We start from the raw sequence: 111,258 nt of genomic DNA, 5'->3' as shown, positions 1-111,258 counted from the left end.
TCTCCTGTTGGTAATAGCTTTTGTAGTGGTAAACACCCATTTTTTTCATGGTTTGTGTGTATAAAAAGATCTTCTGTACTTTCCACAGTATGCATCCGATGAAGTGAGCTGTAGCTCACGAAAGCTTATGCTCAAATAAATTGATTAGTCTCTAAGGTGCCACAAGTACTCCTTTTCTTTTTGCGAATACAGACTAACACGGCTGTTACTCTGAAACACACACTATTGTAATTTCATCTTCACACACTATTGTAATTTCATCTTCAGGCACAGACAGGCCCAGCCCTTGTTTTAAAATGTTTAAAGCTTGGGAGGAGCCCAGGGGTAGAACAGAGAGAGGAAACTTAACTGCTGCTGGGCCTTCATGAACAGGGAAACCCAGGATACTGTTGCTTAGTGTCTCTGTCACAGACAAGAAGGAAACAAGGGGGGGGGAAAGCTCTAGTGTTTATGGTACAGAAACTCTAAGCAATTCGTGCAGTCCTTTGTTGGGAGAATTATTTCTAGCCTTCTTTTTAGAGCTTTATCAGATCAATGGAGAGCCATATAGCAGTATATTATAAGGTTCTGGTGGTTTAACTTGAATCCAGCCTTGCCTCATACATTTAGAATCCCATGAATTCAGATCCTGCTCATGCTCTGGACTGCATACACATAAAATTTCTGTATAAAATATATAGATATAAAAATAATATTTCATGCAATACTAAAACTTCTCTCTCAGCATGATAGCATATTCGTGAATGAGTATCCTCCTTATCAACAGTGTTCCAGGAATTGTCAGTTTGATGGCAGTTACACTGGTAGGTGATGGTCTCTGTAGTCTCTTTCATTTTGATCGGGGATCGGTGCTGTTATTCCCTTTTTCTGCACTACTATGATAAATAGTTGAAAAAAGCAGATAGAATTTTAAAGAGCAGAATCACTCCTCTCATGGCGACGTTTCATAATTTCTTGGAGCTCTGAATCCCCTCCACATTTCTGGAATGGCAACAAAACATAAAGAGTTTGAACTTCAAAACTGCTTACAGCTTAACCTAAATAAGCTATATAGAATGCTGTCAAGGTGGAGCTGCTTTCAAGGAGATAGGGAATAAGTTAATAGGCCAGATCTTTCCATTAAACTAGGTTGATTTGCACCAGCTGAGGATCTGGCCCAATGTTTCTAAATTGTAGTTTTCACAAGATTTCTATTAGTTTTCATGCTAAAACAAGTGTTCAGCAGGACTCTTATCATGGTTAATATAAGTGTGTTTCTTAAAATGCCTGTTCAATAGAGCTTGCTAGTATTTTGTGCTACTGGCTTCCATACTAATAGGATTTTGTGAAAACTTCTTACCTCCAGGAGAGATTTTTGCACTGTAATTTTACTGTATACCCTGGCTCCTTCGTTACACACTTTCTTCAATTCCTCCTTATTCAGAGAGAAAAGCTGGGCCCCTGTAAGTATGCCAAGATGTTCCACGGTCCTAGAAAAACACAAGTAATGAAAGGCATGTGATACAAATGGGTCAGAAGAAGGAGAAAAATGGAGTGAGAAGTCTATGAAGGTTTGCCCTCTTATGGCAGTGTCCACTCAATGAGCAGTCAACATATGAGATTAGGCTCTGTCTCCATATATATTTAATATTATTAAGAAAAGTTAGCAGCCCATATTTAGTTATTATACTTAATTATAATCTCTAGGTAAGAGGTGTTTAGGAATTACAGCCCAGACATGGGATCCAGTTCTAACCCTAATTCTCATATTGACTCTCTCTGCAGTCTTGAGCAAGTCACTTAGGGCCAGATTTTTAAAGGTACTTAGGTGCCTAAAGATATAGATAGGATTTAGTGAGATTTTCAAGAAGTGCCTAAGCTACCAACTCCTATTGATATTAAACAGAGTTAGGCACCTGAACTTTTTCAGTATCCCACCAGGTGCCTCACTATCTCTAGGCATCTAAACACCTCTAAAAATCTGGCCCTTAGCCTTTCGGTGCCCCAGTGAAATAACTACTTTTGCAAAGTGCTTTGGGATTCTCAGCAGTAAGGTGTTTTTCTGTGAATTAACCCTGTCATCCAGGGTTGATCCTACTGGGAGATGCTAACTGGGTTCTGCTGACCACTGGGTCCTGCTTGCTCGTTCCATCTTGGATATAAGGGAGGTGGGAGTGCTCCCCTGAAGAGGTGGTGTAGAGATTGAACAGTCCTCAGGGAGGAACTGTAGGAGTAGCCACAGCTAGAGAGAAGACACCGGCTGGTATTTGTGTTACATTGATTGTCTCTTTGTCAGTAAACCAAAAGCCCTAGGAGTAGTTTGGACTCTGTACTTGCTGTGCATACTGTGTTAAGAGCAGGGTAGAAATGTCACCTGCTCACAGGTTTTATAAATTAAACAAATATAAACATCCTGTAATCCAATAAAAATGTCAAAAGCTGCCTCCTTTTCAATGAAAGTTCAGCATCTCACGTAGCAGCTGTGTAGATTTACCCTTTGCTGAAGGAATTTGCTTCCAGCCATGCTTTGACCTCTTCAGCGCTTGATTCAAACATCAGGGGCACAGCAACTTGCTGAGTCTTCTCCACCTTAAAGTTTCTCTGGGGGAGCTGAACTTTACTATTAGTGATCTTCTTCAGCAGCTCATCGTTCACCTCATCCATATGATGGATAAGTTCTGGAAAATGGAGCACACTTTCAGGTGACAAATTAGAGACCGGAGATGAAATTCTGTCTTAAGTCACAACCAGTGAAAATCAGTGAGGTTGCATAAGGTGTAAGTAAAGGCAGAATTTGACTCTGCAGCTCTATTAACTCTGTAAAAAAACACACTCAAGAGAGGAAATCAAGGAAGCTTAATCATGTGGTTAACTTTAAAGACGGTGCTTAAGTGCTTTGCGGGATGGGTGAGACATGACATTTTGACCATGAAACCTGCTTCAGGAACAAAGTGTAAAGGAAACATATAATGTGCCATCACCTTAGTAGCAACATGCTGAACAAACTGTAGGATTCTCTCATGTCCCACAGGCCCCAAAGCTAGCGCCCATCTTTTCAAATTCCTTTTTCAGCTTTTGAGGTCTGAAAACCTCCTTTCATGCTTTAAATGCTGTATTTCCACAATACCTCTTCCGATGGAGGGAATGCAAAATAACAGCTAGACACAAGTCCCTGTAGCAGAGTTTTAGGCTGATTTTAGTTTTCAAAAAGCTAGGTGAGAATCAGTCCTGGGGTGACTTGCTCCTAGGATGAGTGAGTGGTTGGGTGCAGGTATTGTGTCCCTGAGTCCTGCAATGCAAGATCCTAGCTTAAGTTCTAAAGCAACTCCTGCAGGGCTAATTGGAGAATCTTGGAATAGTTGTTGGTGATCCTGAGAGCAAGGAGACAGATAGCAGAGACGGCATTGTGTTATGTAGTTACTAGCCACCATATCAGGACTGGACAGTACTGACATATGGACACAGGGTAAATCCCTCCTCCTGTGTCTTACCTCTCTAACTAATACCTGAGGGATCTGTCTCTCTCTTTTTTTTTTTTTAACATGGTGGTAATGATTGAATGGTTGTGTATTCAGTTCTCAGTTAAATGAATTGTTGCAATGGGATTTCTAGTTCACAAGATGATTATAACTATTAAAGCTGTATAATTTCCAGTTGGTAAAGAAACCCTTCTCTATCATGGTGCACAATGGCAAACTTTATGGGGCATGATTAAATTTCATTTAATAAACGTGTATTCTAAGGGGCACTATTAACCAAACCATGATTTGTAAGGTGTGAGAAAAATGAACACATACCTATAGACCGCCTTACTTTTAGCTGGCTGGATCTTTACTAAAGTCAGAGCTGGTTGGGAAACTATTACTGAAAAGTGCTTGGTGACCCAAAGAGCTGGGTGATTTCTTTTGGAGCCAGAAGTCTAGCACACTTTTAAAGTGAAGACATTATAAATATATGACAATTAAAAAAGATAAGGGGTTGTTTATTTTGCAATAACCATCCACACAATGCATTGGAGTGTGCGGAGTACTACAGGTTTTGTACAGTAGAGAATAGGTAAAAGAAAAAATAAAGAAAAAATTGTGGGGGAAGACATGGTTGCTGCAACATATAGTAGTAGGTGCCTGAATAGCCACTTAGTAGGCGGCTAAACACAGGGGGAGTGAGATTGGTGCAGCACACACCTTGCAGCTCATGGGGAGGAGAGGTTAAGGTGTTTTTAAGCTGCTCCTGATTCTGGGCTGCTGTGGGGCCTACAATGCAGTTTGCGCAGCCCTGCGGGCCGTGTAAGTTGCAGCAGCTTCCTCAGGGCTGCTCTGTGGAGCACAGCCCAGAATCTTAACAGTGCTGCAACCCTGCCTCATTGTGCCTCTTATGGCCCCAGCCCTGGCATGCCCCCTAGACCAGGCTTTGCACAGGGAGTCTCGGAAAGCAGCTTCCTGGCTGTCTTCCATAGTGACTGCACTGGGGGAATCCTCCCCTGGCCAGAACCACAGTTCTTACAGCCCCTGTGTGCTGCACTGGCCCTTTTATATGGCATAAAGAGGCCTGAGTGGGGGGTGAAGATCTTTCCCCATTTTCTGCTGCCTATGTCATATTTAGGTACTTAAATATGGATTTAGGTACATAGATTTAGGCCCATATACACAGTGACTAAGGAAACTAACAGATGAACAGTTTTTAGAAAAGGAAATAAAGAAGAAATCCACTAGCACCCAATACAAACAAAGGAAAGAACACTCTGGTGGAAGCTTCTCAGTTTAAATCTAGGTTCCAGAACTGCAGTGCCAAGTTGTTTGGACTGTGTATTGTGAAACAATATCGCATGTCTGAGTTGTGGTAAACGGTAAGAACCCTGGTACTATGCACCTACGTTCTTTGGCATTGTGAGGAGAGTTCCCGGCTAACATTTCACTTCCCCATTTATCACCAGCATAGCTACCAGGAATCCTGTGAGTAGGGCTGGCAGGGCCAATTCCTCTCGGACTCAAGTCTCCTTTGTACTTCTGGTTAGAATAAAAAATAAAAGGGATTTTATTAAGTAAAATATTTTTTCAGCATTATTAAATATTTGTCCCCCCACAACCATAGTAGATTAGAGCGCAGTGGGCCACGTCCTCAGCTGTTCTGTAAACTGGTCTAGCTCTATTGAAGTTAACATGTAATGATGAGAAACTGTACTTGACCAGCTGCCATTTAATTCTGTGTTTTACACCATCCATGAAATTGAATCAAGGGTCTCCATTAGCTGAGGCATGAATATTCACACGCTGTTGCCACCTGCTATCTCAGGTTGCATGAAGGCCTCACTGTTGTGTTGTTGAAATCATGCCAAGCTAAATGTGATCATACACAGTTGGCCCTGCAAAGTCCAAAGCTCATTGCTTAATGACTTGCCACAGGGCTTTTTAAAAGGTACTAATTTACAGCGCTGCCAGCTCCCAGGATTTTATCAGGAACTTTGCAGTAATGAGGGATTTTCTGAAAGTCCCCACTCCAGCTGTCAAGTGGTTTTGTGAGGATCTCAGTTTTTTTAAATGAAAGGTTAGCCTCCTGCACTTATGACTGTTGAAAAGCCAGAAAATGTGACATGAGTGGCCCCTAAGGCTCAGAATCCATACGGCAAAGGAATTGTATGATATCTTTAATGGTTCGTGCTTTTTAAATCAATCTCACTCCACTCCAGTCTATCTCCTCTTGCACTCCAGGGTTTTTGAATACCTGGGGCTGACAATACTGAATTTGTCTTCTGCCTATCTGCCTGTAGGTGACGTTTCACTGCCATTTTAGATCAATAATTCATCATTTACACTAGCTTGGCAAGAGCCTTTCATCAGTACATGAAGTTTTCAATGGCTTGGCCATATAATCACAGAACAAAAAATCATTATGCTTAAAATTGTGAAATTCGACTGCCACCCACTTGTAAGAGATGCGATTAGATGAGGTAGGCAGGTGGCAATTTGTGACTACTGACTGGCTAAGAATTGCGTGTCTCCTATTCTCTTTATTATCCTATTTCCATCAACCCTGACTCGCTTGCTTGTGTCACCCACCTGTTCAATCTTGTAAACTCTTTGGGACAGGGACTGTCATTTTACTATGTATTTATACAGTGCCTAGCACAACGGAGCCCTGACATGGTTGCTTTCTAGTGGTTACCACAGTATAAAAGTTAATTAATAATTAGTAATAACAGAAAAGAGAACAGATGACCATGAGGCTATCTTGACGGGGGGTGATGTAATCTCATGGTTAAGCCATAGGACTAGGACGTTGGAGAGCTAGATTTTATTCGCAGCTCTGTCACTGACTTGGTGAGTGACTTCTTCCTTTCCATGGGACTACTCACAGTAGTAAAGTTAAGCACCTGCGTAAGTGTTTGCAGGATTGGGGCCTTAAGACCTGATTCTCAGAAGTGCTGAGCACCCACCACTCCATGTCAAATCAATGGGAGCTGCAGGGGCTTAGTCCCCATGACATCAGACCCTTAATCACCTTGGCCCAGATCCTTAATGGTATTTAGGCACCTAACTCCCACCAATTTCAATGAGAGTTGGGTGCCTAAATCCCTCTGTGAATCTGGAGTTTTGTGCCTGTTTCCTCATATGTCATTATGCCTATGGTGATCATGATAATGACCCACCCTCCCAGCAATGCTACAAGGGCTAGTTCATTAACAGCTCTACATTACTTTGAGATCCTTGAATGGAAGGCTAGAGATGTGCCAAATGCCTGCAAGCTGGTGGAGGGGGCTAGCTGGCTCAGGAACAAAACCAAAGGCCTGATTTCTATTGCCCTGCAGCTTGCACAGGGATTTCAACCAGTGCACAGTGGTTGTGAAATGCCAATGAGTCAGAGCTGGTAGTATTTACTCCCGCATTGCAATGGAGTCAGTGACAACATAGTGCAGAGCAATGATGACTCAGGCCTTTTGGTAAGCGAGTATGGCTTCTCTGAGGTCTTTCTTGGTGGTGTGGGGCAGTGGTTCTCAACTAGGGACCTGGGGTTTATGGGGGGCCTCCAAGCAGGGCCAGCATTAGACTCACTGGGGCCCAGGGCAGAAAGCTGAAGCCCCACCGCATGAGGCTGAAGCCCAGGTCCCTGAGCCCCGCCACCCAGGACGGAAGCTGAAGCCTGAGCTATGTAGCTTTGTGGGGCAGGCAAATAACCTGCTTGCTACCCCTGAACACCGACCCTGGCTTTTATAGGCAGAAAACCAGTTTATTGTGGCACAGGTGGGCTGTGGAGTTTTTATAGCATGTTGGGGTGGAGGGGGAGCTTAGAAAGAAAAAGATTGAGAACCTCTGGTGTAGGGCACATCTATGAAAACAAAGAAACTACAGGACTGTACATAAAGCAGAAAATCCCATCTCAAGCGATAACCTTATCCTCTAGCAACTGGGTGTGGAGCTGTATCTCCTCCAAGTGCCCAGCAGCTGTTTTCACAGGGTTTTCTGCTGAAAGCCTAATTGGGTCTTCATTGTGGAGCTTTACTTCATCACTCCACCCCCTACACCAGCTGTGAGGTGTCTACATAGGGCATTGACTCCCTAATAACGTTTAGGTGCGAGGACAGCACAACTCATGAAAATCTATACAGTCCAGGAGAGGGTGTCTTAAAAGGTCTACAAGTATCCCCCCACCCCTTTTTTTTAATGCCTACTGAAGCTGGCCATAAGCAGAGGCTGATTATGCACCGCAGCTGATCACCGATGAAACATCACCTGACTATAGAGCTGTTCATAATCTTCCAGTTTCACCACGTCCAGGATGTTATAGGGGACATAACCAGCCTGCCCGCTCCGGTTTAGCAGTTTCCACCACTGCTTATTATCTTCCAACACCTGTGAGGGAGAAAATGTAATTCAGCCATTGAGACCATCAGGCATTCATGACACATGCAAGGTAACAAAAATTTCACATCTTTGCATGGGCTTGCAGTGGAAAAAACACACAATTATATGGGAGCTTTGTAATGCAGGCAAGGAAACTGCAACAGCTTCGTGTAACATTAAATTCCAATGTCACCTTAATAAACACTCCCTGAAAAGGATTGATAAAACAATCATAATAGTGGCCTATTGGGCAACAGCTCTGAGGAAAAATGTATCTAGTGTCCTTAGGAACCCCCAGCTCCCACTTAATTTGCATGTTGTTTTTTAAAGCTTTAGTTGATGAGAGAGATCATGTCTAGAAATGCTTGCCTTGCTTTTGCATTTTAAAAAACCTCCAAAAACTCTTTAACAGTGAATCCTGCCAGAGGTGGAAAAAGTGCTTGCAGGATTTTCATATAACCTAATGACAGCCCATCCATTACATAAACAGGACATGGAAAAGATGGTGTATTGGTAGCTGAATATCTTCCTCTTGGCATCATCACCTGTCTCTTCTTACAGGCTTTTTCTATTTTGAACTCCGATTAAAAATGATGTGTGAAAGCTGTCCTTAACCCAAAGATTTTGGAAACACATGCCTGGGCTTCAGTGTTTATTTGCATTAAGATTTTAATATAATTATATTTGACAAACCAAATGTCAGGTTTCCTACTCTACAGATTTGCGAACCCAATGTGATGCAACCGTACAATTATTCCAGATACATATTTAACAGAAGTCTGTCTCTTAATCCAATGTAGCCTTAACATGTAGACTAAAGTCATATCATGTATTTTGTGACAACAAAGTGTGTTACAATGAGAGAGACTGGTGTTGGTTAAAAATTTTGTATCACATTTTAGTGGAAAATAGTCCCCGAGTTCACCATCATACTGAAATTTAAGGCAGAAAGACCCTTCTTGCACCAAACAATGAATTTTAGTGGGGCTACTCACATGCTTAAAGGTGAGCATATTAAGCAAAGGTTTAAGTGCTTTGCTGCATTCAGGCCAGAGTGCTCAGTGCTGCAAGACTGAGCCTTCTGCTTGGAAATTGGGCTCAGTATGTTGTCAGACACTGTATTATAATATGCTTTTCTTTGCTGCTATTTTTTTCAACCGGAGTGTGGTCTCAAATCTCAGCTTAGCCCATGTGCTAAGGCACTGGAAAAGTACCAGCCTTCCTTTTCTTACTCAAATTTAAAGCTTACTATCCAAATGAAATTTCATGTTGCTATTCAGAACTTCCAGAGGAAAACTATTTGGGATTTTTCAGTCTCTTGGTGCATCATCTTTTCCTCTCTAGAAAGCAGGGACTACAAAGATTTGCTCCTGAGTTTATTAATTTACCTCCAGGACTTCATCCTTCAGCACTGAGAGTTCATTGGCATTTCGAGCAGTGAAATCGTAGCGGATTTTGGCATATTTCTTCGGCAGGGCCATCCCTTGTGCCTCAAAATTCCTTCAAGAGACAAAATGAGGTTATAATCAGGGCTCCTCTGACAGCCATGTCAGTAAAGCCAGTGCTGGAGGAACTGGTATTTGTAGTAACTATGTTAGCATGCAGCTAAAGAGACTGCAGATTGTTAATGGGGCAAAGGCCGTGGACAAGTCCCCTTTCCTTGTGACCAGGAAGTGAAAAGATTTTCATCACATTCCAGTAAAAAGTCCTACACAAATGGAAAGTGCAGGCTCTTCAACCAATGACCAGAGCATAGCTGTGAGGTTGATGTAAGCAGACCATACAAAAAGACAGATTTGTTCTCCATTCAGTAGTTTCTATGCTGAAATGAGGACTAAGACAATTTTGTGAGACACAGAAAACCCTTGAATTTACTGTACTGAAACAAAGTTATAGTAGCCAGCTAACCAGAGCATGTCAGCTGTTCATGCCATAAATCTGAGCAGACTTCATGGGCCTGATTCTATTGTGCCTTGGCACCCTGGGTAGCCATTTACACAGGTGCAAAATGGTTGTGAAACACTACCACTCTGCCCGGGGTAAATGACTTCTCAAGAGAGAAGCAGGCTCCTTATCTTGGGGAAGGGGAAGCTAATGTTTAAATGGTGTAAACTAGAACCAGGGAGATGTTTTCTCTATGGATCTTCAGGTCTGTGTGGCTATGCATTGCAGATGGCTGGGAGCTTTCTGTCTTTATAGCGAGTGTAAAATGAGCAGCCAAATTCTCCTCTGGTGGAGCTATGCTGGTGTAGCTCCATTGATGAATGCCAGCTGAGAATCTGGCCCAACCTTGCTAATGTCGTCCAAATATTATTTTAGCTTTGCATCCCTGGAATACACACACTCACATTCTTGATCTGTTTGTCTAGCTATTGACCCCCAGCCCATTGTGTGGTTTTGGAGTGTCTAGTAATAGTTCTTCCCCAAAAGGTGTGTTTCCCCCACAATCCTAACTTTTGATTGGCTTATAACCAGCACGTTGTTATGGAAACACATCCTCAGTGTCATGATTTTTTTAATTCTTATTATTCTAGTATGTCCTAAACCACCCTCTCCCCACCCAAAAACTGGCAACTGGGAGGTCTATGCCAAGTACAAAAGATGATGGCTCTTAAACATATATTAATATATGCTCCATTTTATGTGAGCAGTGGCCTACAGAGAACCAGCTGTGAGGTCTGCCATAAGATGTTGCCTCTAGTCTTCCTGGCTTGGGAGAACTTGTGTTCCAGGCAATAAATTGTCATAATAATTATAGCCTTGTACAGTATGTCAATAGCAAGTCTATGGTGCTGGCTGTGGTTTGGAATCGATTCACTGGCAGCCTGAATCTACTAGACAGGAAAGGGAGTGGTAACCTTTCCCAGCAGTTGCCCTGAAGGCAGGGAGAGAGAGGAATGTCTGAGTTGTATTTTTGTAGCATGCCCGCAGCAAAGTGAGTCACCAAGGGAAGGGCTGGCACTTGAGGAGTTTAACTGCAGAGAAACCTGCAGCAGGTTTTTTGCCCACCATTACTAAGACCAGGTCTACACTAGAACTTTTGCTGGTATAGCAGTGCCAGCTAAGCGGGCAGAGGGGTGGTGTTTGTGTGTGTGTGACACACACACACACACACACTTTTATACTAGCAAAAACCGTAGTGCTTTTGCTTGTATAGCTTATTTTGCTCAGGGTATTTGCATAAAACTTTTTTTGCCAGAACAAGCTGTGTTTACACTAGGAGGATTATACCAGCAAACCCTTTTTAGTGTAGACTTGGCCCTGATTCCGGAAAGTACTTAAGCATGTACTTAACTGGAATCAAGGCCTATATGACTACAGCTGTGTCATGGATGCTGCTAAATATAATCCTATCTGAAAGGTGGATAAGCTGGTAAAACGAGAAACATAAGGACAGCAAAGCCTGCTTGTGGGAATTTACTGATAAAAGAACTAAATGTCTGTAAGAATAAATTCTTCATGCACCAAAACTTTTTGAGAGAGATTTCTTTTATAACTGTGGCTGCTGCAAATTGATGTTACATCGATAAAACACTGCAAAATAAAAATTATTCAGATACTTAACTGATTTGTAATTCCTACCAAAGAACTCCCCATTCTGGCTATAAAAGGTGGAATGCAGTGGGCCACATGCTTTTCTTGAATATGGGCTTGTCTTCACACGCAGCGAAGATGCTTACAAGAAGATGCTTTTGTGGTGATGGGAGAGCTTCTCCTATTGGCGTACTTAATCCACCTCCTCGAGAGACGGTAGCAATGTCGATGGGAGAAGCTTTCCCGTCAACATAGTGCTGTGTACATGGGGGGCTAGTTCGGTATAACTGCATTGCTCAGGAATGTGGATTTTTCAAACCCCCGAGCGAGGTAGTTATACTGATATAGATCTGCAGTGTAGTCCTGGCCTCAGTCTACACCGGAGTTTATAATGTGTTCATTGATTTCCAATTAACTGGAACTGGCTAACATAGTTGATGGCATTTGAATTTTCCCAGACTCCTGCGTGTGGGCTGGGAGGGGGCACAGGAGGAGGGAGAGGGGGATATCACATCTGGCGTTCTGCTTTGGCTCATTAGAAAGAATTCTGAATCCTGAAGTTTAGATCTGATTCACATCTGAGCTTTTTGGGAGTTTGGATCTGGGGGTTTCAGCTCTGGAGTTGGCCCATCCTCATCTCCATGACAGTTTTTTAAATCACAACAGATACTAGAATAAGATGTTTTGGTAATAATAATAATGATAAATGCCTAGCTGTTATATAGAGCTGGTTGAATTGTTTTTTTTTTGAACAAAACTACTTCATTTAGAATATTTTGGGGAAAGTTTCAATTTGTTGAGGAGGGAGGAGGAATCTGAAACAATTTTGTTTAAAATGGGAATTTTCATTTTGATTTTTGACAAACCGAAACATTTTTTATTTAGAATTTTTCATTAAAAATCAAAAATGTTGTTGAAATCGCACTTTTTTTTTGCAAAATACTGCATTGTTCAACAACAGAAATCTCAGCAGAAAACTCTTGACCAGCTGTAGGTTTTAGCATGTATTCTATCCTTAAAGTGTGTTTCCCTAAACACGTAATACTAGGGGGAATGAACATAAAGGAGCAACCTAACTTCTGTAGCCATACAACTGTTCCACTTGAACAAACATTGCAACAGAGTATCCCAAACACAGGATAATTTGCAGGGAAACAGAACCTCCACCAACTTCTTAATGTCAGCACGATGGTCTGAAAATAAAAGTATACTGACTGACTGACAAAATCAGCTGATAATTCTTCCAAAGATGAAATGCACTTGGGGGTAACCCATTTCCTTGCATATGTGCTGATTAAAATGCTTTTCAGGCAGGCAATACATGCATGAATAATTATTTGACTGGTCTTTGGCATCTCTGGATGTAGACAACTAGCATGAATTAATGATAGCAAAGACATACCAAAGGGGGTGGCGGGTCGGAGGACAAATATCTTAGTATTTAGTTTTGTATTGTGATAATGCCTGGAGCCACCAATCAAGGATCACAGCTCCATTGTGCTAAGCACCGGGACTAGTACATTACCTATTTACATGTTGAGTAACACCTTGTTTAAAGGCATCCACTGCTTGTGTTTGCTCAGGCGTCTGGCCACGTTTTATTGATGAGTTACGATAGGGATATCCATTGGCTGATGACAGCTGGAAACGTAAAATGGAGTCATAGTGTTACTGAGAGAGCGTAAATCTGCATCGGATACAGGAAGGTGGTAGTTGTAAACTTATCGCCTGGAGTCTTTAAATCAAGATGGGCTGTCTTTCAAAAACAGATCCTCTAGTTGAAGCACAAGTTATTTTGCTTGTTTGTGGCTTGCTTACATTGTAGGGATTGGGAAGAATAATTCCCTCCGCTGGGTGAAATGCTAAGGTCTGTGTCATACAGGTCAGGCTGGCTGATCACAGTGTTCCGTTCTGGCCTTAAAATCCATGAATGTGTTTCCGAGTTTCTATAGTTTCTTCAGATTAGTAAACATAAATTCCGCTCTTGATCGACCCCTTTACTGTATTTCAGACTCCATCACAAACTCCATTGTAGCTCAATTAGGTCAAAGGATATTTTGTATATTTGGGAAGCCCCTGATGGCACCACCCCCCCTGAAGTATGGTGTGATTTTTGGGCTACTGCTGAAGAGGCCAGGATGCTGTAGATGGTAACTAGATTTCTGGATTTCTGGCCTCTGCTCTGTACAGTGTATATGCTATGGGTAAGTCTGCACTGCAAAAAAACACCCACTGTTGTGCATCTCAGAGCCCAGGGCTACAGACTCAGGCTTGCACTACAGCTATAAAAATAGCACTAGATGTTCCTGCTTGAGTTCTGAAACCCAGCAATGAGGGTGGGTCTCGGAGCCCGAGTTGGAACATCTGCACTGCCAGTTTTAACACCAGAGTGTAACCCTGAATCTATAGAGCCAGGCTCTGAGGTTCACAGCTGCAGGTTTTTGGGTGTTGGGTTTTTTTTGCAGTGCAGACCTGCCCTATGAGATTTAGTACTGGCAACAGAGAGCTCGGAACCTGGGTTCTAACCCAACCAACCCACTGACTCTTTGCACCTGATTCCCCGCTCACACCAGCATAAAACTGGTGAACTCCATTGAATTCAATGGCATTTCACTGCAGTAATGGAGTGGAGAATAAAGCCCATTGCCTCATCTCAAGAAAGTCAGTAGATATCACGTCTGCATCAACCCAGCGGAAAAACAGCAAGGCTCTTGCTGTGAACCTGGCATTTGTCCCTGACAGCTTGGAAATACAGGACCAGATCTGTAGCTGGTGTAAACTGGGATAGCAGAGGATCTGGCCTGCTGGCCGAGTAAGTTGGTAGAAAAGGAAGATGACTTGCGTCATGAGACCTACCTCTTCTTGTAAATGTCCAATGTCTATTTCCCATGGGGCTCCGCGGAAGATTTCCTGGGGCGGCTCCCATCCATTGCGGAACTTTGGGATGTAGGTTGGGACAACAGCCTCTCTAGGCCATTCCGCTCTTAGAAGATGGGAGGGAAAAATTATATGCAGAGTGAGATCCTCAAATGATACATTTCTAGGACCCAAGTCCCCATTGCCCTGCACCCGCTGACATTTCTTACATCAGTGCAGAGGGTGTAAATAGCCACACAGGTGCAGAAAAACAGTGAATCAGGCCCCTAGTTTTTCAACCTATTGGATGAAATCCTGCCCTCATGCTCAGCCCCCCTGAACGGGCTACAGAAGTGAAATGCTGCTCTGAATTGTTCTTAGAACTTGGAAATCTGCTGATTGTCCCTTTGCCCAGACTAACTCTCACCTGGATCTGGTCCACGTCTCGCCCATGGACTCCCAGAGCATCATCTCTTTTGGTGTCAAGTGTCCTCTCAGGAAATCTATGGTGTCTTTAGAGAGAAGCGGGCTGAGGATAGACCTTGCGAGTTCAGGGCCTCCACAGCTATGGACGATCTAGGTCACATACACACAATGCCAGTTACAAACTTTCACTTCATGAACAAATCCCACAATCTCAAACTGAAAATCAATTTCTCTGAGCTTCTCATTGAAACTGGGAATCTCTCATAGTATTTCAGGGCAAATATTGAGTAATATTTGCTTGAAACTGGGGCCCAGGGCCACTCCAAATTGAAACCATATTTTGTTCTCACTACTGTAGGCCCTAAGTCTGAAAAGGCTCGCAACCCTAGTTAATAGTTTGAGCCACATTCAAGTTTGTAATTAAACCTGAACCCAGATGAGTGTTATGCTGTTTCAAGGTTTGGCTGTGAATTCGTCGTGCAGTTTTGCACAGTAGTCTGAATTCCCATATGCTCCCTGCAAGTGCCCCGGATAAAAATAGGTGGTGGGTGTCTGAGGATTTCAGAGCTGTCCTAATCTAACAAGTGAGGTGCTTGGCTATGTACTGCCCCTCTGACTTTCTGCAATGGCTGCCATCTTGGTTATGATCAGGGACGGCCAATGCTAAGAACACAAGACTCTATAGTTTGAACTAAAGGACTGAATCTTGTGAGCAGGAACTGTACTAGACTGTGAGGAACACACAACATGCCCCAAACATTGGTTACAGTTGCACCTGCTAGCATTCTGGGATAATTTGGGGAGCTACATGCCCACGGTTGGCGTTGCTACAATGCTGATCACTAATGCAGGATCAGCTTCTGTGCTCCCTTCTTACCTTGCACTTGTACAGCAAATACTGGCATGCCTGCCCTTAGCTGGGTCATGTCCCAGTATCTTTCTGTCTCTCTTATTCTCTGCTGGTGCTGCCTTTTATACAGGCACATTAGTAAGAATAAGAATTGTATTTAAAGGGTTACCAGTTCCAGTGGCCCAAACAGGAAATGCACTAGTTCTGAAGCACTTGGGTTCTGGATATGCTTTCTCAGTTTGGCCTGAAAAGAGAAGAATCCCAGATTGATCCAAACCTGGCTTTTGGTTCCTGTCTTCTGTGATACAGACAGATTACTGTTTTCTGGTACTTTCCCTTACTGTAGGAGACTGAGAACTAAAAAAAATAAATGGTTAGCTTCCAATCATGAGATCTAGCCCAAGTGACGCAATGATTTTGGGTGTCTCAATTCTTTTTTCTTTTTTTCCTTTGGTGTCCATTTTGAAACACCATAAAGAGGCCTGATTTTTCAGAAAGTGCCAAGCATCTGCCCTCTGAAAATCAAAACCTTTCAAGGTGTTTTGAGTTGGGAACCCAAAAGCATTGGTCATTTTTGAAAACCTGGACCATAAAGTTCTGGGTAGAGAGAAGGGTCTAGAACTTCAGGGGTATTTAGACATTGACCCCATTGTGAGCTATGTGCCCAGCAAATGTATTCAGCAAATTACCAACAGGGAAAATTCTTCAGTGAGGCCTGGGTTACACCTAAAACTTAGGTCGACCTAGCTGCATTGTTCAAGGCTGTGTGTGACATCATTAAGTTGACCTAAATCCCACTGTAGACATGCAGCTAACTTGACGGAAAAAAATTCTTCTGTCAACCTAGCTACCACTTCTTGGAGAGGTGGATTTACTACAGTGATGGAAAAACCCCTTCCATCGATTTGGGAAGCATCTATGCTACAGTGGCACAGCTGCACCACTGTAGTGTAGACAGGGCCGAAGGCCTTGTATATATTTGGGGGTTTGTACCAATGTATCTAGAGAAGTTGTTGGCCACTGATTGCGGAATCCCAGGCACAGTCAAGGCTTAAATGCTCTGCCTTTTGAACTGGGCTGTGTTGCAAAGGAAGAACAAATGCCTCGGATTATATTATGATAATCAAGTGTATTTTTACAGCAATCAATGGGAGATGTAGTGACACCACTTCAGTCTATGCCTCCTTTATTTTCTCTCGCTGTCACAAATTGTTGGCATTGCTACAATGGAAAATTAGATCTCTCACTGGATCTACAAGGTACTGCGGCTGTGCATGTGCTAAAATCCTTATTTTTGTGCCTTAATTATTTCCGCCACATGCATCCTGTTGTGAGAGACAGGTGAGGTCATCTGAGCACAGCCCTAGGAGCCAGGAACGGCTGCCTTTAGTCCCAGCTCTAGCACCAAATCCCACTCTGTGGTCTTGGGTAAATCACTTAACCTCTCTGCTTCAGTGGTTCCATATGCAAAGTGGAGCTGCCCAATTCCCAAGCGTGATGCAAGGACGGATTCCTGCTGGGGAAGTGCTACGTAGGTTCTAAGTAACGTTGGGCTGATGGTGTGTGTTTTAAATATTAATGTGGAGAAGAAAATGTAAAAAAGAATTGATGTACATAAGCCTACTAAGTGAAGTGACCCCTCCTAACGTGTGTGCAGTTACACAACCTGGGATTCTGCAAATGCTGTGTTTCTATTGGGGCTAGTTTAATTTATTAATAATGTCGTTACTACTTCCCCTTTATGTTCCCTCAGGGCAGCAGTTTGTGTCTATGACTAAGGACTCATCTAAACCCACAAGATGTACGGAACTAACCATGACAGTATAGTTAAGGTGGTACAAACCTCCTAGTGTGGATGAATTTATACCGGTATAAAGGCACTTTTATATCAGTATAACTATTCCCATATGGGAAGAGGAATAAGCTCTACCGGTTTAAGGCACCTGTGACAGAGATGGCAATTTCCTTCAATATCTTTGGGAGATCTTATTGAATTAAGTTTCAGTAGATTTGGACTCCATTGTATTGTAAATGCAAAATTTATATATGGATGTGGGATTGTATGCAACTTCTCTAGGAGGCAGACATGGCCAGTGTAAACTCTGGGAAGTGTTATGAGCTTCAAAGGACTATTTTAAACAATCAAGACACGAAAGAATTTTTGGAACAAAGAAAGTTAAGTGGGTTTCCTAGAAAACACCTGGAGGGAGGTGAATGAAAATTCCCACCTCCAGACTCAACCTTTTGAAGCTACTCCCTGAAGAGAGAGCCATTGTCTGACTGATTAGCTATTCATGGGCTCTGAAAATCAAAGACCCACACTGTATTCAGGAAAGGCAAACCTATGCATATATGTGCTTATTCTGCACGAAAAGCTGTAACAAACTTGTAGCCAAAGAAAAACTCCTATGAGGGGTTTGAAGGACTGATTACCTACCAGAGCCCTTGCTGGAATTGGGGGTGAGCTCTGGTAAGTTTATTAGCACATGTGTAGGGTTTTTATTGTCCATAATATGTTTTCTCTGTAATGCTTTCACCGTAAGAATAACTGGGCTTGTTTAGAAAGAGCTGTGCCATAACATATAATTGTGGGCAATTTCTGTTTATTGCCTCTGAGGAATACGCAACGCATGGATCCAAGCTGTCTTAGGCAGTCTGACTTGCTGGGGAATTCACAGTCTAGGCAGGGAACTGTGTAGACTGGAAAAACCCCTGTCAGGAGGCGAGAGATGCAGGTGTCCTCCCAAGAGAAGTGACGACTGAAGAGCTAGGACCCTGGAGTGGGTGCCCTGGCTGGAACACAAGTGGGCAATACAGGAAGAGCTGCCCTGATCTGTGACAGCACCTTTATGCTGGTATAACTTCATCCATCCTGTGAGTTGTACCAGCATAACCATTCTGTTGGGTTTTTTTAAATTCACACTCCTATCATGTTTATCCCATAGAAAATCTGTGTGTAGAACCAGCCTTTATGGATTTATGCTGAGGCAAGAGCTATTTAAAGGGAAATTAAGATGAACATTGTGCCGCCTTTACATACACATTTCAAACTTTCATGTGGCCCAGTGTGAATGTATAATAATGTGCCCCACTCCTAATTGTAACATGCAACAGCTGAGTTTTGTCTAGGACAAAGTTTTAAGCAAGTCACCATATTAACTTTCCAAAGAAGCTGGTTGTAAATCTTCCACTGAAATAATTTTTTCCAACAGAAAAAGGGTTTTCCATTAAATAGGAATTTTTGCCAAAAATCCCATATTTATCAAACCAAACATTTTTTTTTTAATTACAATCTGAAATGTTGCTAACATGAACCTTTTGTTTAGATGAAAACAAACTTTTTTAGGGAAAAATCCTCTCGCAGCCAGCTCTAGTCTTAAAGCTGTTAGTTTTATAGTATTAATTATTTGTAGTGCTGTAACACCTAGACACTCTAGCCCCACTGTGCTAGGCACTGTAGAAATGCCTAACAGAGCTGACCCTGGTCCCAAACTGTTTCCTTTCTAACTGGAACACCTCAATGCTTCCTCCAACGAGGCAAAGTTGAAGAGCCAGAGTGATTCTTTCTATCAGAGTCAGAAAAATTAGCAATGGGAAAGACTTACTAGGTCACTCCTAGAGAACTGGTGCAGGACTGTTCCCTACAATATCCTCCAGTCCAGACCACTTTTTAAAATGACTCAAGAGATGGTACTTCCACCACTTCCCTTAGGTGATCATTCCCCGGTCTCACAGAACCTGTAGCTTGGTGTTTTCCCCTGGTATTCAGCCTACATTTTGCTTCACTTTATTACATCCCATTTTCCTAACCTGAGCCCTCACCCTCTGGAGAAAACTACATAACTCCTCCTCCTCTTTGTGGTTTAATCCTAGAGGCAGGGGTGGAGCAAAGGTGGCTCTAAACCTCCCCTGATTGTGGGCTGGCCTCCAGCATCAAGTTAACAGTAGCTCTGGGGCTGATTTAACTTGTGACAGCTAGAACAGAATTCTGCCCTGGTCATGCTCCCTCCCCATCCCCTGTTGGCTGAGGGAATCAGGAAGGATTGGGGTAAATCCAGCCATGCCAACTAAGGATTCCTGCACTCCAGGTGAATCCTCGGCCACCTCTTTAGGACAGTTTTTAAGGACACTTCTTGCTGCCCTGGATGCTGCCTTTGTGGTGGGGTTCATAATCTGGCCTCTGGTGGTAGTTATCCTATCAGAGTTTGCCCCAGGTCTCTTCCCTGTGAGTAATGGTCACTATGGGGAGGAGTGGTAGGGTTTGCTGGCACTGCCAGCTCATTTCCTGGTGGGTTAATATTCAGTTGCAGTAGAAAAGTCTGGAGTTGGTCTGCTAGTTGCCCTAGATTTGTTTACAGTCTGTGGTTTCTCTGCCACTAACTTCCTTAAAACGAATCTTGCTAGATCTGGTTCACTGGGCAAGCTTGGTTAGAGTGCTGTGAAATGACAGAATTCATTCAAACAGAGTCATTACCCTGCTTTTCTAATATGTATAGTTAAGCCGAATCAACAGCATTTGGTACATCTTCACGCTTGGTAGTACCTCGCTGTACTGTTTGTAACAGGGCAACTTATCCAGAGGAGAAATGGAAAGTAAGAGCTATATAGAGCATTTGGGGGGAAGAATTAGAAGCATGGGCATGCTCACTTACCTATGGACTTCACGTGGGCCAGTATTTTAGGAGCTCATACAAAGTAACGCTGTATATAAAGTGTCCGATGTGAATCGTGTTCAAGCACAATGGTTCTTTCTTTCCTATTTACAACCTTTTTCCTTTCCTGCCCCCCATCGAAACAGAGAAGTAGAAAGATTGCATAACTAGTCAGATTTCTTTTAAAGGCAGCAAGTGGAAGGGTATGTGCAAAAATACTGACTTGTGCCCAAATGAGTATCTAGATGTCTAACGGCCCATTTGCGTGCACAGCTATGATAATTGTGCTCACACAAATGTTGGCCTGCAAATATGAGGGCTGGGTTAAACCTCATTTAAACTGTTGTGATCTCCACCCCTCATTTAATATAGTTTTGAGAGACAGCTGAGCCATCCTGCCTAAGACTAAAGGGGGTACGTGAGCCTGCTCAGTAACTCTGACCACCTGGGTGGTGGGCTCCACAGGTCATTGCCCTCGGGTAAGGGGGTGTGTGTGTGTGGATGGAGAAGCGAGACAGACAGCGGCCTAGCAAGCAGCTGGTAGCACAATCCTGGGAAAAGCCAAGAGAGAGCGAGTGCACCGTTGGGGGGTGCCAGCTGAAAGAAGTCTGGTGCTGTGAGCAAGGACACTGTCTCCTGTTGTTTGGTTCCTACTGTTTTCAGGGAACCAGACTTTGTGCATTCTGTGTAAATAAACACAATTGCCTCAAAGGTACCAGACTCCATCCTTCAATTCTCCTCCCTACCAGAACAACCTCCAGGGCTGAACTTTGACTAGAAGGTCGGGTCAAAAGTGGTAACAATATTTTTGTGCCTGGACCTTCCACCTTTTTACCTTTAGAAACCTGCCTCAGGAAACATTATATAAAAGCCTTAACCAGCATTTTGTCAACAAGTGACTATGAGGTGGGAGTCTCGAATATGTCCCACCCCACCCCCACAGTAAAATAACCAGGAGGAAATAAAGCAGGTGCTTCAGTATTATTTTCTGTTGGTTCTGAGAGATCACAGTTCTTTTCCAATGTACATGCCTAGTAGTTGTGTCCTACAGGTATACAGCACTCTTCGTGCAGCACAGAAAGGGAATGAAATACATTTGCACCTTACCAGGAGGTTGAGAGCCAGCTTGGTTTTCTGGAAGCAGTCGATGAACTCTGCCTCCATTGGAGGTCTTGCTCTAAGAGTCAGTACCCCCTCTGAAAAGAAGTTGGGAAGAAAGATTATTTGAGCAAAGCATGGTTGCAAATTTCCAGTGAATTAAAGGAATTGGCTTTAATGACAAGGGGATATTTGGCCCATTGGATTTCAGGAGCCCTAGTAGTGCAGCACGTACATAATAAAGACAATGCAAACATCTTTTCTCTATGCTGCAATCTTTGCTGTACTCCAGGAATGGGTTCCCAGAGGGAAGGGCTTACTGAGCTGGGTCATAGACTGGTGCTGAATGTATTGTTATGTCACTCAACCTGAACTTGAAGGCTTCAGGAAGACACCAATTTGTTCCTGCTTAGATTTCCTCCCAAGTCATTAACTCAGTCCTCTTGTTTACCCACTTGCTTATTATGCTGGTTGATGGAATATACCTGCTGGCGCTTTCTTCTTGTTCTTCTTCCCTTTCTTCCGTTGGTTCAGCTGTTTGAATGCCTCTGCCGCTTTCTGAAGCCGAGCGACAAACACCTCAATGTCATCCAGGGTGCTGTTCAGGATTTGCTGTGAATGGAGCAAAGAAACAAAAATGCTGAACCCAGGGCCAAAGAGCAGCTACTGCATCAGACTTAGGAGCCCAAGCGTTGAAGTATAACTTCCACCAGGACCTCAGTCCCAGGGTCTAGTGATCACTTTCGTAGAGCCCCTGGAGGAGCTGTTTATCAAGGCATGAAATAAAGTGGAATTGATCTTTTTCTAACAGTGTGATTTCCAGGCACAAAATTCTGTGTTTAGGCACTTCTACTGCATTCATCAATGTGGTATCTGACCACCTGTGAATGGGACTGCATGGCAACTGGAAAAAATAAACTGCATAAATAGCATCTCTGAGCCTAATCAGGGCACTCTTTTCCATATCAAGTTAGTACCTCACTCTTTTTGAAAAGTCCCAACTACTCAAGGAGTAAGGCACGTACAAATGGCACAATCTGACCTATGCATTATCGTCTCTCTTGTCCATCTCCTCTTGGTGGGTATCTAGGTGCCAGTTTTAAATGATTAAATTTCATGCAATTTGTCCAATAAGGACAAACTTCTTCCCTTTCTCCCCACATCTCTCTGCCTGTTATGGATGCCCAACTCCTGCTACCAACCGTTTCTTTTTCGATCTTCTGTGCTAAGATCGCTCGGGACTCTTCATGCTCCTGGGAGCTGGAGCTGCTTTGTTCAAATTCTGCCAAGCAAGCAAACAGCAAGGTGTTAACAATCAGAAGGATGAAAATGGGGGTGCACTCCCAACAAATAATAAAGGCATTGTACCCAACTGAGTGATAAAACTTGATTGGTTTTGTATGTTAATTTATGCTGGGTTACAAAAATGTGTCTATGGGAATGCAGAGAACATTCAGCTAGGATGAGATCAATGTTGCTAATTAAGCTCTTCAGAGGTGTAGCACCTGTCTGCGATGTCTGTGTATTGATTTACTGTCCGCTTGCAAATGCAAACAGTGCATGAATCATAAGAAACAACAACCAGTTAGTTGTAGCTACTGAAAGCAATATGCAGGGCCAGATCCTCAGCTGTAGCTCTATTGACTTCAGTGTTGCTAGGCTGGTCTGCTGGAGATCTGACCGGCAGTCTCTTGACACCTCGAAGCAACACAATGTGAGCTGCCACGTGCACTCTTAGGTCAAGGTTGACTGAAATACACATACACACCATCCATCAGCAGAAGCTTCTAGTGTCACATGGGCAAAAGATCAAAAATACAAGGGATGACTGAAGAAAAGAGAGAATAAAAGACACAAATAAATGCAAAAGCTCGTCTGCTAGCCCCAGGGTGCCAGGATTTCTGCTCGACTGATATTTTATACATGCTTGTACAAAGATCAGAGGAGCTCTGTGCAGACTTGTACGTGCTGCCTCATGATGTAATTCTGTTTAATTTGCATAAGCTCACCCTGAGTAAATAAAAACAAAGACACAGGTAGTCCATAGGCTTTCAAATGACAGACTGGTCAATGACATATCGGTATTTCAGAATAAGCAGGTTCTGGGTCAGCTTTTCGTTAAAAGAATAACGACTAAGTTCAGGAAACAAGAGTTCAAAGTCCCAAGAGTCTCCTTTAGCAAGTGCCATAGGAGTTCAGACAAATGCACAGAATATATAATACAGGAGCATTGGGAGATTGGTTTGGCAGAGAACCACAAAACCTGCCTGCATATCATCCCTAACTGAGGGGATTAGGTGACAAGTTTGGACAGGTGTTCAGAGAAAGCACTGAATTATGTCTGAATGGTGAACCGACTCAGTGAAGCATCTACATTCAAGGTATTGTACTGTCCCACTGATACACGCCGGACTCCGTTTTATCTGGACATGGTCCCTGAACTTAAGCAGTGCCAGCCCTGTTGATGTAGTGGGCAGATTTAGAGAATTCCATAAAGCATTTGGAACATACTGTGAAGAGCAGAGTTAAGGGTATGTAGGTCTTGGCCATTTTATGATGATGTTGTGCACCAGAAGTGTTGCCTATAAAAAAATACAGGAGGCTTAACTCTAAAATGTCCAGCCCCGTACAATGGGTCTCAGATACTAAGTGGGCCCCAGGGTGTTACTGTAAAGCAAATAATAAACAAAAGTGTTCAGTGAGAGACCTAGTAGTGCATTGTCTAGAGTCTGTACAGCACTGTCCTTGGGTGGATAGAATGGCAGACCTGCTCAAGTGTGACTCTCTTGCCCCCTAGTGGCTGCAGCCTGTGTTGTGTAAACCCTAATAACAGCTATTAAAGATCCTGCTTCAGCTGAAGGGACCAGAGCTTATACTTTTGGAGAAGGTGCACAGTTCTAACCTCCTTTATGAAGGTAGGATAAGACGTACACTTGACTACGCTGCGTGGTGTAGCTGGTGACTGTAATCCAGAGAGGCCATGGAACAGTCCCAGTCTGACCATGAACATGAAGGTATCGATCAGCAGGGAGAGTTCAGACCCAGCTGTGCTTGTGGCTGGGGAGGGGATACCACGCTTCTTAGTGAAGTCGGTATTGGAAAAATAGTAAAGGAAGTAATTTGTGGAACCAAAACCAAAATGCCAGTAAGTGCCCTTCAGATCCTGTTAACGGGACTTGGTACATCATAGATATTAGATGTAGGGGTGGGGAAACCAGAGAGATTGGTTTCATGCCAAGTATACAGTGAGTGATAGAAAAATCTTCCTTGGCATTTTTGAAGTCCCACTGAGATATCTCATTGAAAGAGACTGTCCCAGAAGAGGTCAGTTGCCAACATATTCCAAAGTCTTGTCTCTGCAAACTGTGGCCAATGCTAACTATTTAGGATTGTGGCCATGCCCTCTTTGCACATGGCAGTCTGCCAGGATGCATGTTTGCAGGTTTGTAATGAGCTAGTGAACTCTACAGTTTAAGGCCCCATTGATTTCATTGATCATGGGCAGACCGCTGCACACGCTGACTTAATCCACCTGCATAGAGCTCTTTGCAGGATTGAGGCCTATGACTTCACAATGGTCTATCGCGTTAGTCACGTAGCTGAGGATTACACCTGGGAAGGGGACATAACTGGCTGGAGTCACATTACAGCAATGAAGCCAGCTAGATGAGAAATGTAGCGTAATAAAAAATTATGTCCTGGGCCTATCATTGTGCTCCTTGTTGTGGAAGATGGATCGGGTTGGTGGTTTGGAGGGTGAATGGCAACCTCTGTTTAAACTATAGCTTGGATGGTATTTTCTGGTCTTGTGCTACTTGGTTTCTTTTAATGGCAGTGCCCGTGCTATGGAATAGCAACAGCAAGTCATTTGAATTTTCAGCTCCAGTTTGCTCATGTGTAAATGGCCTTGGTTGTGAATCCTGAACAGAGAGTTCTCTGTGATGACCATACTGCTAGGCAGATGAAAATATAACAGCAGTATGATGTACAGTTACAGCGGCTGGGGCTACACTTGTAAGTTCTATGTTTCTGTGCATATGTTGGGGCACCAACACCAGCTATATCATCCAAGTGTGTAATTTACATATGTGGTCTCAGAGAGCAGGAAAAAATACACCATGATAGCTTAGGATCATAGAAATGAGAGCTGGAAAAGACCTACTAGATTACCAGGTAATGGAGATAGTAATGCTTTCTTTTTCTGTCTTGTCTATTTTGATTGTAAAGCTCTCTGGGGCAGGTACTGTCTCTTAGTGAGTGTTTATACAGCATCTGCCACAATGAGACTCTGATATTGATTGAAGCCACTAGGCATTGCAATAATGCAAGTAATAAATATTATTTTCCTTTTCATCCTGGAGACGTTTCTGAATCCAGGAACAAGACATTCTAAATCTAGTATGTATTGTGTGTACCTCAGTTACTTAAAAAAATAATCAAATTTCTATCTTCTAATCCCAGCTGTATATTATTTTCATTATGCAAAGCGGATTCTAAAATAGCATTTCTCTACACAGAAGAACAGATCAGCTGTTTCCCAAGGACGGACAGTAGACGACAAAGAGTATTTCCTCTCCTCAGGACCTTGATAAATTGGAGAATTGGTCAATGATGAAATTCAGTAAAGACAAGTGCAAAGTACTGCACTGAGGAAGAAAAAAATCAAATGCTCAGGTACAAAATGGGGAATAACTGGCTAAGTAGTATTGCAGAAAGGATATGGGGGATCTAGTGGATCACAGACTGAATATGAATCAACAATGTGATGCAGTTGTGAAAATGGCAAATATTGTTCTGGGGTGTCTGAAAAGGAGTGTCACATATAAGACATGGGAGGTAATTGTCCTGCTCTACTTGCTATGGCCAGTTTTGGGCGCCAAACTTTAGAAAGATTGGAGAGAGTCCAGAGGAGGGCAACAAAAATGATAAAAGATTTAGAAAAAGTGACCTATGAGGAAAGGTTAAAAATACAGGGTATATTTAGTCTTGAGAAAAGAAGTCAGGGAAAAGAACCCTCAGGCTGTTATAAAAAGGACAATGATTGATTGTTCTCCATGTCCTCTGAAGGTAGAAGAAGTAATCGTCTTAGTCTGCAGCAAGGGAGATTTAGGTTAGTTATTAGGAAAAACCTAACTATAAGGATAGTTAAGTACTAGAATAGGCTTTCAAGGGAGGTTGTGGAATCCCCATCATTGGGGGTTTTAAGAACAGGTTAGACAAACACCTGTAAGGGTTGCACTGGGTTTACTTGATTCTGTCTAAGCACATAGTGGGATGGACTATCTGACCTCTCAAGGTCCCTTCCAGACCTACATTTCTATGATTCTATGTGCAGTAACAGCTTTATCAGGCATGTTGGGGGTGCCGGTAAGTCAAAAATTCTGGTTAACAAAAAAGGAGACAGTTTGGGTGCGGGAGGGGGCTCAGGGCCGGGGGTTGGGGTGCAGGGCACGGGCTCTGGGAGGGAGTTTGGGTGTGGGAGGGAGCTCAGGGAAGAGGGTAAGGGCACGGGAGGGGTTTCGGGGTGCTGGATCTGGGCGACGCTCACCTCAGGCGGCTCCCGGAAAGTGGTGACACTTTCCTGCTGCTCTTAGGCAGAGGCACGGCCAGGCAGCTCTGCGCACTGCCTCCACCTGCAGGTACCTGCAGGGAGCTGCGGAGCCAGCACGTGGGGTGGGGCAGGGGCAGCACTCGGAGCCCCCATGGCCCTTCCTCAATCTAGGAGCAGCAGGGACATGTTGCTGCTTCCGGGGAGCCATGCGTAGCCAAGTAGGGAGCCTGCCAGCCCCACGCCAACCAGACTTTTAATGGCCCAGTCAGTGGTGCTGGCTGGAGCCACCTGGGTACCTTTTCGACCAGGCGTTCAGGTAGAAAACCGGACACCTGGCAACCCCATTGAAGATCAGAAATGCCAGTTTATAGAGTTTGCCAGATAACACAGCTTTTACTGTATTTGGAGTTTCATGTTGTACCCTGGTTACGTTGGCTTTTCTTGAGCCTAGAAAAAGAGCAGGTAGAATGCAAACCTCATAGTGTTAGCAACTCATGTAACTGTAATAAAGGCGTGTAAAATCTGTTGGCCATTTTACCCCACCCGTGCTTTTTCAAAGAAAGAAATTGGGAACTTCTTTCTGGGAGGAAAAATAAACAACTTTCTGATCAAAGTGAAACAAAATATCAGGACTAATGAAGGAAGGATGGTCTTGTGTTTAAGGCACTAGCCTGGTACTTAGGAGACCTTAGTTCTATCCCAGGCTCTTCTGCAGACCCCCTCTAGGATCTTTGGCCAGTCACTGAGTCTCTCTGGGTGAAATCCTGGCTCCATTGAGTCTTTAATGGGGCCAGGAATTCAGTTCCTGATCTTCTACTTGTCTGTTGTATCCCCTTTGTCTTGTCTATTTATACTGTAAAGTCATTTGGGCAAGGACTGTCCCTTACTATGTGTTTGCACACTGCCTAGTGGGGCCCTCATCTCTGTTGGGACCTCTAGGTGCTACCACAATACAAATGATAATAACATGACCTCAAAAGCAGCTTCCAGGCTTTGATTCATTGAGCCCACTCACATTGCTCAGGTTACCAGTTGCTAGCCTGGCAGGTAGAAATATGTACTGTTGGTTGCATTTTTGAAATGCATAAACAAAGGGTGTTTGTTTTCCAGTTCTACAGTAACCACTTTGCAACTCCGTGAAATGACATTTGCTTTCTTGTGTTATGACGACGTCAGACCCAAAATAAGTTCAGTGCAGTTCCAGAGGTCCAGGATGGGAGTCAGCCTGCGTAACTGTTTGCATTAGTCACATATTCCTATTATAGAGCCATTGAAGGTCTCCAGTACCTGGTCCATTATGCTCTGGAGTGGGAGCCACACGGTTCCTGTGGTCCTGTAGTGAGCCTCGCATCTCGTGCTGGATAGGGATAGGAGCTGGCCCTTGGGGCGGTGGGAGTATAGATTGTCGCTGCTTTATTTTCTCTTGGTTTACTCTGCAGGGTAAAGAACACAAAAGCAATTCATCCTACCACCAATAGCAGCCTTTCCTGTTCTCCGGAGAGTGGCCAGTTGGAGCAGGGAAGGGAAACTCAGTGTGTGCTATTTTGTTTTGGCTGAAATTCACCCTTGTGCACAGAGCTTGTGCAATGTCACACCCCTGGATAGGCCATCAGCAGTGAGGATCAAACCTGAAATGTCTGGATCTTAACACGTGAGTCTCTCTACTGCTTGAGCTAAAAGACTCACTCGGTTAGTCAAGGCTGTAGCAGGTCCTTCAGCCTCATCTGCGACCCAGCCATCACTAGAGGGAGACAAAAAGAAAAGGAGTACTTGTGGCACCTTAGAGACTAACCAATTTATTTGAGCATGAGCTTTCGTGAGCTACAGCTCACTTCATCGGATGCATACCGTGGAAACTGCAGCAGACTTTATATACACACAGAGATCATGAAACAATACCTCCTCACCCCACTGTCCTCCTGGGTGGGAGGAGGTATTGTTTCATGATCTCTGTGTGTATATAAAGTCTGCTGCAGTTTCCACGGTATGCATCCGATGAAGTGAGCTGTAGCTCACGAAAGCTCATGCTCAAATAAATTGGTTAGTCTCTAAGGTGCCACAAGTACTCCTTTTCTTTTTGCGAATACAGACTAACACGGCTGTTACTCTGAAACCTGTCATTATAGAGGGAGACAGAGCACCACACTGAGTGGTGTGGGTTAATCTGAACCACCTCCTGCACTAGATATATGCAGCTCTTTCAGGGTTTGAGAAACACTAACCATCTCAGTACAAAGCATTTTGCTGGCACACATCACCTCCCATTTTAATTAGCATTTGGAGTTTGCAATATAACAACATTAAAAGAGATCACATTGCCATGTGCATTTCTGGTAAGTTTCTATGAGTAAAAGAACAGATGTTAACTGATTACACTGAATTCCCTCCTGTTTGGTCTATAGCAGTGGTTCTCAACCAGCGGTATTGTACCCCCAGGGGTACACAGAGGTCTTCCAGGGGTACATCAACTCATCTAGATATTTGCCTAGTTTTACAATAAGCTACATAAAAAGCACTAGGGAAGTCAGTATAAGCTAAATTTCATACAGACAACAACTTGTTTATACTGTTCTATATACTACACACTGAAATAAGTGGAATATAAATATTGTCAATGATTTATTTTATAATTATGGTAAAAATGAGAAAGTCAGCAATTTTTCAGGAATAGTGTGCTGTGACACTTTTTTGTATTTCTATGTCTGATTTTGTAAGCAAGTAGTTTTTAAGTGAGATGAAACTTGGGGGTTCACAAGACAAATCAAATTTCTGAAAGGGGTACAGTAGTCTGGAAAGGTTGAGAGCCACTGGTCTATAGGGTCCATACTTTCAGAAAAGTCTGACTGATATTGGAGTAGGCAGTTTCATCTGGTGTCTTGAAGCAGCAGAATATTTTATGATGCTAGGGGGATTCCTCATGTGGAGCGGAGAAGGAACTAGAGCCCGCTATTGTATCACAGCAGCCAGAATATTTCACTTGTGATTCACCAAAGAGTATTGCTGTAAAATGGCATTTGGACAGAAGGTAACGGAACCCCAGTGAAATGAGAACATTTATCTATCAAAGTGCCTGCGCTTCCCATTTCCAGACAGCAAAAGGAGGGCTAAACTTCGAGTGAAGACATTCAGACCCTTTGTAAATTGCAATGGAACTGAGCCAGCTTACACCAGGTCTGACTTTAGCCTTTTACCTGTGTCCTCCTAAACATATTAACTGTAGGCGGACCTAAAGCAGAGCATCTAATTCAAAGCCCTTTGAGGTTTTGTTTTTAATGGAGGTGTGTGATAAACCTGAACTGTTGGATTTGAACCTCCCCTTTTAGTTTCATTTCTGGGTTCGATCCAAAACCAGGAGGGGGCCTATTTTCCTGCTCTCGTTCAGATGTGAACAAAATCTCCCGAGAACAGTGCGCAAGATTTCGTTGCCAACAAACTCCAGCTCTCATTTGGCCTTGAACCCGAATCTCAAATCCCAGCCTGACCTTAACCTGTCTCTGGATTCAAACTAATCCAGGAGAGCCTGGGGTCCACCTTTGTACTCTGTCTTCTATGTAGCCGATGAGAGCAGAGGGCATTTGTTCCCTCACTGCACATTGGGAACCCATCTGTCTGCGGCACTTACTTGAGCGTCTGCGGCCGTATCTTCTTTCCCTGCTTGTGATCGGCGAGTGCACTTTCTATGTCCTCGTGGACCATCTCCGCCTTAAACACAAAACAGTGATCTCATAAAGAAAAGGAGTACTTGTGGCACCTTAGAGACTAACCAATTTATTTGAGCATGAGCTTTCGTGAGCTACAGCTCACAAAGCTCATGCTCAAATAAATTGGTTAGTCTCTAAGGTGCCACAAGTCCTCCTTTTCTTTTTGCGAATACAGACTAACACGGCTGTTACTCTGAAACCAGTGATCTCATAAAGGCTTTGCTTTGAATGAACTAGAGGATGCAGGTAGCGTGATGGGGAAATAGCTGGCTGAGAATGTCACTGGCTACAGGCTCATATTGCATTACAAGTGAACTTGGCAGTTTCACTGTGTAGTGCTCTCCCTACCTCTAGCTGAGCAGCCAGTGAGAACACTGGTGCAAGTGAAAGGACCCGGTTCTCAAGCAGGAGGACTAGTTTCAAGTGACTAGCTATGAAGCAGCAGGATTTTGACAGTCTTGGGCATCGTATGTCCTAGGATTTCAGCCACTGGTGTCTGTGCAAACCGCGAGGGTAGTTATGTGCTTACACTGGTGATTTGCACCTTTGATTTGGAACTGGGATACAAATTGTGTTGCCCTAGGGTAAACTGAGCTTACACTAGGGGTTTGCTCACTGGCAGCTGCAGTCTCAGTGGGGCTGAAATCTCAGTGTAGATAAGGAGAGAGCTTCCTGGCTGCACTCCTGACTGTGTGCCTGATGACAAAGCTACACAGCCGCATACTGGCTCTCTGGAAGAGGAAGGGATAGGATTGAAGGAGGCAACTGAGGGTCCAGAATGGACAGGGCTGCAGGGAAAACCTCCCAGTAATTCCAGATGTATTGACGTAATTCTTTTGCGTGCCAGTTGCACTGATTTCAATGGAGCTGCACCAATTTACACCGCTCTGACTGAGAAGGGGATCTCCAGCAGCAGTAAATGCCAGGCCAGGCATTGCAGTTAAGGCCGGCAGAACGCTCTCCAGTGCTACCAGCTAAAAGGAGGGATGGGAAGCATTGCCGCTGTAATTCGTACTCTGGTGAAATGTCTCTGCTCTGGGTCTATGTTAGACAGGGTGGAACGAAAGGCAATGTTCAGTGCAAAGTACCCTGGCATGACAATATTCATTGCTCTGCACCCTTACTTGAGCCAGCTTAGGATAAGCTCATGCAGACTGTGCGTCTGTGCATCCACTCTGCATTCACTCCCGCACATGGAGGCTTGCATCGTCATTTCCATACGGTTCTGGTTTGGTTTTTAATCTTGATGTGCCCAAGCAGGGGGAAGGTTTGAAAATCTAGCCCCAAGCAGTAATGAGTTCTCCCTCCTAGAGCTCTTCTCACTTTCCCTCCCTGCTCACCTCCACCTCGTCGCAGTTGAAGAAGTGGATGTCGGGCTTGTGCTGCTCCGAGTCCTGGCACACCAGCAGGAGGATGGAGGTGTAGCGCATCTGATTCAGCACAGTTTGGCAGAGCTGGACCGTCATCAGGGGAAAGTCCTCCAGTTCCTCCTGTGAAACATCAGGGAGGGGGTTATGCACCCGGGAGTGGTGTTAAAAGAACACCTAGACATCCCCTGCATTGCCTTACGCAGTCACTGCTGCAGGGAGTAGGAGACCTCACTGGGCAGGAGCCGCCCGGCAGTACATGTCCCTGAAGCTCTGTGTCGGACACTGAAGACAGTTCCCGTCAGTGTCTGGGGAGGACGAATGAGCCTGGGAATTCGGGACCAGCTAGGAGGAGGGGGAGTTTCCCACCTTGCTTTCTGGGGATGGGGTCCCAGAGCACAGGCTGCTTCTTGGGCTTGCAGCACGATGCATTGGTGTTGGTGCTACAGAGGTCGTCCCCTTGCCACGCCCCACCTGCAGCAGTGAACTAGCAGCGCTGGGCTTGCGTTAACACAGGCAAGCGGGGCTGGGCGGGGAGCACCGAGAGGAAGGGTGCGGTTGTGGTTGAGGCACCGGACTGGGACTCAGGACAGCTGGGCTCTATTCGTGGCATTGCCACACACTCCCTGGGTAACCTTGGGCAAGTGTGTCCGTGCCTCAGTTCCCTGTTATTAAACTGGGGATAATGAGACTTTCCTCCCACCCTTTGGCTTGGCTATTTAGCTTGTACACCCTTTGGGGCAGGAATTGTGTGTGTGTGTACATGTGCACAGCAGGGCATCAATCTGTGTTGGGGGCTCCTAGAGCCATAGAAATACAAATAATTAATAGTGATGAATTCCACCCAAACCATTTTGTGGACTCCTGACTGGACCCATCAATCTCCACCTGTCACTTCCACCGAGGTCTGACTTATCGTGCACCCCTGAGCATAGCAGCAAGGAGCTGAGAGTTTGGGTAGTTAGTTCAGTCCCACCTTGCTGTGCACTCAAACTCTAGAGGAAACCCTTCTGTCCTACACGTTCAAATCAGTCAGTCCCGGTTGCAGTTTTTTGTATCAATTTTTCCCAGTTTAGTAGCCCCAGAAAAGCATGTTACCCCTCCCCAGCCAACCGGAAAGTGGCATACTTTTGAATGCAGTCTATTGCCCATTTTGCATATTGCCCTGGAGGAGAAAGGTCACGACCTACCTGTGATTCGCAGTCTAGCAGTCGGATGGACTTGTCATTCACCTGCAGCAGCATCTCCTGGGCCCAGATCTTCTCTTTAGAATTGAGCTGCATCAGCTTCCTGATGGCGTCGTCCACTGTCACAATGGCTTCACTCTTATCCATGATGAATGTGGCTAAGTGCTGCGGGGGCAGGGGGGAGAATACACACAGGAGAGGTGTCAGGCTAATAAGAGTGAGGGTGACCTCAAGTCAGCTTAGCTCATTTCAATCATGTCGCACAGAATAAAGTTTACCAAGAGGGGGACTGTGTGGATCAGAGGCAAGCCTGCCCCTCAGCAGCATTGGCATCGTAGGTATATAATTCTTACTCCCTCCCCCCATCTCGCTGGGCTCCCATTCCAGCTACCCTTAAAGAGACAGTATCCAGTGTAGCAATTCTAACCAGCTAGTCGTGAAGACTCCATGCTTTGTCACAATACCTCCTAGATATGGCGCTCTGAACCGTAGATTTTTAACCCCAAGCTGTGTGTGAACTGGTCCAGGTTGAGGCACAATCCCCCTCCCTTTCTTTATGGCTCAATGGGAGGGGGAAGCGTGAGTGTATTTATTTATTTTTAATAACATGGAGTCACAGTATGGAAAAAGGTGAGACCAACTGGCCTCTAGGCAGCCGCTTATACTGCTTATAAAGCTGGCCCTACGCAGGGGAATGATGAAGGAATATAGAGCTCTTCACCTCCAGCTCACCCCTCCGTACCAAGGTAATTGGTAACTCTTCTATGTATAAAGGTAGTTAGAATGAGAGCGAGAGGAGGGGGTCACAAGTAATTATCTTGGATGCCAGTGGTGCTGAGGGGCCTCTGATCTGCACAGTTCTCCTTGGTAACCTTGTTCGGAATAACATTAGCTGATGAACAATGGATGATCCAACTCAAAGGCCTAGAAAATAAAATCCACTGTCACTTACGGATGCTTCACGAGCAGATAAGGTGCAATTGCAGCACAGGAAGAGCATTGGGAAACTCCTGGGCTAATGTTGTTTGACTGCAGAGAATGTAGCGGTGACACACATGAATTCTATAGTTACTGGATAATATTGTCTGGCATTCTACAATTATTCCAGTGAAAGCCATGTAACCTTCTGACCTTTCACAAGAGGCATGCAAATAAATCAGATCTGTAGCTGTAACCTGGTATCACATCAAGAGCTAGAAAAACCAGTAACATTTTTAAAGCAATGGTCTATTTAAGCTGTAAGGCAGAAAATAGGTTGTCACTGCTGGATAGGCTCCCAGCAGAGTGGTGAATCTCACCCTAAGAGAAAACAACGAGGAGTCCCTGTGGCACCTTAGAGACTAACAAATTTATTTGGGCATAAGCTTTCGTGGGCTAGAACCCACTTAATCAGATGCATGGAGTGGAAAATACAGGCGCAGGTATAAATACATGAAAAGGTGTGAATTGCCTTACCAAGGGTGAGGTTAATCTAACGAGACCATTCAATTGACAGCAGGGTACAAAGGGAGGAAAAATAACTTTTGAAGTGATAACGAGAGTGGCAGGTTCTAGCCCACGAAAGCTTATGCCCAAATAAATTTGTTAGTCTCTAAGGTGCCACAAGGACTCCCCGTTGTTTTTGCTAATACAGACTAACACAGCTACTGCTCTGAACCCTAAGAGAAGAAAGTGTGCATTGTTCCTTGTTCTCCTTTTCCCCTGTCCTTTGTCTGCCAGGGGTAGAATGTCAGCTCTTTTCGAAGTAGACATCATTTCATATTATTATTGCTTATATTTACAGTGGTGGCGAGGGGCCTCAATCAATGATAAGGGGCCAATTGGTCCAGGCACTGTACTAAACGTTCCTACCCCAGAACGTTCATAGTCTAGAATTATGATGGAACACCACAGGTGAATAAAATAGACAAATAGAGGTGCCCGGGGAGGATGAGGATGATCATAATACAGATGGGTGGAATGAAACATAACTAATGGGGGCTGAAGTTTGTGTCACTGTTTAAAGTCCCTTCTCCGTGACTTCCTTTTGGTACATAGGAAGTACCTCTTGGTACACTATGGGGCTTCTAATAATAGCTTAAATAGCATAATATGTAGCAGTCACCACCTGCTTGACTAGCCATTGTCAGCCGTGTTCTGTAGGCATCGTGATAGAGGTGTTGCATTTAAGTTGATAGCTAGACATCCATGAAGAGATGTGAGAAAGACAGGCCAAGATGTGGGATTGGATGGAGGGAGGAAAGTGTGTAAAATGCCTAGCACTGAATAGGCGCCCATTTCAACACCCATCAAAGGCAAGGAAAAGACTCCCATTGACTTCATTGGGCACTGAATCATACGTAAACAAAACCATGGCAGGTGTGCTCTGAGCAGCTGTGCTGAAAGCCGGAACTGGCCATGCAGTCGGGTGAGAATTAACACACCCAGGTGTTTTATTAAATTAAATTAAATTTAAAATGTAATTAAAATGTCATACCACAAATGTTATTTCATAAAGGCAATAATATTATCTATATTTATGTTCCTGAGGTGACAAAACTGAATTCCGAACAGTGAATTGCATTGTTTTACAGTCACTGCCTGGAATTCTAATCAGCTCTATGGCATTCATCTACCTGTTTTACAGTCTTCATAAATTCCTCTGCTATTTGCTGTTGGTTATATTAATATTTATAGGGGTAATAGTTGCTCACATGACTGTCATAGCATGTATTGGTAGATTAACTCCCCCCACCTTGCCTCCTCTCCTCCCCCCTGTCATTCACTCTTATCTAGATACTGGACCAATTTTTTTTTAAGCTACCAGGGAAGGGGGACATTTGCTACTGTCTTGTATTTATCTCATTTTAAGAAAACTTGAAAGCCTAAAAGCAAATGTAATCTATTTCACCCGTAAAGTGATTCAGATCCAATATATACTGTAAGAATGGACCATGAATGCAATTTAGTAACAAGTTTTATCATTATACAAATCGCTGTTCTGCATATAAAAGGCCAACTCATTTTTTATGAAAACACATACACCTTGCAGGATGGCAATGAAAACGTATTTGCTCTGATCAGAGTTCAAGGTGGAGCCTCACGGATGGGTGGCATGAAACATAACTAATGGGGGTTGAAGTGTGTGTCACTGTTTAAAGTCCCTTCTCTGTCACCGTGACTTCCTTTTGGTACGTAACACTATGGGGCTTCTAATGATAGCTTAAAATAAAAATCAGATTGAAAATACGGTATCTGAGATCTAGAAAAAGGGATGTGAAGAAAAATGAACCTTTAGTCATTCAGCTTATGATGTGTAGCATGTGTCTATACAAGTGTGCATATAAAAATGACAGGCCAGCGGGAAATGAAGCCATTTAAAGGTTTTATTATATTCTCATTCAGGACAATATGGACAATACAAAGTTTATACACCTCTGGTGCAGTTATACAGCACACTTTTTCTAGAGTAAGGTCTAATTGAAATAGTGGTTTAATACTCTTGTCACATGTTAGGGATCTTTTCTTAAGTGAAAATCAAGATGCACATCAGTGACCAACAGCAAAAGTGGGGCTCTTAGCCATCAAGTTACTTATTCTGAACTTTAATTATACAAGACAAAAGGGTCCCAATCCAACAGAGCACTTAAGTCTGAGCTTAACTTTAAGCAGCTGAGTAGTCCCACTGAAATCAATGGGACTGCTCAGGTACCTGCTTAAAGTTAAGCAGGTGCTTAAGTGCTTTGCTGGATCAGGTCTCTACAGCGGACAGAAGGATACTTCTTTTAGTATATAGGAACCTCTGATAAGAAAGAATTTATCTCAAAAATTCATCTCCCTATTTTTCCTGCCTTGTGCATTTAAAATATATGACAAGTGACCAACTGGTTTTAGATACCTTTTTATTTCTTGTGGACTGGAAACGGTCCATGGGAATCAACCCATTTCCTCCTCCACCTGACAGCCTCTGGCCAGAAGTTGCTCATTACAAACCCAAGCAGGGCTAGATGCTCAATGCCACTTCTGCATCAAGCAGAAGGTGTTCCCCCAGCACAGCAAGAGATGCTTCCTCTACACTGCCTGCTGACTGTGTTGCTTCTGTAATACCATTCCACCTCGGGGAGCGAAGCAGGAAGCACAGACCTTTCACTTGGATCCACACATCCCATGAGAGGCCATTGGCAGCCTGCCCTTGCTTCAGCCTCCAATACCCAATGCAATGTTAATCTGTGGCAGTGATACCTTCTGATGCAACAGTCTCCCTAGAGTCCCCCTAGAACAGTATTGCTGTGAGGCCTAGCTACTGCGCACAGCAGAGGAGGGCTGCTCGCCGTTCCGCAAACTTTGCCGTCCATGCAGCGTCAGATTTTGCTACCTCCTCTAGCTCTTCAGTTCACGTCTATGGTTTTCCTAATTTTCAGCAAGTTAGAAAAGAATTCTTTAAAATGCAGCTTGATAGCCGCGAGATGGCTGAACCAAACACACCTGTGTTAGGCTCTCCATGTCCTCTGTCTCAGGGGTTCTCTACCTTTTCCACACGGTTGATGCCATTTTGCAACAAACGTTTTTCAGGATGCTCCCATCCCCCTTTTTCGTCTAGCCATATAAAGGAGGGTGGCCATGATCCCCCACAACCTATTAATGGGCCCCAGATGGGGTCATGACCCCGCACAGAATGCTTTTCCTCTCCAGTGCACCCCTTCAAAGAGTCCCATGTAGTGACGGGCAAAGAAGAGCAGTGAGGTCGTTATTCTCATGTTGCCTGTAGATTCTGACCCTCTGCCTAGCAGATGGAGTCGTGGCTGGGTGAAGCTCAGTGGCTGGTGTTCTGTAGAAGGTCAGACTAAATGATCATCGTGGTCTCTTTGGGCTTTAAAATCTGACATGACAGGGAGACCAAATCTTGGTGTTATGGAGAAATTGCCTGATGTTCCCTGACAGGATCACCACCAAAATGCTACATTTCAGGGCTCAGCGGAGCAAGGATCCTCTCTCCGATGAGGCTGGCTCCTCATTTGGAAGTGGGATGTCTGTAACAATGGACGATGGGAGTGCTGCTACCTTGATGTCGAGCAGGCCACAGCAGGGTCAAGCAACAACAGCTGGAGAGGGAGCCCCTTTACCTCTCTTGGTGGGAGGTCACGCTCAGTGGGGCCCTCTTGTTCTGGCAGATGGATTTCAGCAACCACTGTAGGACTCTCCTTTAATTCATAAGCTTGTGCCAATCAACCAGAGTTTAAATTCAGGGGTCACATGGGGGAGCACATGCTTAAAGCAGAGAGAGCAAGAGCGTTTGCCTTTTCTCTTCTAGGCTTAGGAGAACTCGGCTCTCCCAGAGCTCCCCTTCCTCCTGCCTCTTCACTGGCTGGTGATGTCAGGGAGAATCTGAAGTGGGAGCAGCAGGAGGGACTGGTGCCTGGCTGGGGAGTTGATGAGTCTCTGAGTTTTTCCTGCCACTAGGCAGAGCAGCAGCATCCCATCTGGTGTAGGAGGAGGATTGTCCAAGTTGGGAGGCCCCAGTCTGCCTCCTCCTGATGCCTTGCTGGTTCCTCCTGTGCCCTTGGGCACAGACATGGGGGAAAGGCAGATCCTGCTTCACTCAGCTCTCCCTCCCCTTGGGGAGCAGGGAAGGGAGACCCTGCTGCTGACTTCCCCTCCCTTAGACAGAGCGGCCCTGTCAGCTGCCTCTCTCCTCCTGGCACTACAGAGTAGAAAGAAAGGCTGGGAGCACAAGTGTTTCTCTCTCTCTCTCTCTCTCTCTCTCTCACACACACACACACACTCTCCCTCCCCCCACCCGGCCCAGGCCTACTTGGGGACATGGATTCCTTTCAGGTATGCTGATTCCTTTGTCCCATTCTCTTCCACGTGCCATGTCCCATCACATGAGATGACACAACATCCTCTCATAATGTGATGTCAATACCTATGAGCCAAGGTGCGTGAGTTAATATATTTATTGGACCAGCTCCTACAATGCCTCACCCACCTTGTGTCTCTGATCTCCTGGGACCAACATAGCTACAACAACACTGCGAACCTCAATACCTATAACAATCTACAACCGCCACAATGGTTGCACTCCCCTCACCTGTGTGGACCTATTTTTAACCACTGCTGCTGTGGCTGTGACTTTCTCAGAGGCTTACTTGGCTTCAGACCAGTACACAAAAGCTGCTGAGCCAGCAAGCTCCAAGAGGCCCAGTCTTTGCCTTGACATCAGCCTGCCAGCCAAATGCTGATAGAGTTGTCTTACAGAACTGAGGGTCTCTAGATAAGCTCAGGGGGCTCAAGGTGCTGTGACTGACCTCACACAGGCCTGGACCTTGGTAACAGCCTACCGTGCTAAAACTGCTGAGTTAGTTGCCACCAGTGCTTTGGCATCATCTGGGCAAGCTAGAGAAACTGATCCAGAGAACTTAGCAGTGCATGCTTGGTGTTGACCCAGAATGCTATGGCTGTGACGGGGCATATCAACCCTGCACTGGCGACGCAGGGTTTAAAAACTGGCTTTGGGCCATGCTCCCAGTGGAGGGAGAATATAAAAGGAAGCAGCTCAGCTCAGTGTGGATGGCTGAGGAGGAGAATGGATGTGTGCTGCAAATGCCTGCTGAGACGCCACCGGGACTCCAACCCACCAAGGCAGCACACCTTAGCCGTGCAGCAGGAAGCCTTTCAACCGCGGGGACCAAAGGAGACAATGCGTCAGAGGGGATCCCAGAGACAGAGCAAAGGGCAGGAAGCGACGCAGGGAATGCATCTGGGGATATGGAGCCCTGAGCCCTGTACCAGGGTAGCTGGTTTTGAAAGGCCCTAGGTCGGAAGCAGCTGGAGTAGGGTGGGCTGGAGTTCCTCTACCCTCGCCACACTCACCACTAGGCACCCTAGCCGGTAGGGAAAGCAGCCTACTTGGACTCTCACCATTGGGCGATACAGCCGCTGGCTGCAGTGACTACTGGACCCTGGCCACGAGGTATTACCGCTGCAAGAGGGCAGCACCTTGGACCCTGGCCACTAGGCATTACCGCCACCAGAGAGAGGGCGGTGCCTTGGACCCTGGCCACGAGGCATTACCGCTGCCAGAGAGAGGGTGGTGCCTTGGGACTCCCGCTGACCCTTTGACAATGGTTCTTGAGCAAGTAGCCCACAAGGAGGTCTCTGCCGTGATGTTAGCTCAGCAGGCTATAGCTGATGAGCTAATCACTTTGCAGAGAACTTTGCCTTCATATCAGCCCTGTAAGCTAGAGATGCTGGGCCAGTGAGCTGCCAAAGGCAGTTGTCCTGACATCAGCCAAGCAAGTGAACCCTAATTTCACAAAAGCGGGAACTTGACATTCTCTCAGCAAGCTAGAGACCGCACTGGGTGTGTCTACACGGCAGCTGAGAGGGTGCTTCCCAGATCAGTTTGAGCTAGCGCAGTAAAATTGGTGACGTGGGCAGTGGCTCAGGCTAGCCACATGAGTTCAATCGTGCCTGACCCACTGGGGACATATTCAGACAGCTATAGCTATTTTAACAAGGTAATGTGGGGCCCACGAGTCCGAGTCGGTTGACCTAGGCTCAGTGGCTTGCTGCCACTGGCTGTGTGGATGTATCACTGGAGATCTGAGCCTTGACATTAGCTCAGCGTGTTAGAATTGCTGCCTCCCGGAGATCTGTGATGTGTCAGATCAGCAAGCTAGGCCTCACAAAGGCCTGGGTCTTGATCTCAGCCCAACGAGGCAGAGGTGGTGAGCCTGTAACCCTCTCAGGGTATGTCTATGAAGCTGGGAGGTGTAATTCCCAGCGTGGGTAGACATACACTTGCTAGCTCTGCTTTAGCTAGTGCCTAGCTAGAGCTGTGTGTTCGTGATGGCATGGGTGGCAGCTCAGGCTAGCTGCCCACAGACATACCCAGAGGAGTCAGGTGGGATTGTACTCAGACAGCTGAACTGAGCCACTGGCAATGCTGCTGCGGGCTGCAGCCATGCTGCTATTCTTAGGCATTAGTTTGAGCAGAACATCTACCTAAACTGGGAATTGCACCTCCGAGTTGCTGTGTAGATGTACCCTCGGAGGCCTATGTCTTCACTGCAGAACAGCTAGCTAGAGGTGCTGAACCCAGGAGCTTAGAAAGACTGTTGTCCTGACATCACAAGGCTTTGTGAATTCCGTCAACACCTTGGTGGCTTTCACAACCTCTCTCTCCACAACACCAAAATGCAAGGGCTACAAACAAGGGATGTATTGATGAATTTATAATGTATGTGCAGCAGAGTGGGATAGGTAAGTATCAAATTATGGCCTCCATTTTGTACTGTGTTGAACAGAAGCGTAAACATGCCCAAAGACAACCTATTGTACTGTTTCCACACAGCTGCTCTGCCATGCCCGGGAAAGCGGATACCTCAATGAAGCACTATCACTGAGAGTCACCTGGTGCTATTGACTTTGAGTGACTCTCAACTCCTGGCCAACCCCCATGGCATAAGGTCTTTTTCTACACAGCTGGGTCAAGCATGACTGTGGGAGAGGCTGGAGCTTTGCACTGGAACACTTGGCAGAGAGACGGGGTATCTCGACATTGCACGCTCAGGCTGGACTCTGATGCAGTTTGAGCCCAACTCCCCGCTTCCATCCACTCACAAATCAGTCTGACACAGATCAGCATGCATGCAGGACCTGGGTCCTAGGACCCTGTTGGGGGGTGGAGCCAAGTCCTGCTGAGACACTGGCCCAGCCCTGTCATTGTGCAGCTCAAGCTGCAGATGCAAGTCAGAAGGTCTGTGGCGTGCAGTATGGACTCATTAGCATAAACCCAGGCTTACAATGCAGTATGGATGCTCAAGCACAGGCTTGGAAACACCAAGTCCACATGCTCGGGTCCCACAGACCTGGGTTTACAATGAAGTGTAGACCTATGCCCGGAGGCCTACTTAAGAGGGGGTGCAGCTCTGTGGAGGAGCCAATCTTCACCACATGTAAGAAGGACTGGGGAGGGCAGGAGGAACCCTGCCCAGCCTGAAACATAGACAACCCATGGAATCACAGAAGGGGTGAGATCAGATGAGGGAAGGATGTGTCTTAGGACTCTTGTTAGTTTCAAAGATCTCGATCTGTTGGGTGCTTTAAGAGTAAAATCACTGTGGTTAAGAAATTCCTTTGCTGTGTTCCTTGCTTTCCTGCCACATTGTCCCTGAAGGGTTTAAACTGGAAGCCCAAAGCCTGGGTGGAATGCTGGGGGAGCAGGTATCTGTGACTGGGGAGCCTGGGAAGTCTTGAACGCTGGATTCAGGGTAGCTGGATGGCAGCACCTCCCTGTCCCAAGGAAGAGTATCAGGCAAGAGGTCTGAGCCCAGGAATGTGTCCTAAGAAACAGTGACTAGACTCTCTGCCCAGACCTGGTTGGCTTGGAAGCACAAGTCCACTGTCAACAGACTGGTGACTGCATGGAGTGGGCCAGGTTGTAACAGTACGTTTACATTAGCCCTCAAAAGGCATTGGGCATGGGAAAAGGAAGAAAGAACTAGCAGACTAAACACTGGCGAAAGGAGCATGCGGTTCAAGAGGTTTCATTATCAGCCACTATCAATGACTTCCTGTGGGTAGGGTGACCTTTGCTCATTCGTAGAAAGGCTTCTAATTGGCCTCTGAACTAATTAGGTTCCATGATGTGTCATGCATAGTGAATTAAGCAAGGGTCATGATACAAATGAATCACGTTCGTTATCAGCACCCATCGCTGACGCAGTTTACTGCTCATTCCCGTAAAGGCTGTTTGCAAACTCACCTGTACATGGTACTGCGATGTCTCATGCATAATTACATTAGAGTTAGAGTATTTCTTCCTTTGTTCTGAAAAAAGAAGAAAACATGCCTTGCATTTAATGTTCATTTATCAGTGAAATAGGATCCAAGGACCGTAGCTCACATGACTGGCTCTACTGCCTTTCTCAATCCCTCTGAATGTATTGGATTAATCAAATCCATTGGAAACAGCGCATGTGTAGAAAAATATATTAACCTTTATTACAGAGACTCGCAAACAACACGTCTGGATTTTCATATTACCGGTAACTTGATTTCTGGAAGCCAGGGGAATTTCTGGAAGCTTGTTTGTCAAAGAAATGAAACTTAAAAAGCCAGATAAACTATGAGGTTATCAGAAGAGAGAGAGTGAGGTATGGCTCCCCTGCCTGAGAAACCTGGCTCAGGGCCACAAAGCAAAATTTCTCTGAAAGGGAAATTATGAACACCCACCACGCTGCACAAAAGCTCTACATTAAAGCTGGGCAAAATGTCTGACAAAACTTTTTTTTTTAAATGCAGATTCAGGTCAAATTTACCAAATTGTTTCTGCCCAAATTAAAAAACCAAACAAACGGGGAAAAAAATCAATTTTTTTTCTTTTGATATTTTCAAAACCATCCATAATACTTTCAATAACATTTTGGAAAACTGAAAATAGCGTTTTTTTTTAAACTCTGAAAAGTGTATTGGGAGGGGATTTGCAAAAAAAAAATTGAAATATCAATTTTTTGAGTGACATTAATCATCACTTTTAGGGGTTAACCTTGAGAACTACAATAGTTACATCAAAAAGTCTTGATGCCTGATGATGCTCACATCCTCTCAATGCAATCTCATAGTGTATAAAGGAGTGGGTTTATTTCTCTCCCCTCGCCCCATCAGACTAAATTGGTGTGCTTCGGATCCTTTAAGCTACTCTGACAGGCAGTGTGTGTGCATGGGCTTCATCTCCCACACTTCCATTCCTAGCAGCCGTTTTTCCCTATTGTATAATCCCAAGAATTGTGGTCTACAGGAAAGAGCGTAACTCTAGGAGTTGAGAGATCTTGACTTCGAATCCTGGCTCTGCCACTGCCTGCTGTATGGCCATGGGTGAGTCACTTTACCTCTCAGTCTCAGTTTTCCCCATCTGTGAAATGGGGATATCACTACTTATGCACCACATAGGGCTGTTTTGAAAGTTAATTATTTCGTATCTGTCCCTTGCATTAAATATGTCCAGAAGTATATGAATGCTAAAATCACTACTTGCTAGAGCTTACCTTCCTGCTGCTGCTGTTTATTTAGTGTCACAAGGGTGCATGGGGCTTTACAAATCTAAAAAAAACCACAAGCTCCCCACCCTGAGGAACTTGTTATCCAAGAATCCTGTCCAGCTCCTACTAAAGTCAACAGTAAAACTCCTATTGTCTTCAGTGGGAATGGACTCAGACCATAAACTAAGGCGATGGCTACACTACAGTGCTTACAGTGGGGCAGCTGCACCAGTGCAGACGCTCTAAGCTGAGGGGAGAGAGCTCTCCCGTCCCAGTGCGCAGCATTGCGCTGTCCACACCTGCGCTTCGGGTAACGTACGTCACTCGGGGAGTGCTTTAGTCACACCCCTGTGTGACATCATTTATACCAGGGGTCAGTAACCTTTCCGAAGTGGCGTGCCGCGTCTTCATTTATTCACTCTAATTTAAGGTTTCGCGTGCCAGTCATACGTTTTAACGTTTTTTAGAAGGTCTCGCTCTAGAAGTCTATATATTATATAACTAAACTATTGTCGTATGTAAGTAAACAAGGTTTTCAAAATGTTTAAGAAGCTTCATTTAAAATTAAATTAAAATGCTGATCTTATGCCACTGGCCCGCTGCCAGCCTGGGGTTCCATTCACCTAGGCCGGCAGCAGGCTGAGCAGGGCCTGCGGCCGGGACCCTGGCTGGCAAGGGGCCGGCAGTCAGAACCCCAGACTGGCAGTGGGCTGAGCGGCTCAGCCCACTGCCAGTCTGGGGTTCCATCCGCTAGCTCCTGCCAGCCAGGGTCCTGGCTGTCGGCCCCTCTCAGCCCGCTGCCGGTCTGGGATCCCGGCCCTGCCCATGTAGAGTGGGTACCTACCTTCTCCCTGGCCCATTCTAGCCCATTCTCTTCCTGTCTCTCTGCACTGAGCTGAGGGTGGGAGTGCACTGAGCACAGGGCTGGGGGTGAAGGAGCAGGCTGGGGGTTGGGGTGCAGGGTCTGGCCAGGAGCTAGAATGAGGGAGGGGGCTCAGGGTTGGGGCAGGAGGTTTGGGTGTGGAGTTCTTACCTGGGCAGCTCCCATTTGGTGTGAGGGGTTCAGATGGGAATGTGGGGGGGGCAGGAGCTCCTGTTTGGTGCTCAGGGTGGGGGTGGGAATGTGGGGGGTGCAAGAGTCAAGGCATGGGGTGTGGGGGGGTGCAGGAGCCAGGGCAGGGAGCTGCGGGTGTGTGCGGAGGGTGCAAGAGTCAGGGCAGAGGGCTGGGGGCATGTGAGGGGGGTGCAGGAGTCAGGGTATGGGGTGTGGGGGGTGCTAGAGTCAGGGCTGGGGTCGTGGGGGGTGCAGGGGTGAGGGCAGAGGGCTGGGAGTGTGGGGGTGTGTGCAGGGGTCAGGGCAGGGGGCTGGGATGCGTGTGGGGGGGTGTAGGGGTCAGGGCAGAGGGCTGGGGGTGTGGGCTAGGGTCATGGGGGTGCTCCCAGCCCCCTGCCCAGAGCGGCTCACGGCAGGGGGCTGGAGGGGATATACCCTGATTCCACCCCACTTCCCCAAGACGCCATCCCCACCTCTTCTCCGCCTCCCCCCCCACCCCAGAGCAGCAAGCGCACTGTGGCTCCGCTTCTCCCCCTCGGCACAAGGGCCATCAGCTGATCGGCTGCAGGGAGGGAGAGGAGGAGGGGCAGGAACCCAGCGCGCTGGGGGAAGAGGCAGGGGAGGGGGGACCTTGCCTGCCCTGCAGTAGCAGCAGCTGCCGCCGGCAGGACCAAGCTTCTTCACCCTGCTCCTGCGGGGTGGGTGGGGAAGGGGCGGAGAAGAGTGGGCCGGGGCAGGCAGGATTTTTAAGACACGCTGCTGCCTGCCTGCCGGGGTCCCGGCCTGAGTTCGGCAGCGGGCTGAGCGGGGCCGGCGGCTGGGACCCGGCAGACAGCAGCGTGCCATTAAAAATCGGCTCGCCTGCCATCTTTGGCACACGTGCCATAGGTTGCCAACCCCTGATTTATACCAACGTAAGCTGTGGTGTGTATGTAGCCTAAAAGATAATAGAAGGGTGAGTATCAAATGTGGAGAAAGAAGGAGGGGATGGGATAGGGAGAGGGATGCCCAGACAAGAGGAAGGGGAGAATCATGTGCAGAGCATCTGGCTTGCTTTCACACGACAAGCTTTTGTAACAGGAATTGTTGCTTCATATGTTTATTAATAGACACGCATGCACGTATCTTATCATGATCAGGTGCGGCAGCGGCCATAAGGAACACCCAAGCAGAGATTAGCAGTGGAAAGCAGGCAGGGTGTTGGAGGAAGCACTGAAAAGAGGAGAGGGAGAGCGCTTGGTGCCCAGGAGTAAGGAGGCGGCTCCAAGAATGGGCAGGAAATGGCAGTGGGAGGAGACAGCAAGGTATAGTGGTATGAGCAATGCATTGAGTGACAAGACAGAGGAGGAAATGAGAGCTGAGAGGCAGGCAAGAGCAGAACTCTGCAGAACCCTGAAGTGAGGAGAAGGAATCTGAATATGATGCAGAAGGAGGCAGGAGAATGGTGCAGAGATTTGAAGAGGGACATGGGCGGCAGGTTACATAGGCTGGGCGAGGCTGTGCGTCTCCAAACAGCCAGGTGTGGCCCCGCCCCCTGCTTACCACCACTCCCTGCATGCGGCTCCAGTCCTCCAGCCCCCAGTGCTCTGGCTGGGGAGGCAGGGGCCACACACCACCCACTGTCCCGCACTCTGAGGTTGTGGGAGTTGCAGCCGCATGCCACCCGTGCTCCCAGCACTCCTTTGGGGGTGGGGGGTTAGCCTGGGCCAGGACTGGGCCAGTGGCCGTGGTGGTGTGGGGGCTCTGGGCTCCAGGGGGCAGAAGGGGTGGGGCCTCGAGTAGAAGGGGCGGGGTTGGGGGCTAGCCTCCCCCAGCCGGCAGTTCACATGCTGCCCATGAGGAGGGGGTTATACAGAAAGTCCGGCAGGAGAAGATAAATTGGAATGGACACAGGTGAAAAAAGTAGGGAGGCCCAATAGGACAAAGGTCCCGTGGTCAAAGCAATTCATGTCCAAAGCTACTAATGAGGAACTGCTTCAATGTGGACATGAGCTAATCTTGCCCTTCCCTTTCTGATGACTGAGAGAAGTGCCAAGCAATGCTCTCAAACCCCATCAGCCTGGGAAACCCGAATCCCATGGCATCTCCCAATTCATGTGGTTGTACGCTACAGTATCTACCAAGTTAGCAGGCCAGTCACTTCTTTAGATGTTTTCAAACTATGTCAATAGTTGAGTGCTAGCAAGAAAGTGATTCAGCAGGTTCTTCAGGCCATCCTTGCTCTCCACCCATACATTACTCACAAAAAGCAACAAACAGAGTTCCAGCAAACAACCCACAAGGGGAGAAGCAATTCTTCTTTTAATGCTAAGTGGGGTACAAGTGCTGGTCCAAGAGGTGAATATAGCTGGACCACTTGGTAACAGCAACCATATAGTAATTAAATTTAACATCCTTGTGGTGGGGAAGATACCAAAGAAGCCCACCACAGTAGCATTTAACTTCAAAAAGGGGAACAACACAAAAATGAGGAAGCTAGTTAAACAGAAATTAAAAGGAACAGTCATAAGAGTGAAATGCCTGCAAGCTGCATGGACACTTTTTAAAAACACCACAATGGAGGCTCAAATTAAATGTATATTCCAAATAAAGCAAATTGATAAATTAAACAGTAATAAGTTACCAGACCAGACGGTATAGACCCAAGAGTTCTAAAGGAACTCAAATATGAAATTGCAGAACTACAAACTGTGATATGCAACTTAACACTTAAATCAGTTTCTGTACCAGATCACTGGAGGACAGCTAACGTGATGCCAATTTTTAAAAAAGGCTCCAGAGGCAATCCTTAAAATTACAGGCTGGTAAACCTAATTTCAGTACCAGGCAAATTGGCTGACACTATAATAAAGAATAGAATTCTCAGACACATGGGTGAATGTGATTTGTTGGGGAAGAGTCAACACAGCTTTTGTAAATGGAAATCATGCCTCACCTATTAGATTTGAGGATCTCAACAAACATGTGGAGAAGGGTGATCCAGTGTATATAGCGTACTTGGACTTTCAGAAAGCTTTTGACAAGGTCATTCACCTAAGGCTGTTAAGCAAAGTTTGCAATCATAAAATAAGAGGGAAGGTACTCTTGTGAATCAATAATTGGCTACTAAAAGACAGGAAACAAAGGGGAGGAGTAAATGGTCAGTTTTCACTGTGGAGAGAGATAAATAGCAGGGTCCCCCAAGAATCAGTACTTGGACCATGCTGTTCAACATATTCATAAATGATCTGGGAAAAGGGGTAACGAGTGAGGTGAAAAAGTTTGCAGATGATACAAAATTACTCAAGATTGTAACTCTTTGCTTTGGACTTAACTAAGGGATCTCACAAAACTGGGTGTCTGGACAATAAATGGCAGGTGAAATTCAGTGTTGATAAATGCAAAGTTATGCACATTGGAAAACATAATCCCAACTATATATTCAAAATGATGGGGTCTAAATGAGCTGCTACCACTCAAGAAAGAGATCTTGGAGTCATTGTGGATAGTTCTCTGAAAATATTGGCTCAATGTGCAGTGGCAGTCAAAAAATCTAGCAGAATATTAGAAACCATTAGGAAAGGGAAAGATAATAAGACAGAAAATAGCATAATGTCACTATATAAAATCCATGGTACGCCCACACTTTGAATACTGTGTGCAGATGTGGTCGCTCCATCTCAAAAAAGATCTATTAGAATTGGAAAAGGTACAGAGAAAGGCAACAGAAATTATTAGGGGGATGGAACAGCTTCCATATGAGGAAAGTTAAAAAGACTGGGACTGTTCATCTTGGAAAAGAGATGACTCAGTGGGGGATATGACCAAGGTCTGTAAAATCATGAATGGAGTGGAGAAAGTGAATAAGAAAGTGTTATTTACTCTTTCACATAACTCAAGAACCAGAGGTCCCCAATGAAAATTAATAGGCAGCAAGTTTAAAAGGAACATAAGGAAGTATTCTTCACATAATGCACTGTTAACCTGTGGGACTTGTTGCCAGGGGATGTTATGAAGGCCAAAAGTATAAATGGGTTAAAAAAATATAAGAGATATGTTCCTGGAGGACAGGTCAATCAATGGCTATTAGCCAAGATGGTCAGGGATGTAACCCCAAGCTCTGGCTGCCAGATGATGGGAGTGGACGACAGGGGATGGATCACTCAATAATTTCCCTGTTCTGTGCCAACTGCCAGTGTAACAAACAGCAAAGGCACAGTCTGGGCCTTTGTCTCAGCCCTACGATACCTGGGTGTGTGTCCTCCTTTCCACCAAAGCCTCCTTCCCCTCTCTCTCCCAAGCAGCCACTCTGCAAAGGGAGGGGAAGCTGCTGGTCTGGACTTTCAATGACCAGGTGGTGCCCTGGTACCTTGCCCCGTGAGTTTATATGTTAAAATCTATTGTTGGGATTTCTGCTGTACCTGGGACCTTGGTACCCAAGTGCCATGACTTTCAGAAATACGACTTGTGTCCTTCCACATCTGTGCATGTGCTACCAGCCCTGTGGCCAGAGGCACCTGTGTGCTCAGGGATATCTTACCTGTGACTGGTTGCTTGTGCCTAATACACAAATGGAGCAGACCAATGCCACCACCTGCAGGCCTCTCTTACTGCCAGTCCAAATCACTTCTATGCTGTGATAGGTAGCTGCAGACTTAGCTGCCAGGGCTGGTTCAGCAAACAGAGAATGGGTCTCTCTTACTGCATTGTGTATCTCCCCTTTTCTCCTGGACAACTAAACTGTGCCCTATGTTATCACAATACACTGTACTCCATCTTGGTGGTATCTGAGCGACATTATTGGTCAAGCACCAACAGTGTATGCTAATCTGCAGAAGACACTAAATGAAGTGTCCCTGCCCCAAAGGGCCAGCAGGTAGAGCTAGTCCAAAATATTTTTGATGGAACAATTTTTCATTGGAAAATGCAGTTCTGTCAAAATCTAAATGTTTTGTGGGAACATGGCAATTCTCAGGAAATTTTCGATGGGGACAAAGTCTAAATGAATCATTGACTTTCTCATTTCAATAGTGTTGTAACATTTTGTTTTGATTAACATTTCAGTTCATTTCAGTTTGATTATTAGAATTACAATTATATTTATATAATCCAATATGTAATATTTCATATTGCAGAAATAAAACAATTTGCTGGTTCCAAATAAAATTTTAGGGGGGGAATGCTTGTTCCGATGGAAATTTTGACTCTTTGTGCTGATTTGGAATGAAAAGATATCTTGGAATTTCTTGCAAAAAGGAAATTCTGTTTTCTGACCAGCTCTACTTACAGGTCAAATATGAGTTTCCAATCCACAAAAAGTACTGATGAAAAATGACCATAATTTATCAGTTAGAACCTAATCTAATCTACAGTGTTTCTAATGCACCCATCACTACTCTGTCTAGGCACCCTGTATGAAGAATCTTGTGGTTTTAACCATTTGAAAATATTAATCAACGTCTATCCTGTGCCAGTGTGTTCCCTCCCTCATATGACCTCGGGCCCTTATGGGTGGGAGACAAGCAAAAGACAACTCAGGAACTTGGTAATGGGCAGTGGAGAAATCTGTGTTCATATGTTTGTTGTTTCTAAATTCAGATAATGAGGCTATTGATGTTTTAGCACTATTCCCCTTTGGGAAGCTGGGATTTGCAAATGAAAAGGCAGTGGGAAAGCTGGTAAAAGTACAGACTTCACAACAAGCTTCTGGAACCAGAGCAAGGGTAGTCTAATGGCATTGAAATAGCATGCAGGAGACCTGGGTTCAATCCCCTGCTTTTGCCAGAGGACTGACGCTGGGCAAGTCATTTACTGTGTCTATTCCTCCATTCCCATCTGTAGCAGAGGGTTAACACTTCTATCTCCCACCCTGTCCTGTCTATTAAGACCAGTCTGCATGAGAAAGCTGCACTAGTTTTTAAACCACTTTAGTTACACCCTTGTGAAAGGCTGTGTGGACCCTCTTATTTCAGTTTATTTTGGTTTAGCGTAAGGCAGTTATCAGATGGGTTAAGTAACCAAAATAAGCCACACTTAAACCAAAATAAGTGTCCACGTAGGAGCTTAAAAACTGTTTCAAGTTAAAGCAGTGTTAACTTTCTCATGCAGACAAGACGTTAGATTGTAAACTTTTCAGGACAGTCACTTATTATGCGTTAGGCACTGCACTGTACAAACACAAGGAGACCTCAGATCTCAGCTGGAGCTTCGAACAACAAAATCCAGGGCTTAGATGGTGCAGGTCAAACCTGAGCTTTCAACGCCATTTTTGTTCTTTGTCCCCCCTCTAGTTTTAGTTGGGGATCATAGAATCATAGAATATCAGGGTTGGAAGAGACCTCAGGAGGTCATCTAGTCCAACCCCCTGCTCAAAGCAGGACCAATCCCCAACTAAATCATCCCAGCCAGGGCTTTGTCAAGCCTGGCTTAAAAATATCTAAGGAAGGAGATTCCACCACCTCTCTAGGTAACGCATTCCAGTGTTTCACCACCCTCCTAGTGAAACAGTTTTTCCTAATATCCAACGTAAACCTCCCCCACTGCAACTTAAGACCATTACTCCTTGTTCTGTCATCAGCTACCACTGAGAACAGTCTAGATCCATCCTCTTTGGAACCCCCTTTCAGGTAGTTGAAAGCAGCTATCAAAACCCCCCTCATTCTTCTCTTCCGCAGACTAAACAATCCCAGTTCCCTCAGCCTCTCCTCATAAGCCAGGTGTTCCAGTCCCCTAATCATTTTTGTTGCCCTCCGCTGGACTCTTTTCAATTTTTCCACATCCTTCTTGTAGTGTGGGGCCCAAAACTGGACACAGTACTCCAGATGAGGCCTCACCAATGTCGAATAGAGGGGAACGATCACGTCCCTCGATCTGCTGGCAATGCCCCTACCTATACATCCCAAAATGCCATTGGCCTTCTTGGCAACAAGGGCACACTGTTGACTCATATCCAGCTTCTCGTCCACTGTAACCCCTAGGTCCTTTTCTGCAGAACTGCTGCCGAGCCATTCGGTCCCTAGTCTGTAGCGGTGCATGGGATTCTTCCGTCCTAAGTGCAGGACTCTGCACTTGTCCTTGTTGAACCTCATCAGATTTCTTTTGGCCCAATCCTCTAATTTGTCTAGGTTCCTCTGTATCCTATCCCTACCCTCCAGTGTATCTACCTCTCCTCCCAGTTTAGTGTCATCTGCAAACTTGCTGAGGGTGCAATCCACACCATCCTCCAGATCATTTATGAAGATATTGAACAAAACCAGCCTGAGGACCGACCCCTGGGGCACTCCACTTGATACCGGCTGCCAACTAGACATGGAGCCATTGATCACTACCCGCTGAGCCCGACAATCTAGCCAACTTTCTATCCACCTTATAGTCCATTCATCCAGCCCATACTTCTTTAACCTGCTGCCAAGAATACTGTGGGAGACCGTCAAAAGCTTTGTTAAAGTCAAGGAACAACACGTCCACCGCTTTCCCCTCATCCACAGAGCCAGTTATCTCGTCACAGAAGGCAATTAGATTAGTCAGGCATGACTTGCCCTTGGTGAATCCATACTGACTGTTCCTGATCACTTTCCTCTCCTCTAAGTGCTTCAGAATTGATTCCTTGATTACCTGCTCCATGATTTTTCCAGGGATTGAGGTGAGGCTGACTGGCCTGTAGTTCCCAGGATCCTCCTTCTTCCCTTTTTTAAAGATAGGCACTACATTAGCCTTTTTCCAGTCGTCCAGGACTTCCCCGGATCGCCATGAGTTTTCAAAGATAATGGCCAATGGCTCTGCAATCACATCCGCCAACTCCTTTAGCACTCTCGGATGCAGCGTATCCGGCCCCATGCATTTGTGCACGTCCAGCTTTTCTAAACAGTCCTGAACCACTTCTTTCTCCACAGAGGGCTGGTCACCTCCTCCCCATGCTGTGCTGCCCAGTGCAGCAATCTGGGAGCTGACCTTGTTCGTGAAGACAGAGGCAAAAAAAGCATTGAGTACATTAGCTTTTTCCACATCCTCTGTCACTAGGTTGCCTCCCTCATTCAGTAAGGGGCCCACACTTTCCTTGACTTTCTTCTTGTTGCTAACATACCTGAAGAAACCCTTCTTGTTACTCTTAACATCTCTTGCTAGCTGCAACTCCAGGTGTGATTTGGCCTTCCTGATTTCACTCCTGCATCCCCGAGCAATATTTTTATACTCTTCCCTGGTCATTTGTCCAATCTTCCACTTCTTGTAAGCTTCTTTTTTGTGTTCAAGATCAGCAAGGATTTCACTGTTAAGCCAAGCTGGTCGCCTGCCATATTAACTATTCTTTCTACACATTGGGATGGTTTGTCCCTGTAACCTCAATAAGGATTCTTTAAAATACAGCCAGCACTCCTGGACTCCTTTCCCCGTCATGTTATTCTCCCAGGGGATCCTGCCCATCAGTTCCCTGAGGGAATCAAAGTCTGCTTTTCTGAAGTCCAGGGTCCGTATTCTGCTGCTCTCCTTTCTTCCCTGTGTCAGGATCCTGAACTCGACCATCTCATGGTCACTGCCTCCCAGGTTCCCATCCGCTTTTGCTTCCCCTACTAATTCTTCCCGGTTTCTGAGCAGCAGGTCAAGAAGAGCTCTGCCCCTAGTTGGTTCCTCCAGCACTTGCACCAGGAAATTGTCCCCTACACTTTCCAAAAACTTCCTGGATTGTCTGTGCACCGCTGTATTGATCTCCCAGCAGATATTGGGGTGACTGAAGTCTCCCATGAGAACCAGGGCCTGCGATCTAGTAACTTCTGTGAGTTGCCGGAAGAAAGCCTCCTTCACCTCATCTCCCTGGTCCGGTGGTCAATAGCAGACTCCTGTGTAAACCTTTTCCCTAATTCACCTCAAAAAAACTTTTTCTCCAGCCTGCCAGGCAGGACTGAGTTCACTTCAGAGCTTGGATCATGCTGTTTGAGAATGGCCAGCAGGTGGCTCTCTACAGCAACATTAGCTTCACCCACGCTTCCTTCTCTAGGCGCTAACCGCATCAACTCTGCTGAGGCTGGGGCTCTCAGCTTACTGTGGGGTGAGGGACTGAAGATCCCTTCTTGCCATCATGCTGAAGGATTTAGCTAGCTTTGCATCACTGCTTAGCCAGGGTGGGTTGGTAGTCTAATCTGGTTCCCTATAGTCCATCCCACAAAGCTGAGTTGGCAGTTGACAGTCATTCCTCAAAAATAAAAGGAGGACTTGTGGCACCTTAGAGACTAACCAATTTATTTGAGCATAAGCTTTTGTGAGCTACAGCTCACTTCATCGGATGCATACTGTGGAAAGTGTAGAAGATCTTTTTATATACACACAAAGCATGAAAAAATACCTCCTCCCACCCCACTCTCCTGCTGGTAATAGCTTATCTAAAGTGACCACTCTCCTTAGAATGTGTATGATAATCAAGGTGGGCCATTTCCAGCACAAATCCAGGGTTTAACAAGAACGTCTGCGGGGGGGGGGGGTAGGAAAAAACAAGGGGAAATAGGTTACCTTGCATAATGACTTAGCCACTCCCAGTCTCTATTCAAGCCTAAGTTAATTGTATCCAATTTGCAAATGAATTCCAATTCAACAGTTTCTCGCTGGAGTCTGGATTTGAAGTTTTTTTGTTGTAATATAGCAACTTTCATGTCTGTAATCGCGTGACCAGAGAGATTGAAGTGTTCTCCGACTGGTTTATGAATGCCAGTCCTTGCCTACAGACAGCCCCCCAATCTGAAGCAAATACTCACCAGCAACCACATACCACACAACAGAACCACTAACCCAGAAACCTATCCTTGCAACAAAGCCCGTTGCCAACTGTGCCCACATATCTATTCAGGGGACACCATCACAGGGCCTAATAACATCAGCCACACCATCAGAGGCTCGTTCACCTGCACATCCACCAATGTGATATATGCCATCATGTGCCAGCAATGCCCCTCTGCCATGTACATTGGTCAAACTGGACAGTCTCTGCGTAAAAGAATAAATGGATACAAATCAGATGTCAAGAATTATAACATTCATAAACCAGTCAGAGAACACTTCAATCTCTCTGGTCACGCGATTACAGACATGAAAGTTGCTATATTACAACAAAAAAACTTCAAATCCAGACTCCAGCGAGAAACTGTTGAATTGGAATTCATTTGCAAATTGGATACAATTAACTTAGGCTTGAATAGAGACTGGGAGTGGCTAAGTCATTATGCAAGGTAACCTATTTCCCCTTGTTTTTTCCTACCCCCCCCCCCCCCCGCAGACGTTCTTGTTAAACCCTGGATTTGTGCTGGAAATGGCCCACCTTGATTATCATACACATTGTAAGAAGAGTGGTCACTTTAGATAAGCTATTACCAGCAGGAGAGTGGGGTGGGAGGAGGTATTTTTTCATGCTTTTTGTGTATATAAAAAGATCTTCTACACTTTCCACAGTATGCATCCGATGAAGTGAGTTGTAGCTCACGAAAGCTCATGCTCAAATAAATTGGTTAGTCTCTAAGGTGCCACAAGTACTCCTTTTCTTTTTGCGAATACAGACTAACACGGCTGTTACTCTGAAACCAGTCATTCCTCACTAGATCTTGGTTGGGCTGGTTGTCAGGGAACCACAGCCTGATGTTTCTGGCTGCTTGGCCAGAGGAAGAACACTTTTAGTCTTTATTAACAACAAAGCTAACTGGTGGTGCTAGGACATCCTAAACATCCCAAGGAAGGAACATGGAGGTGGAAATAGAACAAGATGTATCGTCTTTCAATCATACCCTTGTGTGGGTTGGTGGAAGCTGATTTTTAATTACTTTTTTTATTTTGAGTCTGGGAGTTGACCCATAAACCTACATTACACATATTTCCATGTGCTTTGTCTATGGAGCTACTTAACAGAGCAACAGCAGCTCCTAGTAGTCCCTAACTGGTAGGTGTACACAGTATAAACGTTTATTATGGATACACTGGCAAAAGCATAAATGAGTAAGACTATAAACTTCAGACTCAGTATTGTTTTTATAATGTTGGCTCTGTGCCAGAGGTTTACGGGAGGAAGAATGTTTTTGTGATTAAGCTGCTGATTAAGGAGAGCTGGGTTCAATTCCCAGCTCTGACATCCAGTATGACCTTGGATAAAACAGTTAATCTCTCTGTGTCCCTGTTCCCCATTTCAGTGTCCTACATCTATAGAAACTTTCTGTTTCTATTCTCTCTTCATTTTAATCACAACCTGCCCCAGCTTGGATGGAAAGGCACTCAAGTGTTTGTGCACAAAGTTACTGGGCTGTGGGATTAATGTCTAACCTGAATAAGACTTTTCCATAATGGCAGTTGTATAATTCATCATTTCTGACCTAAATAATTTCACTAATAAAAATGAGAACATCAAGTCTGTGTGGGATAAAGATCAATTTGGATCTTGGGACATTGGGTGCCTTCCTTTTAAAGTGAATTTACTACTGGTGAAACAGGCCAAATTGTCAGGTCTGGAAACTAAAACTTTTCAACATTGGAACAGGTTTATCTCAAATTTCCTCCTATCTGTAATGGTGCTTGCTGAACTGAATAAGGGCCTAGCAATGGAATAGCAGGGGGTGCTACATAAGAGGACTGAGGTGCATTGACAGAGCTGCGGTAGGACAAGTTTAGAACAGGATGGGCTGTTGTAGCTCAGGGAGGAGGTGCATGGGCAGAGCTGTGTGGGAAAGCTTGTACAGTGCCTGTCTTCACTATGCATGGTTCTACATACTGCCAGCTCTCCTTGTGCAAGTACGCTCATCCTCTCCTCCCTTTTATTTTCTCATAGTTGTTCATTATATAGCAGGGACCCCAAAACCCATTTCCAAGGACAATGGTTGATCTCTGCTGTTTCATGTGCCACGTAATACGAGCTGTTCAATATGAGAGAACTCCATGTTTCAAAAACTAAACTAGGTCTTTATTAAGGGGACTATTTACAGAGTTGCCATAACTGCGGCTAGCTTTCCAGCCATGTGCACACAGACTGGCTTCTTGGTGCCTCCTTCAAATTTTTCCCTCCTGCAACCTGTGCTCCTCCTCCAAGTTCCATGCAGGTTGCTACAGCTGCCCTAGAGAGAGGAGTACTTGGAACTCATCATTTAGAACTTAATGAGCTATGGAATCCCAAGTCTCTGAAGGGTCTGCTGTATTTGGGAAGTGGGGCAAGGCAAATCAATTATCTCACCCTCCCAAAACAAAATTTTGAAATATTTTGAGAAATCTGTAGAACTTCCTGAAAAGTTCTAGGGCTGTGGTGAAACCTCAAATTTTTCTATGTTCTCCCTTTCCTTCACTTACGCCATCTGATTACTATACATATAGATTTCAGAGTAGCAGCCGTGTTAGTCTGTATCTGCAAAATGAAAAGGAGTACTTGTGGCACCTTAGAGACTAACAAATTTATTTGAGCATAAGCTTTCGTGAGCTGTAGCTCACGAAAGCTTATACATATAGAGATGCACCCAAAGCCCACTGCAATCAGTGGCTGAGTTTTCCTTTGACTTCAGCTGGCTTTGCATCAGGTCCTATGCCCTGATCAGGTCAGACATGCTGCTCTAGGACTAGCTCCACCTCTCTGCCGGCATCTCCAGCAGGGATGGATTGCTGACCAGGCTCATCTCTCATTGGAGAGGATTTTCTTTGTAAGTACAAAGCTGTCACTTTGATAATTTATGCAGGTGCTGAACAACTCCAGGGGGCCTCTTCTGTTGTCTAATCAGTGCTGCATCTCCACTGCTCTGCTCACAATACCAAGTAGCTGCAAAAATAAAATCAAAGGAAAGGCAAAACTTCCTAGCTCCTTTTGTTGATTCTCCAGGGCGGTATGTTTGTGTTACTTTTAAGGTCCAAAGAACAAGGACAACCTGGCTTTGTCACAGAGAGATTCTGTCCTTAGATGTTATGCAAATGAGGATCTTCTAAAACCAACACTTTGGCCTTTGGCAGCTGCTCAGTGGGTGGATTGCAGTGTGTGTTGTATGTACATTTGTCTGGCTCTTTACCTTAGGTTTCTGTTTACTTCTCTTCCGGGATCCCCTTCCATCTTCCTGTTGATCCCGCCCAACCCCTCCCAATCTCAAAGCATAACTAATCTGCCTGAAAACAGACACACTTAATGAGGAGGATGCCGATATGTTTAGTACTGGATAATTGCAAAGCTCCCATTTGGGGCATTCTTGAGTACTTCACTTCTGTTTAATCACAGACAGAAGATTCTAAGCAGCAAGACGGCAGTAGACTGTAATAGCGTCACCGTCACAGGCCCTGTCTACATAGGAAAGGTGCATCAGTTTAATATGGGAATAGGGGGGTTAAAACAATATACTTAATCTGATGCAAACCCCTGTGTGGATACTCTGATTTTGGTTTAGCATAAACTTGTTCTCAGTCATCTTATGCTGAGCCGAAATAAGCATCTCTTAAACCAAAATAGTGTCCACACTGGGACTTATACTGGCTTAACTATGATGGTTTAAATTCATACTTTTAGGTTAAACCAGTAACAAGGCTTTGAAGCCAGCAACTTTCTCATTAGTGTCTCCCAAGCAACTGTTTGACACAGCTCTATCCTCAACTTTATTTTATACAGGGGAAAGCTGGACTATCCGTAACATTAGCTAATTTATCTGTGTCCTTCTGGGTTATCAGACACCTCTAATAACAGAATCCTTTGTCTTCCTCCAGCACCTTCCACTGGAGAAGCTCAAAATACTTTACAAACATTATCCAGTCCTTACAATGTCTCTAGGAGGTGAAGTAGTTACATTTTCCCATCTGATAAGCTGGGGAAAAGTAATGGATATGTAAGTGACTTTCCCAAAGTTACATGGTAGCTCACTGTCACAGTCAGGATCAGACTCTAAGATTATGTCTTTGCTGCAGAGATAACCTGGGTTCTTACTCCTGTGTTGCCCCAACCCCCTCCCGGCCACACACAAAATCATCTCACTGGATTTAATGGTGCTTTCAACCCTTGCTAGCTGGCCTGGCTGGGGCTATGAAATAGAGCCCGAGTGCCACTATCACTTGATCTTGTAACCCACCTACTTTGCAATGATAACGCAGGCTGAGCCTCTCGAGTACTGATGCCCTTCCCACAATGCTCTCTCTGTGCCCAGAAGGACAGACAAGTTCTTCCGCAATTCGGAGTAGCTCATGGTACCGCAGTGCTAAGAACCATAGGATGTGCCCCTAAACGCCCTAGCAACACATACAGGTGACTGCAGCACCAGTGAGGACACAGTGACTGAGGTAGGGCTTTGCAATGTGGCTGCTCACCCCACAGGTGCTAGTCACCTGGGTTCTGATCACCAGAGTTAACTCTGCAGTGAAGGCGTACCCTAAATCTGCTGCCTTCCAGACTGTTGCTTTTACCCTTGCTCTCTATCTGCTAGAGCAATGGTGGACTCATGGCACTGCAACCAACCCATGTCCAATACTCAAAAATTATTCCTTTCAGTGCTGAAGTAAAGTATTGTGCAATATCTAACCAACAGCTTGATGGCCGATAGCTTTGCTTTAAATTGCCGTTTGGGATGCTTTGGTTGCACACATGGTCTGTTGTTTCCTGAAACACTCCAGCCTACACGTGCTGCAGAGACAGTACAACCCAGAGGAAGGAATTCTTTACATTACTGGTACCCTCTTGCTGACTGGACAGAGGTGCATAGATTGGCTCCAAAGAAGTTCTCCTGTATTTTTTGACTTGAAAGATTATAGCTCTGATACACTATGGGGGGTGTGAAGTGTTAGTGTGGCGAAAGGGGAAGGAAAGTCTCAGGGCTACGGCAAACCCCACAGGGGAAAGGAGCATGTTGATAAAAGCTGGCAGTGCATAATCTGTGGTCCACTCAGCATAAACCTGCAGTAACCACTGCTCTGTTTTTTCCCTTCTCTTCCTTGCTCATGGCTACAAACTGGCAGCATGCCCTGACATTTTTAGTCAGGCATGCAGTTCAACACTTGCATGGAAAATGGCGTCCTCTGTGCGGAGTGACCTGGCATATATGGTGTGTGCAAGGTCACACTGTGCAGAGAATGCCATTTTGTAGAACAAAACATGCTCCTTGCATGTTGGAGCTTGACCAAATCATCCTTCAGGCACAGCCGGTGCGGGGCATGCAATGTGTGTGTGTTGCACACTCAGCCGATGCCACTGTAACACACACAAAGCCAGAGAGAGACAGTAAAACAATTGAGCTGGTGTAAATCCAGAGTAACTTCATTGAAGTCAATGGAATTGCTTAGGCTTTACATCACTGTGAGAGCAGAATTTGATCCATCCTCTTTTATTGGATGACTCCTGCTGTTCATAGCAGGTACAGCGTCCAGACAAAATGCAGGGAGGAAGGATGGCCGCATGGTTAAGGCACTGGACTGGGTTCAATTTCCAGCTCAGACACAGTGTTACTGCGTAGCCTGGGGCAAGTCACTGAAGCCTCCGGGGCATCTGTGGGGATAATTAGACTTCCAGTCCCCCACCTTTTGTCTTCTTACTCTTTAAGCTCTTTCAGGCAGGGATCTCTCTTCCGAGGTGTACGTACAGCACCTAGCGCAACAGGGCCCTGATCGCACTTGGAGCCTCTAGGTGCTATCGTAATGGGAATAATTATTAATCTGGCATAGACTGGGTGTGTCCCAACAACCTCATTGATTCCAAAAGGACGTTAATGGATGATGACAGCACAGTGGAGCAAAAAAGATTGCTATTTATTTTAACTTGTTTTGCCTTTTCTGAACGGTACCACTTTGGGCTTCTACAGCATTCATGCTGGTATGCCACTGACCCTATTTCCCCTCTGCCTCCTGATATGGGGCATATATTTTGAAGCCCTCCGAAGAGTAAGGAATTTCAGAAGCCAGAGAGCAGCGTGCTATCGACAGGATCCAAAGAGATGAGTGGTTCCCAGATATCATCTCCTTCCATTCCATTTGCATTTGTGCCATTGCTATAAACAGAAACTTAACGGCAAAGTGGCTGTACACAAGGGGCCACACTCAGTCTTGGTGCCAGTTACATTTGTCCCCAGTCACACCTGAGATGAATGCACCCCACGCTCTCTATCCTCCACCTCCGAATCTGGTTAATTTGAATATTCCATCACAAAGGAGGCTCCCTGTCTCTTCTCTCACATTGGATTTTGCTGCTACTAGCAGAAGGCATTGAGGAGGAGAGGGAATAATATGGGGCAGTCACAGGTGCAGAAGCATAGAGGACTGACTATTGGGTCAACTAAGTGACACTTGCAATGCAGCCTAACCAGTAATCATATTTACCTTGCGCCTTTCATCCTGCAGCACTTTGCAAACTAGGTACGCAAAGAACCACTAATAGGCAGCCACCTCTAAGGCAGGGGATAGTGATGGAAATTTTAGCCACAGATACAGAGGAAATCCCTGGAAGGTTTTGAAGCCCACTTGATGAGCAGCTTCTCATGCTGATTGCAGAGGCCTTCCCAGTGACCAGAAAATGGTCCTTGCAGAGCCTCTGAGCTCAGCCGACACAGTAGGAACCAATGAGTTCCACACCTATCCTTAAGGAGTTTAGAAATATCCTAGAGACTTGAGGCCATGGCAGAGCTGCTGAGCTCTGTGTCTGTCCCTGCGCTACTTCTAAACTCTGGAGAGACATGCGCAGAACTGAGAAGTTCTGCTGAGGATAACCAGGAACTCAGTGCCATGGACTTCAGAGAGAGCCCCAGCGTTCTGATCTGGCAGTGATTCACACTCCCTTTGCACAGGTGTAAATGATGATACAAGGCAGTGGAAGGCCAGGTTCAGAGTGCTCATCTCAGGCAACAGGCTGTGACTTTAGTATTAGGGGCCAGGAGAAGGGCAGCTTCTCCAGGCTATCTGAACTACACTCACTAGCTGTGGGGACAGAATAGGCAGCTGTACTGCCAACCCCACAAAAGCCAAAGTCAGGAGTCAGGCCCTTGAGATAGGCTTAACAATCACGAGATTTTTAACAAGCGTGAAGTTCGGGTTTCTTGTATTTGCCTTCTGCTTTTTGAGCATGGACTCCCCCAAGCTCTCCTCCCATATTTTTGTTTTAAGTGAAAGCTGTGATTTTCCCATGACTCCAGGAGCTGGGCCTTTAAGGAAAAACACACCGAGATTTGTGATTAAAACCGTGGAAAATGGCAGCAAGAGGGTGGGAATGACCTCTGAGCTCCTCTGTATTCTGGGGTCTGCTCGAAGCCTGCCTAGCCTCCAGCATAAATCAGGCAACTTTTGGAAGCAGTCTTTTGGAACGTGAAGTTTTGAGACTTTACCAGCATACACACTTTGTGGTAACATGAGCGTTTAGCATGGTTCTTAGCATTTGTGCCAAAACAACAGGTCGGGGCACAGTCTTTCCAAGGAGGCTCATAGAGACGAAGCAAGACAACAAATGCCTCTGCATAATATTAAAACTACCATGGAGCTGGATTTGCAGAGCTGGATTGTTAAAGATACTGATGACATTGAATCTACTGCTAGTAACTGATTACTGGGTCAGAAAAGCAATCCAGTTACATGTCACTAAATAGTGCTGCCTCACACATATAACAGGTTAGTGGTTACTCCTAGGCCAGGTTTACACGACAAATTTCTGTCAGCTTAGCTCCAGGTGTGTGAAAAGGTGTGATCTGCAAGTGACATAGCTATGCCAGCAGAAGTCCCTAGTGTAGACACAGTATATGAGCAAAACTGCACTTTTGCTGGTATAGCTTATTTGCTCAGGAGGGATAGAATAAGCACTACTGGCAAAAGCTGAGTCCACACGAAGAGTGCTTTGGTCGCCTGGTATAGCTACACCAGCAAAGCCTTCCAAGTGTAGATGTAACACACAGGAGCAGGACACAGTATGTGTGGCTGTACTGCATGCTGTGACATTATCAGTGCTCACCCGCAGGACAGATGAAATCTGGGATTGCTCAAACATGCCATGAAAAGTAAATCCATGGTTGGTACCATTTTTAGGCAGGTCCACTTACATTTTATCAAGGTACCTTTTAAAGGGGAAAGACAGAAAGAAAAATATTCCCTACAATGCATTGCACCTTCTTGGAAGCAGCTCTGCAGCACCTTTTAAATGCATCAACTCACATCTTTGTTTAGGGCACCAATACATCTTGAGCTGGCCCTAACAATTCTGTGTGAGAGATTTTATGTCTCTGCTCCGGCCATGCTGGGGAGCTGTGCCTGGTGAAGCTATCACTTTTAGTTGGTGATGAAAGGCCTGTGCCGAAACCCACTGGAAATCAATGGGAATACTCCCGTTGACTGCAGTGGGTTTTGGATGACGCCCAAAGGTATGAAAGCTCTATAACAATAATGGGGTCTGTGTTATAGACAGCATGTCAGTAGCTGTTAGTTGGAGTTGCATAACTAAATTCCAGTTCCTCATGCTTCATGTTTATCACCAAAGCAATTCCAAGGGCTCATATTCCTTTTTTATTAGGTGCAGATATAACCCACTCTGTGAGAGCAAAGAAAAACACAGCCAACCTCCTGATTGTGCAAGGGCTTCATGCAATCAATAAAACCAAATGTCTGCCTCTAACTTGTCACAGCATGCAAGGATGGAAGGCAGTATTTACAGTAGCACCCCATGCTGTGGCCTGGGGACAAGAAACCAAATGGGGGGAAATAACTTACTAGAGAATAATCAACCCAGTGGAAAAAAAATCCTTGGTCATGTAAGCTTAGATACAGAGACAGTCGCCTGTCTTATAAGTAGAGCTTAATGAAAAATGCCAGGTTTTTTTTTTTTGCAAGAAAATGCAAAATATTATTTTTTCTAAATTTCCCACAAACATTTTTCAGGGATTATAGGGGGAAAATGAAACAGAAATATTTTTTTATTTTGAAAACCATTTTCAGTATATTTTGGGGGTAAAAAAATTACCAAAATATTGGTAAAAAATTTCAAAAACTGAAAGTTTTTTACCCAAAACCAAAAATTTTAATTGAAAAAATGTTTTTTCAAAATAACAGAAGGAAATTTTTTACCAAAATGGATATTTTCCCAAAACTTTTCATTCCAGTAAAAAAGCCAGTGTTTGTTTTTTAAAAGTTACAATGAGAAAAAATTCTTGATTGTAAGATTATAAAACCTTGGAAAGAAATCCTGCCTACTCCCCTTTGAACTGTGCAGAAAAGAAGCCTGGGGATGAAGGCTGGGTGTTGCAAGAGTCAAAACTACTTCACAGGTCCACCCTCACGAATATTCATCACCTGAATTTCTGTGATGTTGTCACAATGGTCCCTTGGGGACCACTGCCAGCTGATGTGGGGCTTCTCTAGCCTGTGTCAGGGCAGTGATCAGGGCAAATCTGGGCAAAGAATTAGGGAGCTCCCCAACCTGTTGTGCTGAGCAGATCTCAGCCACAGCAGCAAGTCTGACCTAGTATCATCCAACTGTGGCTTCAAGTTGAAACAATAGGATGGATGGACTGGCTTGAAAAAAATCAGAGCTAGAGTAATACTTTCTGGGGTTCACATCAGCTTGGATAGCTGTCCCACCACAACCACCAGCCTTGAGAGGTCTCAGCAGATCTCAGGAGCATCTCCAGAGAGACAAGCAGCAATGGGCTGTGGAACATGGCTGAATGCACACAGGTTGAAGAAAGCAGCCAGCCAGAGGCCAGGAGAGGGGGGTTAGAACCCGGACCCCTCTCTCCCCCTAGGGAGTATTAACAGCAGGCCAGTTTCTGCCCTTGTCTACACCTGCAACTCAGTGGGATTTGGGTGTGTGTAACCAAGGACAGAATTTGGATCGTAGGGAAGTGAATAGCATTGTATTTGGCTAGAGACATTAGGCTCTCTAGGGAGGGCATACAGAGCCAGAAAACTACCCATGTCCATCCTAAAAAGGGAGCACATTGATGAGGGACATGAGGGAGCAGCAGGGACCTGTTTGCAATTGGGGAAGCTAGAGAAAGGTATCAGGGGCGGGGGGAGTGGGAGAGCAGAAAGAAGGGAGAAGGCTGGGAAGCACAGAAAGAGCTCTTTTATGTCCTAGACCAGCGGTTCTTAAACTTTTGTACTTGTGACACCTTTCACATAGCAAGCCTGTGTGTGTGACCCCGCTTATAAATTAAAAATACTTTAAAACATATTTAACACCATTATAAATGTTGGAGGCAAAGCAGGGTTGGGGGTGGAGGCTGACAGCTCACAACCCCCCATGTAAGAACCTCGTGACCCCCTGAGGGGTCCCAACCCCCAGTTTGAGAACCCCTGTCCTAGACTGTGTGGTGCTCTCCCTATTAATGTAAGGAGAACATGGGCCAAACAAATACACATTTTGCTTCTACCTAGCAGCACAGAAACCAGAGTCTGCTCCTGTCTGCAGCAGGCAGCTCTCTGCTTTGTTCAGCATTCAGGCCTGGTCGACCCCGGGGGGAAGGGGCGAGCTAAGTTGGCCTAAGTTACGCAACTTCAGCTACGAAAATAGCGTAGCTGAAGTCGACGTACTTAGAGCTACTCACCACGGTGTCTTCACTGCGGTAGGTCGACTGCTGCTGCTCCCCCGTCGACTCCGCCTGCGCCTCTCGCTCTGGTGGAGTACCGCAGTCGACCGGAGATGGGGACCCCCGCTGGATTGATCGCTCCGAAAGTAAGTGTAGACATACCTTTCAGAGCCCTGCATTGCTGTCTGAATTCTCCCGCCATTTCCCACAACCTTACTTCACAACAGCAGCTACTCAGCTGCTTCCCACAGTGAGATCTCTGGGACAGAGGCTGTTTTCTTGTTCCCTGTCTGTCCCTAGCACAGTGGGGGCCTCACCCTTGGTTGGGGCCCCTAGAGATGCTACTGTCATACCAATAATGGGGCAGCAGGGTGATGACCATGGATTTGGCTGCATTCAGACACCTATCCAAGCCTAATGGAGCTGAACTGAATACACACACTGCCCAAAGGATGCTGCCCTCTTCTTCCAAAAAGCTCCGTTTTCAGATGGTGCAGGGAAAAAGGAAAGGGTGAGTGGGGCTTTAAGAAGAAAGGTCGCCAGTAAGAGGAGAGCTGCACTGCAGTGGGGAAAAGCGAGGGGTAACGTGAAGCTGGGATCTGTGGTAGGAAAGGAACGCGAAGAGAGACCCTGCAGTCGCCCAGACGGAGACATTGATCTGAACAACGTAGTCATTCAAAGCCAGTGGGGAAAGACGGAATTAGCGTGCCTCAGGTATTCCAGTGGCACAGCTCCATGAAACCAGATAAGCTCCACCACCAACTTCCACAGGGGCATAAACACACAGCAACCAGGCGCTGGGAAAGTTTAAGTGGCCCAGCTTCAAAAGGCTGTCCTCTTGATTAGTATTTACACACAGTAGAGCAGTGATGGGCAACCTGCGGCCTCAGCCTACCAGCCCCAAATGAAATGAGAGCCCCATTGTGACGGGCACTGCACAAACGCAGTATAGAGACAATCCCTGCCCTGAAGCTGTTTGCAGTCTAAATAGCAGGGCGGGTGGGAGGGAAGCGCAAAGGGCAGGGCGGGAGGGAAGCGCAAAGAGCTGAAGTGACTTGGCCAAGCAATTCAGGGCTCTGAATGCTGATCAGAGCAGAAAGCTGCCTGCTGCAGATAGGAGCAGACTCTGTACTGCCAAGTGGATGCAAACAGGTTGGTAAAATGAATCCCAGGTCTCCTGGTTCCCAGACCAGTGCACTAGCCATTGGACCCCTGATCAGAGCTGGAGGTAGGAATTGCATGGCCAGCAGGTGGGAGAATGCTGCATTAATCCTGCTGAGTACAGTGTTCTTCCTGCTGAGTATTGTTCTTAATGGGCTAGGCAGAAATTATCATAGCGAGACTAAAATATTCAGACCCATAAAGGTGAACATGAACAGCATCTTATTGGCTAGAGACGTTAGGCACTGGGGTGGGGAGGGGCACATATGAAGCCAGAAAACTACCCACGTCAACCATAACGATAGGGTAGGGAACCACTGGAGACAATGTTGTTACTTTCATTGTGCCCTGTGCCCAAGGGTCTCAAAGCACGTCCCAGACATTAAGGGCCAGATTTAGCCACAGCCCTGCACTGGGGGCAGCGTGGAGTGGCTCTGCCCCAGTGGGAGAGTCAGGGCATCAAGTGAGACGTGTAAGCCCCATGGCCCTGCCCCCTCCCAGCCTCCTGTGGGTTGACTGGCACCCCAGGGGTCACATTCAGGAAGCAGTCCCTGTGCTCAGTCTGGCCACACTCGGGGACAGATATTTACAACACCCTGTAATGTAACTTAGTGATGGTATTACACATGAGAAAATCCTGGCTTGCAATTGGCTGAGAAAAGTCATGTGAAGAAAGTCAGTTCCTATTGGGCAATAATACTGACCAACCACATTACATACACATAAAAGCTGTCTGCTGATACGCTGCAATGGAATCCGAGGGCAGCAATTCTTCCCCACTGCAGAAGTGACGATTATTTTTTTTCTGGACCTCTGACATCACTCCTTTCAAATGATCGTTTCCGTGGAGAGCCTCTCCTGGCAGTCTGTGCAGTCACTCCAGCCTGAACTGTAGCCCAGTTCTTTCAATGATGATGACAGCAGCATGCAGCAGTGTGTACACTGACTTTTTTTTCATAGAAATTCCACCCCTTCCCCACCCTGCCCCAGTCGAGTTAATGAATTGTGACAGTCACCTCTATGGATGTCAATATTTTCTTACAGCCTTTTCTGTGGATGGGGAAACAGGCAGACAGAAAGGTTAAGTGACTTGCCCAAGTCCAGTGACAGAAAGGGAAACTGAATCCTGGAATCTTGACCTAGGTGCTGCCACACCCCTGGCTTGAAGTGGTTTCCATTATATAACCGGTTTACACTTTGGTTCAATGGCTCTTCCCCACTATACACATTGTACCCTGAGTCTTGATTCCCTTTCCAGTGCTCTACCCACTAGACATGCTGCTGAACAGGAAGTGCACAAATCCTCTCGTAAGCGGATGATCACAAAGAGGCATGTTTTTCTTTCTTCCTCGTACCTATTGGAAGCAAACTTAAGCATGCACTTAATGGACACCTCCCCACCCATCACCATGCAGGGCAAATAACCATGAAAGAAGGGGCCCGAGGAGATAAATGAGCTGGAGTGAGAAATTAGGTGAAGTCTCCAAGGCTCTTAATAGCCAGTGTACTTTTATGAGTGCTGTGTTCATTTTCTGGGATGGGGAGAGATTTCTTGCTAATGTGAATAGCTGTAACTTATCGAAGTCTGCTCTTTGGTGGTCTCTGGGACAGAGTTCTGCTTTCGTCCCCAAAATTGGGAGCCAAATTAAGGCCTTGATTCAGAAAAGCATCCCAATTCAAGACAGGGCTTAAGCGTGTGGTTTACTTTTAAACATGAGCTTAAGTTCAAGTAGTGCACGTATCGGTTATGTCCTGAACTGGGATGGCCTTACGCTTGTGCTTAGGTGTTTCCCTGAATCAAGGCCTAAATCCACTAAACAAAATAGTTGGTTGAGCTCTGTTTATTGAATCAATTCTCTTTGAAGTTTTACATTGCAGACATTAGCTACACATGTAAAACCAGTAAAAAGAAAAGGAGTACTAGTGGCACCTTAGAGACTAACCAATTTATTTGAGCATAAGCTTTCGTGAGCTACAGCTCACTTCATCGGATGCATCATTGGTTAGTCTCTAAGGTGCCACTAGTACGCCTTTTCTTTTTGCGAATACAGACTAACACGGCTGCTACTCTGAAACCTGTTAAACCAGTGTGAAAGATGTGGAATTTTCTGGGGGGGGAGGAAATATTTCATGTGCGCAGTTACAGTGTATCCATTTATCTTCATGTGAATGTCACATGTAGCTCAGCTGGAATAATTAACAAGCCCATTGTTCTATACAGGAGATTACCAGTAACTAATGCTGAATAATCACCCTTGTTGTTGTCCAGCATGCTAATGAATCAATAACTAAGGGCTATTTTCTACCCAGCTCTATGAAAAAGAGTCTCAAGGCAATTTTTAGAGCTTTGTGTTTTTGGAGCCAGATCTTTGGCTGGTGTGAATGCACGTAACACCACGGATGTCAGTGGAACTGTGCCAATTTATACCAGCTGAGGGATCACCTGGGCCCTTTATTTTCATTTATGCTGCTGTTTATCAGCCCCTGTTAGAAGTTAGAAAGCGACATTTCTTTTATGGCCTGTTTGTTCAGTTCCACCAGTTGAACACTGATTCTCGTCCCAACGCCATATTTACAGCAGAGCTGGAACTGACATTATTTTTGAGTATCTGATAGCATGCTAGGTTCCTCAAGAGAACAAATAAAGAGACAATCCCTGAGCAGAGGAAAGTACAAGGTAAATTCACAGAAGACACAAAGAGCATGCCTACATTGCAATCCAAAGTGAGGTTGCAGCATGGGAAGACATCCCAGCGCTCACGTGGCTCAAACCAGCAGCGTAGATGCAGCACTGTGGGCCCATGGAGATGTACTCACATTGCTAGACTCTGCTGAAGCAGGTACATCTCCCAGTGCCGCAGTCACACCTCAGATTGCGGTGTAGACACACTCAAAGTGAGAGGCAAAACAAGTCAAAATTGGGGTAGGGAGAGGACACGGGTTAGGACTGTAGGACTGTGCGGTTATTCAGTAGAACCCTGATCCTGAAAGCTGGTCCACGCAAATGGACGCCTGGGCTCCGCCTGGACACAGGGCTCTGCATGTGGGCAGCCAGTTGCAGAATCACAATCTTGATGAGTCCATTAAGCGTTTTGTTCTGTTCTTGAGAACCAGCAACTGCCACTTATCTAGCACTTTGCTGCGTTCTGTTTAGGGACAGAGAGGCAAGTCAGCTTGGGAAAAATACGGACTGAGCTGACCCTTACCTCATGCACACGCAGTTCAACCAAACCTTCTTTCCAGTTCAGATTACTCACTTCCCTCTGCAGAGCTCCCAGCCCATGTAACTATATGCTAGGCTCAGATATTGAACCCAAGTCTCCCAAAGAGCTCGGGCTGTTGGATAACTGAAATCAGCTTCGCTCAGGATACTGTGGCTGTGTAACTGTGGAAACCAGTCTGTGATCAGTCGGGTTGTAATTTAATCTTTGACCTGTAGTACATTCCACTCAGCCAATGAGGTCATGAGGTCTCTTATGTGCCAAGGATCCTACAGTGGCATTTCTCCATGGAGACTGTGCTGCCAATGGATCACCATAGGTTGGGTGCAGACTGCCCCTTTTAAGAGTCTCCTGGCTACAGCACATCAACTGCCTTAAGCCAGTGGTTCTCAATCAGGAGTCCAGGGCCCCCTGGGGGGCCGTGAGCAGGTTTCAGGGGGGCCGCAAAGCAGGGCCAGCATTAGACTCACTGGGGGTCAGGGCAGAAAGCCGAAGCCCCACCGCATGGGGCTGGAGCCCAGGGCCCTGAGCCCTGCCACTCGAGAGCTGAAGCCGAAGCCTGAGCAACTTAGCTTCAAGGGGGCCCCCGTGGCATGGGGCCCCAGGCAATTGCCCTGTTTGCTACCCCCTAATGCCGGCCATGGGTTTTATTTGCAGAAAACCAGCTATTGTGGCACAGGTGGGCCGTGGAGTTTTTATAGCATGTTAGGGGGGCCTTGGAAAGAAAAAAATTGAGTACCCCTGCTTGAAGCAAAGCACCTCCAGACAGATGGCATCATTTGCCTAAGCCAGGCAGGTGGGAATGACTGGGCCCATCGTGCCCAGTGTTCTGTTACAGCGTAGAAACCTTTCTTCGGTTACAAACTGCTTTTGGTATCGAGTGATCACGGCTGACAGGCTGTCACTCCTTAAGTTAACTGTTTCATCAGCTGCTTAATCTGCAGCAGGCAAAGTGCTCAGCACTCTCAGAGCTTGGGCTCCATGATAAGACAGCACAACTACTTCTTGCTGTGAGCTCAGTTACAGGCTGTGAAATCCCCCTTCCATTTTGTAGGCATCAGTCTTAGTTCTTCCCTAGGCACAAGTAAATTAGTATGGCGTACAGACAACCGGGAAGGGGTGATTGAGGTGAGTCATGCTGCTGAATGTACTACTGGAAGGCACTCAGATGATCACAGTATAAGTACTTATACAGACTAGAATATTGCTGGTGTGTAATATCTCTTATGGCCTGATTCAAAGCCCACTGAAGTAAATAGAGGGGGTCTCTCTCCCCCTTAGTTTCAGTTATCTTAGGATCAGTCCCTTTCCCCCCTGGGTTCAGTGGATAACCCTTGAATGGGTACAGTATTATTTATTAAGCCTTGAAAACAGTTTAGATCAGTAGGAGGCTGCCGGCTAAGGCAACCACAAAGACAGCAATAAGCCTGTTGTGTAAACTACTAATTATGTTAAAGTACTTCCTTCCCAGCCTTTCTCTTGGGATTGCTAAGAATACAATGGATTTCCCTCAATGTCCTTTCATCTAGGTTCAGAACCGAAGCCAGTAAGCAGAGAAGCAGCTTTATTTATTCATGGTGCACACTAACATTTATTCAGCTGGCCGCCCTGTGCGTTGAATAAGTCAGGAACGTGATAGCTACCTGTCATTCTACCTGCTGTCTGGCTAGCCATGGTACTTTCTATAAATGCGGCCAGAGACCCTTCCAGAACTTGGGGCTGAGCAAAGGAGAGACTGTGTTTTACTTTTTAAGGGTGATGACCCTATATACCCATGATGACCTGGAGGTAAGCTCACCAACAGCTGGGTGCGACTCATTCACCCTCTGTTCATGCAAACTGGGTGAGGGATCATTCATCTGTTTGTGGCTCAGCCATGCTAGTTGACTCTGAAGGAGATGCTGACCATATACTGTTCACACACAAGGCACATACACAGGGCCAGGTTTGCTAGTATACTCTGGATGCCTGGTGATGCAAAGCAGCCAGATTGTACCAGTGATTCTGCCCATGGTATTCTCTTTTCCTATCCTTCTTGTTAAATGTAAACCTATGTGTAGGAATTCATACTAGGCAGACAGGATGAGCAGGTGGCCAACTTTACATTGCAGGAGAAAATGTAACTTTCAGAATTTCCTCACTTTTGAGTGTTTGATTTTACAACAGAAGCTGGGAATGAGCAACAGGAATGGATCATTTAGTGATTACCTGTTCTGTTCATTCCCTCTGAAGTACCTGGCACTGGCCACTGTCAGAAGACAAGATACTGGGCTAGATGGGCCTTTGGTCTGACCCAGTATGGCCATTCTTATGTTCTAACATTTAATGTTGCATTAACCTCAGGGTTTTTTGGTTTGTTTTTTGCATTATTATTATTTTATTATTGTTGTTATTTCATCAGTGAATGGGGTATGAGGATGGATGTGTGGGAGAAATTCCCCTTAGTGCTAATGGAATCAGCCTATTTAAACCCCATCAGATTGAGGGTAACTAAATGCAAAAAGAAAGAGGGTTAATGCAACGTTTGCCTCCTTTGTAAAGTGTTTTGAGATCTACTGATAAACAGTGATTTACAAAGAAGGTCCGTGTCATTATCCCCATTTCACAGGCAGGGAAACTGAGGCACAGTGCAGTAATGTGATTTTCCCAAGATGATCTAGCAGGCTGCTGGCCAAGCCATGAATAGCATCTAGGTCTCCCAAGTCTGAGTTCAATGCTCTATTTACTGGGGTACTGCACCTCTGACATCCTAAATGACATTTATAAAATATTGCCTATACAGGTCAATAAAGTGGGAGAGACTGATAGGTGTCCAACCACTGAGGGTTTTTCAGCAGAAAAGTAAGCACACAGAAGGCTTACCTCATTCATATAGAAGCAGTGTAGTCTAGCATGGGGCTGGGAGAGCGGACCCTGGGTTCCTATTCCCAGCTCCTGCCACAGACCTTCTGTGGGATGCCAGTACTTGTCATTTAGCCCCTCTGTGCCTCAGTTTCCCCATTAGTGACATGGGGATGGTAATGAAGCTGGACCTTTTTTCATTTCGACACTGATAACACATCTCATTCTCGGTTGCCTGTGGACCTGAAAGGGAAAAAAGCACTATTCCTTTGTGCTTCTTTTGGCTGAATCATTGAGAACATTAATTCTCTAAAGCTGTCTGTAGTAATTTTCCACCATGTGCAGCCATAGCTGATGGTAAGGGCAGATTTTCTCAGCCATTGGTTCCTATACTGTTGAATTTGGGATCCATCTGGACTTCCCACTGTACTTGGAAGCTCAGATAGCCACAGTTTCCAAGAACACTTCTTCCATCTGCCGCTAGCCAGGATGCTGCATCCTGTATTGACCTATATGACCTGGCCACTGTGAATCATGCCTTCCTGACCTCCATGCTAAATTATTGCAACTCACCGGGCCAGAGCCTCAGCTGGGGTAAATTGGTGTAGCTCCATCAGCTTCAAAGGCACTACACAGACTTGTACCAGCTGAAGAGCCTTAGGACTGAGCATGCCAACTTTTAAAAGGCTTTGTTTGGCTCAGAACACTGTCAGGAATGATATGGTCTAGTCCAGATCCCTGCCACTTTGTGTTACAATCCCATAAGATTGGACAAGTTAAGCAGAATCAGGCCAGTTAGTACTTGGATGGGAAACCACCACCGAAGCCCCAGGTACTGGTGATAATAATTGAATGGGTGGCATGCTGCAGTGTGTTAAAAAGGCACAGTGCTGCTGGAGGGGCTGTTTTTGGAAGAGACATAAAACTAAGGCCTTGCTCACTTAAGAATAATGCTTTGTATTTGTACATGTATCCTAACCCAGGAGCTCAAAATGGGACAGATTCTCAGCTGATATAAATCTGGAGGGGTTCCATTGGCCCCAGTGGAGCTTTGATCATTTACATCAACAAATGTACCTGGTGTGTGTGTGTATAAATAAAAGTGCATTTCCAAGGTTCTAAGCACCTAACATTCCCTGGCTGCTTCATAGTCATATAATTGAGGCCACTTCAGATTTATTTTATTTGCATTTTTAACTGTAATTCTTAACACAATTTTAATTTTTCTCCCCGCTTGTGAGCTTTGCAGAAGTGAACTGTTGGGAGGGATTTGAAGAAGGGAGGCTGGAGGCCTAGCACCCTGGGACTGGGAAATCACTCCATGCAGAGGGATATTTGGAGGAGCCTTGACAAATTACCTAGGGGAGTTTCATGTGCCCCTAGGCATGAGAGATGCCACATACACACCTCTGTGCAATATTGGGCCAGATCCAGAGCTGCTGTAAATCAGCAGAGCTGCCTTGAAGTCAATGATGGTATACCAGTTTACACCCGCTGAGAATATGGCCCACAGCCTAATGCTGCTTGCTTACTATTCACTGGAGCTGTGTGGAAAAGCTCTCAGTGTCGGTGAATTTGTAACAATTGCTTTTGGGGCAGCTTCACCAAAAAGCAAGGCACTTTTCACCTAAGTGTTGTGATTGACTTTTGTTTTTGAGAACAAATTTGTTTTACAGAGAATATGGTGCTTTGGGAGTGTTTGCCAAACCATTGGCTACTTATTTTCCATTTCCAGTTTTGGGCAGTAAAGCTATTTTAGAGCTGCCAGTGTCCCTATGGAGAGGCACAAAGCCAGTATTTTAACACCCACATGTTGATTACCTAATAACAAGTCTCAGTTCTGTGATGCGTTCACATGGTTGGTGGATATCTGTCTTAAGGGAAGTGGCCTTAGTACATGAGATGTTTAAAACATGTTATTTTCAACTTTCGGTTTAATTTTTATTTTGACCAACCTTCGGAGGAGACTAAAATATGATCAAGGTATTTACTGAAGGAGGCTTTTAGACTGAAATCTTTGCACCACGAAAACCTGCCCTCCCCTAGCCAAGCTCTGGGTACCTTCAACATACAGTTAAAAACAGAATTACATAGGAGTTACAAAACATAACAGGCCTGGTTCCCATTTGCACTATGGCCCCCTTACACTGTGTAATGGCACCTTAGTGCAAATGAGAATATGGTCCAACTAGTCCAATGCATCAGCACTTCTTTTTCCCACTCAAACATGTTATTTAGTCACCAGACACAAGTGACCAATAGAATAACCGGTGCACATTCTCCCCAGACAGAAATTAGACCACAAATAGTCAGTGAGTGGTGCAAATAGCACTGAATTATCTCCTCCCTTTATTTGTGTGTATTGGTCTTTGCAGCTAATCTAAATGATTAATGATTACTTTGTTCGACACTTTATCCACTAAGCTAAGTACTCAGCCCTTGAGCCAAGAAGGTCACTCACGGTGATACTATCCCAGGCTGAGGTCACTTTACAGTGACAAATCTCCAGGCAACCAGGCTGCAATGGAGGACACTCTAGAGAGACAACTTTCCCAGACACCCCATCTGTGACCACGATCACCTTACAGCTACTATAAGGTGGGTGCATAAATGGTTGAAAAATCATTCCCAGAGCGTAGTTATTAGTGGTTCACAGTCATGCTGGAAGGGCATAACAAGTGGGGTCTCTGAGGGATTGGTTCTGGGTCTGGTTCTGTTCAATATCTTCATCAGTGATTTAGATAATGGCATAGAGAGTACACTTATAAAGTTTGCAGACGATACCAAGCTGGAAGGGGTTGCAAGTGCTTTGGAGGATAGGATTAAAGTTCAAAATGATCTGGACAAATTGGAGCAATGGTCTGAAGTAAATAGGATGAAATTCAATAAGGACAAATGCAAAGTACTCCACTGAGAAAGGAACAATCAACTGCACACATACAAAATGGGAAATGACTGCCTAGGAAGGAGTACTGTGGAAAGGGATCTGGGGGTCATAGTGGATCACAAGCTAAATATGAGTCAATCGTGTAATGCCGTTACAAAAAAAGCAAATATCATTCTGGGATGTATTAGCAGGAGTATTGTAAGCAAGACACAAGAAGTAATTCTTCCAGTCTACTCCACGCTGATTAGGCCTCAACTGGAGTATTGTGTCCTGTTCTGGGTGCCACATTTCAGGAAAGATGTGGACAAAATGGAGAAAGTCCAGAGAAGAGCAACAAAAATGATTAAAGTGCTATAAAACATGACCTATGAGGAAAGATTGAAAAAACTGGGTTTGTTTAGTCTGGAGAAGAGAAGACTAAGAGGGGACATGATAACAGTTTTTAAGTACATAAAATGTTATTACAAGGAGGAGGGAGAAAAATTGTTCTTCTTAACCTCTGAGGATAGGACAAGAAGCAATGGGCTTAAATTGCAGCAAGGGAGGTTTAGGTTGGACATTAGGAAAAACTTCCTACCTGTCAGAGTGGTTAAGCACTGGAATAAATTGCCTCGGGAGGTTGTGGAATCTCCATCATTGGGGATTTTTAAGAGCGGGTTAGACAAACACCTGTCAGGGATGGTCTAGATAAGTCCTGCCATGAGTGCAAGGGACTGGACTAGATGACCTCTTGAGGTCCCTTCCAGTTCTATGATTCTATGATACAGTGAAAATATCTCAGGCAACCAAGAGGCAAAGGCAAGTTTGTAATCAAGTCTGAACAACTCATTGAATTGCTGCTGGAATGCTTTGATAGTCTACAAAAACCCAGACGAATTGCCAGCATTCCACAAGGTTGTGTAGTAATTTTGCAGCTGGAAAGCAAAATCAGAAAAGCCCTGTTCTGTTCAGTTCTGGCTTTATATCTGCACCCATCACATTGCACTCACAAAACTAACATTATGTATCTGTGGCCGGATCCTGCTAATGAAGTCAATGAGAATTCTACACACAGAAGGCTTTCCAGAGCACAACTAGAGTACACCAAACTAAGGATCTTTTATCTTCCTAGCTGAACTGGGTGGTGGAGAAGACTTCTCTTCTCACCCCCTCCCCTTGCTTGTTCAGGCCATCACTACATAGTGTGGACCAGATTCTCAGCTAGTGTAAATCAGCTGAGATCCATCAGTTATGTTGATGATTATTAATATCTATCTCTGATACGATGCTTTTGTATGCAAGTCCATTGACCTCAATGTGGCTACATCAATTTACACCAGCTGAGGATCTGGCCCCACATGTTCATCTGAAGCTCTTCTTGCCATCTAGAAAATGATTTCTTGTAAACTCTCTCTTCTTTGAAAGCTTCAGAGGACATTGACTTTTCATGGTATATGGAATAATTAATGAGTATAATCATTAACCTGCTCACAACAGTCTTTTTTAGCTTCACACTTTTGAGAACCTGGTTGTCTGGCTAAATCAACCAGAGAACGTTAGGGATTCCTGTGGACGTGTGTCTGTTTTGCACAGGTTTGTAACACTAGCAAAATTAATACAAGAGTGGTAGCCCCTATCAGGTGGCTGCACTAAGTGATTGCAATGGCATGACCACTAGTGCAGAGAGGACATGTGCCTTTCTGTTACCATGTCATGAAAACCTGCTGTAAGCATGGTGTATAGGAAAACAGATGTCGTTTGCCTGTCTGCTGCCACATAGCACCTCAGCAGGGAGAAATATAGGAAACAGTATTGGAACAGACCCGTGGCTTGTCTAGTCTGACGTCCTGTCTGCAATAGCCTCTTCTACTGGATGCTTCATTAGAAAGTGAGAAGCCCCCTAAAGGTGAATTGTGACGTGTCCATGTCAGTTCATCTCACAACTGCCCCACCCTGTCCCACCATGAGATACAAACAGGAAGCCATGCAATAAAGATGCCTTCGGCTTTCCCCGCTACCAGTTTGAACCTGGCAGTCTTTACTCACACAAATCTCAGCAGCAGCCTAGTGTATCCGTGGTGGTGACTTACCATATAAATCTTTTGCACTCATTCTCGAAGCACCATCTGCTTTGCCCAGACTGCTGCTGCAAAAGGAAAGAAAAGGAGCAAATAAACAACAAATCTCAGAAAGTTTTTTGTTGTGTTTTTTTTTTTTTACTGGCTTCATTATGTGATTCAGTTGAGCAACACAGATAGTAACCAATTAATCTGGTCTAGTGCTTGAATGGCAAATGGCAGTGGGCTTTTCAAACCACCTTAATGGCAAAGGGCAATGGGTTTTTCACACCAGCTTGCCTTAGTGTGGAAGTGAGGTAGTTATCAGCACCCTGCCTGGTGAGCTGGAGGAGTATCAGTCACTGACACCAATTCTCCAGTGACACCTCCGACTGCAACAAGCTGGGGAGCCTGGCAGGAAGCTGGAATAGTCTGTTGGAGAGCTCTACTTTTGGTGAGGGGAGGGGATCTGACCTACTCCTGTTTGAGGTTTCGCTCACTCCAAGGCATAGCCCACTGGCTTTCCTTTCAGGCAGGTCAGACCTAGAAAGGGCAGAGGACTCTCTGCCTCAGACAACAGATGTATGGATCTTCCATCACTGAACATCACCCATTTTTCTTTCTTTGTTCTCCCAGAATCTGCTGGTCCCTTCTAGTCTGTAGGGCCTTGTCACAGGCTGGCTGGCCCTTTAAGGCAAGCAAGGCTCAGCCTTGCCTGTGACCAGACAGCTATCCCCCAGCTGAATGTGATGGAAACTTAATTATAATGCCTGATCCCAGCTGTGAGAGATCAGAGAGAGGACTGTGTAAACAGAGCCGTGAATTCAGTTCAGAGAGGAGCCAGGAGAGTCCCCTTTCTCAGAGGAGCCTGGGGAAGTCAGGCTGGAGGATACAACTCAGGGAGCAGGTCAGGTTCCTGTGGGGGACCCTGAGGTAGGGCCTGTGAGGAGCAGGGAGATCCCTGAGGGAAGCTGCTGGGGTTCCTGGGGAGGGGAGGCAGTGGAGGAGACCTGTGGTGGGGAGGAAGCAGCATAGGAGAAACTCTGCCAGGGCCAGGTGTGGGGGTGGGGAGTAGAGAACTTCAGGGTTGCTTGAGAGGGGCAGAAGAACTATTAGTTTGGGTATTTATTTGGACTTACAGTTGGATTTCTGTTACCCCGGAAGGGGGCTGAATTTGAGGGGGGTGACGGCCACAGAAAATCCAAACAGCAACAGGCCATCGTGAGGCCAGCACAGGTGGTCAACAGGGGGCATAAGCAGCAAAGTACCCTGCAATGCCATGTCCTGATGCCAGGGGGTGCTATAGCAATGGGGCCAGTCAGGATAGTGAGCTGTGTCCTGGTTTCCCCCTCCTGGGGCAGGCAGCAGCTCAGAGTTGTGTCGTGTACTGCCATGTGCACCCTGCTGTCCAGGGTTGGCTGAAGCTTTCAGGGAGAGAAGGGAGTGATTTTGTGTATCCAGGCCAAGTATAATTTGAATCTGCCCCATAGAAATTGTGGGCACCTGAATGAACCCTAGAACTACAGAAACAGGGCAACCAGACATAGGTTTCTTTTCCCTCTAGAGTGTCAATCAAACCACATGGCACTTTGTGGCAAAGCCTTGATACATGATGGCACGCGTGAGCATGTTCGGTTAGACTGCATTGGGACATGGCAAGGTGGAATCTTCCCTGGCCCCAACTGAGGAGACCCAAGTAAGTGAGCAGGAGAAAGCAGAGTCTCGCCCTTACGGGAGAACCCGGAGTGGAAGGAAATGTGTTTGTGGTGGAAGGTAGTAATCTATTGCAGTTCTTGGGGATGAGCCATTCAGTCAAATTTTGTCATTCAGGTTCTTACTTTGCAGAGCCAGGCTGGCTGCTGGTAGATCCTTTGAGACTCATGTTGCTGTCAAGACATTAAACTGTAACAGAAACAAAGGAGTTGTGATTAGCACATTCTACTTGTTTGACCTGATGAAATATTTGCCTGGGTGTGCACCACACTTCATAATCGGACTTCATTCGGCATCCAGGGCTCCAGCTTTTGATTCTGTGTCCACAGTCAATAGTGTGTGCAAATAATCGTATTTAGTTGCACCTAATGTGCAGCGGGGAGAGGTCATGGAAGCACATCTGTTTGCATTGCTATATCTCCCTATATGAAACACCTAATGTGTGCACACAGGCAGACAAAAGTCCTGGATTCAAGTTCCACAGCAGGTTGTGGGCCCATTCCTAACCGAATGCTTTCAGTTTGTCCTATGTTGTCGTTTTATGACTTGACGCTGGCATTACCGCAGGATCATTAAAGGCTGCTGCAGTGTTAGAGGCACGTCATTTAGGTGACAGATTAACCCAAGGTTCCCTCTGTTCATCTCTGCCCAGGTAGAAGGTAAAGCCTTTTAAAGCCAGTTCCAGTGCCTGAGGCTTTGTGTGTGAATTGCTGCTGAGCTCAAAATTGCTGCTTTCTCTTTATAATCCCCACACTGCTGATGGATCTCTTTGTGCAGCACTTTAGGATTGCTGGAGAATGGACTGTGCTCTATAAACCCCAGTTGTACTCTGTTCACTTTAGGGCTGTTTTATGTGCGGTTCATACCTCCCCTTAAACCACTGCACTATGGTTGCAATCTCTCTGAAGTCCAAAGTGTTGCATGGGCATAAATGAGAGCAGGATTTGGCCCAGGGAGTTGGCAGTTTACCTCCAGCATCCCAGAACAGAAAGCTCTAACTGGGGAGGTGACTGATGGAGCGGCCATCTTAAAAAACCGTAGCACTTGTGTTGCTTCACACACTCTGTCAGAAAGCGTCATGCTGTGAGATCTACCTCCCTTTCTCCTCCCGTTATAGGGCTAGGTTCAATCAAACCCCATCTGGTTTCTGAGATAGCAGCCCCTGCATGCTGACCCATCAGCAAATCCATTATTGTGGAGGGATGACAGAGCTTTATACAAGCTCCCATAGAGAAGCTGCGTGGAGTCCTACTGAGTCTGTATAAGCCATAAAATGAAGTGACCTTGATAACAATGGAGCACCAGGGGAATAAGCCATTGCACCCAGGAGAACAGCCAAAAAATGTATCCTGCATAATGGTCTAGCACAGGGCTGGGCAAACATTTTGGCCCGAGGGCCACATCGGGATGCAAAACTGTATGGAGGGTCCAGTAGGGAAGGCTGTGCCTCCCCAAACAGCCTGGCCCCTGCCCCATATTTGCCCCCTCCCACTTCCTGCCCCCTGACTGTCCCCCTCAGAACCCCTGGCCCATCCAACCCCCTTTGCTCCTTGTCTCCTGACTGCTCCCTCCTGGGACCCTCCCCCAAACCGCCCCCCCCCCAGGATCCCACCCCCTATCCAACCCCCTCGTCCTCTGACTGCCCCGACCTATCTACACCCCCGACCCCTGACTGCCCCCCAGGACCCCCTGCCCCTAACCACTCCCTGTCCCCTGACTGCCCCCCCCCGGGACCCCCTACCCAACCCCTCCACTGCAGCGTGAGGGCGCTGCCGCCACCCCCTTACCATGCTGCTCAGAGCAGCAGGAGCTCGCAGCCCTGCTGCTGGCGTGGCTGCATGGGAGGGGGAACAGCCAGGGAGGGGCTGGAGGTGAGCCTCCCGGGCCAGGAGCTCAGGGGCCGGGAAGGACGGTTCCGCGGGCCGGATGTGGCCCGCGGACCGTAGTTTGCCCCCCTCTGGTCTAGCAAGAGCCTCAAAGGAAGTCAGAGCCATCTGTCACCTATTAAAACTTGCTGTTTGAAATGTGATACACCATCCACATAGATACAGTCCCTCTCCTAGTGCTGCTAGGGTTGCCAAGTCTCCAGGATTGGCCTGGAGTCCCCAGGAATTAAAGATTCATCTTTCATTAAAGATTATGTCGTGTGATGAAACCTTCAGGACTACATCCAACTAAAATTGGCAACCCTAATTTGCGGTAAGCTCCATGTGCACATGAAGGCTTCATAAAGTCTCATCTGGCCAAGTGTGCGATTCACATACACGGGCATTGCCGGCATTTCGGTGGGAGTGTCGCATGTAAATTCCCCACATTTATCTAGAGTAGAAAGCTGCCACTGACTTAAAGGTGAGTCATCGTGCTGCGACAGCCACTTCAGTAAGAGTCCAGTTACAGTAGAATGAGTGGCACATGCTAAGGTCCTGATCCAGAACTCACTGAAGTCGGTGGAAGGCTGCCCATCAGGAATCAGGGCCCCATTGTGCTAGGTACTGTATGTATACACACACACACACACAGAGAAGTTGAGCTCTGCTTGAAAGAGCTTACGGTCTAACTGTGTGAAGCGAGGCAACAGGTGGATTCAGCAAGTAGACATGGGGAGCATGCGGTGACAGTGAGATTACTGACTAGTGTACTAAGCAGCAGTCACAGCATACCAGGTACCTAGCCACGCTCAGGTATTTGTGGGTGTAGGCCACACTACTATGGAGTGGTGCTTTGTCTCCCTCTAGTGGCTAATGAGAGTGCTACCACCTCTCAGAATCTGCTCAAGCTCCTGTAATTCGAGCAGTAGGGGCTCCTGCTTTTTAGATCCAAGGTCCAAGGGTCAGTCCCTGCAGATCGATAGAAGGGCTGGTGTTATATTAGGTTAATCAATACAGATCATAGAGCTACATTCCACCCCGGAAGTGACTTCACTAGTTGTTGAATGATTCCCTGTATCTATGTGGGGAGCATAATCAACTGAGTATGAGCTCCCAAAGTATATCTGGGGCCAAAAGTGCTAATGCGATCCTAAAATGCATAAACAGGAGAATCTCGAGTAGGAGCAGAGAGGTTATGTTCCCTCTGTATTTGGCACTGGTGTGAGAGCTGCTGGAATACTATCTCCAGCTCTAGTGCCCACAAATAAAGAAGGTTGGATAAATTGGAGACAGTTCAGAAAAGAGCCACAAGAATGATTAGAGGATTAGAGAACATGCCTTACAGTGATAGACTCAAGGAGTTCAATCTATTTAGCTTAACAAAGAAGATGAAGGGGTGGCTTGATTACAGTCTATAAGTATCTATATGGGGAACAAATATTTAATAACAGGTTCTTCAGTCTAGCAGGCAGAGGCAATCCAAAGGCTAGAAGTTGAAGCTAGACAAATTCAGACTAGATATACGATGTAAAATTTTCAACCGTGAGAGTAATTAACCATTGGAACAATTTATTAAGGGTCATGGTGATTTCTCCATCGCTGACAATTGTTAAATCAAGATTGGATGTTTTTCTAAAAGATACACTCTAGGAATCATTTTGGGGAAGGCCTGTGTTATACGGGGGGGCAAACTAGATGATCATGTTGGATCATATTAAAGAAGTTCTGTATTAAAATCACAAATGAGTTTGATTCCCCACAGTTTAAATTCCAGGGTATTACTAATTAAGAGGTCTCTTGGTTTTAGGTACTGTTTCTCTCCCTCTATGTATGAAACTTGCAAGCTGCTAATTGTGTTAGTACATTCTAAGACAGAGTCTGTTCTCAAAGCAATTCTTTGTAACAACAACTACTCACGCAGAGAGAGACTCAAAGCACTACTCTGTAACAACAGAAACAGCACACAGAGACTCCCCGCCCTTTTGTTGTATTCATCTTGCTTTGTTAACAATTGTGATTAAAGATAGAGGATGTGTGTGGATGGATGCTTGGTGTGGATAATAACTGAATGATCAGGGAGGTGCCAGCCTAAGAATCCAGTGTCCATCGGCTGAAGAAGGCGTCAAGTGGAAATAACCAGAGGGCCCCCGGAGGGCAGACTGGAATCCACCCAACAGTCCCAAGAATGGGAGAACCAAAGAACAAGATAACATCTGGCAGCACGGAGCCGTCGGGAATGTGCCATCTGCTGATTGATCCAGCAACAGCATGATGAAGCAATTCCCATAGACTGGCATAGGAAGAAATTCCTATAAAAGTGGACTCTAGAAAGTGAGAACTTTGGGGTCTGATTCTGCAAACCAACTTCCAGGAGCATCAGATGAGCATCTGACAAGGCCCTGCTCCCTCCTTGTGTCCAGACCACCTGGCCGGTGGCTTGGCATGAGCAAGGCTGGTAACTTTGATAACAATCTAAGGCTGGTAACTATGATAACAACCTTGCAGAACCTGTGTGTGAGAATAAATATGAGATTGAATGGAATGTTATAGCTATAACTAACTGCTTACTATGATTCTTTCTGTATTCACAATAAATGTGGCATTTTGCCTTTTTCTCCTTTAATAAGATCCTGCTGGGTTTTATTTTATTGGTATAACAATCAAAGTGGTCCCTTCTGGCCTTGGAATCTATGAATCTATCTGTTATCATCAGTTATATTGTGGTAGCTGTCAATAGCCCCAGTGCTATGTAGATTGAGAGAGAGCCCTCGCCCCAATGAGCTTACAGTATCAAAAGAAAACACAAAACAGGAAACACGCAAGGAGCCCAGGGAGCTAGCAAGCACGTGTTTCAGTACTTCCATCCCTCTCATTTAGTCAGCATTATTATTACTATTTGTTAGTAGTATTTAACCCTTGCCTGATTTTCCCCCTTCCACCCTGAACTATTTCACTATGATAAAGTCTCATGTGATTATGCAGCTAATACTTCTCACCAATAGGTCTTGTCTATATGTAACTGAGGGTGTGATGTCTAACTGATTTAGTTAAATCTGTGCAAAATCTTCTTTTGTGAACGCTCTGAATTTGATTTTAAACCTGGCTTATATCAGTTAAACTCAATTCCTTATCGACAGATCTGTAGCTGAAAAGCACTACACAAGAGTTAGGGGGGTGGTGGTATTATTATTAAGCTAAATTGCGATAAACCAAGTTTAAGTGGGTTTTAAATAGATTGACAGTTAAACTGTTTCAACTTTGAATATAGACATGGACCAAAGAAAATGTGTGAGCGCTGAGGCCTGTGATCAACCCCACCATCCCGGGTTCTTTCCTCTCCGTGGGGCATCGCCGCAGCCTCCAGCGCTCACTCTGGGTTCCGCTTGCTTTCACTTGGTTTCTTACTCATGCATTCCTGATGAAAGAGTTCCTGAAATCTCTTTATCTTCCTGATGGGCGTGGTTGTTTGCTTTGTATTTCATGGGGCACTAAGTGTACATTTTAAAAATAAACGAGGCAGATTTAGCAATATGATTATTAGAACACTGTGTATCGGGATCGCTTTGTCTCTGCCACTATTTGTTTCTTTTCTCATCCCCCTCAGTAGGAAACTTGCCTTTGTTTAAATCAGTATTTAAAGTAGCAGTAGATGTGATATATCTGGACTTTAGTAAGGCTTTTGACACATTATATTCTTTAAGCAAACTAGGGAAATGAGGACTGGATGAAATTACTATTAGATGGGTGTACAACTGGTTGCAAAACTGCACTCAAAAAGTAGTTATCAATGGTTTGCTGTCAAACTAGGAGGATATATCCAGTGGGGTCCCACAGGGGTCTGTCTTGGGATCAGTACTAGTCAATATTTTCATTAATAATTTGGAGGATGGGGCTGGGGAGAGTACGCTTATAAAATTTGCAGATGCCACCAAGCTGGAAGGGATTGCAAGCACTTTGAAGGACAGGATTGTAATTCAGAATAATCGTGATATACTGGAGAATTGGTCTGACATCAACAAGATGAAATTCAATAAAGACAAGTGCAAAGTACTACACTTAGACAAAATCAAATGCAAAAAACAAAATAAGGAATAAGTGGCTAGGCAGCAGTACTGCAGGATCTGGCAGTTATAGTGGATCACTGAGTTGACAGTGTGATGCTGTTGCTTAAAAGGCAACTGTCATTCTGGGATGCATTAGCGGGAGTGTCATATGTAAGACACGGGAGGTGTCCTGCTCTGCTCAGCACTGGTGAGGTCTCAGCTGGAGTACCGTGTCCAGTTTTGGGCACCATGCTTTAAAAAAGATGTGAACAAATTGGAGAGAGTCCAGAAGAGAACAAAAATGATAGAAGATTTAGAAAACATGGCTGTCAGGAAAGGTTGAAAGAATTGGGCAGGTTTAGTCTTGAGACAAGAAGACTGAGGGGGGGGGGGCATAACTTCAAATATGTAAAAGGTTGTCATACAGAGGAGAGAGAGATCAATTGTTCTGTGTCTCCTGGCTTAGTTTGCCACTGTGGAGAGTTAAGTTAGGTATTAGGAAAAAAATTCTAACTATACAAATAGTTAAGCACTGGAACTGGTTCGTACGGAGGTTGCACAATTACTGTCTTTGAAGGTTTTTAAGAACAGGTTAGACAAATGCCTGTCTTAGATGGTCTAGGTATATTGAATCCTAACTCAGGAGTGGGTGATGGATTAGTTTCATTGCACCATGACCCACTTCTGACAACAAAAATTACTACACAACCCCAGGAGTGGGGACAAAACCTGAGCCCTGCTGCCCCGGGTGCGGGGACCAAAGCCCAAGGGCTTCAGCCCCAGGTTGGGGGCCTGTAACCTGAGCCCCACCACCCAAGGCTGAAGCCCTCAGGCTTTGGACCCAGGTGGTGGGGCTTGGGTGCTAGGACCCAGCAAGTCTAATGCCAGCTCTGACGACCCCATTAAAACGGGGTCGAGACCCACTTTGGGGTCCCGACCCACAGTTTGAGAACTGCTGAATTAGATGATCTCTTGAGGTCCCTTCCAGCCCTACATTTCTGTGATTCTATTATTCTGTTCTGGTGACCAGTCTCAGAACTATCCCAGGTTGATTTATCTGATGGTGTAGTGCAGTGTTTGTCAAAGCCCATGGATTTTGACTGCCAAGGGGGGGCCACAAAAGGCAATCATGGGGGTTGTGAGGCACTGAATATTAATACTTTTTTACTCTTACTTTTATAATAAATGTGAGAGGATCATGAAAAATTTTGACTTTGAATAAAGGCTTGCCAACGAGGAAAGGCTGAGCAATGCTGGTGTAGTGTTAGGAATAGTAATAACACCTCGTTCTTATATAGCGTGTTTCATCTCAAAGTGCTTTGTAAAGGGGGTACATGTTAAAGCTGGACGGAGAAACTTCTACAGAAGCATATTCCATCAAAATATTCAGTTCCAACGCAATCGAAATGCTTCATGAAATTGGGTTGATTTAGCCAGAAAACTGAAGAAAACTGGAATAAAAAGTTCTGACAGTATTGAAACCCCCCGTTTCAACGTTTTTGGAATGAAATGATTTTTCGTTTTGAAGTTACTTTCTAAAAAAAGTCAAAACTTAAACAACACATTTCAGTCTTTTCGAAACAAAAGACTTTGGTCAACCCATAATACATTTTGTTTGGAATTTTCTTTCCTGGAAAATTTTTGAAATTTTTGGTTTTTCATTCCAATTTGCAAGGAAGCCAAATTTCGAAATGTCAGACGCCTTCATGAAATGGAGTTCTGTCCTCCGCATGGCACTCGTCAGTATCATCCATCCCCATTTGACAGATGGGGAAACAGAGGCATGGAGAGTCATTTGTCCAGGATCACACACAGGCCAGTGACAGAGCTGGGAGCAGAATGAAGGTTTCCTGAGTTTCAGTCCAGTGCTCTAGCCTCTAGAGGCCATACTGCCTGGCATAGTATTGCTATCTAGGGTAGTATCTCCCTAAATAGGAATATCCCAAATAGCTCAGATGGGATGGCCTCCCTAAAATAAGGCTCATCATAAGCAGAGCAAACAGTCAAATGAAATTGAACTGAATATATAGCCATGTTACTGGAGCATGAGATGAAGCCACTCCAGCCAAACATGCTAATCCCACCTCCTGTGTAGTCCTACAGCAGAAATGGGTTGGCAGGAAGTCAATCCATTGGTTAAAAATGGCTACAAAACCTACAGATCTGCTATAGATTGGCCAAAGCTGCAACATTTGAATAAATACCTTAATTCCTATTCATTATTTGGATTACAGTTGTGTTCAGAGGGACCCACAGAGATTAGGGTCCCTTTGGGCTAGTCTCTGTACACACACACAGTCTCCGCCCCAAAGAGTTTACAACCTAAATAGACAAGGCAGATGGGTGAAGTGACTTCTCCCAGATCACCCAGCAGGTCAGCAGCAAAGCTGAGGTCTCCTGGGTCCCAGTTCAGTGCCCTATCCACTAGTCCACGCTGCCGTAATGTACAGGGTTGATTGCCACTCGGAGTTTTGCTTCAGTCCTATCTCTAAAATGTAGAGGAACAAAACGTGAGCTAGCTAAGGAGTAATGCTGAGAGCTTCACATTGGGGTTTAACCCTTTCGCCGCCAACAGACCATGTCCTTGTCTTCATCAGCCTTGTCACTGGAATGTCTGTCTGTGTGACTGGCATGACGGTGCTTATCTGATGGATTGGCCCCTAGGGCGGATCATGTTTTCCTAAGTGGAGCTGGCATATCATATTCAGCATGGACTGGGTTAACTGGAGCAAACACAAAAAGGGGTTAATTAGGCAACTGTGTCTATCTGATGCCCTTCTTTGTGTATTTTCTGGCCCAGGAGATGTTGAATTGTCCCTAGGAGATGATGCATTTTCTAAAGTCTCACCAAACGGTAGGACTGAAATGTAATGGAATCTGAATGGAATCCTAGTCAGGGCTTTAGCTTTAGCACATTTAGCTAATAGCTTTAGCACATTAGCCACGGCCATGTGATCACTCCAGCTGACATGGAACCTGTGGGTGTCAGCAGGAGCGAAGGGAGCCTGGCATGACATGGGCCAGCTCTCGTGTTGCTGTCAATGCCAGGTTCCGTCCCTCTCTTCCTTCAAAGCGGATGAAGGAGACAACGGCACAAGCAAGAGAGCGGTCTGGGCAGGGAGAGCAGGGCTGGCACCTCCCATGGATGCTGTCAGGCATAATTAATGAATGCATAGGAAATGCATCCTGATCCTGAGAGAGAAGACCCTGCACAAGGACCAAATGTTGTTAGTGGAAAGGGGTTGGCGATGATGAGATGTTTGTGACAGAAACACTGCCCTTGTGGGGGGGGACCCACGCAGGAGGCAGATCTGACCTTACTCTGCCTTTGGCGGCCACACTTGCGGTCAGTGCCGACAGAAAGGGTCACACAAGAATGCTAGATTAGGGAAAGCCTGAGCAAATAACACCAGGCTCCAGTTAGAAACATTAGCTGTTGATCACATGACGTTATCTCTTAAAGTGCCCAGGATAACAAAGCTCCATCTGTTCATGTTGTTGGACAGTTTTGGAAGTGTATAGTGTTGGGGAAAGGTGCCTAAGTCTGCCTGTGCCCATGAGAACAGGTATAGCACAGCCAGCAGCTGTACCAGATGCCCTACGCTGCTCTGCCAGCACACATTACCACAGCCTGGGCTGCCCACCTCCAGAGGTGAGAGTGTCGTCCTGTCTTCCATGGCCTGTTATGTCCCCCCCGGCCCCCACCCCGCTGTTACTAGGCTCCTGGAAAACATTAATGTGTTCATCCTCACAGCACTCCTGGGCGGGAAGTATTAGCCTTGTTTTACAGGTGGGGGGTGAGGCATTGAATAACTTGTCAAATCACATAGGGAGTTCGTTGCAGAGCCAGGAATTTAACCCAGCTCTCCTGAGCCTCCATCTAATGCCTTCGTGATAGAACCATCCTCAGTTGTTTCCCCATCGTGGCTCTGCTGGGTTTGCCAGTGAGGGTGCCTGCTAGGGCCAACTGCAGTGTGGTTTCTTTGTCATTGACACCAATCCACTAGGTACTGGTCTGAGATCACTGGTTTATTTCACACAGGCTGCCTAACAGCTATTTGATGGCAATGAATTTCCACCACTACCAACCTAAACTGGATTTGAACATGTGAACTAGAAGCGAAGGGCTCTGTCGCCTACCACAAAAAAAATCCATCTGTCTCTAAACAGAAACAAATTTAGAAAAAGAAAATGGTTCACGCTCAAAGGTCTGTATTGTTTTAGTTGGAAGGGAAGTTAACTGTTGCAAGGGAGACCAGCACTTGTTAATCCTCTCTGTAACATTAGGGTCACGTTTTTCAAAAATTGTTTTCCGAAATGTGCCCCCCCACGTTTTGTTTGTTTCACATGAGCAAATCTGGGGGGTTGGTGCTTGTTTTGGATGGATATTTTTTTAAAACTGGTGCTGATGGCTCCTGCTCTCAAATGAGGGGAAGACTGGCCAGCCTGTTTTAAGGAGCTAGTGATTTGGTGTGCCTCAATTGTGTGCCTTAAAGGGTCCAGATTTTCCCAAAGTGCCGCATTCCCAGCCTGTGAAAATCAGGCCGATGCGAGGAGTCTATAACTGGATACCTGAAGACTGAGGCACTCACAATTGTTAGTTGTTTTTGGAAGATCTTGGCCTATTGCTTGTGTGAGAACACACCCAGGTGAGTGTGAGAGTGCAGGCAGCCTGTGTGTGTGGCACTGGGGCATGCTGTGGTGACTAGAGGAGTGAGTGAGTCCTGCTAGGAATCTGAAACAAACACTCCCTGTTCTCCAAATTAAATATTTCACATATCAGAGATTCTACAGAAGATACACACAGCTAAAAATAATCCAAGCTGGTGGGGAGGTGACCGCAGTCGCTGGCAACCACTGGCTCTGGATTTAGCCAAAGCTAACTGGGCAGGTAGTCAGAATGGGACAGGTGTGTCTGAAAGAACCCTAAGGCTGAGGAGGAGACGTCTCTGGGTGTCTAGTTTGAACGCAGGAAGCGTTCCTTTCATGCTGACCGTTCCTTTCATGCTGACAATCCTCAGAACCCCACCCAGTTACCTCCTGGGGCTGTTCCTTGCAGTTCAGAACCAGGGGCAGGATAGTAGGCTGTATTTGGGGGGGGGGGGGGAACAGTAGAGGATCAAGACTCTGTGATGGTCCAGGTTTGTCCCATGTTAAACCTCTTCCCCCCTCCTCCAGGGATCAGTCCATCCTCACAGGACTGGAGCAGCTCCTTGTCCCACCCCATCACACTCACTCCCCTGGGCTCTGCTGCCCAGCAGTACTCAGCACTGACACCTCCAACGGGAGCCTCTTCAGCCCTCTCTGTGTCATATCTCCCCTGCCCTACGTACCTACCCATGTCATAGGTATATTGCAGAGCATCAGATCTTCCCACTGACTGCAGAGTGTGAGTTGGATCAGAAACCAAGGCTGGTTTCCCCTTTACTGCACATGGTGGGGTAAATCAGCAGCCACAAAAATGTCTCTTCCACAGTTAACCCATATCGTTATGCTACCAGAGTGGAAGAATTCTCCAAAGAACCCAATACTCTGTTATCTAAGCTCCTCAGAAACAATAATAAACTCAGGATTTGTACTAAAATAAAAAAAGGTTTCCTGAGAAAAGGCTTAGGTGGGGTGAACTTCCCAGCATTGAAAGTAAACCACCCATGTGTTTCTCCTGAGACTGGGCTTGGCATGGATTGCTCCCTTGGAGGGAGGACTGCAAGGTCACTGCCAGATTGGATTAGAGCTCAGACAGGGACTGCCTCTGCGGCTGCCCTCCTTACTGTGGATCAACAGAAGGGGTTAGAGCAGAGGTGGGCAAACTACGACTCTCAGGCCACATCTGGCCCACGGGACCATCCTGCCCGGCCCCTGAGCTCCCAGCCAGGGAGGCTAGCCCGCAGCCCCTCCACCGCTGTCCCCCCCCCACCCCACCCCCCGCAGCCTGAGCGTGCTGCACCACGCCACCAGCGCTCAGGCCCGCTGCTCTTCCCAGGCAGTGTGACGGCGTGGCTGGCTCCGGCATGGTAAGGGGACGGGGAGTGGGGGATACTGGGGCAGCAGTCAGGTGACAGGGAGCAGGAGGCGGTTGGATGGGTCGGAGGTTCTCGGAGGGGATCAGGGGATGGGGAACAGAGGGGGTTTGATAGGGCGTGGGAGTCCCAGGGGGACTGTCAGGGGTGTGGATAGGGGTTGGGGCAGTCAGGTGACAGGGAGCAGAGGGGGTTGGATAGAGGGTGGGGTCCCGGGGGGGGCGGTCAGGGGACAAAGAGCAGGGGGGTTGGATGGGTCAGGAATTCTGAAGGGGGCAGTCAGAGGGCGGGAAGTGGGAGAGGGCAGATAGGGGGCAGAGGCCAGGGAGTTTGGGGAGGTACAGCCTTCCCTACATGGCCCTCCATATACTTTTGCAACCCCGATGTTGCCCTCGGGCCAAAAAGTTTGCCCACCCCTGGGTTAGAGACTAAAGCCTGATCTTGCAAGCTGCATTCAAAACATAAAACTGATACCACAAAGCACCACCGCTGAGAACATGCTGGTATTTGCAGAATCTTTATACAAAATTCACAAACCGCTTGGAAGGAGCTCATGAAATGGGGGCTATTTCCCCTCCCTTGTCAACCTGCAAGCCACATTTAATCTAGACAGATATAGCTCAAGAGTCCATTCCTGCAGAGCGCTGGAAGCTCTTAATGTCCAGTGGGGTCAGTGGGAGTTGAGGGCCCTCAGCAGCTCACAGGATTGGGCCCAATGCTAGTGAAGAGACCCAAATAATAGCATCATGTATACTACTGCTGCTACCAAAAGAATATTCCTGCTAGAAGATGAATCTGTCCTCAAGAACATGAGAGAACTGGCTGCGTGCACGTTCCCGTCAGCATCGCTGATCTATAAATATCTGGGGAAAGTGCAGAATCTAAAAGCTCTTGGGAGAAGTTTGGAGGTTGACTTCAGTGTCCGTCTGAAGGGAGAATTAGCAGAGGGCAGACTCTCCAGTCTCTGAGCTGATTTATATCATGTGAATTTACCTTGTGCTTCTGTATTGACAGCCCTGTCAAATCCAAGTTAAGGAAAAACACAGCAGGTTTCAGCTTGTCGTGTCTCTGCTGATCACATACCTTGCCAAGGATGCCATGCCGCTCATGATCTGTGCTTCTATCATGAGTAAACAGTTGTGGCTCAGAACTGGGCACTTTCTTTCCTGGCTTTTGAAATTCCCTCCTATTCTTACTCTTTTTTTGCTTTCTCTCTCCAGGCACCAGGCAGAAATGCTAAGGGTGAGGAAAACCTGGTAGCCACACTGGGCCTGACTGTCCATTGCCTGGCACCTTGAGGAGGTGCTTAACCCAGAGCAAAGTGGGTGTGGAGCACGGCCATTCTGATCTGGTGGCATTCTACACTCATTGTGCACTGGTGTGACTACACACGGTGCAGGCCAATGGTGAATCAGGCCCTCTAGTTGCAAAGGCCCGAAGGTGATTTTAAATAACTGGAAGGGAACAACTCCGATTTCATATGGCGTCTGATTTAAACATATCCCTTCCCCCAAGCCCCTCTGATAAGGTCTTGTTTCCTTCCATTCCTAAGTCTTCCTGCCAAAGGAAGCAGTCCACAGATAGCAGCCGTCATCCCTGCACTGCATTACTGCCTTCTCTGACTCACTGCTGCTTCCGGGGTCCCTGGGAATGCAGGTTTTGGAGCCTCAGGATTCTGCCTTAATCAGTTCCTAAGGATCTAATAAGGGCTTGATGCAGGAATCTCTGGGTGGTATGGTCTGCCTGTGTTATGGAGAACGTCCGCTAGAGGAACACAATGATCCCTTCTAAAATCCTGACTGCCTTAATATCTGTTACTCTATAATAATGAGAACTAAGGGCTAAATTTTCACTGCTTTAGGGTGCCCCCTTGTGAGCCCAGGGGCCTGATTTGAGTCTGAGCCCCTACATTCCAGCTGAAGTCAATGGGAGCTGTGAGTGCTCTGAAAATCAGGCCCTAGGTGCCTCAAGATGGGGACCCCAAAATGGAGACACCCAAAATCAGGGGAGCCTTTTGGGAATGCAGGCACAGGTAAATAAACGGGCATTGTATAGAAAATCTTTTAAAAAGACCCAAATCAAAAGTGTCAGAAGGGCGGGTCTGTAATATGAGTCATTGATATGGAAAAACAGCTCCAGATTCCCCAGGCTCCCTGGGAATGGCTCAGTGCCCGTGTTTGCGGAGACTTCTGTAGCTTTTTCCTCTTGCCCAAAGCCTTGAAATGTTGGCTAGTTTTGGTTTTCCGCTCTCCCATTCTGCAGTCAGTAAAACCTGCCACCTTGCCCTATAATTAGCACAGAATCCACAACACATGGGAACAGACCAAGAGATTCTGGAAACATTTCTAATCTCAGCAGCAAGTCTGACTCAGGTGGCTGGGAGAAAGCGAGGCCCTGATTCAAAGCCCATCCAAGTCAGTGGGAATCTTTCCTTTGACTTTACTGGGCTTTGGATCCTGACCCCTTAGCGCCAGATAGGGCAGATGCTTGCTTAGGAGGTGCATTGGTGGCTTCAGAGTGAAATGCTCTCAGATCCGAATAGCACAAATGGGAATATTTCTCCCTCCTCCATTCCTGACGCAGGACCATGAATCCAGTACAGTTAGTGTATAATGCCAGGTTGGAAAGAGTGAACTAAGGGCTGGCTCATCGGAGAAGTCAGTGGGAGTGGAAGTAGTCTCAATGGGAGCAGCATCTGACCTGAAGTCTCAAGATGAAAAGAATCCTATGCCCCCCCCCCCTTTTTTTTCCCCTCTGGTGCACCTTGTGATTACATTATAAATCAGAGACTGGGCCAATCAAAATAGGGAATTATATTGCATGGGAAGCCTAGCCAATCAAAACAGGGAATGGCTGTGCGTGTGAGACTCGTATTCTAATGAGTAGAGCACTGTCTACCTCCTGAGTAGCAAGAAAAACTCCAGGGGAACATAATGTTCTACTCCAGCCAAACTCCTAACATGGCACTGAATGAGGGGCTCTGTGTCTATGCAAAGTGTGGAGGGTGTCTATGAATGGTAGCGTGTCCATTTCTCCTGGCTGAGCGCTCGCATTTGAAGAGCTTTACCTCACACGCACACCTCCCCCAGGAGCCAGAACTGCACATTTGCCTTCTCCAAGCTAGCAGGCACTTGACTTCTGAAGCAGCCAGTGGCATGTATGTGCTGGTGTGGCCTAGTGGCTGGAGTGGAAGACAGAATGTCAGGACTCCCAGCTCTGTCATTGACTCACTGTATAACATTGGGTAAGTTGCTTGAAGGCTCTATGCCTCCATTTTAAGAAAAGGGTACAGTATACTGATCTACCTAATAGTGGGGGCTGTGGGCCTTTTTAAAGGAATGTTCAAGAGCTCAGATCCTCGCTTGAAATGGGGTGGAATATACCCACGATGCATTGTTATTTAATACCCCAAACTACACTATTTAAGCACATCAATCAGAAAATGCAAAACCTTGCTTCCTTCAGCAGCTTTACTCTCAAGCAGGCTGCACATCAGTGAGAATACTTGTCATTTAAAAGCCCACACTCGCTGCACAGTGACATGACAGATCACAGCTCTTTTCTTATACTGAGAGTAATAACTGTTACCGCAGCTATAACATATGGTAGCCAGGTCAGTGATTGGCTTCTTAGTGACGGTTATTTTAAGCTAATCATTTACCTGCATAAATATTTAATTAAAACCACTATTTAACACACGTGCTGGGTGGCCAAGTTAACATGTTAACACAATACAATAATCTCTAGCTTGCCCTTACAAGATTCCCTTGTTTATAAGATACCTCTGGCCCTCAACACCAATTTGTTATCTGATTTCATAAGTGACCCATAAAGCTGCTCTTAATAGAGCTGGCAGGCAAATGCACTGCAGCGTTCTGCTTCCCAGCAAAGGCCCTGTCTACACTAGTGACCACAGTGACAGCTGTACTTCACTGTGGTCACTAGTGTTATTATGGTACCAGTCTGAACTAGGCCAAAATCTTTCGAGAAAGAAGACCTGCCATAATGGCTTGCTTCACACCACCCAGCAGGAAATGCTGAGGTGTGTTCCTCTTTAAGAGCCTTTCTCAGCCTCTGCAGCCCCCCTCTCTCCCCCTTTCCCCGCCCATGAGATGATTTATTGAAGGGGTTGAGGTCAGTGAGCTGTGTGTGTGACTGGGAGGCTGTTGTAATTCTTTTCCACCAGCTCCACCTGAGAGATTGGCTGCTAAGGGTGTTTTTGACACTCCCCAAAGGTGGATGTTAAAGCTGGACTCACTTGCTGGCTGATATTCAGGCTTGCAAAGGGATAAAGTCACTCCATCAAAGACTGAAACCAGGGCTTTACACCTGTTGGTTAACAGAAGAATGCCCTCTGCAAGGAGGGGCAGTAAATGCAAGGCATGGGGCTTAGCATTAAGCATTTACAAGTGCCTGCTGGCCAGCCTGCCTCCCAAAGGGGGATGGACTCTCTGGACCAGGTTCAGTGCTGATTCACATGCCCTGATTGATATCAATGGGACTGTAGCTGGGTGCAAATCCAGATTGGTGAATCTGACCCCTCCCACTTCAGGAGATGTTCTCCATTTCTTAGGGTCCCTTTCCTGTTAAACTGCTGGCTTCTTCATTCTGTTGAGTCAAGAAGCCTCTGTCAGGCTCCCCTAATGCCCTGAGAGGAATAAAGCTGCAAATATTCCCATGTCTAACCCCACAGGTGAGTAGCTGCGTCACCTGCCCTAGAGTCACTCTCCTCCCCTTTCCAGGGGGCCTGAAGCAGTTCACAGATGCCTTCAGTTGGGATAAACTGTTGCATCCGTAAATTCCATTGACAACTGTGGGAATTTTGAGGGTTTTTTTGCTGGGCGATGGAGGATTTAGACGTTTCATCTGCTGAAATCGTGTCTGACACTTTAGGGCTTTTTTCAGTCTGTAAACTAACTATTGCTGCTTTCATCTCCCTCTCCTCCTGCTCGGTTTCTATTTCTTACTCACGTCCTGTCTGTATATTTTTGGACACTTGCTAACAATTCACTTTGGGCTGAAACTTGGCACTTAGGAACTCAGCCGGGAGTGTCCCTATAAAACAAACAGATATTGTTTGAGCCGGTCTGGTGGCAGCACAACCACATGGGGGGAGGGCGTGAGTCTCCAGCCCTAGGCCTGGCAGGGGCTGGGAGTGCTACTGAAGCAGCCCATTCAGCCCCTGGACAATATGTGGAGTGGCACTGATGAGCTCTGGAAACCCTACTCCCCAGAACCCTTCTGGGGATCAGTAGACTTGGGAGCCATCCATGGCTTGGGCTTCTATTTGACAGTAGTGAGTTGGAGGAAGTCTTGAAAAGAGGGCTTGCTGGGGCTGATCAACAGTATGCCATGCCCCGCGTGTACCTGGAGGGTAGTGTGGCTCTGAATGATGTGGCATTTCTGTAAGGTGATATCCCTGCAGCTGCTCCTCCTGTGTGCCCGACACACTTCTGCTGTTAATATTTCATGCCTGCTAGTCTTCCTTGCACCGCTGCACAATAGGTGCCTATGACAGCCAGCTCCATTTACAGCTGCAGCCAGAGAGAATGAATGGATTTTTGTTTGGAGTGGTGTTAGGTTTCCTCACCCCTTGTGGTCAGAGTTGTCCTATGGGGGTAGATGGCTCTGCAAGGGGTAGGGGAGCTGATCTGGCCAGACTGATTTGGCTGGCAGGATCAAAAGGCAGTGGGAGTCTGTTGGATGTAGACTGATATTTGTTTACAGGATGCAATGTGTCTATGGGCCAAATTAGCAGCTGGCATAATTCCACAGACCTAATCCATTGACTTCTCCGCTGATGTAATTCCACTGAACTTGGCCCTGAGCATCCACAGGGGAAGAAAGTCCCAGGTTCATGCTTGACTGTGTGGTAGATATGTGCGGGGATCCCAGTCAACATAGGAGCATAAGAATTACCATATTGGATCAGACATGTGGTCCATCTAGTTCACTATCCTGTTTCTGACAATAATCAGCAGTAAACTGGGCAGGAAACTCCACAATAGGCAGAAGTAGTATAAACCCCCAGGAAGGTCTCTCCTTAATCCCTAATGGTTAGAGGTTGGTTTAAACCTTGCAGCATGGGGTTCTGTTAGCATTAACTATTATAACTTTGTGTTATCCATGTAAATGTACAATCTCTCTTTGAATGGTGCCAAATTCTTGGCCTCAACAACAAGCTAAACTGCACTGCCCATTTTACTGTACAAATACATGTCTTTCACTGCATTTGTACATCAGTTTTCTGTATTCCGGCACCTTCTTTACTATGTCCTTTTGTGCACTTTTTGCCTGATTCTCTGTTGCTTTACACCAGTACAAAGGGGGTATACGATGCTATTAAGTCAAAATAAAACTGTACTGAATCCAGATCTTCTGATTTCCAGTCTTAATCACACCACCATCATTCCTCTCGGGTTTTGTAAGGAGTCTTTACAAATGTTGCTGGCGGCAGAACCCCAGTAATCTGGCTCTGTGGTCATGACTCGAGCTGGTCGAAACTCAGAATTTCCATTCTGCAAGAAACTTTTTGAAATTTGTTTTTATTCCGAAACTAAATGACGGCAAAAAATCTCGCCAAATGCAGTTTTCTAAAAGCTGTCATTTTGGATCAATTAAAATGTTCCATTTCGATCAAATCAGAAAGTTGTGTTCCGCTTTCAACAGGTTTTATTTTTTAAATTTGTAATATCAATTTTTAAATGAAGAGTTGTTTTGAAACAAAAATCAAAATATTCCATTCTGTTAACGTCAAAAGAGAACGTTTTGACCTTAGCAAAATGCTTTTTTGTTGTTGTTCTTCGGTTTCTTTCCTTTACAAAATTTTGTCACACACAACATGTGTGTGACAAGGTGGGTAGAAAGCTGGCTAGATTGTCGGGCTCAACGGGTAGTGATCAATGGCTCCATGTCTAGTTGGCAGCCGGTATCAAGTGGAGTGCCCCAAGGGTCGGTCCTGGGGCCGGTTTTATTCAATATCTTCATAAATGATCTGGAGGATGGTGTGGATTCAACTCTCAGCAAATTTGCGGATGATACTAAACTGGGAGGAGTGGTAGATACGCTGGAGGGGAGGGATAGGATACAGAAGGACCTAGACCAATTGGAAGATTGGGCCAAAAGGAATCTGATGAGGTTCAATAAGGATAAGTGCAGGGTCCTGCACTTAGGACGGAAGAACCCAATGCACAGCTACAGACTAGGGACCGAATGGCTAGGCAGCAGTTCTGCGGAAAAGGACCTAGGGGTGACAGTGGACGAGAAGCTGGATATGAGTCAGCAGTGTGCCCTTGTTGCCAAGAAGGCCAATGGCATTTTGGGATGTATAAGTAGGGGCATAGCGAGCAGATCGAGGGACGTGATCGTTCCCCTCTATTCGACATTGGTGAGGCCTCATCTGGAGTACTGTGTCCAGTTTTGGGCCCCACACTTCAAGAAGGATGTGGATAAATTGGAGAGAGTCCAGTGAAGGGCAACAAAAATGATTAGGGGACTGGAACACATGACTTATGAGGAGAGGCTGAGGGAGCTGGGATTGTTTAGCCTGCAGAAGAGAAGAATGAGGGGGGATTTGATAGCTGCTTTCAACTACCTGAAAGGGGGTTCCAAAGAGGATGGCTCTAGACTGTTCTCAATGGTAGCAGATGACAGAACGAGGAGTAATGGTCTCAAGTTGCAGTGGGGGAGGTTTAGATTGGATATTAGGAAAAACTTTTTCACTAAGAGGGTGGTGAAACACTGGAATGAGTTACCTAGGGAGGTGGTAGAATCTCCTTCCTTAGAGGTTTTTAAGGTCAGGCTTGACAAAGCCCTGGCTGGGATGATTTAACTGGGAATTGGTCCTGCTTTGAGCAGGGGGTTGGACTAGATGACCTTCTGGGGTCCCTTCCAACCCTGATATTCTATGATTCTATGATTCTATGTTTCCATGAAAACTTTCAATTTTGATAAAATGGCATTTGTCAGTGGAAAGCTTGTGGCCATCTCTATTCATGACGTCCTCTTCCAAGTGAGAGCTCCAGGAATAACAATCTTTGTTTGTTTGCAAACAAAGGAATAAGGGCAACAGACTGTTGACTGAAAATGACTATAAGTGAAGGTTTTGGTTTTCAAAGTGCCTTGGAAGAAGAGTGCTGGCTTTCAGTCAGGTAAGCCCTATTTTATTTCATTGAAGTCATTTTATTTCGTCAGTCGCCACTTCCAGCTATTGATAAAGAAACACCATCCGCCAAAGGCGCAAACACAGAGGCACTGTGGTACCAGCCAGCTATGTCTGAATCATAGATCATCCCTATATGGTTCTTGTTTCTGTCTCTCTGATGACAGGAGTTGGGATTACAACCAGTATGTGGAACAGGGATCCCATTTTCTGAAATCCTGAATTACCTTTAAATGCTTCAATATAGCTCTGCAAGGGTTGCCCTCAACTATTACAGCCTGCCATAGCACTGTGCCACATCTCTGTTAATATACAAGGTGCATATACTCAATAGACATGATGGTGGAGACCTAGTTCAGTTTGCCATTTGAAAAGGTGCTAAGGCAAGAAGAATGGGTCAGGGGTTCAGTTCAGAAGTCCACCACAGACTTCTTAATGTGACCTTAGGCAAGTCACTTAGCCACTCTGCCTCAGTTGCCATCTGTAAAATGGAGATAATGTAACTTCCCTACCTCACAGGGTTATTGTGAGGATAATTACATTAAAGATTGTGAGGTGCTTGGATATTATGGTAATGTGGGCCATACCTGGAGGGGGAGATGGTGGGTCCAAGACACAGTTTGAATCTGGATCTCAACACTCCCGAAACCAAAGTGTGTCAGAGATTGGGCTGAACCCTAATCCTAGATTCCAGTACTGGCTGATGCATTGCCTGCCTTTGTTCCAAGTCTATTGTATGGTTCTGCAGGTAGTTTCTGGCCACATTTTAGTATTTGGCTCATTCTGTTAAGGAGAGTTTTCAGAGATGTGGTTTATGTTCACATCAGCTGTCACCATAAGCTGGAATGATGTTCTAATGAGACCCCCCCATTTAGTTCACATTTGAATTTGAACTCTGCAATCTGGTCTGCTTAAAAGACAGGCCAAAGCTCTGAATTCTCTCTAGTAGCTTGAATCTAGTGTGCAGTTGGAATGAGTGTCATTTTAGTCAGCACTAAGGACTAAACCCTGGATGTACACAGCTAAGAGCATGAGCCTCTACAATTAATTACAATTAGAGCTAAAGCAGAACTAGTTCCTCTATCTAGGAGCTGTCGGAAACATATCCTCTGTGGATCAGACACACGGGGATGTACAACACGTGCTGCACGGTGAGTTACACAGTAACCAGAATGATCCCCCCCCCCAAGAGACGTTCCAAATGAAGTCTGTTCGCTTTGCCCTTTGTTTAATTTCCAATGGAAGAAAGTGTGTCGCTGGATTTGTCCAGGCAGCTTAAAAGGGCCATTTCTAATCTTAATGATGCAGAAGCATTTTAACAACCTCAGCACAAATAATTAACCTGGCACAAGGGGAAAAAAAGCTGTCATTGTATTTGAGCTCTGGACCCATGTTGGGGATCTTGTTCTGGGTCACAGAACATCAGCCATGTGATTTCTCCTGGCTCCTTATCAGAGCTCTTGTTCTAGGGCCAAACAGCAGAAGTTATGGCAGGTGCCTGCTGCAACATGCCAGCTGGCAGAGGAGGAACCCAGCGGAGTAGTCAATGGTGCTGAGAAGGGAAGGGGTGGAAAAGTCATCTGTGCAGCACAAACCTACCTCACGGATGTAGGATGCACCAAACCCCCTGCGATCAATGAACCCATCAGGCCTTTACCAGTTTCCCCCAAGTTGTCCCCTCTGAGCTACCAGGTCTCTTGTATGTCTGTGCAGAGGCTTGGCCCTGATTTTCAGCCCTGAAGGGTATCACAGGTAAAACTTTGCCTGTGGGCACAAAGGAGGAGCACCCTTGTTCGACACCCTTGTGCTAGTTCCCAGGGGACAGGTGGGCAGGGAACGAGGGGATCAGGACTGGTGCTCATCTAACGGAAAGGCACTTTTAAAACCATGCAGGGAAGCAGGGTGAGCACGATTGGTCTTTGTGAGCTCCTGGCAACGCCAGGGGAGAGCCTGGCAACAGAGACACCTGTTAGCCTCAGACTGATGGGCTCCTGGAGCTGAAGGGAGAGTTAGTGGTGGCTGTTTTAAGGGCACAGTAACCTAGGCCAGTTAATATAGTCTGTGCAGCCTGAGGCTAAATAGCAGTGGAGAATCTGGCTCAGTGAGAACTGTCAGGTGGTGGAATGGCCTCCCAAGGGAAGAGGCAGAAACGTGGGGCACTTCAGAGTAGACAGTACAAAGCCCTTCAGGGCAGAGACTGATTCATGTAGATTTTCCAGACTGCAATTAAACTCACCCTACCTTCTCTTTGATTGAATAGTAATCAGGACCACTGTTCTTCTGCACCCCATCTGCTGGCTAAGGGGAGCTGTTAATAAGGACACACAGCCATGGACAGCTGCCTGTACACATTTTTAGTGCTCCATTTTCTAGATCACTGTTTTGGCCAACTCCAGCTCGGATGACAAGTTATTCACTTTGGGTGTTCACATTTTAATAAGTAATTAAATCACAGTCACATGGACATGCAGCAGGAAAAGGGTCCTCCCATCTATCCCACATGTGACAGGATCACCAAATCAGCTGGGCACTCCCAAGGTATCATATGCACACACTGGCAAGAGATAGCTATGATCACAACACAAGTGCATTTTGGTCTCTCTATCCTGCTGAATCTGTTCCTGCCCAGTTTTAATTCTCTTGAGTCTCAGCTGGCTGGGTTGCTGCTTATTGCAGCTAATTAAGCTTTTTTGTTTTTGTTTTGTTTTGTTTTTTTAAAAGCAGCTGTGACCGGCAGCAGTAATTAACCTTTGGATGTTTTCTTCAGCGTTCAGCCCCAACTGAGATTGGTCAGTGAACTGAAATCAGTGCCCTGAGCCTTTTGTGACATGTTTACTCTTCCCTCCTCATCTCCAGGGCAAAAAACCACTTTATTCACATTCCTCACATGCCAGCCTACTTCAGGTTTAATTTGAATCACAAGGGGTGCCTGGGACTCCAAGATACTGCCTGATTACAGCAAATCTGGATCTGGATACCAGCCCCGACTCTCCTCTCACTAGCACTGGTTTTGCACAGATGTAAAACTATAAGGCCAGATCTTCAGCTGGCATCAGTTGGTGCAGTTCCCTTGGAGCCATGCTGAGGCTCTGATGCATAGATTTCAACGAATTACTCCTGGTTTATATCACAGTGAAAGAGAGGGGATCAGGCCTGCTGATTACACCCCCCATGAAATTTTGAAGGTGTGCTGATATGGGATTTTCAATCAGCCCGTTATAGAAACAGGGACCATCCAGTTGTGGGTCTGGATTTGGGGACAGATTTCAAACCCTCCTGTAAGTCAATGGAACTACTCACACACTAAAAGTTAAGAACATGCTTCAGTGCTTTTCTGGATCAAGGCCTAATTCCCCAGGCAACCACACTGACATCTATGGACCTGATCTGAATCGCTCATTGGTGTAAATCTGGATCAACTCCACTGAAGTCCGTGTAACTGAGATCAGAATTTGGTCCTTTGGAGTTGCACTGGGGGTAAATCAGCATAGACTGTGGCCCACAATATTGATCAGAGAGCCCTTGACTACGCTAAGCACCAGCATCCACCATCAGTATGTGAATTCCTTAGTTCCATCAGGTTAGTATCAGAAATATTAAAGTGAGGCCGTGAAGGGATCCCAGAGAAGTCCCACTTGCAGCAATGATCAAGCAGGTAGCGAATACAGTAACTTCTTGCTTAATGTTGTAGTTATGTTCCTGAAAAATGTGACTTAAAGCGAAACAATGATAAGTGAATCCAATTTCCTCATAAGAATTAATGTAAATGAGGGGGGTAGGTTCCAGGGAAATTTTTTTCACCAGGCAAAAGACCATATTATGTAAATATATGTATACACAGAAAGTTTTAAACAAACAATTTAATACTGTACACAGCAATGATGATTGTGATGCTTGGCTGAGGTGGTGGAGTCAGAGGGTGGGATATTTCCCAGGGAATGCCTTACTGCTAAATGATGAACTAGAACTCAGCAGAGCCCTCAAGGGTTAACACATTGTTGTTAATGTAGCCTCACACTCTACAAGGCAGCACAAATGGAGGGAGGGGAGACAACACGGCAGACAGAGGAACACACCCTGTGTGTGAGAGAGAGATGCGCATTGCCCCTTTAAGTATGCTAACCGCATTCTAAGTACATTGCCTTTTTAAGTAAATCCAGAAGTTGAGTCAGCAGCTGCTGCCTGTAAGCTCCCTCGGTCCTGAGCCCTGTTATGTCCCCTTCTCCCCTCCCTCCCTCCCTGCTCTATGGAGATAGGGTAAGCAGGTGGCAGGAGCAGGGAGACACCCTGATATTAGCCCCTCTCTTACCCCACCCCAGCCCGCACCACAAGCAGGAGGCTCCCGGGAGCAGCTCCAAGGCAGAGGGCAGGAGGGACAGCTGAACTGCTGGCAATGGGCCGTGGGGGGAGGGACAGCTGAACTGCCGGCAATTGATAGCCTGCTGGGCGGCTGCCGCACAGGGAACTTAGGGGAGCGGGGAGCTGACGGGGGGGCTGCCGGCCCACCCTGGTTCCAAGCCCCCAGCAGCTAGCTCCAACAGGCTGCTCTTCCTGCCAGCAGTGGACAAGGCAGGCGGCTGCCAAACGACGTTATAAGGGAACATTGCGCAACTTTAAACAAGCATGTTTCTGAATTGATCAGCAACGAAACAAGATTAACCGGGACGACTTTAAGTGAGGAGTTACTGTAGTCTGATGGGTTTCAGAGTAGCAGCTGTTTTAGTCTGTATCCATCAAAAAAAAAAGGAGGACTTGTGGCACCTTAGAGACGAACAAATTTATTTGAGCATAAGCTTTCGTGAGCTACAGCTCACTTCAAGAAAATCCACTCATGAAGTCAGTAGAGCTGGGCTGATGAGGCAGGATCCAGATTGTTTCGGACATTGTTTGGGTTGAAGGCTGACTTGGGGAAGAGTTAAGGTTTGGAGTCACTAACCCAGAAACCCTGTGAGAGTTCTCCCACCTAGGGCAAAAGATTCACGATAGCAGGAGATTTAAGCTGCATCCGAATGGGATCATTACAGTGGCTCTGGCTTTGGATCCAAACAAGAACCAAAACCACTGGGGCACATTTGGATGCTGGGCTCTCACTCCAAACCTCCTATCACCCAACTTCCATAAAATTCAAAGAGGTTCCAGCTTTGGCCCGTGTCAATCGTTCATAAACGATTTTGTTCCTTATACTAATGAAAACCATTGTAATGATTGTCTGAGTTGTAACGTAGTCCTTGCTACAAGGTGTGACTCAGGGACTCTTACACTTATAGGCTCCAAGACCATTCCCATTCAGCTGTCCTTGGCAAAAGGAAGGTTGTCTGGGGTAGGATGTAAACTGTGCTGGTTATGGGGAGTGTTGGTCTGGAGGACTGTGCCTTTCTTCCTATGGAGTGTATTTCTCTTTCAGAGTTACACAGCGCTGGTGAATTTCACTGCTGGATGGATGGTACTTTGGTTTACTGCCATGCAAATGGACTGCACTTTAGCCCTTGCGGGATATAAATCTGGACAATTTGAGACTGATAAGGCAATAAACAACCAAGAAAAAGAAAACAGGAAGAAATAATTCAGAGAAAATAAAATAGAGACTGTTTTGAGCTGATAACAGAATTAGGATCCAGAATGAAGGAGAAATTTGCTGTCTCCCTTGAGAATTTGCATTGAAAGAACAAATCCAAATGAAGCTTGTAATATTCTTATTAGTGCCATATCCAGTTGGGTGCATTTTTCATTCGCTCTAGTGGGAGTTGCACTCTTATGCAAAGGCTGTAATTGGTCCCTGTAGTTTAAAATCCAGATCTTCTGCTGTGTCAAAGCAGCTGTAAGCTGCAACCCCAGGGCAAAACTGCCCTAAAGCCTCTTTAACTGGCCACAGAAGGATTCCACCCTCTGCAAGATAGGAGAAATCTTGCCAACTCCTCCATGCAGCCCTTGTGGGGAGATGGTTGGGGGGAAAGGAGCATGGCTAGGACACCCCTTCACCCTTAATGATCCCTAGTTGCCATAACAACAGCTGTTGTAATTCACACCTGCGGGCCAGTGCAGAGCAGCCCCCCCTCCCCCCCCTTTGCACCTCTCCTCCTAACGTATGCCAAGGGCTGGATCCTAAGGAATCCAGGGTTAAATGCACTACTCTAATACATGGTTTAAGCAAAGGTAGGGTCAAGACCGTTTGCCAGGCTGCTGTGGAGAGCAGAGCTGCTCCCAGAGACAGACCGAGCATGTGGCAGGCAGCCCCCAGCATTCGAAGCAGGGAGGCTGAGAGCTGCAGCAAAGAAGTCATTATTTTTCTTTTTCAGCCAGTGAGAAGGCGGGAGGAGTGGGAGCAGCAGGAGTTGAGTGACCCCATTTTCACAGTGGAAAGTCCCAGCCAGCTGTAGCTGGCGTGGGGGCAGGGCATGGTTCTGGTGAGGTGTCCGGAAAGCGCAGGCAGGAGGATTTTGGCAGCTGGGAGTTTGCTAGAGTGCCTCAGAGAGGACAGCATGATAAGTCTGATTGCAGGACATCCTTGAGGTACAGATGCACTCCGCCTGCCAGAGGTCAATTTCACTGGCTTAACTAGCTAGAGGCTCCGCCACACAAGTATGTAAGTGTTTGAAACAAGTGGGACAAAACACCTCTCATAGAATAACCAGGATATCTGGACAAGCCTGAAAGTGAGGGCCATTCCCAGCTCTCAGGGATACATCGTCCACCTGTGTGGGAGACCAATAGGACCTGATCTCAAGCCCATGGAAGTCAAATGGGGTCTTTCCATGTGGAAGCAACAGGAGCCTGCTGGTGGGAGGAGCAGACTGAGGAAACTGCTGTCCCTAACCAAGAACTGTATTTCCTCTGAAAACATCTGGTGAGGAGAGCATCACAGGATGAGCAGCCTCCTTTGCCTCAGGAAATACACCCATTGCTCTTTCTAGGTGACTTTTGCTAGCAGGGTGTTCACATGGCTGGTGTGGACAGGAACAGTTTTTCTGAGACTCATGGAATGGAATAGTGATCCCTTACACCCTGTAGTCCAGAGCATGGTTTATAACGAGGTTGTTAGAAAAAATATTCCCATCCCCACAAGCTAAAGAAATTTCACTAGAGCCCTGCTAGAAACGAGCCTGTTTCAGCGGTGGTGTTGTGAGCACTGATGAGCTGTAGTATGGATGGAGCCTAAGTGCATTCATTGGGAAATCATTGTGCAACCAAAACTAACTGTGTGAGGCTTCCAAATTGTTCCGCTACATGGACACTTTCAGGGCAGATTATTTCTCTTTTTTTAGTTGTGATTCCTACTCATTTATCCAGATTACCGGGGGAAGAAAACAGGTCATCTTATCCTTGGCATCATGCGTTTCATCAAAAGAGGATTACAAATCACTCTGCCACCGAAGAACTGCATAATGTGAATGGAAACCTTTTGCTTCCCTTCAAAGGGAAAAGCTTTCCATTTGCATACAAACCTGCCTAGCAAAAGGGGCCTTTTCTGTGCAATATCAGGGCAATCAGAGTTCCATGCATTACCGGCTGCCTAAGGTGCTCCAGTTGAAAGTTAAACTCCCTGTTTGTAGTGACCAGCTGTTTTAGGGATTGGTAATAGGATAAATTTGCCCTAAGGTTGTCTGTTCAAATCCAGTGCAGGTAGGGTGAATTGTTGTCACCCCCTTAAAGGTATATGAAAGACACATGGAATGTCTCAGCCCAGTTTACAGTGAACAAGTGTCCACCCTACCACCACTGACCCTAAAATGCATCTCGACAGAAAGGCCAATGATTGAACGGGTCTGGAGACTCAAACTCCCCTCCATCCTCTAACAATGGCACCTCCCAGAGGTAAGATAAATAGACCACATGGTCATGTGGGTGGGGTACTGGACTGGGAGTCCGGAGCCAAAGTTTGTTCCCACCTTGGCCTCGGATTGCATAAGGTCTAGCTCATTCTTGGCTGGGGTCCAGAGTCCCTGCTGTAATACAGGTGGGGTAGTGTTTGGAAACTTCCACTACCTATTCTGTGGCTAGAGAATTTCAGATTAGCAGTAGCATAATCACATGCATGTTGTTTATGAAAGCTCTTCAATGAGGCTTCTTATGACAGATGAGTACAATGGGAGCGGAAGAAAGGGGTATCTCAGAGATCAGGTGAGAGGTTTTGAAGGACCTTAGCTAGTAATGTGGGCACTTTGCTAGCTATCTAATGTTGAACATAGGTCAAACGAGACCTGATGTGGATACCTTGGCAAAGGAGTGATGTTGCAGTGCCATTGTGACATCATTCCAGGAGGAACAGTTGCAAAGGTTGGGCCACTTGGGTGTGTTTTATTGCGGGATGGGAAATAATCCCTGGCCCTGATGTTATTCCAGGAAGTCCATGGTCTTTCAAAGGCACAGCCTCTGGGGACGGTCTCTCAGAGAGGATGTTTGGAAGGCTGGCAGGTTTGTGTATATTTGGGTAGAATCAGCAGGTAGTGGGATAGCTTTATTACAGATCACGCTGAAATTATAAATTTATGCAAGGTGTGAGTCAGGGCAGAATTTGGCCCTGTGCTAGGAGAAAATGGTTGTCATCAAAACCACTTAACCTTCCCAGAATCAGCATTCACGAAAGAGAGAGAGAGAGACTGATGTGGGGGAGAGAGGGAGCAGAGAGAGAGAAAGGAAGAGGGACAGACAGGAGGACATAGCTGAGGGATCCAGCCCTAAAAGAATCATCCAGGCAATAATTCTGTGAGATTACACTTGCACTCCCCCCTCCCCCTCCCACACACACATTCCAATGTGGGATTTTTTTCATGCCCCAGAATAGTTAATTGATCACATGTGGTGCTCTGAGTTGTTTCCTATGGACATTCCTCAACCCCATCGCTACACACACTGGCAATACATAGATATATTTCACTTTTTCCTTAATCTGAAATTAAAAAACCTCTGGAATATTTTTGGGAACATTTGGGGCTTTTAGAACTGTGGGGCCTCTTAAATTTCCCACATCCCTAATAAGGAACCTGGACAGTCACAAGCCTATCTGAAGGGCACTCACCTTTGCAATGCACAAAGGAAAGTGATCTGTCCGATCCAGGGGTCAGATCCTCAGATGGAGCAAATTGGCATAACTCAATTTGCTACCACAGCTGATTTATTGCTACCACAGCTGACTTATACCCATAGCAGATTCTGCCTAATCTGTTCCTTGAGCATGGGTTCAGCTTTCAAGTGCTATACTACAAAACCTAATGATCAGAGCTTTAATATGTCAGACAAATAATCATGCACCTGCATTAAGCAGCACCTGGCACTAGCAAGGAAACCCTCATCCCAAGCAATCACTTTAAAGTTTCCAGTGCAGTTTGGTTCCACTTTATCATAAAGACCAACCTATACTAGGCAACCAGTTTTGGACACCAGCTAAGGATCAGGATCAGGTCTGACCGCAAATCTAGGATGGTAAATAAATAATTTATATTACTCTAAATGCCTCTTGTTTAAATGAGAACATTATGCCGCCCGGTGTGACAGTTTCTACTGCATTTATTTGCATTTCCATAGCCAAGTCTGTGGCTTTCAATCTCCCTTTTTATGACAGAGCCTTTTAAAAGGCCTATACCTCCAAAGAGCTTAGCTGTCAGGGTCTCTTTTTCTACTGAGCCATTCTTTTCTGTGCCCAAGCAAATCACTTGATTACACAACTAAATGGAACCTTGGACACATAACTGCAAGCTTTGAATTCTTGGAGCCCATATTAGCTGTATTTTGTTTGGCACCAAGAAGGCTCCCAGATAGCTTCGCAGGTGGTGGACAGCCGTGTACCTCCATTGACTTCTAGGCAGGTAGGACAGTTTACACCAGTCGAGGAGCTGGCCCTCTCACTGCAACTGCTTTCCCTGACATGGAAACTGGCCTCACTGCAAGGCAAACCCTGCAGGGGCAGCTCAGTGACTGCAACAGGCTTTTTGAATGAGTAAGAACTGAAGGATCTGGCCCTGTTTAATCTTCCAGACAGTTCTTGGAACATTTTCAAAACAGCCCAGCAGAGGCAGAATCACACGGAATGGCCCTAATTATAGGAGACGTAGCATCATCTTTTACTGCCTGATTGTTTCACAATATGAGGAATAGCATCAGAGGGGTAGCCGTGTTAGTCTGGATCTGTAAAAGAGGCAAAGAGTCCTGTGGCACCTAATAGACTAACAGACGTATTGGAGCATGAGCTTTCGTGGGTGAATATATGCATGCATCCAACAAAATGGGTATTCACCCACGAAAGCTCATGCTCCAATACGTCTGTTAGTCTAAAAGGTGCCATAGGACTCTTTGCCAATATGAGAAATAATTCCCAGAGTTTAAAAATACCATCAGTCAACACTTTAAAGAAATCTGGTCTCGCCAAATGTCCCCCTGAGGAATTTGCTCCAGTATTTAACATCCAAATAAGCAAAAGGGGGAAAGCATACAGACAATGTCTCTTGCTACAGGTATAAAATGAAAGATTTCAGGGAGTCTGCACAGTCATGGGTCAGCTCTGCAGCTCAGAAATTACTCCCACTAGATTTTTAAGTACAGTCTAAACTTGTGTGCTGTGGGATGACCCAGCAAACCAGCAAGTCAGAAAGGATCCAGATTTGAAACAGGAGAAATTCCTTCCAACTTCTCCAGAGAGGAGGAAACCCCAATGTTTGTTTGCAAACAAACAGAGCTGACATAAAAATACAAACTTCAGACTTCATTAAAAAGCCTCTTCTCTGCCAAACGGCCGTCCCCTGCCAAGAAAGTGCCACCTACTGGAGGTAGGACACTGGGCAGGAAAGGGAGAGAAAAGGAAAACACTGTGAAAATTGCTGCTTTTTCCTTCTTTAGAGAAATCCCTCTCTTTAACGTCTCCCAGCACTAAATTCTTACCACCCTTCCCCGCACCGGACGCACACGCTTCCCCAGCTGCATGGCCCCCGTTCTCTGAAGTAGGCACATGTCACAGAGAATAAGGGACTGTGGAGAACTAAGAGGTGAGACTTACCGGTGCTGAGAAGCCTCTGCTGTTTGTTTCCTGGTCTCTATTTCCTCTCCCAGTTAGCTGTGCCCTGTTAGGGAAGTCCTGCTGCCATTCTCAGTACACCAGGCGTCCCTGTGCTTTTTCCCTCAGCAAATTGCTTTGGCTGATGTGAATACAGCCCCAGTGTCCCGGAGGCTTTTAGCTGAATAGTTTAACGGAGAGGGAGGGAGGGGGGAACCCACCTAATATTCCAGGGTGGCTCCTTTTTATATTCGCTCTGCCCCTGTCTTCCACTTCGGTCTCCCCAGTGTCTCTGAGAGCAGGTGACAGGCGGCTGGGTAGTGGAGGAACAGCATGGGGAGGGGAGGGCTGGGAGGCAGGGAGAGGTGGAGCCGCAACCAGACAACAGGTTACTGTGTAACTAGGAGCTCGAGGCCCTGGCTGGCAGGCGGCATCCCTGGAGCTGCCTCCAGTGCTGGGCGCCTCTGCTGGCCCGGGGTGGGGAGCGGGGGAGCAGAGCTTCGTGCTGCCTGGGCTAGGGGCAGGGAGGGCTCTGGGGCGGGCGTTATTTCTGTTTTCTGTCATCTGGGAAGATTTGGGCAGCGGGGGCGGGAGAGAACGAGGAGGGAAAATTACTGACCTGGCTGGTCGGGGGCCGGGGGGGGGGGGGGGGTTGGGGGTGGAGAACAGGGCGTCTTTTGTGAAGCAGGAGCCACCTCTCCCAAGCTTTCCATTGGCTCACAGGCTCACTCTGTCTCCCTGGGTGTTTTTTCCTGCTTG

At 45.9% G+C, this 111,258-nt stretch overlaps 1 protein-coding gene across 6 annotated transcripts; it reads right to left on the bottom strand.

Annotated features, from left to right (window-relative positions):
* Positions 1-520: 520 nt before the first annotated feature.
* On the bottom strand, positions 521-111,026 carry EPS8L2 (EPS8 signaling adaptor L2). Of its 6 annotated transcripts, none has more exons than XM_073347142.2 (21): positions 110,503-111,025; positions 79,549-79,612; positions 77,744-77,799; positions 42,788-42,852; positions 33,043-33,204; positions 31,826-31,975; positions 30,407-30,486; positions 28,072-28,217; positions 22,436-22,515; positions 21,719-21,845; positions 21,243-21,331; positions 15,653-15,727; positions 14,635-14,783; positions 14,208-14,334; positions 12,877-12,992; positions 9,206-9,317; positions 7,707-7,826; positions 4,922-4,985; positions 2,474-2,657; positions 1,340-1,469; positions 521-981 (listed from the first exon to the last, which is right to left on the bottom strand). In XM_073347142.2, the coding sequence occupies exons 2-21, from the start codon at positions 79,590-79,592 to the stop codon at positions 910-912; spliced, it is 2,148 nt and encodes a 715-aa protein (XP_073203243.1). In that variant the 5' UTR covers positions 79,593-79,612; positions 110,503-111,025; the 3' UTR covers positions 521-909. The 6 variants fall into 6 exon arrangements, with proteins under 6 accessions (XP_073203243.1, XP_073203241.1, XP_073203242.1 ...); XM_073347140.2 differs by having other exon boundaries at positions 4,853-4,985; positions 110,503-111,024; XM_073347141.2 differs by having other exon boundaries at positions 4,853-4,985; positions 110,721-111,024.
* Between the last annotated feature and the right edge of the window lie 232 nt (positions 111,027-111,258).

This window comes from Lepidochelys kempii, chromosome 6, assembly GCF_965140285.1.
Source record: "Lepidochelys kempii isolate rLepKem1 chromosome 6, rLepKem1.hap1, whole genome shotgun sequence".
NCBI lineage: Eukaryota > Metazoa > Chordata > Testudines > Cheloniidae > Lepidochelys > Lepidochelys kempii.
This window is presented reverse-complemented; position numbering and strand designations above follow the sequence as displayed.

Coding starts and splice junctions, on each gene's coding strand:
- EPS8L2 (XM_073347140.2), bottom strand. CDS start 79,592: ATGAGTCTCAAAGGATCTACCAGCAGCCAGCCTGGCTCTGCAAA. Junction 7,827..9,205: donor TGAAGGATGAAGTCCTGGAG/GTAAATTAATAA, acceptor TCTCCCTCACAG/GTGTTGGAAGATAATAAGCA. Junction 982..1,339: donor TGCAAAAATCTCTCCTGGAG/GTAAGAAGTTTT, acceptor TTGCCATTCCAG/AAATGTGGAGGGGATTCAGA.